The sequence below is a fragment of the Musa acuminata genome, chromosome BXJ3-11 (assembly GCF_036884655.1).
Source record: "Musa acuminata AAA Group cultivar baxijiao chromosome BXJ3-11, Cavendish_Baxijiao_AAA, whole genome shotgun sequence".
In the NCBI taxonomy this organism is placed as follows: domain Eukaryota; kingdom Viridiplantae; phylum Streptophyta; class Magnoliopsida; order Zingiberales; family Musaceae; genus Musa; species Musa acuminata.
In genome coordinates this window covers 31,071,436-31,193,331 of record NC_088359.1, presented here as the reverse complement: position 1 = coordinate 31,193,331, position 121,896 = coordinate 31,071,436, and the positions used below count along the sequence as shown (strand labels likewise).

Genomic DNA, 121,896 nt, shown 5'->3' with positions numbered 1-121,896 from the left:
GCATGGTTCGTCTTCGGTAATGGCGTCAGGGAGTCTTGAATGGCTGGAGCGGGCAAAGATGAAGCGCGGCAAACCCACGTGCATGCACTGCGTGAAGGCGAGAAATTACCGAGGCCGTGAAACGCCCATGGCGGACAAGCAGAGAGGAATCGACAGCACGCCATCTCCACGCCTGCTACCGTCGAGAGACGGTCAGAGGGAGGGACCAGAGAGGGCGGTGCTGCTGTCGCCGTGTCCTTTTTTCTGCTCTTACTACGGTAAATCCTGGGTGGTCAAATGTTGGTCCCAAAACATTAAGGTACGAATCTAAATCTTTTAATTTTCATATTTTATAATAATTATAAGATACAAAATATTCTTTTTATAAAATAATATCTTAAAATCTCTCTTAATTTATTTTAATTTTAATTAAAAGTATATGATACCGATTTAAGTGTCTAAAAGAATGAACTGCTCAAGGAAAGAAATGCTCGTGTGACTAAGGGACTAACTATAAAATGGATAAATCGAGATGAGGTGTGACCTTTCTCACACTCACCTAATATATTTCAGGAGATCGAACTGAGCAACAGAGAGATCAAATTAGCATTAGCGTCAGAGTAACATTGTCAAATATGCTACTAGCAATAATGTTGAGCGAGTCATCATGAAGATTTTTGATGTTCCGATTCTCAAAACGTGATGGCATTTTCAAAGTGGATGGAATCAGCTCAATTCCGATGTGGATTGACTTAGTTCTAACGGATCCTTTAGAGCAAGCCTCGCACGAATTTGAAGTTGGGCCAAATGGGCCGATAAGCCCGCCAATTGTTCTAATCAAACCTGGTGAAATATACTAATAAGTGTTAGATTAGAGAGTGGCATAAAAAGGTTTAATTAGAAAATATAATTAATATTCTTAATTTAACTATAGAAATTATTTTTTTAATATTAATAATTAATAAGAGTATTAATAATTAATAGTTCTATAAATTAATGGGGATATATTAATCTCGCGTCCGCGTTTGGTCGCGAAGCATTGATCCGTTATGAGAGGCCATCAAAGTCGGGATCGGTCCAATCGGAAGTCGTCCGTAATGATACCACAGCAACGGACGGTTGCGATGTGGATTTTGGGACATGCTGCTTAAAAGTGCAGTTGGAGAGGATCCGCGTCCCAAATGCGCCGACAGTGGTCGTAAGCGTGTGCTCTTCAAGTGAAAGTTCGTTCGTCCGTGGAGCGCCTCGTCTCAGATCTGGCGGGCAACGGGCGCTGCAAATCTCCGATGCCGCTCGTCGATTCCGCAAGCGCAGGTGATTTCCATTTGATTCAACAACGCCAAACCCTCGATCTCTTTCTTTTTCCCGTTTCTTGCGAGATTTGAACTCCGTTGGTCGCGCCGCTTTGGATTCGGTGTCCCTTTTGCCTAGATTTCCCTTGATCCATCTACCTAGCGCTGTAGATTTGGACCTGTTCTTCTCTTTACCGTATATTAGGTTTAAAGAGTTCTTTTTGGTTTTCTTTTTACTTGTAAGAATGCTATCTTGATCTCCCCCTTCGTTTACGTTGTTCATCAGCATAAGATATTGCTACAACTGGAAGCCATGGCAGCAAGAAGAGCAGTGAATCAATCTCGACGCTTGCCTGACAGCGCAAGCATTCCGCTTGTCAGCTCACTGCACCCAAAGTCACGGAGCACGCCATTGTTATCTGTCGGGCTGGTCCTCCTGGTATGGTCCTTCCTTGCTTTCTTCATATAGGTGCAGAATCGTGCAAATTGACAGAATGCTCTTTCTGGAATTGCAGGGTGCTTTTCTTCTCATTGGTTACTCCTACAGCAGCTCTGGTACGTGAAATTTCCCATAAAGATTTTTAGTGTCTGTGGTTTTTGCAATTGCTTCCTGTCGTTCTGGTTAATTAGCTGATGTCTTATTCCGTTTGACATGTGATGTGACCATTTAACCTTCTAATGGCCAGGTGGATTGGCCAGTGACAAGGAAGCAATACACAAAGGTGAAGGTGTGTGTCGTTTTCTTCGTTTCATCCTATCAGTATTGTGTCAAAAAATCTTCCGGGCTGTTCAAGAGTTATTTCGGAATGGTTCTTTTTTTTATACTGCCTCACCCACCCTTCAATCTTTTCATATGTATGGCTGTTCTGGTGAAAGCCACATCCTATTTCCTTATAGTTAAACTTTGATTGGGATGTCTAGAATGGTTTGATATCGGTATTCGGTACTTTCTTTGAATCTCATTTATATATAATGTAACCATATGCCTATTTCGCTAAGCCATTTGCCTCATACTACAATAAGGTTGATTTCAGGTGGAGATCGACTTGGAATTGCACTTTATATTATATAGCTTAATGTGGGGCAAGAATCTTGATGCTACAGCTCCTTTAGCCTTGCCAAATGTCATATGCTGTAGTTCTAACTGTGTGGTTTGCCCTCTCCTTTCCGACCTTGGATTATTTTTCTCCGTTATTCGCAGGTGCTTCCTGCACATCAGAAGTTCATCGGGCGATACCTTTTCTGAAGAAGGCTTATGGTCAAACCATGCGCAAGGTTTTGCATGTAGGGCCTGACACTTGTGCGGTTGTTTCTACATTGTTAAAAGAAGATGATACTGAAGCTTGGGGTGTGGAACCATATGACTTGGAGGATGCTGATAGTAGTTGCAAGAGGCTTATTCGTAAAGGATTTGTGCGTTCAGCTGATATCAAATTTTCTCTGCCATATAGGCCAAAGTCGTTTTCTGTTGTCATTGTCTCAGATGCATTGGATTACTTATCTCCGAAATACCTTAACAAGACGCTTCCAGACCTGGCAAGAGTATCATCTGATGGACTTGTTATATTTGCTGGTAATTATTTATCTTGTGCTAATCTATTATGAAGCAATATTTTCCAAATTCTGTTTGAAACCTTGAGAGTATGTCAAAAGCCTTATTTTTTGCTGTCGTGGTTGGTTACACACAATAATGTTTAATATGTAAGGAAACTAAAACATCCAATTTTTTTTAGGATTTTACTTTGGTAAGATCAATATTGAACTTGGTTCTGTTACATAGAATACATATAGATTTGAAAGGACTGGTTTGGTACTATTGAAATCCATAAGTTTTTAGGTGTCATTGTTCAGGATGAGTACACTTTTCAGTCATGATGATTACCTTTTGTTTGTCATGATGAATACTTTTGTTTAGAATTTGGAAGGATATCTAATTTCTATACGGCATGAACAATAAGTTCTACTAGAATTCGAAAAAATCACTGTCAAACCAGTCATGATTAATAGCGAGAGAATATGTTTGTCTTCTAGTTCAGCATGATTGGATTACTGTCTCCATTGTCATATTGTACTAATCAGAGTTGATGTCTATCGCTATTTTGTTTGGTTTTTAAATTGCTGTTGAATTGGACTTCTGGTGTAATTTATCATATCTGGTGAAGGATCTCTGAGTTTGGGTCTTACTGCTAAGCTTACTTTTAAAGCCACATAGGTTCCACTTGTCATCCACATTTTGGCCTTCGGTTTGTCTATGTGGTGCTTTTAACTGTCTTGAGACAATTTTATCTTACAGTTATAATACATGGTTTGTATTCTCATATGGGTTTTGTATGCATTACCTTCTGGATAAGAACCAGTACTTGGAGTAATAACCAACATAAAATCATAGAAGTGTGGAAATTAATTAATTGGTAAGCTCATTTAAACCTATAAATTGGAGAAGTAAAGTTTGGATACTGTCTTGAATGTTGGGATGGTAATCCTCTTGAATGGAGAATGAAATATGGCATTGTCCTCTCTCCTTGTTCTTGTAGCAATTTGCAATTGCATTTCATTCCAATAAGATCTGGATAGTTTCTATTGTTGATCATCATTTGTCAAGTTTTGCATCTTAGCCTTGCTTATAGTGGCATTTTTGTGCAACATAAAAGCCTATGCTTTATGTAAAAGTTATATCTACTCTCAAGTTAGACACTCAAATTTAAAGTAAATGTTCATTGTTCTAGAATCGTTCCTAATGTTGTAGGTTATCCAGGTCAGCAGAGAGCCAAGGTTTTGGAGCTTGCAAAATTTGGAAAACCGGTATGTCCTTCAATTAATATACATCTATTATACTGGGACTTCAATTTACGGGGAAGCTATTGTCAACCCTTCCTATTGAGCATTTAGACCTTGTCATGGTTGCTTTACAGCTGTCTACTACCATTTTGATTCTATTTCAACACGATGTGGCTTTCCAACTTTTAGTCAGCCATAATGTTATTGACAGTGTGATCTTATTAGAATTAGAACCTTCAGTCTCTCTTTTATTGGGCAGTCTTATTAGATTCATCTTGTTCTGGGTGGACCAACAAAGCCGAAAGATACAGCAAGCCTGTCTAGCTTTTTAGGAACAGTAAGTTGGGAGGTCATCTTATGAGCATTAACAACTGATGAAATTATACTAAATGCAATGCAGAGCTCTGAGTTTGAAAAATGATCTAGAAAGAATGCGGGAGAGCTTGATCAAATTAGAATGAGTACATTATAAAGTCCAAATATATTGTGGAGCTTTAATGATGAATAATTCTTAATTCAAATCTTACCAAACTGTATGTTGGGGTCACAAATAGCAGGGACAAAGCTTGGGATGGGAACTTTACCCAAAAAAAGGTGATTTTCTATTTGTCAGTGCTTCTGTTATCCATCTTGGTCAAGGTAATATGCAGTCTTGCGGCCTACTTCTTTCGAGAATGCTGAAAATGTTAGTCAGCATCGAGATACTTGTGAATTTACAGTGTTCTTTATATTAATCTCTCATCGCTTTAAGCTCCTTAATCTGACAATAAAAATAGTGTTTGTTCGTGTTGCTACCATGGCTTTAGTTGCAGCAGTCTTACCATTGTTTTGTTAAGCATTCCGAATCGGTGATAATTCCATGCTTTGGTTTGTAGGTTAAATTGCGGAGTTCATCCTGGTGGATACGATATTTTGTTCAGACTGGCTTACAAGAGAATGAAGCTGCCACGAAGAAGTTCGAGCAGGCTGCAAGCAAGAGCTCTTACAAACCGAGCTGCCAGATTTTTCACCTCGTCTCATAGATGATGGGTCGTTTCTGCTATGCTGTGGACACTGCCAAAGTACTTTGTGCACCGTCAATTGTTGTATTCAACCACTCGAAGTATCACTGTACTATTGGAGTTTTAGGAGCACCGTCTCCTCTGTGAGGTTTTAGATTTCCGTTGGATGTAATTGTATGACTTGGACTAGTTAATTTAAGCCTATGAGTTAAATAAAACATATATTTTGGTACGTTTACATGACCACATGACATTCTTTTATTATTTACATCCTAAAAGAACTATCAAACCTTAACATGCATAATACCCTTATCTCAAGTTACTAATAATATCAATATTATTATAATAATAGCAATAATAATTTTACAATACAATAATTTATTATGATTATTATTGTTATTGAATATATATATATATATATATATATATATATACATATATATATATATATATACATATATATGTATATATATATACATATATATGTATATATATATATACATATATATATATATATATACATATATATATATATATATACATATATATATATATATATACATATATATATGTATATATATATATATATATACATATATATATATATACATATATATATATATATATACATATATACATATATATATATATATATATATACATATATGTATATATATATATATATATGTATATATATATATATATATGTATATATATATATATATATGTATATATATATATATATATATATATATATATGCACACACACACACGCACAGACATCTCCCAGGATAACCAACTCATCGGTATGCATCGGGTATAAGTGCAGAGGACGGAAAGGGTAAAGGAGAACCTTCTCCCATGGCGACCGACTTCTCTTCTTCTACTCGGAGACTATTCAGGAGCGTACGGCGCGGCAACTTTCGTCTACGAATTGGATTTCGCGTTTCATTTTCCGTGTTTTTGGTTCTTCATCGTAATATTATCTGCGGTATCTTTTGCCCCATTCTTGGTTTCTTTACCCTCCGCAGTTGATCTATCTGGCGGTTCAAAGATGCCGGATCGCGGAGACTCTCTGCAGACTGTCGATCTCGATCAGATGCTTCCGCGTGTCGAATCCTCCATTCATGCGCATCTCTAGTGAGAGCCCGAACGCCAGTATACTTTTGGTTCAATCGGTAGTTCGAATTTTCTGTGAAGCATCTCAGATTTTATATGAATGACCAGTTTCAGACACTGGGGTCGGAAGCAGCTTGGTGGAGTTCCAGGACCTGAACCGGGGAATGTGTTCCGTTTCATCCGACAAATGGGGTAATGCTCGATAGTTGATCTAGAATAATGATTGTGATTTCTAACTTCCATCTAACTTAAATATCCTCTCATCTTGTTGGGAGTCATCGCTATATGATTGTTCTACCTGTCATTTGATGATTGCATACGTTTAGTTCTTTAGGTTGGTAATAAGAGGTTTCGTAAACCTTTAGTTCTTTAGGTTGGGAGTCATCGCTATACACCTTTAGTTCTTTAGGTTGGTAATAAGAGGTTTCGTAAACCATAACTAAATGCCCATAATTTGTTGCATAACTGATGAAACATAATAATAGGTTAAAAAACCATAGTTGGTGAAACCCATCCAGTAAAATGGGAGTAAGTGTACGTTCTGGAGTAATGGTTTGCTGGCAGGTTCAACACTTAGGGAACTTGAACTTAAGGTACAGGTTGCACGTCATGTACTGGCAGATTGTCATGTACGTGTACATTGTGGAATAAGCTTAGCGATATTAGACTGAAGATACAGGTTGCACATGCCATCTAGTGGGAGGTTGTCATGCCAGATCCCTTGTGGCATAATGTGATGTCTAATGGTATGCATCTGTATCATATGTTGCTTCTGCCTCTTGCAGCAAGTTGAATTGCAGCCTGGCATGATACAAGAGAATCAATACTCAAATCTTTGGTATTAACAAATGTAACATGAGTTCTTATTTCATGGTTCCTAGCTTGATTAGGAAAAACACATGCAACAAACAAATTCCACCGATAAAACAAGAAAAGGAGAACTGAGGGAGAGTCATGAGGAGGATAGGGATGGCAGAAGATAGCTGAGGGTCAATCCAATTGACATTTAGCTGAATTTAAAGGTGGTGCAGAAGTAAAAACATAGATACTACTTGAACAAAAAAAATGGTAATCTGTGATTATCATTTTTCAACTTTTTCAGCTAAATCAACTCTCATTGTATTCATTGAATCAGGAGCATCAGCCCTAACAAATTTCTGAAGATATTCCTTTGAGTAACTCTATTCCTGCCATAAGAGATGACATAAATTGATAATTTAACTACACAGTGAAGAACAAGAATAGGTGTAAGAGAAAAACTTTTTTATTTATAATATATTTCTAGGAGTTGTTTTTCTGAAGTTGGTTTCTGCATTGAGAATTTCAGGCCATAATCATAGAGTGGCTTTATTGTTGGGTACTTGAGTGTATGGGTTAATCGTGTCATTGTACATGTTAATAAATCCCAATATTCTCATCAGTTGCTGTAAAAGGTAAAGCCACCCAACATTCTCATTAGTGCCTCTAAAAGGTAAAGCCATTCATGTAGTAAACACCTGTAATCATATATGTTAGCACATTCTGCAATTCATTCAAACCAAATGAAAGGCATCTGATTTGAAAGAATACAAGGTAAAGCAATTCATTCACAACAAATGAATCATCAGTCAAATGTCCCAGAATTTAAAATTTTCGTTATCCAAATTTTGAACTATGTTTCAGCACTAACTTCTTGGCTCACAATGGCTACCAGCTACTTCGTTTTTATTACATCCAAGTTCTTGAATGAAATTCTGCATAATGTAAGATGTTATTTTCCCCTTGTCCTTTTGCCTGTTAATCTCCCAATTTCAAAATTTGGAGTAAAAGTTGAGTAAGATTTCAATTACATTGATTACTGCTGAACTACTGGTTCTTGTAACTGCTTCAAATTAAGATGCGGATTATCTATAACATACAGTTCATTCCTTCACATGGGCTTCCTTATATTTGTACGTTGAATTTAAGTGTTTCCCTTCTCTGTTGTTGTGGAGCATGTCTCCATATAAAAAAAGAGAGTGATTTCGTAAGTTTGAAAGGCCTTCTTGATGAAAGGGATTTGCATATTTTGTAAGAAATCGTACAATTGTTTTCTTTCATTTTTTATGTATTTTGCCTTTCTGATAAAGATTCAATCAGTTTATTTACCATGTACTATTTTTTTCTTTTTCATTTGCAGATGGAATGCTGTCAATAACAACTACTGGTAAGTTGTTATTTTGCTTAAATAACAACTTAATTTGTTAGAAATTTCATCATACCAGAATTAAATTTGCTTAGATCCTTACTTTTCTGATAATAATTAAAATATGGTCTATGAAATTCCTATGCTCATTTATAGTAAGGTTGGCCTTTATAAATTTTGTTAACTTGAGTCTGTAATTCTAAGGACTTTCTGTAAATGATTTTATTCCTTATGATGCATTTCTGATTCTACTGAGTACTCCATAGATAAGCTAGCATGGAAGTGCAACAAATGGCACACTAGTATATCCCATGTCACCGAATAAAGCAACCATCATTGACCCTGACATTTTCAGTTCTCTTGCATCTTCACCATTCTTATCAGTATAATCAGGAAACCTTGCAGCCCATGTAAGTTTCAGTTATTTTTATTGATGTTCAGGTCTTGGACTTGGTTGCTATATGGAGTTATGCATTATTAATGATTTTAAAAGAATTGACATGCTGTGGAAACATCTTACACACAATTAGGTGAAGATCAGAAGGACCATCAGAGAATGAACATATGTAAACATGTGCTTCTTTATTAAATATTTGAACATCAAACATCTTTTCCTCTTTGACTTTATGACATTTTGCAGCTCTTCCAGTGGTTAAGAAAAAGCTGTTCCCCAACAACATAAAGAAAATATGCAACCTGATAGTACTTAGATAATTGACCATATCAGTCAAATATTATTAATAAAATTAAGAACTCTTGAAAGTTGGAGATGTTCTAAAGTTTATCGTCTTCTATACTGACAAATTGCAGTTTACATGCAGTCAAAACTTTTAGAACTTTGTGAATCAAGTGGTAACACTACACTGAAGTGTTATGCTCAAATTCTTGGCATTTAATGGATCCTGTGTCAAACTTCTCTTACATGTCATTAGTGCTATTTCCTATGATGCCTCATTTGTCTTGAGATGGTTTTTCTTAGACATTTAAGTGTTTTTCGTTGACATGTTGAACTTGTACCAACAGTTCTTCAATAATTTATATTTTTATATATGGCTGCAAACATCAATTGCATGTTCAGCTATGTGCTTACCTTAATATGTAAAGTAAGGTACTTTGATGAATAGTCAATTACTCCAGCTATTATTCTTATGCAGTAATGTTGTAGATATAGACTGGTCATATTGTGTATTGAACTTTTGGTCCAGGAATAAGAGACAAAGATATACATAACTACCATCTGAATCTTAGAGAAGCATTAACTTCTAAATTAAGGTTGAATACATTACCACCCACATGCAAGAATCATGGGACATTCAGGCAAGTTTTGCTAGATTATTCTGTATTTCCGTTGCACCTTCCAATACGATCATCTCTTTGATGTTGGCAAATCATTGGGATAGTTAAACTTATGCATCTAAAACTACATTTTAGTGGGACCGAAGTTTGCTTTTCTACTGCAGAGGAAGACAACATTGATGACTTCATGGCATGGGTGTTTCCCTTTGTTCAGAAGGTTCATCTCTGTGCCTGCTACTTAAATCTAGTCTGAATGTAACAAAGTGAATATAATGGAAATGCTATATGATGAGACAGTTCTATTTACCTTAAACATGAACAAAAATAAAGAGAATGAATAGTTCTGGATCCAGCATATAAGTTGAAAAGCAAGATTACATACCTTTCATTGATTTCAAACCATATAATGATATCTAGTATCACCCTAGAACAGCCCTTTTTCAGTTTTTCCTAAAAAATCTAGATCCTAGAAAGTTGGCAGCATTTGCATTTTGTGAAAACCATTCCACATCATCAGCATTGAATGTAGTCGACATGGAAAACCAAGCTAGCCTAGCCTATGTGACGTTGGATGGTTCATTTTAGAACTTCAATTTAAATCACAACTACCTATTTTAATGGTTTGGGATTGGTGGTATAGCATAATGGCAGCATCCCTTGTCATATTCCTTAATGAAATTATAAATTTGATGGAATTGTAACTTCTTAGTTTCTTAGCATATGTTATTTTAATTTGATCAGGGAAAGCTACAGGCTTCTGGATTCAGTTATACATTTCAAGCATTTGATCCTGTATTAAATCATCCTCTTTTCTCAGACTAGTGTTTCTTTGTCCTTTGCTTTTGCAGATATTTCTACTGAAGACACCTGTAAGTTCATCCATGTAGTTGATTCCTGTTCTAATTGGGAACTGACATCTGTTTGTTTCAGTTGCATCTTAGTGTGCTTCAGTATCGGTAATATGCTTCCAAGTGTTACAAGCTTAGTTACCTCAAGCTATTATCATGCTACTCCAGCCTTGCTGGATACTTCGTTGGATTTCATAACATTGTCATTAAGATGGTCATGTTTCATGATTTATGGTGCAAGGGTCAGACAGATTGAAAGCTTATATAAACATATCTTGGTGTTACTTTTCAGTGATTTCAGGATTCCTCTTCTCAATGAAGTGTTTACCAATTTAGGTTTATGGAATACCTTCTAACTTAAAATAAGGATTCAAATATCTGTAGTACTTGATGAAAATTTTCATCAGCGAATTTAAGGTAGGATGATGTGAAGTATTGTGGTTATAAATGACTTTGACTGTTGCCTGTTCTCATTGCCGCTATATTATACTAAGCCACATGATTGTGAGTTCAGACAACTACAAATGCTATATGTCATCATCATCTTACTGCACTTTCAAGCTTTGATAACCATCCTGGACAATAACTTCATGATCCCAATACGTTGCTGTGAACTTGTCAATTTTCTGATATGGTCCATTCATACTGGTTGCATTTTATTTATGATATCAGGTGAGGTCTTTGCCCTAATGCATCATTTGAAAATTGCATATAGACTCTTTTAACTTAAGGCCCTAAATCTTGAACCATTTATTTCATTTTTGTAAGCTGATGGTCATCACATCAACCATGCTGATTTATTTACTTATTTGAATCGTGAATGTTTTAGTTCTGCATGATTCACTAGATTCAACTTGCTCCTTATGTAGGCACCAAATGGTAGCTTGTGGAATTGCACAAAACTCCTTTGCATTCATATCTAATCATGTCAATGTTTTCTTCCTTGGGCTTTAAAAGTCCTGTTCTTGCTTTCAATAGATTGTTGATTTTAGGGTCCTATTGAAATATCTTTTTCTTTGGCATGCACATCAATTTCTGGAAATAGGATAAGTCTGATGACTATAACTACTCAAACTTGTACAGAATCTTGCTGTGGATCTCACAGTTGAGCATACAGAAAACCTTGGGTTGCGATACAATCACCTTCATCAAGAAACTGATGACATTTACCTGCCCCTTTCATTGTCAAATAACGAGCGGCTACTTTTAAGCCTTCAGAGCTATGTTCTCAGGCACAGAAATGCTTTAGATAAAGAGTGTCAGCTTTGTTTCACAAGCAGGTAGTCTAGAACATGCCAGTTACATTTTGTTCCAAATGCTGATTAATCTTTATACATTGTAATTGGTAAACATACTTGTTAGAGATCGTGTTCATCTGTTTCTGGAGTTTTTTTTGTATATTTACATATATTTTGGCAGAAAGGATAGATGCCCTTTTTTTATTTGCACTATTTCTTTTATCCTATGCTTCCCTTAGGTGTCATTGATTTAAGAGGACCAAATTGTCATTTTGTATTTATTGTATTAACTTCTGAGACTTTACATTAGAAGTGTCAACGGGTTTTGGTTGAGATGAGGTATTAAGGACAGATAGTGCTGACCCAAAACTGATCTGATCCACCAACAGGTCAAAATTTCTTGACCTGAGCTTGTACATGTGGTTAATAAGTTAGGTTGGCTGGCTTTGATAAAATTTGCTTCAGAAAATAATCAGCATTAGATCAGGGTGAACCTTAAGGAAGCACATGTTTGATCCAAACCTGATTTTTGAAAGGATCAATTTTTTTTTAATTGGACCTTAACCCATAAACCCCAATGGCTTAGGTCTGGTTTGACAAATTATTTCACCCAATACAATGTAATTATTGTTCATTATAAACTGTTTATAAACTATTGTACAATTATTATGTTATGTGCAATGTCGAATGTGAAAAAAATTGTTCATCAATTGCCAAAATCTCTATCCTAGAATTCTAGCTACTGTAATTTATAGATTGTTTTCTTTGTTCCAAATAGAGATCATTTAAAGTTTGGAACTGGGGTTGCAAGCAACATCCAAAATGTCAGAGATTCTGGACGGATAGTGGAAGTGGCAATAGTGATAACATCTGTGCAATCACAATGTTGTCTGTGGCGATTGAGCTATGCTACTTCACAGGTTTATATTTTTATCCCTTCATTCCATTTAGCATTACAAAAATATTTCCTTGTGGAACTTAGTTTAACTTTTTAAGTAAAACCATTATCTGAATATTTAAAGTTGAAATGTATCTGTGTGGCTGATTTATTCAATGGAATTTGATTGGGACAGATTGCAAAGTCATTCATGCACCTGTATGTTAAACTATTTCATACATTTGAAATTCGAATTCTTGTTCTTAATTTTTAATTTTGAATTATTTCAGCATCTTAAAGCTGATAATTTCTAATAAACCAGTGGCAGTTGCTGTGATACATGAATTTGACATTTTTGTAAATATGATATTTAACTTTTATACTATGCTATGATTCTGAGAACTATAAGTGGTGAAATTTAGTTCTAACAGTAAAAGGAGTGGTGGTGTAGCTTTAAAGTTATTAGGTTGATGATTGCTTATTTGGTTCGAGATTTTAACCTTTCAAGATAATTGATGTCTGCTTGGACACACATAGAAAGGAAATTTAACTTTCTGGGCAAGTCTTCTATCATGAGTTAGGTCACTATACAATGTTCTATTGTAAATCAAGGGCATGACCAGAGTAGAGATGAATGAGTTGAAACAGGTCTTTGAAAATTATAGACCCACCTAAAGAGATCTTATAAAATTCACTATGATTTTTATTGTTCATTGGCTTGAAATATTTCACCATATCTTTTATCACACTTTTTTTCTTGGAACTCTTTCAGGAGCTTAAATATTTATAGATATTTGTTCTTATGTTCAACTATTTCATGGAAACTAGGATTGGCCAATTGCCACAGCATGCTGAGAAATCTATGCTTATACTTGATTTGATTGAACTTTTATCCCATACAATTATAATATTCAAATTTTGTTCAGGTTATGTACTTCCAAGAATTCACACCCTTTTCAGTCACTCAATCATCGATTGATGCATTGACAAGCATAAATTGGCAAAATTATGGTTTAAGATTAAGGGAAATTATCATGGATGGAGATGGGAATGCAGTGCTTGAATGGGTGGACATGCCATCATTTGGCTACATGGATATTGCCATCCATTGTTACCATCAAAGATATCCAATTTAGGATGTATTGTTCTTGTCAGTTCATACTTCTTAGGATCTTCATTATTTTACAAGCTCATCCTGCTATTTGAGCAAAATTTTCCTTAACCTATTAAATAAAATTGTGACTCGAGAACGCACTTCAGCTGATCGAAATCTCATCAAGAAAGCAGTTAAGATTGCCCTGGATGACTTGAAGGCAAAATATGCAGGCCTTCTTCTCAGCTTTCGTTCCGTCAAGGTATATCTCACCGTCCTTCATCTAATCATGATGCTTTATTGGTCTATATGAGTTTCTAGCATGCATTTCTGCTTCTAGCAAATATCAGATTTCCATATAATTCCTGTTAACTAATTACCAAGATTGTCGCTGCCAAGGCTGGACTTTGGGAGACCAGACATTCCTACTTAGAAATTTTGTAGCCAATTGTACTGATGATATGCCAAGTAGAACAAGATCCTTCTCATGAAAAGTACCATTCAACACATATATTGCATAGTTTTGTAGTTGCATCTAACGACTTGGAAAATACTAATGCAGCATTTTTTACATGTGAGCAAGCTCCCTGTGAGTAAGTCCACTATTGCCAAGTTAAGATGGAAGTCCATCATATCACTAGTTAGGTTTTGTGCAAACTTTCAAACAGGAAACATACTATCATAATGAGAATATCCATCTCATACATGTGAACACAACACCTGATTGTTATCATCGCAATTGATGTCAAAATTAAGCAAATTTGGGGTTAGTCTGTTATTTTATACCTCCAAATAGGGGTGTCCACAGGCCAATTTGTTTGGTGTGGAGGAAAATTTTGGATCAAACTAAACTAGTTCATTTTTTCAGAATCTGAACTGAAACGAAATGAGTTGACAATGAACACCTAACAGAAATTGTTTTGTTCCAATGTGTTAAGGCCCCAAATAGTTGGGGCTTATGGCTTTGTTGTTGTTGTACTATATTTGTGTTAAGGATAATATTTTACCTGTCATGAAATTACATAGTACATGAATGCAACTAATTTTATACTTACGAATGTAACCTATTCTATGTAATTTCATGTAATTTTACGAATGTAACCTATTCCTTACAGTTATGTTCTGCACGTAACTGTAAGGAATAAGTTGTGATGTCCCAACTACTTGGTGCTGAGTATATGGACTCTTATCTGCCTTTAAGCAGTATTTGGAGTAATTTTACTAGTTAATCATTGTTTCTTGTAAAGTTTCCTTGGGTCTCTGTTCATCTCCTCACAGTTTTTGATCTTGGTACCAAACCTTATACCTGTTGCGTTGACACAAGGAAACATTATACCATGGAAGAGGGTTATCTTTTTAATTAGCGATATTAGAACAGGGATCAGCATGAGAATCAGTCTAAAGCTCAGGATACATTTATCCATAATTCGCTGTACAAGGCTTAAATACCTTAAAGAATCTATCATGTTCTCTGGTGCTTTGAATTGTGATTAACCAGTGGATGAGACCTTTAATCTTGTGACGTGAAGTTTTTACTGATCCATGCCAAGAGGGAACCTAATTAAATGGCACAGAAGCAATAAAAACAATGAGATAGGGGCTTGATTTATGAGCAGTTGGGTTAGATTTTGTTTTTGTTGTTGTTACAGCGGAGTTGGACTCAGGTTGCAATGGTAATGGGACCGATGTTGGAGGTCATTGGGAATGCAAACAACCAAAAACAAGGAGCTTATTTACGCGCTTGACTTTTATTTTTTCATGTTACCTGAATCATTTATTCTCTTTCATTTGACCCCTTCTAATTGTTTACTGTATGTTACGTGGTTCTTACCGTTTCTTCAGATCCGCAATCACATTCCCGACCTTTCAAGAACAATTGCCGGTTTGATCTTGTCATCCAATGATCCGGAGTTCCATAGTGAATGTGCTTCCCTTCTCGGACTGCAATCCAATGATGCTTGCACTGAGGAGACAGTTGATTCTTGCATCAGGGAAAAGATTATTAGGATTATAGAAATGAATGATGGAAAGAAGAAGAAGAAGATAGAAAGGGGAAGTGCTCCCTGCCTTTTTGAATGTGAGGGCCACCTAAAAGAACATTGTCCAGAAGGAAAAGATGATGATTCTGAGGAAGGTACGAGTTGAGTTATCGTGAGTTTTAGGTGATTTGCTATATCCAATTAAGATAAGCTTGTAAATGTTATGATTTATCATCTACTAATAACTTGATATAAATAGCTTCTACTTCCAGAATGAGGGATGTGGCTTCGAGCCAATAGATCGGATTACTACCAGAGCTCAAGTATTATACTCAATGAAAGGACCTCATCTACACAGCATTGTCTTATCATGATGCTGGGATTTATTTCCTCGGAAGGAATTTAAATGCACGTGCTCTCCCTTGTTTGGCTAGCTGAAGAGCATTCATGTAGCTTTTAGACTCGGTTGATATATAACTTGGCAGGAAAATTGGGCTTTGGAACTCCTGCGCAATGGATAATTTGGCCACAATTATGGATACATGTTTAGGAATGAACTAATTTCCAGTTTCCATATTGCAGTAAATTTCGACATGGAGCTCAGAGCCAAATATTACATAGCAAATAAGATCTGGATCTCTGCCTGCTTAGTAACCTCCGTTGCTATCGAACGTATAACACAGAGGCATGGCATATAGACTTCACGTTCTTGCATGTAAGCGTAGAGTCTGCTTGTTTGTACCCAGTTGTTAATTTGCTCGTCACTCTGTTCTTCTCATACGCATGGTTTCACGTTCCCTGAAACAACAGGAATGGATGGCGATCCTGCATTCCACCATATCAACGATTAATCATTCGTATGTAAAGAAGCGTAGTCTGCCTGTTAGTACCAGTTGGTAATTGCTCATCACTTGTTGTTACATGCAAGAACGTGAAGTCTATTTATTTTTCTTCTCGTACGCATGATTAATCATTGATATGGTGGAATGCAGGCTCGCCATCCATTCCTGTTGTTTCAGGGCAACGTTGACACTCCAGCAGTGGATTCATGAGCGACAAAAACATCCTTGTTCCTCCAAAGAGCTCAAAACTATTAACCCAGATCTTCCAGGATTGATTGCACTGATGATCCCAGGAGAGACATGAGACACCATCGCGACACCCAGTCGGTGTCTTAATTAACAACGATACAGCAATGGGAAAACACCCAGTCGATGAAGGAATAACATTTTCTTTTTTCCCCAGTAAAATGATTTTGCAGTCATCAGACAGGAGGTCGGTCCAGACCGAGCACTGGAAACCGCAGCCTGGCCTGATATAAATGGACCGGTTTCGTTGTGCACACTGTTAAAAAGGATTTGCCTTTCTTTGATTGTAGTGTTTTGTCGATAGAAATATACGAATCTAAAACAAGAAAGAAAAAATAAAAATCTCCCCGAGCCGCCGCAATCTGACATAAATGGACAGGTTGGCAGTGTATTAAAATATTTTATAATTAAAACAGCATCGTTAGTCATTGATTAACAGTTATATAGACTATATATAAAAACAATTAAAATGTCTGAGACCGGGTTCGAACCGGGGACCTCTAGTGTGTGAGACTAGCGTGATAACCAACTACACCACCCAGACATCAGTGTTTCATTCTTAATTAAAATAATATCATTAGTCATTGATTAACAGTTATATAGAATATAAAAACAATTAAAATGTCTGAGCCCGGGTTCGAACCGGGGACCTCTAGTGTGTGAGACTAGCGTGATAACCAACTACACCACCCAGACACAAACTCGGTGCTTAATTCTTCTCATAAATCTTTTGATATAATAAAACTACTGTCTCGGTTAATTACTGAAAGATGCACTCACGGTGGGTTTGGTCCATAGATCGAAAACATATATTTCATGATCTTTAGACTTAATAATTATCATGAAATTAATTAAATTCAAAAAATATACATTGATCCATCAATATATGTTTTAAAAGAGGAAATCAAATTTATTGATAGATATTCAGATAGAATTTTAGGTTTTTTTATCCCTTGATTTGACATATTATATTGCATATCCTCTATTAGTTAAATGGGGAGGAGTTAATTTTGAATTTATAGAGATAGAAAGAATATATTTATCAAGACATTAAATCAGAGTTAGAATTTATCTATTATAAAGACACGAGTCACATATTTTATTATTAATAGATATGATAATTCAAATTAAATTTATCTTTTCTCATACATCAATAAGATTTAAATAATTTATTAATCATCATTAAATGTCATATGAAACCTAATGGTCATCTGAGTTGTATTAATTTTGACATTCTCCACTTTACCCTTCTAACATAAATAAACTTCATGATTTAATAAATCATTAAACAAAGACTATTATGTCAAATCCTTTCACGTAATTATCAAAGTCATATATCTTTAATAAGTATATTATTAATATGACTAACAGTAGTTATATAATCATTAATTTAATAAAATTTTTCAAATAGTGTTCAACTTTTTTTTTTTTTTAATGAAAGGGAGGCGGTTAAAGATAGTTAAAGGTTGCCCCCGTTAAGAATATTTCATAAAATATTTTACTCTTTTACGATCAGTATAAAAGTTCATCTCCAGAAAAGGGGGTTGACTTTTTTTTACTACTCATGTCTTCACTTATATATATCGGGTTACTAATTTGATCGTTAGATGGGTCGAGTTGAAAAATCTCTCTCGACTAGGATTTTCATGTAAGTGATACCTCGAGAGCTCAATGTTTTCACATCGAATGCATCTTAAACAACCCTATACATATGAGTCTAGGCCATGTCGGATTGGCCAAGATATTAACGACTTCTTCTCTCATCGTTTTGGTAGTAGAAGAAGGACACGATGTCATAGGAACGACCATCAATTAACTCTCCTAATGAGTGAAAAGGCTTTGCTCTCAACTCATAGTACTTTCATCTAAGGGGACATCAACCATCCTTTTCACACATACGTGCATCCACCTCGATACAAACGTTGATATGATACTGACATTTATTCAATGACAACTCTCTCACCTTTAGGAACAACCCCAAGCCACTTGCTTAGTTCCCGCTAAGGTATTCTTAAATCTCACTCAAAAAGTATAGACACTACCAAACATGTTACAAGTTATTGCTCCACTTTTGCCCTAGTTAACCCAACAAGCAATGCCACTAGCACAATCACCATCACTGACTCCACCATGATCGGCACCCGTCAAGGTTCCCCGACCCGACATAATGCTGACATCCCAGGAGAGCCCAAGACCCATCGAACTATCAATCCAGGTGGCACTTTGGTCCATAATCATGAAATTTAATGAATTGCACCACCACTCTACCTTCCCCGAAACCGAGACCCAAATCGATGGAGGATTCCTTATAAATCCAACTACAATAGATGGATTGATATTTGGAGGAGATGCAATAAGAGTTCTAATAATCAAAAGGGAAAGTGATGATTGACCCCATCTTGAGTCAATCGTTGTTCACCCAAAAAATCCAAGAGGAATCAATTCCAATGAACCTTCGCCTCCTATCCTTGAAAACATTCGATAGATAGCAGCGCTGACCCGATAGAGCATATTATATCTTTTCGTGCCCAAATATCATTGTATGACACTTCGGATGCACTGATGTGTCACACCTTTTCGACCATGTTAAGAGGCCCAACACAAGAATGTTATGCCCATCTAAAGTCACTTTCCATCAGTTCTTTTACCCTACTCATTAAAGAGTTTGAACTTAACTTCCTCGGGAATATAAGTTTGTGGCCATCAATGGCAACACTTCTCAGACTCCGATAGGAGGAGGAAGAGACACTCACAAACTTCGTCACCTGATTCGTGAGTGAGATTTGAGGCATGCTAGATGCCCATCCGTCACTCATAATATAAACCTTTCTGATTGGGCTAAAGCCCACTCGTCTCTTCCAATCGTTCATAGAGAGACCATCAACAATTTACCAGAGGCACTTCAAAGGGCCAATTAATACATCACCATCAAGGTAATGGTCTCAAGTAAGTGAGGAGTTACATAAGAGGCTGAAGCAAGAGTAGCCACAATCAATCCCAACTCTGAGGTCACTATGGCGAAGGAGAAACAAATGACCCGAGTTACCTCACCCAAGGTCCAAGTTGACCCTTCTAAATTTCACTAGAACTGAAGTTTTATTGTATATAAAAGAGAATGGGCTCTTAAAAGACCCTTACCCAATGAAAACCCATTGGCAAAAAGAGATAAGTCCAAATATTAATGGTTTCACCGGGATTATGATCATGACATGGAGGATTGTCATGACTTTAAAGCACAAAATGAAGAACTCATATATTAAGGACACCTCTAGTAGTTCATCTAAAAACATCGAGAACCCCCACCTCGACCTCAAGGGTTGGTGGAGAGGTATATTGATGTTATCATTGGAGAACCTACTTCTAAGGGAGATAACTCATTGGGTCGTAAGGCTTATACTTAAATTATCATTAAAAAACACATGAGGATGAAAGATGACTTAGAGATAACCTTCAAGGAGAAAGAAACTAAATATCTTGACTTAAATCATGACGATGCCTAGATAATTTTTGTATTAATGATTAATGCTCGGGTGAAGAGGATCATAATTGACATAGATAGTTATGTTGATACCCTCTACTTTAATGCTTTCTAAAAACTCAAACTATCAACTAACAACCTTACCTCTATAATTTCTTTATTGATGAGGTTCACTAGCGATTCTATCTTGCCTCTCGAGATCATGAATCTGCATGTCATATTCGAAAACGAGGTTTGCTCCAAAACAATACTAGGTAACTTCATTATGGTGGATATCCCCTCAGCATACAACGCGATTATAGGCCCGACCCACATTGAACAAACTGAGGGCGTTAATGTTAAACTACTACATCATGAAGTTTCCAATGAGGATCGACATTAAAGTTGAGAAGTAACCCAAGGGAGTCACTCCATTACTACCTAACGACTCTCCATACCGAAAATTAGGCCTCCACGTAATAAGAAAAGAGATAGAGACTCCACCTTCGCCCGAAATAAAAAGGTCGAGAAACCCAACCCCCGGCTTATGCCTAGGCATGGAAGCCGAGAAGTCTGGTCATCACCTTCATTCAGGGAGAGAGATCGGAAAAACCTAACCCTCTTCCCCCAAGCATGGAGGCCAGAAAAACAAACACATGCCTTTATCATGGCAGAGGATCATGAAGCCAACCCCCGCTTCACCGAGGCATAGAGAGAGATAGTGCTTCCTTGCTTCGCTACCCATCGACCCGAAAATTTCCCGCATCCAAAGAGAGACCACACGATCCAACTCTTCCGCCCACCATCGCTCCTCGGTGGATACTTGACCCTCCATAACCACCCTCCTCGCCACGGGTTGCCGCGCACCCTTGTCGTCTGCTGTTCGTATCCCTCGATTCACACATCCACGCAGCACCCATGGAAGCCTAAGAGAGGTCGAGAAACTCGACCTCTGTCTTACGCCGAGGCATAGAGGTCAAGAAGTCCAACCCCCACCTTCACCAAGGCAGAGAGATCGGGAAACTCGACCCTGCCTCCGCCCGAGGCATGGGGGTCGGAAGCCCGGTAGACGACAGTTCTTTTCCAGACTCACGGCCACGTTACAAGGATCTATGACTAGTCCGCTAAATTGATGAGATGAATCCGGCCTCCATATTTATAAACACAAACCGAAATGTGCCAGATTTCATCAAACACCCTAAAAATCAAAGCGTGTATTGCTGACAAAAGAGTAGATTAAGAGCATAAAACCAGGCATTTGTCAATGCAGCAAGAATCTGACAAATCCAGGAAACCAGATTTGATATCAAACAAACAGGAAGCTAATTATGATTCCATTTCCCTCATCCGAATTCGAATCAAATGAGGTAGAAAGATATTGCACCTTCTCTTTCTCGAGATCGGTTGGAAGGGGCGCGGGCGCTCGGATTAACCGTGCGAGGAAGCTTTGCCTGAGGGATCAAAAAGCAAAAAGAAGCCGATATAGATTGGAAAACCTCCGACGCAAGAGTCAAGAAAGAGAGATCGGCAGGGGATTGGAAGACCTCAGTAGCAAGGAATTCGTCGTCGCCGGGGGTGCCAAAGAAACGCGATCAGCGGAGACCCTTCGGGGTTTACGATTTATAGGGTCGTCAAGCCGGTGGAAACAATTCGGACTATCAAAACCGTCCATCACACCTCGAGATTTGTGGACTAACCTGATAAGTGGAGATGTATAAGGACCGACCGGACCCGCCAGTCCGACCGGAAATCCCGTGAACCGGTCTGGTGACCACAGATCAGCTTGATTATTAATCATTTAGATGTTGATTGATGACTATGAGATATGGTCTATTATTATATCAAAATCCAAACTCGGATCAGATTCCACGTATAGTAGTATTTATATGTGTTATATTGTTACATAATAAAAGGTTCCCATCATTGTTATCCTCTGGCTATCTTCAAGTAACTAAAACGAACGTAAGAAGGGCACCAACAAATTAAACAAATAAGTTTGTGATCGTGTCTTCGTTATCTTAATAGCCTTAGGAAAAGATCAAATATTAATGACCTTGTAAATGGAAATTATAGTTTTATGGTTATTGAGAAGTTAGCTAAGTACAAGAGCTCAACAGACTAACACTCATAAAAGCTAGCAAAAGTCTTTTCCACGATGTTTGAACCTCAAAGGATCACTTCCAAAATAAAATCAACCAGAAAAGATCCATTTGAGCCAAAGAACACATGCAAAAAAAGGAGACAGAAAGAATTCATCCATTGAAAAGAAATAACCCATAAACTCTGAATGATTCTTAGCGTACAGAGACACAAATGAGTAAGAAAGAATAAATTGAACATGGAATATGGGAGATAAAGAAAATTACTTCAGTTAGCACTTGCAGACTAGTTATTCATTTGCTGGTGAATTTTTTTGATCATATGAAGCATATCTTCCACTTCTAATTGTAAATTGATCCACAATGAGACCTTACTAGGTGACGCTCAATCAATCTTGTGATAGATGAAGAGAAGCAGAGGACTTTGGAATTTTGGCAAAAGTAGTTACAGTTTTCACAGAGGTTACACAATCTGGATCTGGTTTCATGGAATGCAATGTATGGCAGGTGAGAATTAAGTATGTGAGCATTTCAAATGAAGAATGAGTTTAATAACCTTGAATGTTCGCATCATTGTCAGAGACCACATCGATTGGTGTCACAGAAGAGCAATCAAATTGATCTGACTTCGAACATCCATTTCCAGCATCATCCTCCTGGCTGGCATTAGTTTGCAAAGTTAAACATGAATCAAGAAGAAGATAGACACTGAAAAGACTTTCCAAAAGTAACGCAAGAATGGAGTCTTTACCTTAGAACTGAATGAGCAAATGAATGCTGTCCATCACAGTCGAGATTGATATCAGCTAAAAGTTCCGAAAAGGAGAAATCACCATTCAAGATGTCTAAATCTGGAAGATCAAGTTCAAAGTTCCCAGACATTTCCCCTTCAGTTGAAGGTGTCAAACTGTCAACAGCAACTGGTTCTTCTGAACTTGTCTCGATGTCAGGGTTATCAAAGTCTAATTTCCCTTTTATATGCCCCCTTTTGCTCTTTGAATTTAGATTGTAGGGTGAAGAAATATGGTAGCTTCTCTCAACAGCACAACACCCTGCATGTTTTATAGGGCTGACTATGAGAGTTTCAGAAGCAAATGTGGAGCAATTGAATGGAACAATTTGCTGCTTGGAGTTGCCACCATCAGTGATCGCTAAAGGTGTATTGTCCGATGGGGAATCTGATTCATGAGCTTGAGATTGGAGTGCTTGTGGAGGTGTTCTGGGGGAGGAATCGACCTGGCAATCAGATGGTTGACTGAACAAGCCTTTTCCCACAGGCAAACCTCGAACGGGAGGCTTATTTGTCGGAAAATTAGTTGGTGTTGACTTGGAAGCTGAAATATCAACCTTTTTAAAAGTTCTCATGGCCACTGTTTCTTGATAGGACAATGCAACATCTGAAGGTGCAAGGAAAATATAAATTCTTGTGAACAAGAACATTGTAAAGTGTACATAAGTGCTCTTAAAAATGATGTTACCACCTCCAGTTGCAGATGATGCAGCAGGTGATTGAGTACGCGGTTTCTTCGGGTCTAAAGGAAAGTTTGTAGACAACTTCAAGGCCTTTCTCTTGCTGCCATTCGAAGAAGACATCTTCAAGGCCTTTCTCTTGCTGCCATTCGAAGAACTAGGCATCGGTGATGAGTTGTTAGCTTCTAATTTGTGAGCAAGCTTGATGGATGGTTGTGCATACTTCACGACTGGTGTTCTATTTACTGTATGACATGCACATGAAACAACCATCAAGAGCATTTCAGTGAAATCATACATTTCGAAGTGATAACAATTCCAAACAGGCTCTCATGAAGCAGACAATGGCATAAATGGATCCATTTCAAAATTTGAAATGCCAAATTCATCCATTACATCCATGATTTTTGCCCAATTTGAGGAGGCAGCAATAGAATAAATGGCCCTATAGGAGATCCAAACAAACTAAAAAAAGATTGACTTCATTACTCTATAAATATTGAAAGATGGACCTATGTAGTGCACAAAAAAACATTTGAAAAGGGACAAATGTACGGATCAAATTTGAGGAGTCATAATCATCACTTTTTAATTTCTCAACAAGACACCAAAAGATTATTGTCATTGATATTATCAATTCATAAAAAAAAGGCTCCCATCAATAAGAGGGGTTTGGGGAGATGCAGAGGCCTCCATCAATACGAGATCTAAGGATACTCAATATATATGTGCAGTTTTACCTCTAAATATAGAGAGTCTATTTCTGTAACTCGAATTGGTCTCTCATGCCAAAAAAGAGCAGCCTTACCATTGTACCAAGGTTTGCTTTCAACAGTAGATCATGAATTGGCGATTGCCAATTCGTCAACATGTCGATTAACCTTTATATTTCAACTGATAGACATAAATTGACCCAACTACTAGCATTTATACACTCATACATCTCTCGTGAACATCGATTGGTGCCATGTATATTTCAAATAATGCAGACCTATATCTTCCTTGCTGTTTTTACCGTTTCTTAGGAGCAAAACAGCAAACAGTTGAATAGCATCGGTGACAAACAACAGGAGATGAATATGGAGAGATTTGGAGCCCGAGGTTATGTACCTGCAGGGGATCCGCTGGTGCCGGAGTACAATGCGGGAAGGATCGGGGTCAAGGGGACGGCCACGAACTGGGAAGGGAGGAGAGGTTGCGGGGGGAGATGTGCGGTCCCAGTGGAGTGGTACAACCGCAGCACCTCCTGCATCCCCTGCAAAGCCATCTCCACCCTCCGCCTATCCTCATCCAACACCACCCGCTGCTCCTTGAGGCTGATGTACTCGTCCAGCATCTCGTCCAGTCCCATCAACCCCTTCGGCACCTGCACCGCCCACCCGAGCTTAGTGCTACCACGGCAAGACGACAAATAAGGGAAGGAGAGATGGACGAGAAACGGTACCTCTTTGACCTTGGTTTTGGAGAAGAGATCGGAGGTTTCGGAACGGAATGCGGCGAGGGTGGCAGTGAAGTGGTGGTCGGCGAGGTATCGGTCGACTATAAAGGCGATCTGGACGGGGGTGATCCTCCCGTTGCCGAGATTCTCCGGCTTCCTGTGTTTGCCGCCGCCGTGCTTGGCCATCGCTGGCTATCGACCGATACAACGGGAGACGAGCCCATCACGAGGGATCGAGAGGTATATATGTGGGAGCAGTGGGTTAAAAGAGGAGGGAAAGAGTAGGAGAGAAGGGAGGAAAGGGGGAGAGTGGGAATATGGAAGGCGGAGGTGATGGAAAGAGCGGGAGCGTCCCAAATTTAAAACGTCTTATCCGGGACGACGCAACCCACATTAAGAGACGTTGGTTCATCCACAAATACACAATAATATTATTTTGTATTGTTGAGGCAAAGACATGAAACGAATTTAAATATAAAAATAAAAAAGAAAATCGAACAAAAAGAAGTCTTACTTATATCACTTGTATTATATATGCGAATAGAATTTAGACAAAAAAATTTTATTATTTTCATAAATATAACAAAAGGTTGGATACAATGCTACAAAACAATAATATTGTGTATAATTTAAAACTATGAGGGGTGTATTCTCATCTTTTATGATTGGATGACATTTAATATTTCAGCTGCAATGTATACCGATCGTGTTTTTTGGGTAGTATTCTAAGTAATAGAGAAAGCGATAATACGAGCATTGCATCGCTGACTTGCCCAATCGTGAGCCGCCATTTAGAGTCAACATGTGCGTAAGAGCTTGTGCCGCCCCCTCACATGTCCATTGACCGAAGCATGATCCCTAACGAAATCGTACAAGTTGACCATCAATGCATGACAACCAAGCCCATCTTCTCAGCCTCTCCCTTAATCATGTCCTCGGATGCCATTGACCTGTCGCTCTTGGCCATGATTTTGGAAGGATTCGAGCACTTAATCACATAGAGCATTAATCCTAGACGGTGCGACCCAGCCTTTCTCTTCGGGCGCTTGACACCAAGCCCCATATCTTGTCCATTTCAGGCAAGCTCATACCGTGATAAATGATGGGCCCTCAATCATCCTTTCCTAACGCAACCGTTAAGAAGATATATTCACTGATCGTTGATGTAAATGAGCCCCTAAAGATACAAGAGACTCAAGGGAAGAAGAACGGTTGGCCTTAGTCCACTAATGAATCAGGTATAAAAGTTAGCCCCCGAAACCAGATGGAGCAAGCAAGCTCAACCTAAATTCTTATGAGCCATACTAAACCCTCTCCAATTACTCTACTAACTTAAGCATCAAAAAAGTTTGATCGGGATATCTCTCGATTCTGATCGCTTGTGCAGGACCCCGGTGCATCTAAGGAGCACCTCGAAACGATACAGAGTGCTTCCAAACAAGGCCAAGGTGCTCCTTGGGATGATCGCAGGTCAATCACCGTGAGCCAACAACACTTCAAGAGTCCACCTATCACCCTAGCTTTCTGCTCAAATCATACCCACATAATTTGTGTGGACTTGTTTGCGCCTTCAGAATAAAATCGGATTGTGTTGACTCTCCGATCAATGGCACCAAGATAACAACATTAAGGTTAGACAAATCTTATAGATTTTATTTATTTTTAATTTACACCCATGAGATTGTAGCATGTTTTGGGTAGTTATTCTAATTTGTTTGTTTGGTAGGATGGTGGTGGGAAGTCGAGGATATGTTACATCCTTCTACGTGCTAACCCTAACTTGGAGGCAAGAATATAGAGTCAAGTATTTGTACAAAACTATTACCCAAGGACTGCATTGTGTTTGCATACGACTCTCATCGATACGGTGGAAAGAGGAATTATTTTTATTGTTCGAATCTTAGTATCCTAAGTCGTAATTCGTAAAGAAATGACTTGTAATACTAGCACACCCTTTTAAAACATAATTATTTTAACAGAATATTTTTTTATAAAGCTAATAATATTCTTACTAAAGTTAGATATGATTGATAATGTTGGATTTAAATTTTAGTATATTAAAAAAAGTTAAAAGAGAAATAGTATATATATATTACTATAATTAAGGATGTTAAGAACAACACTATAAATGTGACAATATTTTAGAGACACAATTATAATATTAAAATTTATTTTAGGAGAAGATATTTTTAATGTAATAAATGGTTATGTCGCTCGTGTGAAGGAATGATCAAATCAAAAAAGAATTTCGATTTAGATGATGTCATTCAAAAATTCAAAGTAAAAAAGATTATATTATAAAAGGATAGTATAGGTATTACAATATATAAGGATCCTAAAAATAATATTATAAATGTAAACAGATTTAAAATTTGTTTTAGGAGAAGATATTTTTAATATTATAAGTATTTGTATCCTTCAATGTTATTTATCAGCCTTCATGGTGTTTTCAATGATTAAATCAAAAGAAAATTTTGATTTAGATATTATTGTTCGAGAATCCAAAGTAAAAAGATTATATTATAAAAGATTCGAACGATCAAGTAGTAAAAAAAATCATGAAGTTAATAGAAGGCATAAGAATTATATATAAGAATTATAAATTTATGTTCCGTGAATATAGATTGATGATAAAGATATTTGTTATGAAAAATGAAACAAGAGAAACATAGTAGATTAAATTGCTAAGACTAGATAGTGAAATTTTAAGAAACTAATGTAAGGATGTTTTAAGTGTATGAGTTCGGCTAACTAATTACTAGAAATTAGAATATCAAGAAATGATTTGATTGGCTAATCTATTTAACAAACTTTTGACTAAATTTCTAATGAGTGTTGGACGATTTTTTTAATATTAATTTATAAGAATAAGGATAATTTCTAAAAACTATTTAAATTACTGTATAATTAACACTGTGAGTCGTAATATAGAACTTGTAATATAGAACTTTGGGTGTGAAGAAGGTAATCATTCAAACTATTTATTTATAAAATAATCTATAGACTATTTACTTAGATTTAAAAATTAATTTTATTTTATGTCGTGGTGATCAATACTCTTAGAGCATATTGTTGTCGATGTTCGAGTCAACCCGATGTGATCCAAACCTAAAGGTACAAGAGTATTCTTAGTGGCTCCCAAGTAGATCTGGAGTGGCTCTGAGGTGCCGTCAAGGAGGGGGGCTAAGCTTCCGAGGCATCGTCTGCACTAAGATTGATGTTGGAAGAAGTTTCTCGATATAATCCCTCTGATATTCAATTTAGTCTGAAGTCCTTTCTCGGGTATGAGTTTTTCTTAAAAGGAGAGTCACTCGGCATAGCACTGGGGGTTAACTCTTGTACATTATATGTAGAAGAGACAGCTTGCAACTACCTTAGCATCCTTCTTTGGTATTTTGTCTGTTAGGATCGTAAAGGCACTAAGAAGCGGGGAGGGGGTGAATTAGTATTTTCAAAATAAAGTTTCAATTTAAAAAATTTTGATAGAAAAATACGTATTAGAAATATATTTAACTTAAAATATGAGTAAAGATAGTGAACAACTAAATCAGTTAGTAATAGTAAAGAAAAGTATAAAAAAATATAAACCAAATTTATAATGGTTCGGTCGTCCCGACCTACGTCCACGCTCGATTCCTCTTCTCTTAAGGTAATTGACTTTCACTACCAATCTTCTTTTTAATGGGTGAAGATCAACTACTCTTGTTACAACTCTTTTTTCTTTTCAAGAGAGAATATTTACATCTCTCTTTTACAAAAGAAATCATGCACCTCCTAATATAACCTCTAAACTTAATGAGGAAGAGACACAATAGAGTTTATACACTTCAATTCATAAGTTTTTATGCTTATACCAAGCAAGCATGAGTGAGATATTTATAGATCCCAAATAGCTTCAAAAATAGAGCCAAAAATTTAAATCCATGAGTTTTCGAGATACTAGCAGTATTACTGTCGGCGTCGAGTGATACTACCATCGAATAGAGCTTGGGAATCTAGGCTCTAGTGGTACCATTACCAGCTTGGGTGGTACTACCATGCTACTGGGTAGTACTACCGTCGAGGTTCTTGAAAAAGCATAAACAGTACTTTCCAGTTGTCAAGCGGTACCACCACTTGAGCCTAGCGGTGCCATCACCCAGCCTAACCCTAGGTCACCGAATTGGCCTTCCAAGGCCCAATTCGACCTTGGTTCAAGTCTAATGGGCTCTTAATTAAGTTGGCATAGTTCAGACGTTGGTTTTGAATAACTTCGATCAAGATATAATAACTTTAATTATAATCATGAAGCCTTGAGCACGTTGTCTGACATGTTATCTATTCATTCGGCACTTCATCTGAACATTCAGTGCATCATCATTTCCTTCGGCGTATTGCCCGATCTATTGGTATATTGATCTTCTACAACATTCAATCTTCTTGGTGCAATACCTAATCCTTCTGGCCTAATGCTCAAACTTATGACACGAAATCCATCCTCCAACACATCGACTCATCCTTCGACCCAACATCCAATCTTTGATATGATGCTCTCCGACTCACCATTTGATTTTCCTACTTCAACGATTTGCCTTTCGATAATTCAAGTCCATAATCAAAGTTTCTCCTACGTCACTTATATTAAATGTTTATTAGTCTATAAACTCATCAATTGATTTCATCATGAAAATCCAGGATTCAACATTGTCCACGTGGGCGACAAGGGGGAGATAGACCCGAACCACCTCCCTTTAACTATTGTCCATGGGCGTGGACATGTGGTAAGTGACTGAGATATTTTTTTTACATTCCAGCCTCCATTTAGAAACAAGTGTTGTATGGTGCTTAATCTTCAATATGTTCCCTACTATTTGTCCCCTCCTCCCCAAGATATGCTCCGGGGCACATGTTAGAGGGTTCAGAACACGATGTTCAATTCATTTAATAGGTTTATCATCAAGATATATCTACTAAGATGAAGTATGATCAAATGTGCTCGAGGTGTATAAGTTAGAAAACTTGACACACACTAATATAAATCTACTATGGTGAAAGTGTAGTGTTATGGACAAAGCTATAAATAGAGTATTCAATATAATGTGTATGTATGTCTGTCTTTTAATTTTATTTGTGCAACCAGCATATAGAGGGCTAACAGTAGGCTTAACAATCATATTTTAGTTGGCTTTTGTGGTCATTTTAGGCTTGTAAATGAATGTTATGTCACGTGGGCACTTGTAAGGATATCGATCTATAGTGGACTATCTTGGACCCTTTGTTGTACAACCGTTTAGAGCTTGTGAAGTCTATATTTATAATTTACATTGCCTATAAAATGCTTGTTAAAATGGTTGCTTATAAATCATGAGTAAAATATTTTTTCCAACCCGTTTTCTCTTTTGCATGTACTTAAAGGACCATAGAAGGTTTCGAGGAGATTAGCCCTTTGCGAACAGACACATAAGGGGGTCGTGTGATTTAGGCAAAACCAGCTAAGTCCGTGATAGTGATATTAGAGCCAGACAAGCACATATAGAAATAATTGGCATACAAACTTAAAGGACCTAATGGAGCTGTGTTGAGGGTAGCCAATACACACGACCATTTGGGGGAAATAGGCATTCAGATATAAGGAAATGAGTCGCTCAGGGGAGCGAACATCCAATCTTGGCATTTAGAGGAATGGTCAACCTTTCACGCCAAAGAAACCATGAGGACAAGGAAGCTAGGAAGAATGCATTGCGCACAAAAGTTGGGATGGCTGAGTTCGAGTTATGGCTCAACGTTGACAACCAAACTTGATGGTGCTCAAGGTAAGCGGGGGTGCTTGGTAAAGGGTTAGATAGTATAAAGTGGGATGGATTACTCAACGACCAAAGCTCACAGAAGTAAGGAAAATTATTAACTCAAAGAATTCGGTACTCATATAAGGGCTTATATGCGGATGATGAAATATCTATGGTCATCCTAAGGCATCATGAAAAATTAAAACTTTCTCTTCGATATGGGAAGGATATGTTTATAGGATGTTGAATGGTGCAATAAGTTCAGTATATTGCTAAGCCTTAAGGGATATAGTGAGGGTTGTATTGGCCCCATAGTTACAATCTAGTAAATACATTTATGAGAGTGAAAAAATACACATTTTGGTCAGTAAGATGTAGTAGCCCACGGATGATGATTTTCAGAACTTCTAAAGAGAAGGATGCGAGTAGCTTATAAATCCGGAGTAAAATGCTTCCTCGAGATATTAATTATCTTAATCGATAAAGATCTTATTATATTATGAAAGGATGCCGTGATCAGATATTACTTTTCGCCCCTTCGCCCGAGATGTAATTTTTGTATGAAATATGCTTCAAGATCGTATATTCTTTCATTCATTCTTTCCGGAAGATAACGAGCAAATGTACAAACTAATATAAATAGGCGGACGGGGTGAGTATTAAATATTCCTAAATTAAGATTCGAGTTGGCTATTAATACACACGACTAAAGGTTACATCTCCTAGTCCGAGACGGCGTAGTCAATACCCGCGCCGAAGAAGCAGAAACGTGAGCCCGAGTGAGCGCTTCTCTTGACCTCTCCACGTCCCAACTCCTCTATTTCCGGAACACCTCTCCCACCCTCGCGGCAAAACCAGAACCAGTGAGAGAGAGAGAGAGAGAGGCGACGGTTCCCGGACGCCAACGATCACCGTGAAGTTTCCCGGGGTTTTCTCCACCCCTCGCTCGCCACCTGCAATCCCTACTCCCGGCCACCCCCCTTGGTGCAACCGGCCATGGTGATGATCGCCGCCGGCGCCATTCCCTCGAGCGCAACCACCAACAACCCCATCGTCTCCGGCCCGACGAGGCGGCGGCTGCCGGAATTCACTGATCCGGAGAGGACCGTCGCGGACGACGAGGAAGACGAGGACGCCGACGCCCACGATCACGATCACGCGCCGGCTGCAGGACCCATAGGCGCACTGAAGCGTACCGTCTCGCGGAGGCTGCTGCTTAGGCATGGCAAGGGCGGCGGGGGGAGATGGGGGAGTATTAACGTCTGGATGAGGCTGCTGCCGCTGGTTCTCCTCCTGGTCCTGGCTGCCACCGTGCTCTTAGGCACTGCACGCGTCGGTGTTTCCCATGAGAGGAAGGACGTGGTGGTGCAGATCGGCAACGTTCGTGACGAGTGGTCGAGTTGGACGCTGGAGAACACGACCAGGATAAAGAGAAGGCCAAATCCTCCGGTATTCGGATTCTGCTTTCGTATCAGCCTACGCATATACATATGCTTGCATTTATGTTCTCTGCAATCAACGGAGTTGATGGCATTGGGTTAGTAATGATCATGGAATGCCAAGGGCCTCGGTCGTGCCATCACCATCACCATCACCATCACCATCGTTGCATCATTGATTTTAAGATACTCTCTCTTCTATAAATATTTATTTTATTAACATCTTAATCCACTTATAATTCAATTCTTGTGTATGATTTGTTCCTCAGCCCTTTCGAAATTACTCATAAATAAACTTTCTAGCATTGACTCTGAAGCTGTTCTTCTTTGTTCTCTGTACAGATTCCTGAGATATGGATGAATCCAAACAACAATGGTTACGAACAATGCATATCTCGTCCAAAGGGTGACTGCAGTAAGTTTTGCAATGCCGAGTATTTTTCTATTGTAATTTTGGAATTACGATTCTTCCTCGGTCAACTTTATCCATAACATTCGATGAAATGCTCGTTATAGAGACGTGTAATGCGACAGCTGGTTATCTAATAGTCCATGCTAATGGAGGACTCAATCAGATGAGAATGGGAGTACGTCTTCTTCTTCTTCTTCTAAATTCGAGCTAAATTCTATGAGATTAATACTAAAAAAAGAAGAAAAAATCCGAGTTGCAGATAAGTGACATGGTTGCCATAGCAAAACTAATGAACGCAACGCTCGTGGTGCCCCTCTTAGACCACAAATCATTCTGGACAGATCCAAGGTACTCGAATGGTTTTAGGAGTATCTTTGTTGGCATCACAGTCTCAGGCGATTCTTTCCTGCTGAGCTCTGCAGTGAATTCAAAGACATATTTGATGTGAAGCATTTCAAGGAAGCTCTCAAAGGTGACATCGTGGTGGTCGACTCCCTCCCACGACAGTACGCCAAGATCAAGCCGCTTCAGAGAGCTCCCATCTCGTGGTCTAAGGTCAAGTTTGCTTTACCCGGGAGGGGAATTCTTCTTCTTCTTCTTCTTCCTTGCTTCCACTGAAGGACACTTGCTCGTGTTGCAGGTTTCCTACTTCAGAAGCTTTGGTAATATTTTGAGCAGGCGCAAGGTGATAGAGTTCACGCACACCGACTCGCGCCTCGCGAACAATGGCCTCCCGCCTTCCATTCAGAGACTCCGCTGCCGTGCCACCTACCAAGCACTTCGATACACACGAGACATCGAACGGATAGGACGGAGACTTGTTGACAGGTTGAGGAATGGCAGCAATCACTACATCGCACTCCATCTAAGGCAAGCTCTAAACAGCGTTTACGTCGACGTCGACGAAGTCTTCGTCTTCGTTCGGACACACAACTTAGAATGACGATGTTGCAGATACGAGAAGGACATGCTGTCGTTTACCGGCTGCAGCCACAACCTGTCTGCGGCGGAGGCGGAAGAGCTGAGAGTGATGAGGTACAGCGTGAGGCACTGGAAGGAGAAGGACATCAACAGCAGGGAGAAGCGCGTCCAAGGAGGGTGTCCGATGACACCGCGCGAAGCCGCCATGTTCCTCAAGGCAATGGGCTACCCTTTCGCCACCAGCATCTACATCGTGGCCGGAGAAATCTACGGCGCCAACAGCATGGGCGCGTTGAAAGCAGAGTACCCCAACATCCACACCCACCGTAGCTTGGCATCCGCCGAGGAATTGGCGCCGCTGCAGATGTACCAGAACAGACTTGCCGCCCTCGACCACATCGTCGCCCTCAGGAGCGACGTGTTCGTGTACACCTACGACGGCAACATGGCCAAAGCAGTGCAGGGGCATCGAAGGTTGGGGGGGTTTCGGAAGACCATCAACCCGGACAGGTACGCGATGCCGTTCTGCTCCATCATGATTTCGCCACCGAGCAGCTGTCTTCAGCCTGCAAATGTCTTCTCAGGCAGAGGCTAGTGAAGCTGATGGATCAGCTGGATTCGGGTGGAATAAGCTGGGGGGAGTTCCAGCAGCAGGTGAAGAGGGATCACGCCGACAGGCTCGGGGGCCCGTACGAGAGGAAGGTCCATCGAACACGACGACACGAGGAGTGCTTTTATGCCAACCCTCTTCCCGGTTGTTTGTGCACGAAGGAATACAAAAGCAGGTAGGACGGAGGAGGAGGAGGAAGCGAAGGCAGTTCTGAGAAGCTCACGGGCTGTAAAGATGATGAAGCTCTCGAGTTGCCAGCAGATGAGTCCTGCAATCCAACAACGATCAGGTGTATAAAATACCCTACCAAATTTTGCTCACAGACTGTAGTTGTAATCTGCTGCAAGTAGGCTGAATTAAATCCTGATGATCCTAGGGAATTAGAGAAGGAGCAAACAAATCACAATGTTTTTGTTTTTTCTTTTGTGAGGAATGATTTCTTTCTGCGTAATCTAATTAATTCGATTGCAACCAATTGGCTCTGTAATTGCAGTCTGATGGATTGAAAAGGACTGCCTTTATCACTGTAGACATTATAAACACAGTTTCTGCATGTTATCAATATTTAGCAACATGATTCTAATTGACTGAATAATAGAGAAAATATGGCAATCAAATAAAACCCAGCAGAATCACAAGTGGATAGATACTAAGCAAAATATTTAGCTACAAGCTCTCATGCTGTTCCATGATGAAACTAAGCAAAGCCTCAATTGAGATGAAAAGGTGCCAGTAATAAAACATGAATACTAATTAATGGCATGCAGGTCTGATTAAAACATGAGGCACTTCAAAATCCCAGATAGACTGTAATTGATATAACATATTATCCAAAGGGTAGCAAAGCAACAATTGAACAGACTGTAATTGATATAACATATTATCCAAAGGGTAGCAAAGCAACAATTGAACTGCAGAATGTATAATCTTGAGCCTCCCCCAGACTCTGCATTGGCGAGAGCCTCGTGCACTGAGTGTACCCTTTTTTAATATATAATCTCGAGCAAACGGTCTATAACGTTAAACATACTAACTATACAAGATGCACGACTAACCATACAGCATTCTGCAACTATTAAGTACAGACCACAGGAAGGAAAGGAACCAGAGAACCAATAGCGGATCGACTCGAAACATCAACCCTCAACATTCATGATCAGCAGCATTACTGTTTAGGCCATAGCAATTCAGATGGCGCTCATATTATGCCTGCAATCGATACTTCTAAAACGTTGTTAGCATATGAAATAAAAAATGAAGAATACGTCATCGTATAACCATAAAAGGATCGTCTCAACTAGATTAGTACAGAGAGTCACTCCTGTAAAACACATTAATCAAGACAAAATCTGAATCAGAGTTGGAAAAAGATTGTATTTCGAGATTACATTGAAAGACATACAAATACCTGACTGTATTGAATGACAACATTGTTAGGCCATTAACATATGGATTCTTTTGATTAAACTCACAAGACATGTCAGACATGTATCCGCTAATCTATGAGTCAGTTGTTTCTCAAACTCTCTAGTTATCCTATTTCAATACTCAATGCGACATGCTAAGATAAAAACTGGATCTTTTATCATTCTAAGGCTTCTTATGAACATAAATGTCAACATTTCACATTCTCACAACATTACAATTCAAGTGTTATATATTTTTTTTCTCAATAAATTAATCTTCTCACACATACCCTGTATTTCCGTTTAATCTCCCTTCCAAATTAGTCATTTGGATGCCCATAACGTTCTTGTATCTGTGCCCATGTAGATTAGTGTGGTCATAAACTTTTAAAATTATTGTCCACGGATGAAGTACCAGGAGAAAACAAGCAGAAAGCATCTCTACTGATGATTCGGGAACAATTAATATAAGACGAGTAACCTGATGAATGTAAGAGTCAGAGATAACAAGATGTAAAAGTCTCAAAGAATGATCTAGTAAAGCATACAATCTGAACCAAATCACTCTGTCCCATGTTTATCCACTTCTTGAAAAAATCACTTTAGTTGTTCATTATAGAAATCTATTGACAAGTCGTCATATATTTGTTGATTAGGTCTACTGTTACCTTCTCACAAGAACTTCAATGAACTAAGAGAAAACTCCGAAGCATCTCCTCTGATAAAAGATATATAAATTATCATAGGTAATTAATGGAACATAAGTGAAAAGTCGATTTTTCTTCATGCCTAAACCAGAAAGGATGCTTCTAATCCATCCCATACCAAAAAATCAAAGAGGTCTTTATCAAAGAGTACTGTGAACATTGCTTACCATCAGAGGCAAAGCACCATTGATTGGTAATACAATCATCAATTTCTCATGCTTAGATTCAACTAATTTTATACTAAGATTAATGAACACATCTGATACAAAGAACAACTTCTCCTCTCTAAAACACAAAGTTCTTACTTCAAAATAATAAAAGAATAAGCAATATTGTGCCCTAGATGCAGACGCCTCCTCAGGTCTCCTCGTCCGTCAATCCTGCTACCCTACTCTTACCAACATTAACATACCAATTCCAACAAGCAACTCTCCTAAGCGGTGTGATCCAATATACTTAAAAGAACATAAAGGCGAACGGTACTGTGCTAATCACAAGCTTCAAACAGGATACTATCCAGTTGGACTCATCCCGATCATCTAAATAACAATAAAAAAACATTGTGAGCAGAAAGCAGGAGAATCAAGAAGAAAGTAATGGCAAAATCGAATCAGAGATAGACCATTATTCATCATCATCATCATCATCATCATGATCAGGTGCGCGGCGATCATAGAAGGAATTAATTAGACAGGCCACAAATCGAGAAAGGGAGGGAATGATTGATGGGATGGTCGATCGTTTACCAACAACGAGAAGAGAAGCGGAGGATCGTGATGTGATCCGATGGGGGATCAGAAGACCTAGAGGAGGGGTCTCTTGCCGAGGCGCTTGATCTCGCGGTCCATCCGCCCGGCGAGCATGAGGGCGAACATCTTGAGGTCGCAGAGGAAGGACCAGAGCGGGCGGTCGAAGGCGGCGGGCGGGTTGCCCTCGACGAAGAAGTGGCTGTACCAGGCGGGGCCGTAGCCGAGAAGCGGGGCGAGGAGAAGGAAGCCCCAGCTGCCGCGGAGGGCGGCGAGGAGGAGACAGAGGAGGGCGGCAAGGGTGCCGCCGAAGTGCCACCGCCGCGTGGACGGCTTCGAGTGCTGGCTCACGTAGAAGGCCCAGTATTCCTCCAGGCTCCGGCAATTCATGCTCGCTCGCTCGTACTCGGGTGTCGGGAGCGACCAACAAATCAAAAACAAAGAACCACCCTCATCTCTCTACGAGACGTCATCGGGCCTTGGAGCTGAGCATTGTCTTTAATTCGGTGACGTGGTAATTATTATTAATTTCGTTTTAATTCTCACCGATAAATGTAGAATTATTTTGTAAAATAATCATAAATTGTGAATTTAATATTCATCTATCTAAAGTCATTTCAAGTCACATCTACATTTCTATCGTTGTACATCCTACATGTGATTAATAAAAGTAGACACAACACAAAAAAAATGGATCGGCTATCTGACGAACACACATGAATGAAGACCTAAATGAGCAATGATAGAATTAGGATGATTTCGAATTTAAACTCTTGTTTATGATGTTCTTCAGATAACGATAATTTAAATCTTTAATAAGTTGAACATTTTTTTTGGACTTCATAATTTGGCTTCTTATTGAAAAGTGTAAAAATATAAAAAATGACGTCGTCAATAGGGTCCATTAACTACTTGTGTCATGTATCTTAGTATAATTTTCACCTTGTTAATATGTAATCTAATCGAATTTGGAGATTGTTGATTCATCTACAGTTAGTATTATATGGTCGATTTTAAATGCATTTAATGACATTTAAATGAGAAAACTAAATGACTAGATATGCTCTTAATTCATACACATCTTCTAGCATTTTCACCTGTCTTGGATTTTACATGTAATAACTATGACAAGGTTAAAGTGACAAAAAAAAAAAAGAGGAAATAAGTTAACAAAATATTCATGTTTTTAACTGCTCTAATTCTCGGTACATGTGTCATTGAGTATCAAAAATCATGTTTGGCTTCCTATTCACATTATTCAAATCATAATCAGTTGCACATCTTCACAAAACCCACTGATTCTGGACCATCATAACTTGATCTTTTCTTTCTTTCTACACAAAATTTATCTGCGGAATTTGCTGTTTGGACTGGTAGTGTATAAAGAATTTTGCTCACCTCGCGAGGAATGTCCCAAGTGGACAACTTCATTTTACAACCATATTTGTTGGTTCTACTTACATTTAGCTACTGTTATTGTGCTTATGAAGATGACTACAACAGTTCCAACACTAGAGGAAGAATTAAAGAATTAGAAGAAAACTTGCTCTGCGGTTGCATGTAGGTTGTAGAAAATTGCAATGACAAAGTAGATGGCTGCAGTGAGTGTGAGGAAGGCCTGGAATGATCCCATCCACTGCACGAACAAGCCTGCCCCTACAGTGCTGATTATAGCTGCCAGTGTGCCAACAGAATTTGTGATCCCTGATCAACAACAACCACACAGAGGTAATTAGATTGTGTAGATAGAAAAAAAAAATCCCTGTTATTTGTTCACTTCATCGATTTAAGAACTGCCATGTTGTTCAACAGCATAGGCAATTTTACTTTAAACCAATATGTTTATGTCACTCAAAAAATCAATAGATGGTGCTGGACTTAATGACATTACCGAGAAGAAATCCTGCGTGTTTTGGAGCAATGTCCTGTGTAAACACACAACAGAAAAGCTCAAATGAGCTACCAGTACATGATAGACCACATAAATTCACAGATTTAAGCTTCTACAGAAGTAGATGGAGATCAGTCACCATACTGAGTTGAGAATTTGTAATTGAAACAGAGTTTCAAGAATACCTGTATGTTTAGAAAATAACCAGCTTGGCTGAAAGCACTAAAGCTCAGAGCCATGGTCATGAGAACTGCAGCTGATGTTGGTGTTTGGGCATATCTCAACAACAACAATGACACCGCTGGCCCAATAAAACCGATTGTCTGCAACATGGCAACAGAAAAAGCAATACTTGAATCAGTTCGTCACAATATTTATTGCCATTATGATCATATTTATCTTTGTTCCTCATAGATGTTGAAATTACAATAAAAAAAATTTACTGTTTCATTAAGTAGAGTGTCTGTTTCAGAGTACGATTTCAGCTAGAATGGAAGTAAAACCTGCATGAGCTTTCGAACATGTATTATACTGGAACCAGATTTGATCATGAGGTCTGAAGAAGCTCCTGCAAGGTAACCAGATAAGGCCATCACTCCAAAGGGAACAGCGCTGAACCATGCCGCTTGTTTCAGATTCACATTGTAAACCTAAGAATTGGAAAAAGGCAAGAGCGGAAATAATCAGTAAGGAAGCAGAGAAAGACTATAACAGAATAAAGAAGGGATTCTGGTACATACAGTCTTAAAATACACCGGCATCCATGATAGAAGCACAAAGTAGCCCTGCAAGGCGCACAGAGATCATGTTAGAAGCAGCTTGCTTCTACCTACGTTTTGAAGCTAGCTCTATGCATGAGGACTTGATTGAAGTCAGATTTAGACTATTGTATAGAGGGTCAAAATGACAAGACTCAGCAGTAGGGGATCCTTAACATCAAAAGTGAGTCAGACTGTGTGGAAAAGTGGAGGATTAAGCTTAACCAATTATACAAGCTAAATTCGGATGGCTCTTTTTTCTAAGCTACCGAGGGGGGTATTGGTTTCTTAATCTGAACTGATACAAGTCAATGTGTTCTTATAGGTGGGATCCCTTGCAGGGGGAAAGGAAGCCTTTATACCGAATTGCTTAGTGTGAAAGAAGGCTTAGGTGTACTGCTAGGGATGGGGCGCAGAAAATCTAGATCCACTTGGACGCTGAGGTTACAGTCTACATTTTGAAGGAGTCTGTCCCTCCGTGAATTACTACCAATCTAGTGCGAGACATTGTTTCTGGTGAACTCGTTTACTAATATAATAATCTCTCATGAGTTTAGAGAGGCTAATCAAAGTGTTAATTAGCTTACAAATCATGCGAGGACAAACGGATATCTTTTTGTTTGGAGAGGAGACGAGCCATTGGCCTTCTCCCATTGCGCCGATCTCCAGGGCACAAGTGTCTGTATACTCGTTATCTCAGTTAATATAACTTAATATAGTCTTTTTATTTTTGGGAAGAAAAAGAAAAGCTTACCCAATTGTTGGCGACGTTGGCAAGGACGACAGCCAAAGCGGGTAGCTTTGAGAACAAGTGGCGTAGGGGCGGAAGTTGGCTACTCTCCGTCTTCGAATCGATCTTCCCAGCTCGAATCAACTGCAGCTCAGAGTGGCTGATGTCAGGGCTATCGCGAGGATCGTTTGGAATTCTCCCAGTCCACGCTGATAGCCAGACAAAACCAAGGGATGCGAAGAAGGCGAAAGTGCCATTGATCCCAACGCTTGACAATATAATCGGCGACACAAGAAGGCTCATCACGTTTCCAAGATGAAAACCAGCCATGGCAATGCCGACGGCGCTGGCTCGCTCGTTGCACGGGAACCATCTGTAGCAAAAACAAAAGCATGTCAATCAGTACAATGCCAAGGAGTTGGCTTCCGTCAGCGTAAACAGAGAGGTGGTTCACCGGAACAAGTGTGTGCTCATGGAAGGAATGGCGACGCCTTCTGCGAGGCCGAAAAGAGCGCGAATCGCCAAGAGCATGGCGGTGGAGTGTCTGGCGGCCCACGGAGTGAGGAAGGTGGCGATGGACCAAAACACAACGCCCCACGCCATCACTCGCTTGCTCCCGTATCTGTCCGCAAGTGCTCCTCCGGCGATGTTAGAGATCGGATAACCCCACAAGAACGACGACTGCCAAAGACATCAGAGAAGTCAGAAGAGCTCCTTGAAATATCGGGAGCAATTGAGGGTCAAACTCAAAGACGATGCAAGCGTAAGTGGCCTTTAATAAACGTATGATTTCCTCGTGTTTCGCCCCCGGCAAAGCCCACACCGAATCTCCCCAGAAAACTGTTCAGGCGGCGTCATCTCTCACATGAATGCAGCCACAGAGGGCTTCGTGGGGTCAATAGCTATGCTTCAAGGTCTTTGACTTACTGTGTTTGATCTCACCATAACATTACATTATGGATGAGCCACATCAGCCGATAGCGACTCGGTCGTGACTTAAGTTGTAACCCAAAGGCATGGCAGGTGAGAACGCTTTTGATACGAAACATTGTGATCATCGAAACAGAAAAGGATTGGCGTAGCCATTTCTATTTCGCTTTTAATTCAGAAACAGACGAACGAATTATGTAAGTGAATGGCGGATGAAATGAAAGAAAGAAAGAGAGGAGAGGGAGGAGGAGGAGGACCGAGGAAACGAACCTGCACGATTCCCATGAAGGAGCTGCTCCATCCGTACTGGGAGGCGAGCGGGACCACCGCGACCGACATCACCACCCGATCCGCGTTGCAGAGGCACATGACCAGCGCCACCAGCGCCAACACCTTCGCCCTCTCCGGGATCACCACCGCCGCCAGGCCCTGCTGCTGCTCAATCTCCAACCCACTCCCGATCCCGTCGGCGCTGCACATGATCGCCCCAACACCACCTCTCCTCCTCCTCCTGCTCCTCCATCCATCTATCCCCGACGATGCCTCCTTGGAAGTGCTACCGACAAGCATCTCCGCCGGCGCATGACTCCTTCCTGCCAAATCCAAGCCCCCGGAGACGATCCGCGCCCAGGAGCCACGACGGCCATCCGAGAACCCGATGGAAGACGATATCGACGGCGGTGAGGACCTCGAAGAAGACGGGGAATGCGAACGACATAAGGATTTCGATGGAGTAAGGGAAGCCACCGCCATGGCGCAGAGGGCAGGAGGAGAGGGCGGGGAGCGACCGCGGAACCGATGGGTTGAACTCGGAACAGAAAAGAAGCCGCCGCTTAATAGTGGGGGGGTGGCAGGAGAACGGGACGGTCCGATGATGAAGAGGCGGGTCAAATTGACGGTGAGGATTAGCCCCCCATACCGGTCGCCTCGGCCGCACCTACCCACCCCACCTACCTAACAAATCGCATTCAAGAACAACGGACGCGTACCGCAGCGCCAACAAACAGCGCAGTCGTAGAGCCAGCGTGTCGAGTGACAGTTGGCAGGATAGAACGCGTCCACCTCGTTTCATCATCAGCAACAATTAATGCTGAGCCGTACCAACCAACGGCGGAAGAACAAAGCTGGTTTTCGTATGGAATGATATGATCATCATCCCAAGTTAAAGGAGTCGATGAACGAGTGCGTTAGAAGGATAGTATCGTCGGAGTAGGTGAGAAGATTGATTGGGGGATCGCATAATGGGGGTTTCCCGAACGTGAGATGTGTGCTCAGCGTGCGCACTGGACTACTTGGAGGCCGCAGTACCATCAGTTTTGTAGGGACGAGAAGTCTATCCCTTTTCTATTCGATGAGTATTCCAGAGGTCATAAATATAAAAGATTTAATCTAGAATTAACTAAAATGAAATCCAATTTTAGCATAAGGGAATAGAGAAAGGGAAAAGAAAATTTTTAGATAACCACTCTGACCACATGATCATCAGAAATGATTTTAATATATTGGGCAGTGCCATCCATGACTCAAGTGATAGAACTCTTAAGATTATTATTATTTTTATTCTAAACAAGTTAGAAAAACTCAAAAGGCATCGTCGTAGAAACAAATAAGTTTTCATATGTCTTTTATTTGAGTTGTTATTGGGTTAGCTATCAATTTAAATATAGAAATTGAACAACTTAGTATGAAATATATATATATATATATATATATATGTGCTATACGAAGGATTCAAAGTTAAATATATGCTATTAACCTTAAGAGTTCAAAATTTGATGTACAAGTCGAAAAAGAGTTTGTATAGTATTAAGCATGCATCAAGATAGTGATATAAAAGATTTGATTTTTCTATAATAAATCATGGGTGTGATAACTACTTCTATTCACAGTCCATATGAGATTTTTTTAATGATAATTTTATTATTATCTTATTACATATGGATGATATTTTAATTATTGATCATAATACTAAAAACAATTATAGATCTAAAAGAAGAATTGAGCAACACTTTTGCTATGAAAGATTTGGATCTGGCTAAACATACTCTTAGTATAAGAATTATTTATCACAAGAAGAATATTAAACTTTAGTTATCTCAAGAAAGATATGTCGAAAAGGTTCTTAACATAGAGTTAACATGAGTAAGTCAAAACTTGTTTGTTGTTCACTTGTAAATCATTTCAAATTAAGTTATGAGAAGTATCCTATAAGTGATAAATATAAAGATGATATAAACAGAGTACCATATTCCTGAGTAATTAACAATTTGATCTATGTCATGGTATGCATAAGGTTAGGATATTACTCATACAGTTGGCATGTTAGTTGATTTCTCTTCGATCCTATAAAAAATACTAGGCAATAGTTAAATAGATTTTTAAGTATCTTAGAAGAATTTCTAGATTATGTTTGTGCTTTGACATTAAAAAACTTATGGTAGAGGTGTAATATCTTGACCGTCAAAATTACAAAAATATGTTAGTTTATATTTTACTAAAGCTGAGTATATAGTTACAATAGAAACTCATAAAGAACTCTTATGGATGAAAAAATATCTAAAAGAGTTAAGGGTCAAGCAAGAGAAATTTATTTTATATTTTGATAGTCAAAGTACTATTTATCTTAGTAAAAATCTAATTTTTCATTTCAGATTTAAGCATATCGATGTTAGATGTTAGGTATCATTAGATTTGAGATATACTAGTGATATAGTTATTGCATTTTGAGAAAATCTATATTGATAAGAATAAATTAGATATAGTGACTAAATCATTGTATTTAAAAATACTAATTACTTGCAGAGAGATAGCAGAGATGGAGGATCTTCCAACATGGGTGTGAGGTGGAGATTTGTTGGGTAGTCTTTTCTATGACTTAATGGTGAGACCCATGAGTTAATTAAAAAATATTAATCCTAATCTTATATGAGTCAGATGGCAAAGACCTAAAAAGTGACTATCATAGGAAGGAAAAGCAGCTTGATTTGTTGAGTAGTCTTATCTATAACTTAATAATGAGACTCATGAGTTAATTAAAAAATCCTAACCCTAATCTTATATGATTTTCTGATATGCAAATAGACATCATATTCTCTGAATCGATTAGTGTATATCTTTAAATTTCTTCTTCTGCTTAATTTTTCTTCCTTGGCTTCTTGAAAGTCATTTGAGTATCTAGTTATTATATGACATTAATATCCTCTGGTTAATCTAAAGAGAGTAATATTGTAATCCTATTATTTTATAGTAAAAGATTGATCTTATTTACTCGTGATCTTTTTCGACGGTTTTTTCACGTAAATCTTATCTCATAATTTGCTTAGTATTCTGTCACTCCTGCATTGATAAATTATTTATAACATATTTGATATTCAATTATTTCTTATTAGATTCGTATAAATTTTTTTGATATTTATAATTTTCATAATTTTAGAACTCCACGTATCTAATCTTTCCCTAATAGTACAATAATCATGATTCATGTTACTAAGGTAGGAACTTGTGCTTCGGTATGGTTAACCAACTCAAAATATTTACGAAGTCCAGCTTGTCTGCTGTTGCGGAAACAACTGTATGCCGTAGCCTCGGGGCCGACACGGCTTGGTTCGGGTCCGAATGCGCGGGGATCTTACACAGCGTTCCTCGGGTCAACTGTGGTGGCCGGTTGCGATGGTCCGGGTGGGATGTAGCGTAGGGGAGTGAAGCCTCGCCGTAGCGTTGAGAATGTGCAACCTCGCCCTTGTTCCTACACACAGGTCAGGTCGGAAGATCGGCCCGACCCCTCCGACGATCAAGTTAGATGATGTGGAAGGAGTTTTTCTTAGTCAAGAAGTGTCCCCCCCTTTTGTTTAGAACTCAGGGGTATTTATAGGGCGGTTTAGTGTTACCTAATGTGCCTGCCTGCGGGAGGCAGGATCGTACCTTTGATGGCGTCTGACATTGCCATTGACGTTGCGTGGGGAACTGAACTACCACAGGGTATGGGCGAGCTTCGGTCGTCATCCTCCTTTGCCTCGGTCAAGCGCGCGGGGTCAGACAACGATGAAGTCGTTGTCTGAGAGCGGATGACGTTAGCGCATGTCGAGTCAGCATTATTGCCCTCCTCGGACAAAGTGGCGCCCAGGTGAGGCCGACGTCGTGACACGTCATGTCGCCATTATTACCCCTATCATATTCCCCCCCCGGAAGAAGCTATGCATCGGTTATTGCAATTGGGGGGAGTCCGAGGCATGGCTTTGTCCTTTGGTGTCGCAGTAGTCTCGGGCGACATGAGGTCGAGCTCGTCTCGGGCGGGCAAGCGGGAGCATAGAGCCGAGGAGCACGACGCAGGCGAACTGGCCGCGCAGGCGTGGCTTTGGCAAGCATGGAGCCGAGGAGCACGACGCAGGCGGGCTGGCCGCGCAGGTATGTCTCGGGAACAGGGAGCCAAGGAGCATGATGCAAGCGAGCTATCCGCGCAGGTGTGGTCTCGGGCATCATGCGGCCGAGTATCACGACGCAGGCGGGCAGACCACGTAGGCATGGTCGCGAGGATCATGCAACCAAGTAGCGTGATGCAGGCGGGCTGGCCGCGCGGGTGTGTCTCGGGAACAAAGTGGCCGAGGAGCACGACGCAGGCGGGCCGACCGCGCAGGTGTGTCTCGGGAACATGGGGCCAAGGAGCACAACGTAGGCGGGCTGGCCGCGCAGGTGTGGTCTCGGGCATTATGCGGCCGAGGATCACGACGCAGGCGGGCAGACCGCGCAGGCGTGGTCGGGAGGGTCATGTGGCCGAGTAGCACGACGCAGGCGGGCAAACCGCGCAGGTGTGGTCGCAAGGGTCATGCGGCCGAGTAGCACGACGCAGGCGGGCCGACCGCGCAGGTGTGTCTCGGGAACAAAGTGGCTGAGGAGCACGACGCAGGCAGGCTGGCCGCGCTGGGTCGGGGTCGTACCTTCCGGTTGTAGACCCTTGCGGCCGCTCTTTTATAAGAGAGGGCTTTCAAGTGTGCGTCGGTTACTGCGATAGGGGGGCTCGGCGTAAACAGGCTGTGGTTGAGGGACACCACTCAAGCAGGCAAGCCGCTCTGAGGTGAACTCGGCGGTGTATGGCCGAGAAGCTCGGGGCAGGCAGGCTGCACTGAGGGACACCGCTCAGGCGTGCAGGCCGCTCTGACGTGACCTCGGCGGTGTATGGTCGAGAAGCTCGGCGCAGGCAGGCTGCACCGAGGGACACCGCTCAGGCGTGCAGGCCGCTCTGAGATGAACTCGACGGTGTATGGCCGAGAAGCTCGGCGCAGGCAGGCTGCGGCCGAGGGGCACTGCTTAGGCGGGTAGGCCGCTCTGAGGCGTGTCTCGAGAAGATGGCGTCGAGGAGTACGACGCAGGCGGGCTGGCCACGCAGGTGTGTCTCGGGCATCAGACCGAGAGGTGTCCCTCGGGCGGCAGGTTGCCCTGAGGGGGGACTCGGCAATCTTCGACCGAGTCGTGTGGGTTTAGAAGGGTTTAAGCCGGGGCTAACCGTGAGCCGGGAGGTAGCCAGGTAGAGGCTGAACCTTCGCTCGGAAGAGGCTGAGGCAAGGCTTAGACTTCTTTTCCAGGGACTATGTCGGGTGGCCACCGCGAGTGCTTAGCCTCTCTTATGGAGCCTGTGGTCGGAAGTCGTCCCTTCTCGTCTCGGTCGCGATGTACCGGTTAGCCCGCTGGAGCATCTCTAGCACCGTAGTGGGAGGTCGCTCCGCGAGGGACCGGAGGAATCTAGAAGGTCGTAGGCCTATCATGAATGCCTACACCAACAGAGAGGGGTGAGCGTTCGAGAGCCCTCAGATCTGCGTCGTAAAACGGTTCACAAAAAAGGGAGAGGGGCTCGTCCTCCTTTTGGTTGAGTCCGAGGAGTAACGCCATGGACGGCTTCGGTCGGGCGTAGGCCAGGAAGCTGAGCTCAAAGTCCTTGGCGAGCTGGTCGAAGGAAGTGATGGTCCCGGTCTTCAGGCTGTTGTACCATGCGCGGGCCGGCCCCCTCAAGGTCGTTGGGAACACCCTGCACGTCAAGGCGTCAGAAGCCCCATATAGCGTCATTTGGGCGCGAAACACGACTACGTGGTCCGCGAGGTCAGTGGCGCCGTCATAGGTGTCCAGCGAAGGGAGCCGAAAGTGTGGTGGAATCACTTGATCTTGTATTTCGGGTGCGAACGGGGACCCTTGGTGTCCGTCCGCTCCGTGCTCTCCTTTTGACCTGCGAACCTCCTGCTGCACTTCGTTGAGGCGTTGACTAACGAGGCGCAACTGGGCTCGCAGGGCGTTCGTCGAGTCCGTGGATAGCGCCTCAGGCTTTGGGCGACTCGACGTGTCTTTCGCCTCTCGGTTCCCGGGCCGGGCGGTTCGGTTTCGAGGCGAAGTAGGGAGCTCGGGAGGTGGTGCATGAGTCCGGGTAAGGGGCTCTCGCTGTTGCAGAGGCTGGGTTACATGTGGGGGCGTCGGCTGGGAGACGAGCGGGATGATAGTCTGCACCACGCCCGCCAGTGCTCAGACTTGACGAGCGAGGTCGTGGAAGGCTTCGGGCGAAACAGGCGACGGGCCAATGGGGGCGTCGGGTGGCGACAAACCCGGGTCGTTGAACAGCCGCTAGTGCCGCTTCGATGTCGTGGTAGGGCGTTCGTCTCGGGGTTCATCACGTAGGGGATGTTCCTCTGGGGTGTCGCTCGGACACAACCCCATGGCTGCGGGTTCGCCAGAGTGGATCTGCTGATCACTCGACATTCAGGGCCCTCCTTCTAGCGCCAAAATGTTGCGGGAAACAACTGTATGCCGTGGCCTCGGGGCCGACACGGCTTGGTTCGGGTCCGAATGCGCGGGGATCTTGCGCGGCGTTCCTCGGGTCAGCTGTGGTGGCCGGTTGCGATGGTCCGGGTGGGATGTAGCGTGGGGGAGTGAAGCCTCGCCGCGGCGTTGGGAAGGTGCAACCTCGCCCTTGTTCCTGCACACAGGTCGGGTCGGAAGCTTGGCCCGACCCCTCCGACGATCAAGTTAGATGATGTGAAAGGAGTTTTTCTTAGTCAAGAAGTGTCCCCCCCTTTAGTTTAGAACTCAGGGGTATTTATAGGGCGGTTTAGTGTTACCTGATGTGCCTGCCTGCGGGAGGCAAGATCGTACCTCTGATGGCATCTGACATTGCCATTGACGTTGCGTGGGGAACCGAACTGCCGTGGAGTATGGGTGAGCTTCGATCGTCGTCCTCCTCTGCCTCGGTCAAGCGCGCGGGGTCAGACAACGATGAAGTCGTTGTCTGAGAGCGGATAACATCAGTACATGTTGAGTCAGTATTATTGCCCTCCTCCTCGGACAGAGTGGCGCCCAGGTGAGGTCGACGTCGTGACACGTCATGTCGCCATTATTATCCCTATCATCTGCCATGCAATGGTTCCACTATTTTTGCAATCTAATGAAAGTCATTTAGATTTTGCTTGGAATCTTAGCAAACAACAATCTCTCCTGCTGCTTTGTTTTTGCAGTAATGTATATGTTCCTAAGCACCACCTTTGTGGCCCAAAACTCTCAACATGATCTCTAACTCAATCCTACTTACAGGAACAACAAGAAAAGAACAGAATTTGAAGCTACAGGAAGAAGAAATGAAACATTATTGCATTAACCCACTGATTGAATAGACTTTGAATAAAAGATCCCATGCATCTTATCCATTATCATTTCAAGTTCATGACATTAAGTTCTATTTCCCCTTCTTTCTTTTTTTACTATATACATTATTTTCCTTTTTGAAGCAACTATAATTAATTTTGCAGTTCTCATACTGTACATTTCAATTTTTTCCATTCTCCCTTTTTCCCGTAATACCAATTTGTTTCATATTAATCATGTTAAAATTAATATGGTCTCGCTTAACCAATGCCATGGATCATAAATATAGTACCAGATGATGAAGTAACAATGAACATCCCGAGGTGGAGTTAGTGCACGATCCACAACCTATATTGGCACATTTAGCCCTCCGCCTTCCTCATTTTGTTCACTAAAAGCATATCACCCTAACATTGAAAACATTAAAGAGAGATTAATATATCTTCAAAATTAAAGAAAAAAAATAAATTTTGATATTGATATGGGAGTATATTTTAGATAAAAACAAGATTGAAACCTTACTACATCAACTCTTTCAAACAAAACGATTCAACGTCTTTGTATACCAAAGTGTCTAATAGGTTGATTCACATGATCTTAATCTGTCTCGAGATGATATAATCTAAGAAACCTTGACACATCTCATATCAATTGTATGCTCTCCAATAAAGACATGACACAAGTTTAAAAAGGCTATAATCTCTTAACAAAACGATGTGTCTCGTCCTCTTGTAAATCTCAACCTATAAATTAACTATACCTACCAAATATGTCAAAAAAAAAGCATTAATCATCTCCATTTGTGTTTGTTAATGCATTGCACCAATCGATATGATAGATCTTATGTACATCATTTAATATGATAAAAATATATACTTAATCGGACCTATATTGGATTAAGATAATGTTCATCCAAACCGAGATATGATGTGTGCGGATGAGAGGTTGAATTGAGAGCGTTTATGTAATGTGTTTGCATCCCTGCAAGAAGTGGCTTTAGGACTCCAACATGAGACAAGAGAGAGCCTCTTCTCGTTCCCAAAGAGTATGCTGAAGTTAATACCGTTTAGAAGGGAATTGTTATCATTTTTATGTAGCCGACAAAAGTATTGCCCCATCCATGTCTTGAAAGGTTAGATGTCACTTGCGGATGAGCACTGCCTCGAACGCATGGCAAATCAGCTGACGAGATGACTGTGATTTCACCCCCATTCTCGTGCGTCAAATAGCACGCCACAGCTTCACCTTTTCTTCTTCGCTCAACACGTTTCGAGGTGTACACCATGCGAGTTGACGCTTCCCCTGGTTGCGAAGAAGCTATTATTAATGGCGACGAAGCTTAATCTCCATCTATCATCTCTCTTTAACAGATAGATTGCCCTCCTTACGGGACTTCATATTCCTACGTTCATTTGTGGCATCCTCTCATGGTCATTATACAGGATTACACACGTACTTGGCTGTAGTACTCGACTACTTCCATTGGCAAGAAACCATATATGACAAGAAGCGTCCTTGGAAAATATTCTGTGTCTAATTGGCAAAAGACCCACTTTTTTGTTCATCTATGAGAGTGTCCGATGGAAAAAGACCTGCCGCTGCGATGAAGTCGATTCCAGAAGTAATATATCTCTGGAGAGAGATGTATATGTGAACTTTATGTGGGATTCAAGAAATCTAGATGTAGTCTGTGGTTATCCCACCAAAACCTTGTCGATCAAGGCTCCTCCACCTAAAATTAAAAACGACATGGCATCTACAATCCCGAATCCCTTTATAGGCTTGCGTTTGCCTGGTCGTTCCATGCACACAAACCCAACCTTCTCGGTATAGAGAGAGAGAGAGAGAGAGAGAGAAAGAAGCAGCAGAATGGAGGCTTGTTCATGGCGGGCTCTCATCTTGGTGTTCTTCCTGCTCCCGTTGCTGACCCAGGGAAGGACTCGACACTACAAGTTCAATGTGAGTATGATCTCCTTCTGAACGCGCCGGCATTGATTTCATTCAGGAACAGGACTCGGTTCCGTTTGAGTTGGATTCCGTTCATGGAGACCAAAACAAGCAGTACTTAACCGTATGGACATACAAAAAACGCGTGTTGGTCCATAATCTATCAAACGTATAATCTACATTTATATATGGATGTCCGGCTTCTACGCAGGTGGTGGCTAAGAACTTCACCCGGCTCTGCTCCCCCAAGTCCATCATCACCGTGAACGGCCGATTCCCTGGGCCAACTCTGTACGCGAGAGAAGGCGACACGGTGATCGTCAAGGTCGCCAACCACGTCCAGGAAAACGTTACCATCCACTGGTGAGCCGTCTCCATCCCTTCCAACGAGCTCTCACCAACTCACTTCACCAAACGCCTGACATGAACTTCCCTTTTTAGCTGCGTTGCGCACCGTTTAAGCAAACCGTACCGACTTTCCTGTCTTCTCCTTCCTCTCTCTCCTTACTAATGCCGTTGTGTGTTCGACGAAATGCTTCCCGCTTCCTCTCCGTCGAACGCTCTCACTGTTTTTGTTCGCAGGCACGGGGTTAGGCAGCTCACGACGGGCTGGGCTGACGGCCCAGCCTATGTAACGCAGTGTCCGATCCAGCCGGGCCAGAACTACGCGTACAACTTCACCCTCACTGGCCAGCGCGGCACGCTGCTATGGCACGCCCACATCATGTGGCAGAGAGCTACGGTCCATGGCGCCATCGTCATCCTCCCCAAACGCGGCGTTCCCTATCCCTTCCCCGCGCCTCACAAAGAAGTCGTCCTCATCATGGGTATCGGTTGAACTCCGACTCGGTGCTTCATATTTACGTGATGCAGACGTTAACTTGCTGCTTGAACTTGATCTCAGCGGAGTGGTGGAAATCGGACGTTGAAGCCGTCATAAACGAAGCTCTGCAGTCAGGTTTCGCTCCCAATGTGTCCGATGCCCACACCATCAATGGCCACGCGGGGCCTGTCTCCGGTTGTGCTTCTTCCGCACGAGGTGATATGCGAACCATCGTAGTTTGAACAGATGAATGCATGCCTCGAGGCGTCAAGGTCTGATCATGCTAAACTTTCCGTGTCCGCAGATGGGTTCACGTTGCGAGTGGACCAAGGCAAGACGTATCTGCTCCGGATCATCAACGCGGCACTCAATGACGACCTCTTCTTCAAGGTCGCCGGCCATCTGATGACCGTGGTCGAAGTGGACGCCACCTACACCAAGCCCTTCACGATCGACACCCTGCTCATCGCCCCTGGCCAGACCACCAACGTCCTCCTCACCGCCGACCAAGGCGCCGGCAGATACCTGGTCACCGCCTCCCCCTTCATGGACTCGCCGCTCGTCGCGGTGGATAACAGCACGGGGACGGCCACGGTGCAGTACACCGACGCTGTCTCTACGTCTGCCATCGCCACCACCAAGCTTCCTCCTCGGAACTCCACCTCCTTGGCGTCCCAATTCATCGACTCCCTCCGCAGCCTGAACTCGAAGCAGTATCCTGCGAATGTGCCGTCCACCGTGGATCACTCTCTTCTCTTCACCGTGGGTCTCGGAGTGAACCCGTGCCCCGCCTGTACCAATGGGAGCCGGGTGGTGGCGGCCATGAACAACGTGACCTTCATGATGCCCACGACGGCGCTCCTCCAGGCGCATTACTTCAACATGAGTGGGGTGTTCACCAATGACTTCCCCGGGCAGCCGCTCATAGCCTTCAACTACACGGGTAGTGGCCCCAACAACACGCAGACCATGAACGGCACGAGGCTCTATCGCCTTCCTTATAACGCATCGGTGCAACTCGTTCTCCAGGACACCGGAATCATAGGACCGGAGAGCCACCCCATCCATCTACATGGCTACAACTTCTTCGTGCTCGGAAGGGGCGTCGGCAATTATGACCCCGCAACATCTCCCTCCAAGTTCAATCTCGTCGACCCCATCGAGAGGAACACCATGGCCGTTCCCGCCGCCGGATGGACCGCCATAAGATTCAGGGCGGATAACCCAGGTATTTCACACCATTGCTCCTCCTCTCTTCCTCTCTACTCCGTGAACATTGGACACGCTCCATGACCACCGGGTGCGTCGATGCAGGTGTTTGGTTTCTGCACTGTCATTTCGAGGTGCACACAACATGGGGGCTTAAAATGGCGTTCGTCGTGGAAGATGGCAAAGGACCAAACGAGTCCCTTCAGCCACCCCCCAAGGATCTTCCAGCTTGTTAGGCAAGTAGCTTCCGTACGCTCTCTCTCCCCCTCTCTCGTGACCAAGGAAAGCTGCATGTCCCGATGACCACAGCGGCGATTGTCAGGTTCCGAGCGAGAAGGGTTTCTTCTTTTTGTCGTAGTTGTTGTGTTTGCAAGTGTGACTACATGTATGTATGCATCTCTTGCACCTTTTTTATTTTTCTGTGGTAATGTGTGTTAAGTAGTCAATTTGTCTGTGGATCCTCCCACCCTTTTGATTGTACTCCAGACAACTTGTGGAATAATAATTCAAGTGCAACAAAATGGCTTGTGCAGTTTTGCTTCCTCATCTTCTTTGACGCTTTATTTCTGAGCCAAGAACGGCTTTGTAATTCTAAACCAAATAATTTATTCGATAAAAATGAATTAAAAAAAGGGTTGTAATCTAATGGATTGGAACAATAAAACTATATATATATATATATATATATATATATATATATATATAATACCAACAATATAATTATTTTCATATATAAGAACGATGGTAAAGTTGAAATTCCGGTCATCAATAAGATATATGCGAATCAATCATACTGTTAGTAGTCACAATACATATATTTAGAAATTTCAGCCTCGTTTGAACCCGGTCCAAAAGATCAAGTGGTAGTTAGCCCAGACGGTTTGGTTCAAGATGGAATCGTTCTAAGGATCGTGTGGACCGGGCCATCGTCAGCGAAGTCCATATTTCTCGCTCTCCGTCCCGCCTTTCCTCCCCTTTCGCCTCCATCGTCGCGATCATCGAGTCCTCCGATCCAAGTTGCCGGCGCCTCTGAGACTTGAGTCTGCCTCAGCCCCCCTGCTCCGTTGTCGACCTCCTCGTGGATCCTCTTCCCTTTCTTTCTTTCTTTCTTTCTTTCTTGTTCTATTTATGCTCGAGTTCCGGATGCATCGCTGGTTTCTCGTTGACAAGGGTTTGATTCATCTAGTCCCCGCTTCCGTTTACTTCTATTTTGGTCTCGCCTCTTTAGCCTTTGTCAGATCTGTCGGTACTAATTGATCCTATGAAACTTGTGATGGATGGATACATGTTTTCTGGTTCGATCTTATGGCTCCAAAGAAATCTAGGGCATTATTAAACTTGACCATGATTAGAAGATGTTGTATTGAATGCCACAGAGAAATGGGAAACATGAAGAAGGTACCGCAATCACACACGCTTTATGCTAATCTCTTTAGTCTGTGTACTTGTTGTCGTGAAGATTTGCCGGTTGTTTCACGTAAGGCCTAAAAATTTCTTGGTAACAAGGAGGGGGAATGGGGGTTCATGCTTTGTAAATACGTAGGCAAGAAATGATTTGTTATGTGTTGAGGAGTAATTGAGATGATTAAGGGCTAGTATCTCGCATTAGGAAAAACGACCATGGAAACAATTTGGAAACAAACCAATCTGGAGACGAACAAAACTTGTGTTGTTGTTCATTGGCTACGAGTGAAGTTTAAGAAGATCTTGATTAAATAGAAAACCCTAGAACTAAAAGGAATTAGCTAAGGAAAATTTTGAAGGACTAAGGATTGGAGAATTAAGAGGAACTGGGATCCACAGAAAGAAAAAGTATCTGCATTATCTGCTCGCACTGGTCTTGTAAATGCATGAATATACTTGTTTCAGTGATATAGTCATCCTTTATCAAGATGGTACAAGTCAATCATGTTCATGAAATTGGAGATACAATCGAGTGGGGGGAATAAACACCTCTTGAAGCGGTTGAGAGATAGACAATAAAGATATTGTGGTCCGCCACTAATGAACATTATGTAAATCATACAATATACACCACAAAAAGGTCACCAAATCGAGTTCAATAGGAACAGTGAGAAAATACATGATAAGTTGTTACATTGGGTGATATGACATTGTGAAATTTTCATGTAGCTGACAATTTAGCCAAAGCTTTCATGTCATGGTTTGAGGTATTTTGGCGGCATGTAGTTGGTTTAGCGAAATTTGTTGCGATTATTATTAACTGGTTGAGAACCTCTATATTTAGACTCTTCAATTTATTTCTTCAGCTTGTTCGCATATATGTGTGTCTTTGTTCTTTCCAATTGAAACATAACATCATGGAATAAAAAGAAAAAACATACCAGGGAATCATTATATTTTTTAGCTCCTTAATATGAAATCCAGGTTACACCTCTGTCCATGCATTTCTTTACTTCTTTTGTTGAAGGTCTGATTAATGGAGCCTATGAAGCTAATACTTAAAACCATCTTTTCTTACTAGTTTCTCTTGGAAACTACTTGCTTGCTGAGTTGAAAAAGAATATTTTACCTGTGGAGGTTGATGGTCCACGTGGGTGGATATCTGCATCATGCTGCTTTCAATACTATGAAAATATATCGATTTATACACCTGACAAATGGGTGCATCTACCAAAGATTATGCAACCAAAAACAGGTATACCATATTCTTGTATTCCTTTTGTTTACCAATTTGCCTTTTGGTTTATGCTACGTCAAATTTGAAGATAATGCAGTTTCTTCACTTGTTGCAAACCTGACAGTAATGTGTGTGTGATATCCTTAAGGGTATGGAATAAATTTCATGTTGTACTTCATATTTTTGCTTGGTTTTTTGGTCATAAAATAGCATCTTGATCTAGTAGTAAATTCTATGCAAATTGATACCATATTCACTGTTTGCTAATTCTTAATATGTTTTAAGAAGTACACTTCTGCAGTAACATGAATTTGAAGCAACTTGCTTGCCATGTCATACACGGTCTTGAGTGTTGATTCTCAGTGCATACATGTGTATCTTTGTAATTTGTTAACAGGGGCAAAAAAGACAGACTGGAAGACATGCATATTAATACATGCATTTTATACGATAAACCAAATATGCATGTGTATAATTTCTAAATATATGTATGTGCATGTGTTTAAGAGTGTTTACATACTGGAACTACAAAAAATTGTTGCTAGTGGAAAGAAATTAGTTGATTGAAGGAACATGGATCGATAATTTCTTCTAGCAGAATGAATATTATTTAAAATCATGAAGTCTTCTACTTGTTGAAGGTATTGAAGAAACCAATATAACTATATGATGTTTGAAATGAGCTGATATCAATTGATACTGCTACTCAACCTAAGAAAAAGTAGTCAGCTGTGTGGTATCAATTGATATCACTACTCAATGGAAACAGGTTTTGATTTTGTTTCCCAGCTGTTAGTTCTGTTCATAATCTTGCATTATGTTACTCGATTAAGCTATTTGTCTTTCCCTTGATTTATTTCGTTTTATTTCTTTTCTATGATGAATCTATAGTTATAGACCAACTTTCAGAGCCCAGAGTAGAAAGGAAAAACACTTTGTGGAACTTATAAATTAATTAACAATTGAAGACTTTCTAAATCTGTTCTGTCATGCATTTAATCAGTGGACATGGTTGGTAATTGACTTTGAAAATTAGAGGACTTGTGGTGTAATAGATCCTCTAATTACATTGTTAAGGTAATAAAATTTATTACATCGACAGTGCAGTTGATGTATGCCAAAGCAAATTATTATGCTCGGGTCATGTGTAAATTAGCCAAAAGATTGTCCCCTGACATGTTTTTTTTCTTGGTAGTGTATGTTTCTTTATGTAGAAAATTCATTAGTTAATAGGAAAATTGAATTTTTGTTCCAGAATAGTATCTTTTGATATATCCAAATAGTTTGCTTGGATTCCGCTAAATCGACTTGTTTGTCAGTGCCTGCAGTCGATATAGGGTCGATTCCCACACCTTTTTTTATTCATTCTCTTGTACCACAACCTGTGTCTAGGACTAGTGACGAATGTTTATATGCATGTTTCCTGGGTATACATATCACCAGTTGAAGAAACAATTGCTTGTTTGAGCTGGTTCTGTAAGGTTCATGAATTTGTGAAAGGGACGTCCTGGCAGTTTCTTCTGGTGTGGATTGAGACTAGTACTCCTAGTCTTTGGCATTTCATCTAGCCTATTAGATGGAACATTTTAATAGGTGTCACATAGAAGTCAAATTAATTTAGTGTAGATGCTGCAGTTAATAATGTTCAAGTCTTTGGTAGCAGACAAACTGACGGCACTGTTGATGATGGCCATTTTAATTTTGATGTTTTTATTGGTAACGCCACTTGGAATAACAAATTCCAGGTAAACCACCAATTTGAATAAGCTGCTGTGCTGACTTTGTAATACTCCATGACATTGTCCACTTAATAAAGATGAAAATTATTTTTTATGTCACATATAAGGTTGACTACTGGACTTCTGATGTCAGAGAAGCTTATACTTAATTAGATGGTTTGACTGGTTGCTTGATATAAGGTTACATTTTTACAAAGAAACCGATTACTGGAGAAAGAGGGGGGAAATGTTTGCACATAAGTGCTTCAAATCCCAATTTATTAAGCATTTAGTTATTTGAATTTCATTAATACTAACCATAAGGAATAATGCAAAATAATTCATTTTGTCATGGTTAACACTTTAATCTTTTTGATGATGTTATTAGGCTCTTTTTTCCTTGCAGCCATAGTTGCTAACATTTCTGATGATTGTGACAAGAATTTTCTTCTTTATTCCGAACAATAAAGGTAAGTCGACTTTGCACTTGATGATCAAATAGCATTCTCATACCTGTGACATTTGATTTATTATGATGACTGAAATTTGGTGGGAATAAGTTGGCTTATTAACTGAAAGCGGATATGATTGCATCTGCACAAATTTGTTGGAGATGGATATCGGTATTTATATCCTTGTTTAGGTACTCAAAATCTGTTGGACACGAATACCAGTCTGACTTTAGCTCCGGTTAACATTTCATTATTCAAAATATGCTAGGTTAATTCTTTTATTAGTGTAGGAAGCATTATTATTTGATTGATATTTTTATGTTGATTTACTTTATCTTTTTTTACATGTGCTTTAACGTTTTCTCATCAAAGATGCTCACTTATTCATCTAATTATATGTTCCTACGATATGGAGAATTATATGCATCAAAGTATTAATTTGAATATGTATATGTCACATGTCTTGTCAGAATTCATAAACATCCATGTCTTTTCCAGTGACGTTATTACATTCGAATTTATTGTTTTATCCGTCCTTTAAGGCAATGCCAACTTGTACTGCATCCTTATCTGGACAGTATCGAGATGGATACTCCAGTGTCAGGTAGTGGGCTGCTGAGTACAAGTGAACCTTGATCTCCATCCCCTCTCTCTCTCTCTCTCTCTCTCCCCCCAGTGGGTCATCAGATATTTTTTTATCTCATTGGCTGTTGCGCATGAAAACAATATATTGATTGATTCAGCCAAATGTAAAATTTAATAAATGATAAGCAATCCATAGCAGGAAATCATGACAAAAATGGACGGTCGGATTGTGCGCGTTTCTGCGAAAAGTAATCCTTCAATTTGTTGAATATGTTTACTGTATAATCCTTTAAATAACATGACCGTGTTAACAGGTCGACATGCTCCGACGAGTGGAAGTAGCACGGATGTCGCTCGCAGCCAAATAGCACTTCCTTTTACGAAGCTGCACGGTTGGGAGGGGGAACGAAGCAATCGCGTCAACCGCGCATTGAAGTCGGTTCGAAGGCTCGGCCGTGCTGGGAGCGACGCGTGGATCAGGTTCACGTTTTAACCGCGCCCCCGGGCACGGCTACGCCACTGTCAACTACCGAACCCCCGTGAAAGGAAATAGACGCGTGTAGCGAGCGGTCGACAGTAGACCAGGGACCGGGGGGGCATGCAGATCACGTGAGGGGCAAAAAACCGAGCGCAGCCCAGGCCGCGTGCTGTGTGTTCTAGTGGATATTTTTCTTGTGTTTGTGAATTTGGTGTCTTGAGAAAACAACTTGGTGGTATGTCTATATAGGAGAGAGCCAACAGCTGGCCCTTGACTTGAGGCGGCGCAGGATCTTTCGATATCTCATGCGGTCAAAATGAGCCTCGACTGAAATCGGACGGCAACTGCACTCTTCTTGTGTGGGAGAGAGGAATTTGGTTGCCAGCCTGCGTCTGTTGTTTCCTATGTAGTTGCCAAATAGGTTCCGTCTGAATTACCATTGGGTGACTCGGGGACATTAGGGGTGGAAGGCGAGGGCTGGCGGAGATGGCAGTTCAAAATGCCGAGACGTGCTTCCAGTGGTCGCGGATGTCGCGCGCCAACTCCCTGACGCCCTCCCCCGCCGTCTTACCTGCCGCGGTCCCGTCCCTCGGCTGCAGAAAGCGGCAGGGTTCGGCTGTCCATGTCCGCGATCGCGTCCTCGCCTCGCCCTTCCTTGGGGCCGTCTCTGCCAAGCTGTTTAGGGTCCGTTTGCTGGACATTCGGAGGAGGCGAGGTGAGAAGCGAGCGCTGCGCCGAGCCTTCAGCGGCAGCCTCCAGCGCTTCGAGGCAGAAGGTGACGACTACCAGGAGGAGAACGATGAGCTGTTCATTCAGAAGCCCCAAGAGTTCGCTATTGAACTCCAACAGCAACGAGGTGGTGGCTATGAAGAGGGTATCGAGGAAGCTGCTTTCGTCTCGCCTGCGTCGTCCTCCGATTCGAGCCCTAGTTCTTTTTCTCTGAGCGTGTCGACGAAGCACGAGCCGTTGCGGCTCCCCGTCTGGCCGGAACCGCCGGACTGGCTCGACCAGATCGTACCGGCGATCGTGGAGAAGAACGCGAACAGCGTGGAGCTGCCGCTGTCTCTGCGGATCATAAAGCGGAAGAAGCGGTGGGAGGATGGTTGGTTCCGGGAGGCGAGTGAGTCGGCCTTCTGCTCCGTGAACCGGGCTTTCTCCTCCATGGTGTTCATGATCCGCGAGCTCCAGAGCTACACGCTCCAGATGCGGGAGTTTATCTCCAGCGAGGACCTCCAGGGGATCCTCGCGCGGGTCCAGCGAGAGATGAACTCTTCCTTCGTCTGGCTCTTCCAGCAGATCTTCTCCTGCACTCCGACCCTGATGGTCTCGGTCATGCTCCTCCTTGCCAACTTCACCGTCTACTCCATGGGCCACCTCGACGCCGCCGCCATGGCTGCGCCCAATCCACCGGCACAGTCACTAGTCGAGACGACAGTCGTGGTGGAAGATCGTCGTCACCTGAACCATCACGATCGCTCCTCCATCAAGACGTTCTCTTCGATCGGGAGGACCGCTTCAATCGGAGGGAGCGGCCCGGGCGGCGGTGGGAAGGCGAAGCCGGTCTCGGGGGCCACGGGCGATGGGCGGTCGGATGACGAGCGCTTCTCGTATCGGACGAGTTTCGCCGACGGCACTTCAACGGCTCCAAGGGTGGTGGACATCGAGGAGAGTGGAGAAGGAAGAAGGGGTGATGGCGCGTTGGTGGCGGCGCCGAGGGCGGAAGAGGAGGTGAGGGTTTGGAGAGGAATACTGGAGGAGGTGTCGAGGTTACAAGCGAGCACGAGGGACGAGGCGCTCATGGACCAGGAGACGCTGTGGCGGCTCGTGTCGCCCGTCACGGCCGAGCCGGAGCCCGACGACTACTCGGAATACTTGCGGACCGAGATTATGTACCAGCAGACCCTGTCGCAGGACCCGGAGAACGCTCTCCTGGTTGCCAACTTTGCTCAGTTCCTCTACCTGGTGCTCCACGATCACGACAGGTAACCTGATTAGTTCCTCAACGTACATACACTACCTCTGTTTTTCCCGCTCGGAAGCTATTCGTCGAATTGCATCAGAGAGTAGCCAAAGCAGTAGTAGTAGTAGTCTTAAATGTTTGATTAGTCCGAAATCATTTTACTCAGAATAGGCAGCATCGGTGCAGAATCTTCTATTGATTCTGCTTCTTTTCCCGTGACACCCAGCCCTGTTGATGTGTAGAATCATCAGTGCAGAATCTTCTGTTGTGGGACGGTGGAGTAATCGATAGCTAGAGTGCCGGAATGAAGAGGACTAAAACTGGTTTCTGGACATGTGACAGGGCGGAATACTACTTCAAGAGAGCGGCGGGGTTGGAGCCGGCCGACGCGGAGGCATTGAGTCAGTACGCGAGCTTCCTGTGGCTGGCGAGGAAGGACATGGCGGCCGCGGAGGAAACCTACTTGCAAGCCATCGCTGCGGATCCCAGCAACCCCTTCCACACCGCCAACTACGCCCATTTCCTGTGGAGCACGGGCGCTGAGGACACCTGCTATCCTTTGGACACCGACGACGCATGGCAACAGTGACATCAACCCATACCAAGAAACAAACGACGCACTGCTGTCTCGACGTGTAGTGTCTGTGTATATATATACATACAGTTTGGCGCATTGCATTAAATAAGCTGATGATATATATGTTCAATAGATCGATCAAATTTTCATCTCGATGTATAGCGAGTGTGTATATGTACATATATTTTGGCGCATTGCATTAAATAAGATGACGATTTAATCGAATGACAAATTGGGTAGAATTCTTTTTCCTCGTCTGTTCAGCATCGTTTTCTTGCGATCAGGAGCAGGAAATTGGTGGCCTGGCCTTTGTGATCTATTCGACGGTGATGTGTTCCTCCTCCTTGACCTGTGGACAATTTCCATCATGATTAAGCCACTGCAAATTGTTATCGGCAGAAAGATAAGCTTGGATCTGGCATTACTGTCATCTCTCTCAATGCTGACAGTGCCCAGTGTGTGTGTGGACTCGGGCACTGCTTGGTGAAACTATCCATAGGAACGCAGCTGATTCCATCCTCCCACGGTGAACCACCTTAGCGGAATTCCTTATGGATATGGAACTCCATCGCCGACAAGTGGCCCATTCCACCAATGATCGAATGATCCGACTCCAACTTCATGAAATTTAAGAGGCTTCGATGTGGGCCTTGTTGGGGCACATAGATATTATGATGTCCATGGGCCTCTTATGAGGCCCGACTCATCTCAGTTTTATCACTGCCCAATGCTTGGCTCCTACATCCGTGTTTCATATTCATTATAGTTTTGGATTTCCAGAACTAGATTGCTCCAAGGATAGTGGATTAAGAACATTAAGGTTTGATGTTCTATATACTATCTCATGATTTCGGTGATAGGAGGTGGTGCTAAGAGAAAAATACTTTTTAAGATTCTTCGGGTGGTTGATCTAGAGAGGATGGACAAGCGGTTCGATTTTTAATTTGAGTTCATCTTTATACTTTTTTTTTATTATTATCATAGTAAAAATAATTATTCTTTCATTTTCATTATCGGTGAGGAGTGTTGAATCTTGTAAATTATGCGTTCATTATTTTCTTTGGATTTTAAGGACTATTGTATCGTCTAAAATAATATGAAATGGATGGTGCGTACCGATTTAGGCTAGGCATGGATGAGTACGTGAATCATCCCGTTTCAAAAGATTTAATTCAACTCAAAAAGTGTTGAGCTCGATACAACTTAGTATTTTATTTCTTTAATAATAAAAAAAATCTAAAATATTGAATTAAGAATTAGAGTAGTCGCTGCCCTCTTCTTGCAATGCTACCACCACCGCTGTCGTTGTTTGACTACTATCGTGGTCGTTACTATTAGACACACTATCGTCCTCTTTCTTTTCTTCATGTTCTTCTATTGTCCCTTTTAGAAGGGTTATTATTGAGCTGAGCAATCTACGTGTGCTTCCACAGTAATGTCATACATAATAATGATAGGCTTTAGCAAAAGAACTTCCTACACCGAATTCGGATTCCTTGAGCCAATCATAGAACGACTCACTGGCCGCAGAACCACTACAGATTGGGACAAGAAGAATTACACGGGAGATTAGGCAAATAGGCCATAAACTAATCATCCTCTTTCGGATTCCTTGCCTTTCTTTTCTTTTCAGTGGTCCGGGAATCCAGATGAGTGCCGGAGTGGAGTGACATGGAAATGGGAGTGATGGGTACGAGACATGAATGTCTTGACCGATGACCGACGAAGCTCGACTGGGCTCATTCAGATGGATGACGACGACGACTTGGAATTAAAGAATAATGGTAGGAGGCAGAGAGCAGTCGGTCTAATGGTTATGAACATTAAGAATAGAATGCAGATAGGATGAACATTGAACGCGAGTGCTTTCTTTGACCGATGTCCCGTTTCCGTGTTCTTCGTGCTTGTTTTCCCCACCCAGCGTATAGTCGTCGATATGACTGATCAAATCCGCCCAATGTTCGAGTAAGTCGCACTTGTTAGGATGGAGAAGCACTCCATGTTTTCCTCGTATATTGGGTATTTGGCTGGACCACTCCATCTGGTTCTTGCATGTTGCATGCATCATTTTGGTTTTGGCTGGAGCAGATGTAGATGATGATCAATGGCATGACCCCAGCAGCTTCGGCTACAACAGTGAAACGGACCATCTGCGGCCACTAAAAGCTTTATGGTGGGCACGTATCCTTGTCGCCCATGAACAGATGGCGAGGACGAGGACGACCTCTCTCTGTCGCCTCCTCTCGTCACTACCTTCTCCAGATTGATCCACATAGAGGCTAAATGAGGTTGCTTGCGAGGAGGACGATGACCTCGCCAGCATCCGTCCACTGGTGCTGTGCGCATGAGTCGCCTTGTGGCACCAGACTCGAGATGTAGAGTGGGTTTCTTTCCCTGCTGGCTCCATCGATCGATCGATCGATCGATGATCTACACAGCCTAAGCATTTATTGTCGCTTGTACTGCTCTTCTCCCTCGTTCTCAAGGGGGGGCCATAAACACGCATTCTTCTTGTTCAGCTCCGAGTCTATAGCTAGCTAGCATGGGACATCTTCACAACGTAGCTTTGAAATTAGATTCATCGGAAGACAAGAAGGAAATGTGGAGATCAACGAAGAAGAAAGATCCCCACCATCCGTGCACTATAAACAATGCATAGGTGGTGGCCATCGACCGCGTTCCACGTCCACGACCACGGCCAGTACAGTACTGGTGAAGAGCTCAAGTAGTAGGCACAGCTGTAAGAGCTCAATACAGCCGAAGGCCATTAATATTAACTTGTTATTATGCGTATGAGCTTGCTGTTTAGTGCCTTCCTCGCATCCCCATACGACACTGTCGAGAACAGTGTTTCCCTTTGGTGTTTTCTCAGGGTGGTGTTCATGTTCAGAGTCTGCAGATTTCAACTACAGTACTGCCCACCTCTCCACCATACTCTTCTGTTGTTGTTGTTGTTGTTGTATAACATGATAACATCAATCAACAAAAAAACATTATGATAATTACACTAAATCGATTCGATTTTAGTTTCCTTCACGTCAATCCTAATTTCATGATTGACACAATGCCCCTCTTAAACATATAATAATAATAATTTAAGTTAAAGTTAATTAAGTATTTTTTTGGTTATATTATAAAATTAGATCGGTTTGTATAATCCGATTGAAAATTGGTTCATTTCAATTTTTCAACCCTTCCGATCTAATAATTGAATTAGATCAATTAAATTACTATTTATCGTAGGTGAGAGTACGATGACTCACGAGTAATTATTCATTTTAGATAGTCCCTTTTTCACGATAGAAAAGAATAGTTATACTTATAAGTCAACGTCTCGTTGACCCTCCTGTTAGTACTAGTTGATAAGTTATTAGTTTTGGATGAATTCATAAAAAATTATTGGTTTTAGACGTATGATTTTGTTATTTGAACAAGTCGACACCTCGATATCACAACCAAATCAAACCAATTGTTATCACGTCTTAGATTCGAGCAACACATAATTACTCTCCATAATCATTATCGATATCGAAAGTAATGATCTTCAGAATCAATTATAAAAAGATTTCTGACGAACATTCGCACCGATATCAAATAAAAAAAATCAGATGGGACACAATTTTTTAGGTTTGATGCTTTCATGATCAAATAAAAATAAATTTCAGCTAAAATTAAACAAAGGCTTCACCACAAAATGAACGAACATAGCGAGCGACAGATATGATACATACCCTTCACAGCTTCGTCTCCTCAAATCATGTGATCGATCTTGCAAATGCTAATAGTCAATCCTCCTCAGAGACTTTTGATACTGCGACAGAAAAGACACGCTTTAGCATCAACATCAAGTTGCCATGCACATGCCTTTGTCGACGACCGGGACTTGCTACATAATTGTCATCACTCTTCGAACGATGCCATCGATGTGTCTTTAACTCCTAATTAAAGACTCTCCCACCTCCCTAAATAGCTATTGCAGGCAGTAATGGCCTCACGTCTCCAATCACCGAGCAAGTATGTGTAAGAAAAGACAAGTTAATGGGGGCCATGACACCGTCGGGTGAGTCAAAAAGGAAGGAAGAAAGGAGATCTGCGAGTGCCGCTTTGCTCGGAGCCGAAGGATAACGTGGTGTGGTACTCTTGTTGTGGTGTGTTGTGGCTGTATTATTAACAATAGAAAATGATCTATAAGCTGCTTTCATCCAAGAAAACAAAGGTTACAACAGTCTCCAATTAGGGAGAAGGACAGTCGGTCAATTGTTCCCGTTCGATCTGTCGAATCAATTCATTTGATCCTACTCTCTTTTATGTCCTCGGTAGTAACTTTTGATTACAATACAAAAAAATCACAACACCCGCTGATGAAATATTGATGCTTTAATTTGGTTCCAAAAATATCTCATTTAATGATGAATAATAATAATAATAATAATAATAATAATAATAAATAAATAAATAAATAAATAAATAAATAAATTTAGAATATCTTACAACAACATCACTCTCTCTCCGTCGTAGTTAGGATGCATGTTAGTACGATAAGCTCATAATTAAAACGATAATAAAATGATGATACCTTAATCATTGACGTTAGAAGTACGATAACTTCAGAATAATATTGGCTAAGAGAAGGTATCTCTTAACATCACACGAGATATTGAGGGGCTTAAAATAGATTAAAAAAACCCTCGTATTTGCTTAAATATAAATCCTTCTCTCTCTCCTTTTGTTTACAACCTTACCATGCTCATGCTGATGTTATAGAGTATTCTTTGATTCGAGTATAGAGGGTTTTCGACCAACCATATGCGTCTCCTCTGTCTGTCTTGTAGGCCATCTCATACTCCATGTCATCATAATAGTTATTTCATATCAAGTTGTTTCATTTATTTCTTTCGCAATATTGTTGATCGATCTAAGCCTGAGAAAACCTATGCCAACAAGTGTTATGATAAGATGCTTGGCCTAAAAAACACTAGCAAAAATGATAAAGGAGAGAAAAATAAACCTTTAAGATAATTATTAATGATAATAAAATTTATTATTACAATAAGAGCTTATCTAAAGAGTTATCTCTATGATCATAGGAGCTCATACAATACAATAAAGAATAGATCAAGAAAAAAATAATCTAAAGGTGATCACGATGAGGACACAACGATAGCAATGAACAAAAGCATGATAGATGAACGAAGACCATAGCGACATAACAAAGGTGATATCATCATTTAGAAAATAAATGATGTTACGTGAGAATAAAAAAAAAATTTAATTTTTTTTAAATCATATATATATATATATATATATTTATGTGTGTGTATAAAAGACCAAAATGGTCATGCAAGAAGAAGCGCAAACACCTAATATTCTTCGTTTCCTACCCTTTGAGATCTTAAATAGTGGAGTCGTCAATCAAGCGAACAGTTGAGAGAGAGAGAGAGAGAGAGATGATTGCAGCCTAAGAAACGTTGGGACAGAGGAAGCCGAGTCCCACCGCTGCTGACCATAAAGGGTGGAGGGAGAGTGCTCGATCCTGCCATCAAATACCATTTGTTTCTCCTCCTCCCCTTTCCCTATTCCCTTTGCTTCCCGCAGCGGAATCAAACCCAAAAACCATCAGCTCCATCTGATACCAATGATGACGAGAACCAGAGGACACGAGTAATTTCCAGTACATTTCAGCTAAAGAGCTGACAACACCACCCGGACTCACCTCCTCTCCTCCTCCCCGTACTCGACCCATCATTTGGTCTCTCTGCTTCAGTTGAATTAAGGTACTTCAGTTTGATTCCTTGTTTTTTCGATTGCTGTCCTGCAAAACTGTCACTCGAAGCAGATTCGAAGGTTTTCTGCAGCGATCACTGTCAAGGATGCTCCCGCCGAAGCAAGCTGAGGAAGCAGCCATCCCGGCGACTGACATTGCTACCTTCAGCAATGAGACGGCGCAAGGTGGCGACAAGGAGCGGGGAGGCGAGACAGACTCCGTGTTCAGCATGAAGAGCCTCCTCTGGCACGGCGGCTCCGCCTGGGACGCCTGGTTCAGCTGCGCCTCCAATCAAGTACTTCATACCCACACTGATCACAAACTGACGAAGATTCCATTTGTTTCTTCCGTTCTCTCTCTGCTGACGAGTGGAGCTGGTGTCAATTGCAGGTGGCGCAGGTGCTGTTGACGCTGCCCTACTCGTTCTCGCAGCTGGGGATGCTGTCCGGGGTGATCCTGCAGATGTTCTATGGCTTCCTCGGAAGCTGGACGGCGTACCTCATCAGCGTCCTCTACATCGAGTACCGCGCCCGAAAGGAGAAGGAAAACGTCAGCTTCAAGAATCACGTCATCCAGGTCCGGTCCCCCCTTGCCTCTCCGGTTCCTTCTCTCTCACTCCTCTCCGACCACTTCCCTCGTCAAGATTCCAAGTCGACAAACCCCTCAGTTCCTCTTCCTGCTACTGACTAAGAGGAGTGCTTGTTTGTGACAGTGGTTCGAGGTGCTGGATGGGCTGCTGGGGCCATACTGGAAGGCCGCCGGCCTCGCCTTCAACTGCACCTTCCTCCTCTTCGGCTCCGTCATTCAGCTCATAGCCTGTGCCAGGTATCTTTTTCCCCCTCTTTCGGGTCGAGATGCGTCGCTAGGTCATACACCCATGAAAGCTTTGCTTGATCGGTGTCGGTGATGGAGCAGCAACATATACTACATCAACGACCGGTTGGACAAGAGGACGTGGACGTACATATTCGGCGCCTGCTGCGCCACGACGGTGTTCATACCTTCCTTCCACAACTACAGGATATGGTCCTTCCTCGGCCTCGGCATGACCACCTACACCGCCTGGTACCTCACCATTGCCGCCGCCGTCCACGGCCAGGTAACGTCATCCACAACGAGAACAGTAGCGTAGGATCTGATTGGTGGCTGATTTGATTGCCCACTTAATTAAGCTCACAGAAGGAATGATGACGATGATGCTCTGTTCCGGATGGATGATGCAGGTGGAAGGGGTGACGCACTCGGGTCCAACGCAGCTAGTGCTCTACTTCACCGGCGCAACCAACATTCTCTACACCTTCGGCGGCCACGCCGTGACCGTGTGAGTGCTCGCTTTCCCCCATCGGCCCCATCTTGCTCCGATGATTCATCACTCTTACCTTAGGAGGCTGTAATTAGCAGCAGAACTCGTCAGATGCAAGTTTCGATCATCCTTTACCTCCGGAGTCGGAGTCCACAGGTCTCTATCGCAGAAGGAAGGCGTCGCAGTGGGAATCTGAACTTTCAAGTCTGCCGGGTGGTGATCGACCAGAGAAAGGAACTACCTGGAATTAGATAACGTAATTTAGAAGGAAAACAGAGGAGCACCGAAGAATTTGATCTGATTACAGGAACATGCATTGCTCATGCTATCATCCCTCAATTTATTTACTCTGTAACTCCTCCATCTCTGCAGGGAGATCATGCACGCGATGTGGAAACCGCAGAAGTTCAAGCACATCTACCTGCTGGCCACGGTGTACGTGTTCACCCTGACGCTGCCGTCGGCGGCCGCCACCTACTGGGCCTTCGGCGACCAGCTTCTGACGCACTCCAACGCCTTCTCGCTGCTGCCCAAGTCGAGGTGGAGGGACGCCGCCGTCATCCTGATGCTGATCCACCAGTTCATCACCTTCGGCTTCGCCTGCACCCCGCTGTACTTCGTGTGGGAGAAGGTGATCGGAATGCATGACGCCAAGAGCGTCTGCCTGCGCGCCCTCGCCCGGCTTCCCGTCGTCATCCCCATCTGGTTCCTAGCCATCATCTTCCCCTTCTTTGGCCCCATCAACTCCGCGGTGGGCGCTCTCCTCGTCAGCTTCACCGTGTACATTATTCCCGCTCTGGCACATATGCTCACCTACCGGACACCATCTGCACGACAGGTACCCGTCCTTCTTACCCTGCCTGCCCTCAGTTGTTCTACGTGGTTAAGATGAACCGTCCAAGGATACCAGTCCACTCATCTGGTCCTCCATGGACATGGATGGAGACATGACGACGATCCGCGGTTGCTTTCCGTCATCTTAACCTCGCCTAATAAGACAGATCTAAATCTCCTCCTAAACCCTGCAGAATGCAGCGGAGAAACCGCCATTCTTCTTGCCGAGCTGGACGGGAATGTACGTGGTGAACGCCTTGGTGGTGGGATGGGTGCTCGTCGTCGGCTTCGGACTCGGCGGATGGGCCAGCATGACCAACTTCGTCAGGCAAGTCGACACCTTTGGGCTCTTCGCCAAGTGCTACCAGTGCCCCAACCCCCATCCTCCTCACCCTGCCCTTCCGCCACAGCAGCGTCGCCAGCTTTGAACTGATGCACCTCTACTTAGTTCTCCGTTTCACCGGAAACATAGGAAGGAATGCTTGGACGAGAGGCTGTGCTGAATGCTTTGTCCTGCGTTTCTATTCTTTTGGCACTACACGATGGTTTCCTCGCATGTTGTAACTTCTTCTGTCTGGTTGTTCAACGCGTTAAATTGCAGGAATAATCGTGTTGCAGCTTTACACATGCAAATCATATATATATGTATATGTATATATATATCCATTTCTTTCTGAATACGAGCCACATAAATGTAGAGCTGTCATCCTCCTCCCATGATGATTCCTTCTCTGCTCCAATCGGTGGTGGGCTAAAACCATTAACAGTTAAAATCTTTGTGATACATCAGACAATGGAGGGTAGAAATAGTTTAGGATTACTATTAAAGCCACGGCTCAAACGAAAACAAGATGGCGTCAGGATCATACCTGGTTAGGAGCATCAAAGGAAAGGAAATGGAGGAAAAGGCTGCTCGGATATATATGATGGTGTGCTTCATCCTCAGAAAGCATTTTACCTGCATCATGTCCTACTTGCACCACAAAAGGCGGGGAGGGATACGGTGCTTTCAGCAAATCAAGCAGCATGCTGGATTCCAAATGTGCTGGAATGCTGCAGTACCCACCACCATCATTAGCAAGCTCAGCAATCAAGACAAGATTTCAGCAGGAAGCATTTATGTGGGCCTTAGTACTAATTTCTAGAGATAACTATGTTAAGCTCAACAAATAGGAGAGAACAATTACATGAATCCCCAGAAAACTTGTCATATCTTTGTGAATGGACTACAAACAAGACTATGTTTAGATACACAGCTAACAGAGAGCAAGCAACACAGGAATTCCAAGCATAAATTCCAAAGAACCAATAACCAGACTATCTGATATACTTAGTTGATGGAAAATCCTTCTGATTACCTCAGAGCATCACCGGTCCATAGAATCTTGTCAAAATCTCCAATACACGACTGAGGTTTCTCCTGCACCAAGAATAGAAAAACCTTCCAGTCAAGTGAAAATTCTGATCTAATTCAAGTGTTTTTTTCTTGCCTGCCATGTTCAAATACATAGCCTCTCTATACAGACCATCGTATATGGTTGATACAGGAAGTTCAGAGAATCTTGTGAGGGAGTTCTACCAAAATTTGACTCTGCTCACAGCTCTAAGAACTCTAGACCGATCAGCAATCAAGTAAGATAAAAGAACTTCCTGTTGAATATGAATAGATGTCAATGTGACAAGCATAATGCATGAGGAAGTCAACAGAAATTCCATGAGGGCTCGAGGGATAAGAACCGTCGACTATAAGAACTTGCACCTCTGAATGTCTATGCACAATGGTATTCTAGAGGATACTTTGTAAACTCGCATCAGTTCCATCAATGGAGCATTTTAGTCATTAGGCCCATTGAACAAAAAATGTTAAGCTACTGCATCTAAACACAAAATCAAAATCACTCTTAACTGAGCAACCAAAAGTCCAAGACATAAATTAGATTCAATTCCGTAAGTAACAACTGGACCTCAAAAGACCAAAAGAAAGTTTTCATTATATAGGATATTCCAAAATCAATTGTGACAGCTATTCTTTTTTCATCATTTGCTCAATTTTTTGGCATATAATCACCCTATGATAGTGTCTCTTAGCATTATGTTTTTTTCCTGTTTAATTCACCAACTCATTAGCAAACATTTAAATGACCTTATACCATAAGCGACATAGATGCCCCTCCTAGAACACAACAGTCAAAGTATCCGGACTTACACAAAATTTAACACTTAGAACATTGAAAAGGATTTCATTCACTTTTAACTTTTTAAACAGTTAATTCACAACTATTGAGCACAAGGGCATAGATTCAGGAACTAGTTTTGTAGGGTCATGTATAGGCTATAGTAACTTTAAAAAGGTTACACCAAAATGAATTACCTCAAGTTAGAGAGACTATCTGCTAGAAGAGTGACAATCGATGCTATGCTAAAAGGTAAGTTTGTGTATGTATATAACATGACCTTAAATGGCATTCTGGAAGATATCTCAAAAAAAAACAAAAATCCAATCACAAATCTTAATCATCTCCTATAAGAAAGTTCAGGAAGCTTCTCACTCGTAAAAGCTAGCAGCTTCTGAATCCCAAAATTTTAAAAGATCAGAAGAATATATTAGATACGAAGTGCAGTCATTAGAATGGTATATGCATCCACAATGTGAAGGAAATGACAATGTTAAATCTATAATAAAATTTTAACCTCCAATCATAATACTCCATTCTTCATAAACAAAGAGGTTATCAACCATTTAAACAAAATTAAATACATCTAAAAGGCCTAGATATCCTACAGTATATGAAGCCTTTAAACAACACCATTTAAAGGTAAGCTATATGGTAACTTCAATATAATAGTTGATCATAAAATATATAGATGGTTAAAGATCTATACAACAAGTCATGACCAAGAATATATCAAATTTACAACAAAAGTCACTTAAATTAGCTAGTTGACCCAGCTAACCAATAATATACCAAATTTACAACAGAAGTCACTTGAAATAGTTAGTTGACTCAGCTAACCAAGAAAACACTAAATTTACAACAAAAGTCACTTCAAATAGTTAGTTGACAAATAAATCAGTGTAAATATGCAATGCAACATAACCTTGATGATCTTTAACATCTCTTTGCTTGTCGTTTCAAGTCTGTTCTTAAGAGTCAGGAGTGCCTCCTCTGCAGCCTATATATTATTAAAGTGGATATTAGGCAGAAACTAGAATGTCCAGATAAATATTTTGCAAACTGTGAGCATTGTGGATCTGAGGCAAATAAGATCAGACTGCAAACATTAAAGATTGTATGATGCAGATTGACAAACATATCCAATAAGTTCTAAAATATCACACATCAAATAATGCTATTTTAAATGGGTGTTGATATAGCTAAATCTTTTATCACAAGTTGAAGATGATTTATACAGATATTGTTGTGGAAAGACATTCCACTGGGTGAAAAACAAAGGATGACATGTAACAAACTAGAAGTTGAAACAAGATATGCAGGCCTTGGATCAAAACTGATTAGGATAAAACATGTTGGCCTACCCTTTCAGCAATCAGTCTGTACAAGTAACCCATCCATGACCGATTTCACTGTAGAGTGTAGACAATAAGAATTTGTGTATGACAGCAGAAATCGATATTGTGTGTCCAACGATATGTGACTCAAATTCAGATGCAAGATTACCTAAAAGACAGAATGCTACAATTCGAAGACAAAATGACAAGCACAAAACAGTCGAGTGGCTTGATCAGCACTGCCCTCCTAACTTTAATATGAGAGGTAAATTAACAAAGTCATAGAGAAATATTTCTAAAATGATGGAAAAAGGGAAATTATCTTTTCAGGGCTCACAGTCCTACAATATAGAGGGAAAGGAAACTAGACATGCATCCATGAAGATCAAGTACAAAAAGAAATGTGGACAAAAAGATGATAGGACCACCTGAAGCTTAGCCTCCTCTTTGCTTAAACCAACTCCCTTTCCCAAAATATTTCCAGCTAATTCAACCTATAAGATAGTAAGGTGCAAAATCATAATTATTTTCACAAAGAGTATGAAATGATCAGATATGCTTCATTGTTAACCCATAAAATGAAAAGAATAAGCATGTTATGAGAGCAAGAAACATAGAAGGTAAATGTAATAGTTATAAACAATTGAACTGAGACAGAGCTATATAACCTGAAAACAATACTCTCCCTTATTTGGCATCACAGAAAATGTTGTTTTTTCCTGGAATACTATAGTTTGTCCGTCCAAACACTAGAAATTAAATATGGAGCTTGCTCAGTTAAATGACTGTTCCAACATTAGTAACAAATTTCAAAGCATTACAGAAAAGCATATGTTCATTACTTGCTAGTTTTTTAATACCAGACAGGACAGAGAAGAATCTAAGTCAATACCCAATTTTTGTGATGTACTGGCAGGTGAGTGTTCTTTCTTGGCTGGCTCATTTTGAGGGCTGTCCGTATCATTTAAGAAGCCATTTTCATTCCCAAGAAAATGCTTATTAACACTTGTAACCATACCACCAGTAGCAGGCACAATAAAGGATGAATAGTCTCCTACAATTCCACAAGAAAAAAAAAGGTAAATTAGATAGCCGATCTGTTATGGAACTCACATAAAAAGTTGTCCAGTTACAAAAAGCACTAAAAAACTTCAAGCGGCAACAAACTTTCCAAGAAGAAGCAGCAAAAGTAGTACTAAGCAAATAGTGAGATGATATATAAAAGGCTGGTTCAACAGTAAAATATTACTAAAAATAGGTCATCACTAATAACTTTGCTCAACTGATTCAGCATAAAATAAATAAGTTTAATGCATATTCAGTTTCCCATGAGCGAAAGCTTTGTCACGACTCGAGCCTGATGGGCTAACTAGCCTATCAACTTCGTTTGGTTTAAACGACTGACCAAAATGCTTAAGTTGAAGTTGCTAGTAGTACACTCATCATACCCTTATAAGTCAAATCTTAATCTTGCCCACTTTCGATGTGGGACTAATCAGGGGTGTTACAATCACGACTCGGGTCTGATGAACCAACTGGCCAATAACTCCATTTTGGTCCTTTCAATCACGGACCAAAATGCTTAAGTTGAAATTGCTAGTAGTACACTCATCATACCCTTATAAGTCAAATCTTAATCTTGCCCACTTTCGATGTGGGACTAATCAGGGGTGTTACAATCACGACTCGGGTCTGATGAGCCAACTGGCCAATAACTCCATTTTGATCCTTTCAATCACGGACCAAAATGCTTAAGTGAAAGTTAACGTAGTACACTCATCAGGCCCATATAAGCCAATCATACTCATTGCCCACTTCCGATGTGGGACTAATGGGATGTTACAACTTACAAGCTTGGTACCAGAAATCCACCTTCAAATATTTTCGGAACAATCATATTTGATCTCATCAAAATTGTTTGACTCAAGGGGTAAGACATGACAGGCATTGATCAAGTGCACATTCAGCCAACCACACTTCAAAAAGGAGTTTTACAAACAAAAAAAAAAAAAACTCGATAAACCTTCACTGTCTAGCTAATGTGTGTGGATATCCAATAATAGCTTGTCAGACAATTCACAGTCTAATGAGAAATTTAGGTTCCCCCACTAAGAAAGGCCTTGATAAATACAAAAAGGAGGAAAAGTTTGATATAGGTAAAGCAGTAACATGAACTAAAATATCCTAACTGTTCAAACTTTTAGGAAGTGAAATTCTTTTTTTTTTTATTGAAGTGAAATTCTAGTGTCATAAATACCACACCAATCCATATATGAAATGACTTCTTAAATGAGTATGTTGCACACACTTTGTTAAGGTATGTTCACAGAACTCCATAAGTGATACTCGGTCACAATGCAGGGGAATTGTATACCGACCATGTGACGCTAGCCACATACATAATTGCAACTACATCTATGGCCCAAGCACGGGACTATACGAGTCGACGTCGTGCCCCAAAAACCCGGATGGGCCAACCCATGCCGCAGGGGGCGTACGGGCGTGCCTTGGGAGGTACCGATGGTCACTATCAACCATTGTACTTCCGGGCCATCTTCGCATGTATAAATACCAATTCCCTATCCTGGGAGAAGGGGAGACAAAAAAAAGACATACCTGCACTCACAAACTTAACCATCAGAGGGGTCGGGTCGGGAACCTCCCCCCGACATTGATCTATTGTGTAGGATCCTGGCAAGATTGAGCGCAACGCTACTCCACCTCAGGACGCCATCGAAGATTCGATCGTAGCCCCCGAGCCGAGCTCCTCGGCCCGACCTCGCTCCCCCATCTTTCTTCCCCTTGAGAAGCCACATGGACGACCTTGCGCTTTCAAGATTGGATCAAGCAGTGCCAACTCTAGGCCACAGCATGGATAAAATCAAGGGTTAAACAATCCAAGTCGACCAGCTCCCAAAATGGATAAAATCACTCACCTCAACATAATGTTGCAAATCCTTATTGCCTCCATTTATGGACCTTAACTCAATCTGTCCAATACAAAAAGAAAAAGAAAAGTTAGATACAAGACGAAAATCCTTTGGGATTCAGCACAAGCAAATACCTTAAGAGTTACATCTCCTGCCGATTTCTTGCATTGTAGAAATGAACATGGATGCGGCAAGCCGGCAAGTAAACTTGGTTGTCCCGATTCACTATATAGATTTATGTTGCTTGCAGATGGTTGATTTACTGATATCTTGCCATCTTCATCAGAAGCAAATCAATTAAGGAAAAACACAAGAACGCACCAGAGTAGGCACTATAAATTAATTAAGATATCTTTTTACTTTTTTTTTCAAAGCAAAGGTGATAGTAGAAATCTTTTCCCCCAATGGTGGCTTGACACATGGCAACACAATCAGCAGTGAGGGGGCAAGACCCAATCAACAGCTAGGCCACATGGACATCAGTCCAAAACAATAGTAAGATTCGGATATCTCACCTCTCTTGTGCACATGGGCCCGAATCGTATTAAGCTGATTCGGACATCGTCAATTGATAGGGAATATTCTCGCACTAACTACAGTTCGCTAGTTGGCGGCCACCGTGGAGCTGACTGTGAACTCAACCTGGTAGGCGGCACCCTTCCACTCGGTCCCGTGCCACACAGGACTATACGAGTCGACGTTGTGCCCTAGAAACACGGATGGGCCAACCCATGCCATAGGGGTGTACGGGTCGGTTGCCCGCGCGACCGTGCCTTGGGAGGTACCGGTGGTCACTATCAACCATCGTACTTCCGAGCTATTTTCGCATGTATAAATACCAATTCCCTATCCTGGGATAAGGGGAGACAAAAAAAAGACACACCTACACTCACAAACTTAACCATCGGAGGGGTCGGGTTAGGAACCTCCCCCTGACATTGACCTATCGTGTAGGATCCTGGCAGATTGAGCGCAACGTGACTCCACCTCAGGACGCCCTCGAAGATTCGATCGTAGCTCCCGAGCCGAGCTCCTCGGCCCGACCTCGCTCCCCCATCTTTCTTCCCCATTAAAAGCCACATGGACGACCTTGCGCTTTCAAGATTGGACCAAGCAGTGCCGACTCCAGGCCACAACATAAAGGTGCACAACCCCGATGATAGAGAATATTTTGACAACCAATCACCACCTGCCAACTAATCACCTCGAGGATGCTGATACGGAAGAAAGGGCCCTAATCATCCTCCCCTTATCGCCGACGTGGGAGGCAATTATAGCTTCTCAGGCCCCATGGACAATAGTCCACGAGAGATCGTTCGGGCTTGTCCTCCCTTTTTGCCCCCGTGGGCAAGACGCCAAAGGGGGACGATGGGGTCGTTACAAGGTGCCCCCTCAATTGACCACCCTAGTGTCAGCCTAAGGGACACTTTTTTTGGAGAACACCTCATACCCCAAAAGGAACCTCGGACTGACTTGAGCATCGGAGGGATCGGGTCGGGAAACTTCTCCCGACACTAGTCTTTGTGTAGGAAGTGCCCGGGAAGTCGAACCCCTACCTCGGAGCCACTCCAAGTCCACCTCGGAGCCACCTCAAATACGTCCGGGCCACTTAGAGGGGACCTTGAACATTTCTACACCTTCGAGTCTAGATCAAACGGGCTGACTCAAACGTCGACGGTACTTTCCCTCGACATTTTGGCGCTAGAGGATGGGCCTGAATGTCGCAAGAACGTCCACCCGCTAACCCTCTCAACGAACGATCCAGTGAGGAGGCTTTGCCTCTAACCCATAGCACCTTTACTCGAGGGGACAACTGCCCTCCTTCCCCCATGTAGATGCATCCACTTTTGCTTAAACACCAGGGCATTACTGGCGTCTGTTCAATTACCCAGGTCTTTCACCTCGGGGACAAATATGGGCCACCTGATTGTTCCCGCCGAAGCATTCTTGAATCTTACTCACCAGGTATAGACGCTCACGGGCATGATACAGGCTATCACCCCACTCCTGCCCAACTAACTCAACAAGTCACACCATTGTCTCAACCATGGTCGATGTCCCAACCACTGTTGTCGTCCACACCTGTCGGGATTCCACTAACTGACCCAGTACCGACAGCTCAGGATTGTCCTAGGCCCGTTAAGCTACCGGCAGAAGGAGCACCCCGCTCCCAAACCGTGGATTTTAGCACGTCGCTGCATCAACGCACTACCCTTCTCGAATCAGAGACCCAGTCAACGGATTCAACGGACGACTCCTTGAGGGCCCAACTATGACAAATGGACCAACGCTTAAACGAGATGCGTCGAGAGTTCCAGCAATCCAAGGGGGAAGGTTCGATTGATCTCACCTCGGATCGCTCCCCGTTCACCCAAAGCATCCAGGAGAAATTGAACTTGACAAATTTTTGCCTTCCATCACTAGAAGCCTTTTACGGCAACTCTGACCTAAAGGAACACACTGTCGCCTTTCACGCTCAAATGCCTTTGTATGACACCTCCGATGTTTTGATATGCCGCATTGTCACGAACTTAGCTGATTTTACCTAAGTCGTGTGACACCCTTGCGTGTCCGTCCGCAAAGGTCAGCCTCACCAAATCCTCCCATGGTCCCTTAGGATCTACAAAAGAAAAACCGGGTTAGAGGAATCACCTCACTCGGGATCCACAAGCAACCATCACAGAAAACACTTCATAGCCAATGCAAATTACAAACAGACTTTACAAGACTAATTGAGACCTTTTCCGCCTTGCTCGGCGTTGTCACAAGATGCAGCTCTTCGCTCCCGGCGACCACCACCGCATCCTGCACAAGAAAGAATGAGCACCATAGGGATTCTTGCACAGAAAGAGGAGAAAGGAGAAAAAGGGACGAGGAGGGACCTTGCGTTCTCGGAAGCATGAGAGGTAGAGTCGGTTGAGGAGGGGATGATCGGCGTCGGACCTGGCTTGAAGTTTGCAGCGGAGGGCGAAAGGGGAGATGGTTTGGAGGACGGATAGGGGAAGGCACCGCTCGCTGGGAAGGGAGAGGCAATCGACGCGTATCTCGTTGGTGTTAGGGAACGGCGAGCTATGGCCCTTACCGTCGCTGTTCTTGGCGGCCGGGAACACTTCGGCTTCTCCAAGGAACACGTCTCAATGGTAGACCTTGCAGCTGATCCCCGGTCGACGGCCCATCACGCCGCGCGACGTGAGCAAGTAGGGTTCCGCGCAAGGCTTATGAAGAAATGACCGCGAGAAGGACACCGGGATTCTCTCCTTCCACACGCCTTCCCAACCTCAATCGGTTCCGCTTGCTGCTGTCCGGGGTGGAGCACAACAACGTCCGGCGAAGATTGGAGAACTCCGTCGTCCGTCTGTCTTTATGGCCCAAAGACTCGCGTCGTGGGGGAAGTTTTCCCCTCACGGAGAAAATATCAAATAGAAAATATTACTCACCAACTTTTTGTCTCGGAGGTTCCATTGATATAACTATATTTTAATTTACTTGAATGAATGGGGAGGTTTTCGTCAATCTATACTGCCAACGTAGCTGTTCAAATATCACTTTTTTTTTTTCATGCACCCTTGATTAAAAATTTAGAACTTCCAATATAGTAATATTATATTATTTTATATAAATATAATAAAAACATATTATATTGATAATATTATATTATATATTAATATTTGATAGAAAATGGATCGTTAATTGACATGTGGTCGTTTGATCCAAATTATTATTCGTCCGTATATAAAAATTTAAAATAAAAAATATAAGTTTTCTTCCGATTAATTATGACAAAGAAGATAAGTTTTCTTCAAATTGATCTCAGAGTCACTTTAAAGTCATCTCAAATCCACTTCGAAACCATCTCGGAATCATTTCAAACACTCATACACATATAGGTTCAGATCAATTGACCAAAATGTCAATAATATTTTTTTTAACAATATTTAAGCAATAATGGAGATTTTTAAGATTAAATATTATTTGTATTATAGTAAATTTATGTAAAAGACTTTCATAATATTTTTTATTTTTATTTATTTATTTTTCTTTCTCATCATTTTTCCTGGTCGATACTTGTTCCTCCCATAGATTTTATCTTAGTATGTGATAATTACCTCTACTTATTCTTTTGAATAAGCAATAAGGATGAGACATGTTGTCAAAAGATCCCCAAAGAAGAATGCTTGTTTTTTTTTTTTTTGAAATAAAGATTTATATTATGTTGAAAAATTGTCATACAAATGATCTAACTGCGAGGGCCACCATCCAATAACAAAATTGGTTTATAAGCTGGGCAAATAGTGTAAGAGAATAAGTATCCTTAGTTGTTGTTTATATATATATATATATATATATATATATATATATATATATATATATATATATATATATATATATATATATATAAATCACTTAATGACATTAACATTATTAGTGGCTAACAAAAAAATAGTTATTCAGAATATTATAAATATTCTATGGAGGTATCACTGGGTTATCCAAACAGTTAATGACTTAAGAAATAAGATCGAATTCAAGTTTTTTTTTTTAGTTCTAGAAAAAAATTGATGATGTTGGATGTGTCGAAAATTGATGGTGTGATCGTTGGTGATATCTTTATCAACCCGATACGATTTTGGATTACGTGCATAAGAATCTGAAAATGATTGAGATGATGATTTGGATCTTCACAGAGAAACTGATTTACATGAATATAATAAGAGTACTTCGACTCAATCGTAGATTGGGTTTTGTTTTATATACAATATTCTAAATTGATCATATTTTATAGGACCAGTACTTAATATCTCGAGCTATCAGTTTTGATCATCTACACAACTACCAATAACGCCTCCTGCCATTGAGCATAATGATCCGTGTTATAAACCAAAGTAAATTAGATGCGTCTGTGACAGTTCTCGACAAACAAATATCAATCCAGTGAATTTGAACTTGTTATTCAAAACAATGTCAATATCAGATTCCTTACAGCTGATCAAAAGAGCATTTAATGAGATGCCTGAGAGACTGAAGCCACCCGAGAAGAACATTCAACCACCCAGCCAGATCTTCTTTCACCCACTTTAATTCAAAGCATCTCTTTTCAGTGGAGTATTTACAATTAAATGTATATATATATATATATATATATATATATTGAAAGACCAAGTAACGAAGATTGGCAAACAAAAAGAGCAGCCAGACAAAAGGCCGAAGCATGATTTTATACCAAGGAGAAAAGATCAGAAATCGTAAATGCACCGAAGCTGGTCTGGTCAGGAAGGCTTCCATTCGCGGAATTCAGGTTACTTACAAGAGGATGAAGATTACATATGCTTGGTGAGTGAGAGAGAAAACATTTGCAGGTTAAAGGTGGAAGATTTGTCAGCATGCATGGTCACCGTCTCTGATAGTTGAGAACTTTGATGGAGGTGGCGTACGCAGTGAAGAACACAAAGGAGAAGGCAATCAAAACCACAGCGGTAATGCTCAACATGCCAGGGCCATAGCCGAGGGACTCCTCCAGGTATTGCTTCACGGTCCCATCAAAACCTGGACCAGCTATTCTGGTCTCAACATCACCCAATTGTGATGTGATGACGCCGCGAAGAGTCCACGCCACCGGGCATATGTAGTAAAACCAAAGCCACCACACGGGGAGGTTCTGAGACAGCCAAACAAAAACGACCAAAGTAAACAAATGCTGAAGGTGGTTATCAGTTATCAATCTAACCTTTGCCATTTAATTACATCCTTGAGAGAACTATCAGAGGTTAATGACCAAATACTCTAAAGCATAACCACTGGTTGGTTAGCCAAGCTATAAAGCTATTCAGTGTCATAATCAAAGAAGTGCAGTTTGGTTGATACCAATTCCGATTGATCTTGTTTTGGAAAGAGAATTTAGAATTGACTAAACCAACATGTATGATCAATTAAGAGCTGCCAAGGTATGAGTGGAATAGGCCAATAAAAATCAAACCAAATGCAGGTAATCGTTTTTTTTTCTTCTGTGTTTACATCAAGCCAAATGCCTGATATTTATATATTTTAATACATATTGGTAGGAACCTGATGCTTGATTCTAATCGCAATTTTTCTGAGTGGACGATGCAAGCTGACATTCCGATCTTCTCATCAATCATTAGATTTTGCTTTCAATAATTTAATGATATGAAAAGAAAATGAAGGTATTTGTTTACTGGCTACTTACAGCTTTGGGGATCAAAAAACCGGATAGTAGATTCCATAAGGAGTAACATGATGATGAAATAACTGCTGCTAGCTGTTGCGTAGGAGTCAAACCTACTGCCATCATTCCGTAGAAAGTGAAGTACATGAAAGTGAGGAACATGAACAAACAGTATAGGATAAACTTTACTGCAAGAAACAAATCAACCAGTGAGGGCCAAGCATCCAATATATGATTAAGTACTATTCAAATTGACAAACAGATGGGAAGTAAATGACAATTGGCAATTTTCTCCATTATAGTTGTCAACCATGAAAGTTTGCCTATGGCACTCAAATTATAAGGATAGGGATGTCATTTGAATCTTCTCAGTGTGCCAGTTCGTATAATAACCACAAACATTAACCATCACGGTTCATGAGAAGATTTATATAATTTTATCCACATCAAATTTATCTTTTATGATATAATCTCCCTAAGTGCAATCGTTCAATTCCATTATGACTCCTGTATTCAAATCCTCTAAAACTTGCCATGTGCAACCATAAAAAAAATATTCTAACGTATGACACTTAAAATATACAATATCCTTAAAATTTGAGTTTTGAGTAAAAGAGAATTGGATGATGTGACCTTGGATCAATCAAAATTTCTTTTGTCATTGGATAAAAAATAAAAATCATTTAATTATATAGACAGATATTTAAATCACATTCTTTGACAACCTAAGCCAAGAGAAAATCCTAAATAAATGAGCATAAAACAGACATTTAATTTATTCTTTTTTTAATTTATTTTGGAGAGAAATAGTTTTCTTTGCCACCACAAGTCAACTCATTAGTGCTAAATGAACCAAAGCATGTCTTCTACCATTAGTAGCTCTTGACGAAAAAAAACTTAGGATGTACATTTAGACATCAAATACTTTACTCTTGAAAAATTGAGTTCTTGTGCTGGTGCAGATCCCAGTAATTCTGAAACTTCCATCTGGTGTCAATCCTAAAAAGCATCAAGCAGTGCTGCCAAACAGCCAATTTTGAAGACTAAAGGTCCTGTAACTTGCAAGGTGGTCTCCACCATTTTGGACAATCAAACAAAGATATCAAAACTAATACTCCACTTGATTTCTATCCTATATCTAGATGCCTGCCAGCTGAGCTCCTACAATTCAGTATATGAAGCACAATTGTGTTCTTTGGACAATCAAATGAAGAAATCAAAACCCCACTAGATTCTATCCTATATCTCGATGCTTGCCAGCTCAGCTCCTACAATTCAGTGTATGAAGCAATTGTGTTCTAAGATCCCATTGATGTCATACATAATGTATTTTAAACAAAAAAGAAAAAAAAATGCCCAGAGTGTTCACTAAAGGTCTCATACTATCTCTGAGAACTCAGGATTATCCCAGAACCCTTTCAAAACCCGAGCAGAAAAATCAAAAGGTTTGTTGGTGGGGATGTCAGAAGGCTTTGAAAGGGAAACTTCACAAAGCAGAACTTAGAAAAACAAGTTTGTGCCACAGGATTATCCCATTGATACCAGGTGGCTTTGACAGGGAAATGTCACAAAGCAAAACTTTGAGAAACAAGTCAATGTTCATGCCTGCATTATACTTGGAATCCCAGAAATCCAAATTATGATGTGTTCTAAAAGTAGTTAATTTAAAGTTATAACCTAATAAAGTTGGTTCCAACATCCTTCCAACAGAAAATGCTAAATTTTTGCTATCTGTAAGTCTAGTTTAAGAAGTGGAAAATTGTGAAGGCTAATCAAAAAAATATTCTTAAGAAAGTTCTAATTAAGAAAAGTGAAGACACCTACGTCAATCAGGAAAAAAATAAAAAAATTATATATGTACCAATAAGCTATATGAACGAGAGAGAGAGAGAGAGAGAGAGAGAGGCCCCATTGTACCTAAAGTCCTTTCGTAATTGATCATGAAAAAGGTGATAAGGCCAAAAATAATGGTTTGCAACAGGATGTATGGAATCTCTACAATACCCTGTAAATACAAGACATATGATATCATTATATTCTCAAGTAAAGATAACAATCTGCTTATGTATAAGAAACACAAACCTGTGCTGCTGCATATGGAAATGAGGCATACATTCTAGTTGCTCTTTCCCTATAGTAAACTGTCCTCTCAATAGAAATCACAGGTTGTATAGAGGATGCATTGTTGACTCCGAGGAATATGCAAGCTGAATAGAGGGATCCCATAACCAGAAACAAGTCTTGTACGGTATCTCTGAATAACATTAGAGCTAGTTGGTCATATGGTTTACTCGAATATTGCTATTATGGAAGCATACGCTCAAAAATCTATATCCTCAATGCAGATTTGGTGAATGCTTGTTACCTTTTTGAGCCAGCATTCCAAAAGACTGTCCCAAATATCAATGCGGTAATTGCAGTGAAGAACATGCGCACAACACTATATCGGGGACTTCTCCAGTACACAAGAAATTGTTTCTTACAGCATACTTTAAATTGAGTCAGTTTATCTTGCGGAAACACTGAAAAGAATCTCAGAGGCTCTGTACCAGCAGCAGGGGTACTTAATTCCTGAATGAGAGCTTCAACTTCCCTGTAGCAAAAATCAATTGTGATATTATAAATATTCAAGACAAAGGGACCTTTTTTTTTTTTTTTTGCAAATGACAAGTTGTGAAGATGGGATATGATCCCAATAAACTGACAAAACATTTAAAAACTAAGCTAACCAATAATTTCAATAAATTTTTAGGATGAGGACTTGAAGTCTCAATTTGTATCAAGTTAATTGGGAAAAACACCACCAAGCTAGTCGGTCAGGGATAAAATTTATAGGACTTGGATTTAAACCCTCAAGCTAAGGTACGTCAACTGGACTAGGAAAGATGTGGCAAAAATCACCTGAATTTATCTGAGTTTTTATATACAGTAGTAAAGTCTAAACCAAGGCTTTCTTCACAAGCTGGTGTACTAATTTCCAGCATCCAAGTTGCAGGATTATAACCATCAAGGATAGGAGGAACTCCTTGTATTCCCTGCATGGAGGATATAAATATGTAAATGACTCATTCAGCGGCAAAACTTGAAAATTTGATCTGGTTCAACAGATTCAGCAAAGCATGATTGATCCATCAATCACATCCAACAACACACATAATCTTATGCATACTTGGTTATTGGATTAACAGAAAAGACATCTGCAATGCAATATGCTGAAGTCAAACTGATATTAGAAGCATACAAACTGTAATACAGGGTAGGGAATGAGACAATTTAGAAGAGAGCCTATGATGTAGTATCCAAAGTACAAACACTTGACTTCGATAACCTATAATTATGGAAAGAGGACAACATAAAACACTAACGTGATTGACACCAAAGGTAAACCTCTTGAAAGGAGTTGGAATTTTCTAAATTTATTCAATATCTTTGAATACAGGACTTTTAAACTTCTGTAAAAAAAAATGACACAGGCAACTACACATGACCACATCTAGTTGTGTTGTGATAGACAATTTCACAACTCTGATATATATCTTAGGTGAAGAGCAACAACTTTGTTCTCTCATTCTGTACTATTCAGAAATCATTTTTCCTGAACACTTTGCATGTGCAAATGAATCTTAAACTATGCACGTCTCTTATAGAACTATTAGTTTATGGCCATTAGAAAAATAATATTCATAATCAACAAAGTCTGAGTAATCAACATTAAGTTCCAAGATAATCAAAGAGTGGTATACTTCAACTATAGATACCCATTTTATGATGGTAAAGGATGCCATGCACATCTAACTCCAAACTTTACAGCACTAAATTTTGCAGCAAATTATTTGTACCATAGAAAGAGGCTCATATGAATCTCCTGCCCCAATCCCCCTTCACAATCGGAATTGAAGAATAATAGAAATCCAATATGCAACTAAAATCTGTGCAGGCATGCTAATGAAGAAGTATACATGATTACATTTAATACCTACCTGAAAGTAGTTTATCATATCTTGAGAATTTCTACCAAGTGAGCCACCATATATGACAAGGCCTCCTCGCTTCATAAGAAGTAGCTGCATGGAGAAAAGAATGCGAAAAAAACTGAAGTTTAGCTTCATCAATTACAAAACAAGGTATTCACAGCAAAAGCATTATTACCTCATCAAATGCTTCAAATATATCAATACTTGGCTGGTGTATGGTGCAAACCACAGTTCTCCCGGTGTCAACTGTGTTTCGAACAGTACGCATGACGATTGCAGCAGCCCGTGCATCTAAGCCCGAAGTTGGCTCATCCATGAAGATAATAGAAGGATTTGCAACAAGCTCTACTGCAATTGTAAGGCGCTTTCTTTGTTCAGTTGATAAGCCACTACTCCCTGGTATGCCTACTAATGCATGCCGTAAAGTATCAAGTTCCACTAGCTTCATAACTTCCTCAACAAATGCCTGCATTTCAGGATAGTGATATATCAAAAGGATATTGAAATCAGTAAGAATAAAATTAAGGTGTAGGGACTAACACATCTGTTTTCTCGGCTGACTTCATTTGAAAGACGAAGACTTGATGAGAACCAGAGAGACTCCTCTACTGTTACTTGAGGAGAATGTATATCATTTTGTTCAACATATCCCGAGATTCTGGCAAAGGTTCTTTGGTCCTTTACATATCCAGAAATTCTTATATCACCTTCTATATATCCACCAGTCTTCCTACCAGCAAGCACGTCCATAAGTGTGGTCTTCCCAGCCCCACTAGAGCCGACCAAGGCTGTCAAGACACGTGGTCTAAATACCCCAGAAACATTGGATAACAACTGCAACCGTGTCTCAGGAACTCCTTGAGCTCTCATTGCCTGGAGTACAAAACCGATTAACTGTCAGAACACTGATTAGTCACATATAAAAGGATCTACTACGCATGATGTATCAACCTTTGGCATATCAACGAAATAATTGACATTGTGGAACGTCATAGATAATGGCTGAAATGGAAGAATCATTCCTTTATTGGAGGTATTTCCGTCAGCAGTTCTTTCTGATGCCTCTGGTTCATTACTTTCTGCACTTGACATAATAAACAAGGTATTTATGAAATTAATCTTCAAACAAAATTTAAATGGAGACTAGGTCTGCAAAGATGAATATTACAGCAACAGAGACTACCACTTGTTGCAGTTTGTGGGTGAGTGCCTTGACAACCTTCATCCTCCCCCTCTTGAGAATCAGATGAGACAACTGCTTGTGCCTTTCCCAGAGCTTCAATGACACCAACAAGTTAGAAATTGTACCACATACACAGCGACATTAGAAGAAAATACTATAAAGCATGACAAGGTAAAGATAGATCTATTAGCAGCAAATACTAATATGGGTGCTTAGACAAAAATTGGAGGCTTACGTTTAAGATATGCCATGGCAAGAATGAACAAAATGTTGAAAAGGATAGAATAAGCTAGCAAAATGCCTACTCCCACCCAATACCAGTATCTCTGGGTTGGTAGACCCTGTGACCGAAGTACATTGTTCCCAACTGTGTCTGTTCCATAAGAAGATTTCTGTCGTAAAAGAGAAACCAGTTTACAGGACCCAAAAATATGAGATTTACAGAGTATATCATCAGAAAAAAAATTAAAAATAAAATATACCTCTCTCCATCTGGAGTCTGTAAACTCGTTGACTGCAATTGCTCGTTGCCCATACGATAATGGTGAAATCCAGTAAACCCAAATCCACCATGGTTTGATTGAATCTGATATTGTAAATGAAGCTTCAGTAAGCATTAAAACCAAGAAAAAAGACGATGAATTTTGTCCTATGCTTCCTTCAGTCCACTGTACAGGTACGAGGGTCACATGAATGGTTAGAAGAAGAGGCCATAAGTATTCCATTCAGAATGTGGAAGAGTAGAAAGTAGGAAAACACTGTACAGGATCATCAAATTCTAACCTTTTGGGACAATAAATCCACCCAAAAGAAAGATGGCTAACAGTGCAAAAGATCCAAATGTGTTGGCCACAATGAAATCTCTTGCAATAGCAGCCATCAGTCGGAAGAGACCCAATGCCATTTGGTGTATGGAAAACAATAACAGCATGAAGCAGAAAAACCTACAACAATTAGTTATATTCACAGTACTAGTTCAGTTGAAAAAGATAACATGTAAGATGTTTGTAGATAATGAATGACAAAATATGAATCTGACCTATCAGCGCTTGGTGCAAACCCTACTGAGTAGTATACCACACAAGACCATACTACAGCTTCAATAATTGAGTATGGAATACGTAACAACCAGCTAGGAAGAGAAAAAGCCCAGGCTGGATAAAAAAGACTATCTCTCTGCTTATAGAAAACTGGAAGTCGGGTAATTGTTATTGGAAGCTCAGAAAATCCATTAAACATCATATGCACCAGTCCGAAAAACAAACAAGAAAGGTACAATCTGCCATTCATCTCATCAATGGGATGCAGTCTTGTACGGAGAAATACTGTACAAGTGATGAATCCAACAAATGCAACCTGCATCATATGCCTATCATTAATTTTGTTTAATAAAAATAAGTAGTTACAAAACATCTTTAAGAAAAACTTACATAAAAGAAAGCAACAATTTATTTCCATAAAAGGATGGGAGGCCTTATGGATGCATCAATACATGTTTGAGAAATCTGACTGAAAGACACCAAGTACTAAAACCACAGGAGAATTTCTGTTTCATTTCAAGGCATCAAGATATGATGACTTTGAACTAATACCATACGATGTTTAATTGGTGCACCTAGAACACCTAGTTGAAAGAGAAGGCTATCTTGTTTATCTTAACAGCATCTTGTGTAACAGCAAGTTTGCTCCATTTAAACCTAGATGTCACATGAAAACTACTGCTTTCTTCTTTTTTCTATTTTTCATGTAGGGGGTAAGATAATCTGTATACTGGATCTTCCTAGAGCTTGCACTGGTGGGAACCATTATTCTAGAAATCGATAGCTGATAACAATCACAAAAAAAAAAAAAAAGGGGCCTCGGTTTAAGGAGTTTATAGACACATTTACTTGATTTCATTTTATTCAGCTTAAACCAAATTGACAATTCACTCTAGTTAAGCTTGCCACAGTAGTTCTACTTCTTCAGTAAACAATGTCTTTTTTCTACAAAAGAAGTGTGACAACTTTTGCATTTGCAGTGAACTCAGTACTGAAACAGACAAATATGCAGAACAATATGATTGTCAAAATCCTCCTTATAAATGCTCTTTACACCTCAAAAAAAAAAATTAAACTCATTACATTATATTAGGAACCACAAGCAAACTTGCATCTAAAAATCAGACATAAGGCAAAGAACTTGAGGTTGTACCTGTCTGTATATTTCTAGATTTCTTAGATTATAGCTGTTAGATACAATGGGACCAAATAAAGGCAGCTTGTTATAGCTACCTTATCATTGAAATGATGTTCAAATAAATCTTGTTGGATTCACATGGATCCAGACTATGTTGAGTTTGGAAGCTCACACTTACATGGTTATAGCTTACATTCAGATAGATCTATGTGAAGCACACGCAGCTTACGTCTAACAGAAAATTAATGCATGCTTGAAAAAATAACGTTAGCTGTACTCTAAGCAAAAACCCACTCTTAAACGAGAATTTTTTAAAAATATAATTCGGAGTGTTGATGAATTTACCCAGTGTCCTTATGTTCTTTTTTTTTTTTCCTTCTCTCTTAATAGTCATATATGTCAAACAAGTACCATTTTTTAGTGTACAATTTTCAAAGTATAACATCACAAAGAGAAGAAAATCTATGCAAAAACTATGTGGTTAAAAAAGCTGAAAAGCATACTTGACATGTTCTAAAAATGTAGAGGAACCGATGCCGACTGATAAGCAATACTTCACGAGAAAAGCATGCTTTGAGGAGGTCCTGCTTTGATATAGCAAAATTTGTTCTTGCAAGAGCTGAAGGAAGAAACCCTTTATCGTCATTAGGGACCAAAAGATTGGATCGGACAGAACTTCCATATTCAGATTCTCTGAATATCTGAGCAATTCTTGAAGCGGGAACAAAAACATATGGTTTGGAATGATCAGACCAATACTGTTTTTGATCCTTTCTAGAGGTAACCTGTGAAAAAGTTCAATTAACTATAGGATTTTCAGTAGATATTCAGGGAATAAATAAAGATACATACCTCCTGGAGAAAATCCGCCACCCCTTTACGAGATGGCATAAAAAATCCTAGTGTTTCAAAGAACTCCAAAACTTTTTCTCTGGGCCCATGATATATGATATGTCCTTCAGCCAATAATATTAGATCATCAAAAAGATCAAATGTCTCAGGTGCAGGCTGAAGGAGAGACATAAGCACAGTGGCCTCCATTTGATGAACAAAGTTCAGCATGCATTTGACGATTTGATATGTTGTGGAGCTGTCAAGTCCTGTTGATATTTCATCCATGAAAAGGGTTTTTCTTGGTCCAACTATCATCTCTCCTGCATTGTAAATAGAACCAAGTATAAGGAATAATCAGCAACCAATCTGTCCAGTCCAGTGGCAAGTGATGTCTCGCTTGACAATAGAAAGACTCAGGCGAGTTCTAATGTCAGCGGAAGTCACACTTCTTTGAACAGAGGCTGTCTGAATGACTCCATGACATTGTAAATATATTTTTGTAAATTGTGAAAAGATTGTAGTTGTTATCTTTCTTGCCAACAACTGCTACGTTGGAAAAAGGACCTTACATCTTCATCCAAGTTGGTAAAATTAAGACCTAATTTAAGTAAAAGGAACTCATATTTGTCTATATAGATTTATGTAAAGAAGAATTGTCATTGTGTACCACCTGATTAGCATGGAATCTCTGAGTGCTTTTTTTGTTAACTAGAATCTGTTGGATATTTCATTCCTTAAACCTGATTAGCATGGAATCTCAGAGTGATTTCTAGTTAACTAGAATCTGTCGGACATTTCATTCATTAAATCTTCACATCAAAATATATCCACAAGCAAATGAGTGATTAACAAATTATACAAATTTGGTAGTTCAGTTGATTCACAATCAAGCAGAGAAAAGGTTAAGGAACTATGTAATTCTGAAAATCATGACTTAATTAAACATCTAGATATTTAACATGAGCAAGATATATATTTCATAAAAATAGGATAAAAAAGGTAAAAATTCCTTTGACAATCATATTTGTTTCGGCTTAGATAACCATACAAGCACAAAGAGTTATTGGAGTAAGAAATACTAACGTAAACTTGAACATATAGCAATAATTAACTGTAAGAAAAAAATCATGATATAAACTTCATGAAAAATCTGTTGTACAAAGTTGAGACAAGATGATAGATTTTGTAATGGTTTATTTATTTAGAGAAGGCACATCACAAAATCTCCATATTCGGATGTGCAAATGGATATAATAAAGGACACATTTTAGAAAGGATTCACTGGTGTGAGAACAATAGGGGTCATGACAAGCAATATCTTCACCACAGTATGGTTACATACAATGTTGGTGACCTTACATAGTTACACAAGTTGTACACGAGTACAAGGGATGTCAAAGTTTTTTCCTTAGCATGTGTCATTTAGTGATTCAAATATTTTAATTGATATGAAAAGATGGTCCAACAGAGTAGAGAGCTAGAAAAGTTGCAGGCAGTTAAAATTAACCAATACTATTGTGACATACACTCATGACTGACACTATAATGAATAATTGAAGTCCATCGCAAAACCTGGAAAAGAAATCATTTTGAATTCTGTGGCAAGTATCCAAAATGTGGAAGAGACAAATTACCCTAACAGCTACTGCAATAAAAAAAAAAGTTCAATTTTAACCTGTTGTTACACGTTTTTTCTGACCACCTGAAACACCCCTGAACATATCACTACCGACCAGAGTATCTGCACAGACATCAATGCCGAGAACCTTCAAGGTATACTCAGTTGCAAGGTTGTTGTTTTCACCTTTTACTGAAGCAACCTGTTGATCCAATTTTACCAACAAAGTAAATTTGATAAAAGAATATATCGTAAATTGATTCTGATTTAAGCTGTTTAGCAAAAACAATAAATTGACCTTCATAAATGCATCAATTTCCGGAGTTGGACGGATGTTTTTCTCCTTTTCAAGCTTTTCTAAATCTTTCAAATGCTCTAAAGAATGAGCAAGAAAAAACAAGAAGAGATGAGTATTGCTTGCAGATAAGTCAGTATGTAAATGCATATGGACATATATCTGACTGGTCAGAGAACCAAATACATTTTAAAACCAGTAACAGCATGTTCAATTGGATTTTGTCAATCTATGTTGAGCCTCCCAACATTAAAGAACCTAAACATATATTGAGGGATTACAGGTGACAAAACAAAATATAGAAAAGCCCAACCACTGGGCATGAGCCTTAGTTGTCTTTGGACAAATTTATATAATTGAAAGAAATAAGTGCCATGGCTAGGGTGGACTGGTGGTAATATGGCACAGACAAGCATGTCCATTCAGCATACGTCTTGAAAGATCACCAGGAACCACCAATATGAAATATAGAAGAAACATAAGCAGATTGCATGATATGGCATGGGAAGAACTTTAAGGTTTGTCTAGTCTCCTGAACCAAGCAACTAGAAACTCAACAAACAAGACAAAACATACATATGATTTACTAAATATTTGTTTTAGTGAACAACTGAGTTGCCAAACAACAGAAAGCCTAGTGTATCAAATGACTCTTGTCAAGATAGGAGATGCATTAGTACCTACACTTCTAGTTTAAGCCTACTTTTGCAGTGGGATGATCCATGAAATGGCATGTTATGGAAACAAAAGCTAGTCTCTGCCTCCAGTAAACCATGCAGAGGTGAGATGTTCTCTATGTTTTTCTCCCAAAGCAAAAGCTCAGGACATGGTTTGCCTTACCGATCTGGTGTATCAACTAGCTATTGATATGGTACGTACCGAGCTGTACCGAACATACATATGATACACTACAGTATGGTGAGCAGTACCTAGCTATTGACATCGATAGCAATCTCCTACCGGATCGGTGCGTACTGCCCATACTGAGCAGTACACTACAGTATGAACTTGGCTCAAGGTTCAAAGTCAGCTTCAATCCTCCACATTCATTAAAATTATTTGTTCAATATAAAAGGAACCACATCATAAATGCTGGTCTTACTGATAAAAGCAAAGCCACTAGTTACAACTTACAATAGCTAATAAAATCTAGTCTCTACCTTGAGTAAACCATGCAGAGGTGAGATATTCTCTACGTTTTTCTCCCAAAGCAAAAGCTCAGGGTTCAAAAAAGGAACCACATCATAAATGCTAGTGTTACTGATAAAAGCAAAGCTACTAGTTGCAACTTACAATAGCTAGTAGCACAATCCACACATCACCAAAAAGAAATGAAAAATCCCTACAAGTAGCAGAATCAATCAATCAAATTTAGCTACGGGAATATGAGCTTGCCCACTTCAGTCCATCATATGAGAACGCCCACTTACCCTACGTCAGTCACTGGATCAGCTTTAAGTTAGGATGATTTGATTTCATTGGTGGGTAGAGTTGGTTTCATGCTCAAGTGAAGAAAAGTTTTCTTAAACGATGCTCATTTTAGATAGTTCTACTCTAAAACTTCTTTGCTAGCTTTTCTTCACACGGGCAAGGATTATCTTTCTTTACTAAACCTTGACTATGGTATATGATCAGGGAGACTCGAAGGTTTGGTTTATGTGCCCCCATCCACAGTCAAGGACGGAGATTAGTTTTAACTATATCAAAAGCATATAGTCGATCATCTATTAATAGATTTCTATAAAAGATTGTATCAGATGGGACATGAGGAATAATGAAGCAAAGTTTACATCAATTTTGCAGCAGACAGTGTAATACTTTAATTAGTTAAAAATATCAATCTCCTATATTATGTAATTATGTGTCTCATGAAGAATGATATGTATACATATATATTTCATACAACGAAATCACCATTAGAATGTAGAATTTATCGTGGAAGATAAGCAATTGAATCTGTCTGCAAGCATACAACTTAGTGACCAATTGGGAAAGTAGTTTCCAAAGTTTGAAAGATTCTAATGAATATTAGTTGTCAAAGGCTTTGACGTATGGAGAAAAATGGATGGAAGCATCACCACAAGCTACTGTTAAATAGAAAAAGTATATAGTATTAACTATTAAGAAATTCTTTTAACAAAACAGGATCATAATATATTTACTCTTATCAAGTAGGCAAACTACCTGCCCAGTTGTTGCTCGCACCCTGACATCTTGCTGCAAAATCCAGGGTTTCTCGAACAGTCAACTCCCCTATATGATTATCTGTCTGGCTGATGTAGGCAGATGTTCGTTGCACAACGAATTTATCAAGCTGGCAACCGTTGTACTTCACATCTCCACTTCTCTGACAAGAAATAAAACAGGCTTATATTGTTTTTGCCTAAATTAGGACTTGATTTGCAATTTGCATCTTACAGAACATATCTAAAAGGGGGAAAAACCCATTTAAATTAGGCAAGTTCACATAGACAGTCCATAAAATTCTTGGTTAATGCAAGAAAACACAAACAGCATGTCATGCACCATATTGAAAGGAAGCTAGCCCCATTTAGTTAGCCAAACATCCTATAAATTACAATGGACACAGATGTGACCAAAATTGTGTGTGCACCTAGTGTGGATTTTATCTTCAAGTTCCAGAGGTTATGATCTTAAACCAGAAGAAGAATTGGAGTTAGCAATGAAGTTGCAAGAATTTGATCTTTAATGAAAAAGGATATATAATGAAGAGAGTTAAAATGAGAAGCAGCCATAACACTTACTTAAGTACAACAAGATGATTGAAATGACTTGCATTTCAGTACCATTGCCATGGAAATGGTGTTCGATCTCACTTCCTTATCTTAGATTATTTGCAGAAACATACTTTTAATCTAGAATGTTTTGTTCTATTTACTATCATCTAGTCTGACTGGAGACAAACTTTCAGTCATCATTTCTAATATACAACCTCTTAAATCGGTATCTTGCTACAAAACATACACTAGGAAATTAATATGAAAAACATATCAATTATCAATTTGTTCAAAAGAACCCCACAAGCATACCTCCAAGACATTTATTGTAAGAAATGTTCATTCCATATAAATTTGTTTGTAACATGGCCTTGTTTTCCACAAATTTGCATATAGTTGAACCAAATGGTTATCAAAATATTTTATAGCAACTTGACAACTTCACTATAGAACAAGACTATAGAGGAAACATTGAAATAAAATTTAAAGATGGATTGTGTTACAGTACATGGAAGTGTACCTTTAATAATGAGTTCAAAATGGCAAATGGGCAAGTGAAGACTGAATAGAGAGAGTGACTTGTACATCACATACCCAATGGGAAGGGAAATAAGATAAATTTCGTATTAGAATAATTTACCAATTAAAATGTTATGCGCAAGAATAAAACTGAATGAGAGCAATGCTGCAAAGTAATGGTGGAGATTCTTAAGTACTGTAAGTCACAAAATATTCTTAATGTGACTTATTTTTGGCCTCCAATTTATTTCCACAAAATCCAAATATAGCAAGTGCTTGTTACTTTGTTGCAATTATTTTCAAGGCTCTTCACTGTTTGGCTGCATTCAATTTTAGTGTGCAACTTGGAAGTGAAAGAGCAAATCTGGTACAATATAACTCATTGCACAGTTTTTTTATCTTCTTTACTTGGAGAAGTACTACTTAATTTTTTTTTAGTATGATAGATTACTCAATATTGAATGACTTGACTCAAACAATTGTATGAGATAATTAAGCTAGCCATTTTCTCGAACAACATTCTGAATCCTTATCCACCATGGCAGAATCCTACAATATAGTTTCCCAAAAATGAATGTATATATAAATCCTACAATATAGTTTCCCAAACTTCAGAAGATCGTCTATGTCTAATGTCACCTACTCTTGAGCATCAGTTGGTCAGCCTGCAGCTCTATCATTCAAGGGAATAGATAATTCTATTCTGATCATCATAATGTCTAATATACCACTATCAGAAACAGTTTATTTAAAAAATTTGGGAAACCAGTTTTGTTAAATATAGTACAGAACCTCATCATTGGCTCGAAATATAAGATCCAAAAAAACTCTTAACTTAAAGTTCAAACCTATAGAAATGCTACAGCAAGCTCGTAAATGAGAGAGTAACTGAAAGAGAACCAGAGAAGCAAGGATAGCTGACGGAAGAAGTTGTCAATGATAGATAACCCAATGAAACAGGTAAAAAATATTTCCATCGAAGATTTAATAGCTGGCCTATTTCAGTTAAAATGCACATGCAAAATTTGATCTTTATGACAGTTGAGTTGAACGCTGAAAACAATTTCCTTTATCCCAAAAAAATAGGGAAATGGAAAGCGACTTATTGTGCAGCATACAACAAGTGTTTTTCAGTAAACTAAATTATCTGATAAGAAAAAATAGAAAATTTCAAAATAATCCACTTAGGTGCTTGCTGTCACCCTAACCTATTACTTTTGAAGAATTTATGATGCAAGGAACCGGATGAATCAGTATACAGTTCCTCATGATGTTTCACTTAATGTCATTTTGAAACTGTACAGTAGATGAATTATGTCTCTATACAACATGGGTCACCATGCTGTGTAAGACATGGAGATAGAAAAATTTAATCAGATTAGAAGGAAAGATTATCACCTTTAAGTTAGAATCAAGTTTACCAGCTAGAGCCAAGTGTAGCGTGGTTTTGCCAGAACCAGGAGGTCCTAATAGCAGTGTCATTCTGCCAAAACAGCCAACAGACTAGTTAAACATGGACATAGAAATATCAGTTCACCACAAATTAACCAAAAACAATCCGAGTGTCACGTAGTTCATAGTCAGGCATGGTTTGATGATTATCATGGTAAAAAAGGCAGAGTAATATATTCTTACCTTCCTGGTTTTATGACACCGCTAACGTTGTCCAAAATGGTGAGAGTATGTTTTTTTGGTCGGAGTAATCCTAAGGAAGTAAAAACCCCCTGCATGGAAAGCAAAACAAATTGTTTGGTCGCTTGTAATAGATTGCAAGAAGCCAAATAGAACGTAAAATACGAAGGCAAATTAAGGAGAGATTACAAAAGTCCGTTAAGATGGCATGCCACTGTTGTTAAAAGAAGACCCAAGTGTTCTTTCACCAGATTTTGTGGATCCAAAAGAGTAAAGAATCGATAGTAGTTCATGCTCGAACAATAATATATCATGAATTTACTTATCTTTTCATCTATTTTTATGTTGAAAAAAAAATAAAAATAGAGCGACGTGTTCCAACAACAGTTCGGATGTTCAAGAATTTAACTTCAATTTCTGATGATTTCGAAGCTATAACCAGTTTCTTTTGTTTTTAATTTACAAAACAAGAAGTATTAAGCTAAAAAAGAAACGCTACATTCGATTCACATTGTAAGCCCAAAACAACTATTCTATTGAGTTGTTGATGTTAAGTGAGATAGCAATGTACCTCAATAGCGTCGCGGACAAAGTTAGTCAGAGTAGGCAAAGCCCTGTGACCGGTGTATACTTCTGCAGAGACGGTGAGATTCTGGAACGTCACCTCCACTTTGGGAACGTCCAACCCTACACTGTTTCGTTTGAAGGGACGAAATCAATCAATCAAACCCGTCGTGATACATTTGGTGAACCAACTAAAATCTGCCTTGCAGTAAACTAGGCATTGATACACACGCCATCAGCAATGCACACAAACACACTTAATAATACTGCACTAAACGTGATATGACCGAGGCGTCAATGCCATCACATGTCAGAATCTACCCAAAAGAAGATGCGGGGGGGAGAAGAGTTGCGATCTTGATCTTGCTCGAAGAAAGAAACCCGTGAAAGCAATTATAAGCCATTGATGGCAGGTGAAGGCAGGGCAAGGCCAGATGGGGTGGGCGGTATACCTATCGAACCGGCCTTTGATGCCGGCAAGGAGATTGTAATTGTCCTGGTCGTTGGTGGCGAAAGCCTTATGCAGCACCCGCTCACGGGCGGCGCGGTCGAGCCGCCTGACGTCGACCAGCTCGAACGGAGGAGCCCCCGGCCCGTGGCGGGAGGAGGATCGGGAGTCCCGGCGCACGACGGCGAAATTGTGGCGCTTGACTGACGGCAGCCGCTCCACGGCCGCCCACATGAGCTCTTCCTCGTCCTCCGCCACAACCCGTTCCTCAAGCGCGGCGTCCAGTCCGGATCTCGGCTGCTCGAAGAGTTCGCCCGCCTCCTCCATGTCAATCTCGAAGAACTCGCTACCGGTACTGGCGGCCATATCGCTTCGCTCCTCTCTCTTTCCCTCCTTTCGGATCGAGGTCGAAAGACGAGGAGGGGGAGGGGAGGCCATTATATAAGGCGATGGGAATCTCAAACGGTGAGGCCGTTGGAATTCTGGGCGTTTCGGAAATCAGGGCGTGGAATGACCTAACTACCCCGCCGTGCATCCGCTTGCGGCAAGAAGGGGGGCTGGAGGAGACGGTCTTGTTGTTTCGGACTTCGCACGCGGGCGCAACGCACGCGTGCGCGCGCGCAGATCGGGCGAGCGAGCTCAACACAGCACGCACGATTGAATCAGGGGAACAACGCATCCCCGCCCGACGCGGTCAAATCACACGCGAGGTTCGCTGCTTGTCCTCCCAACGCGCAAATAATGTGAAGCGCGTCCTCATCGCCCATTGTAGATTATATACATAGACAGCAAATTCTACGCCAGACTGCTCTGCATGGGAATGTTACCTTTGGGTACGTCTGACCCCATTTCGGTTCTCAAAGTCTGGGACTTCAAATCGTACAAGGATGAATCATCTATTTTTTTTATTTTTAATTAAAAATAATTTATAATAATGAAAAAAATTATATACCTGATTTGATTTTCAAAATTAATTTTTTTTAAAAAAAATCAAGAACCGCAATTAAATCATTCAAATCTGATTTTAATTCAATTTGAAACCATAAATCACCAAATGGATTCAGTTTGGATTCCAATTGTTGGGGAACAAATGGGCCATGGTCGGTGAGTTAGCACAGCTAGGTCCATGGATCGATGTCGAGAGTTCTCTGTCGGCTGAGCTAGACATTGAGGTAAGTTGGGCCTTCGCGACGGGGTGTTGGTCAACGTTTCTTGGTCCAAGCACCGTCTACATCGAGCTGCGTCTCTCCGTTCCCGGGATAGGTGACTGCTTGCTCTCATTCACTGGATGGCAATTTTCGGGCGAGGTGCTCGTGACTCGTGGGTGACCGCTTCCCTGCAAAAAAGGCGTTCGTCGGGTGATTCCCGACTTTGACCCCTCCGACGAGCAAGTCAATTGTGGGTTATATTTTTTTTCTCCCCTCCCTCTGGAGGCTAAGATAGAGGTCTTTATACTGGCGTAAGAAGGTCGGTCGTATATGGATTGGCGTGATGGACACAGCACGACATTAGTACGGATTCCGGCTTGGTGTGCGAGATGTTACCATCCTGGGATTGTCGAGACCAAACATGTCAAACAGTGTCTTGGGGGACGAGTTTTGACGTGTTCACACGAGTTTTGACGTGACGTGCAACATCAGCTGTAACATGTCCGTAGGGCAAAACAAACGTGGCGTGCGACATTAGCTGTGACGTGTCCACGGAGCAAAACATGGCTTATCACCAATCATGATCAGAACTGTTTGCAATGATAACTTCTAAAATCTTATGTTACCTTTTATTTTAAATCAGATATTAAAAATATGGACTTCCCTCATCATGGACGTAAAAATATGAACAAGCATGACAAAATGAACTCCCACGAGATTTTTCTATACTATTACAGGACGAGAGAAAAGGTGTTTGATTTTACAGGACTGGAATAACTTGTGGACTCCAAAATGGTCATGACCATATCAAGCAAACTTCAAAACTGATGTCCTACGTAGAGATAAATATTTACAGTCTGCAAAAAAGTTGCCTATTGTGCCATAAATCAAAAACATGGGTGAACAAAATGCGGTCAAGCAAAAGACCAGATGGGGAACACAGAATCCTAAATTTAGGCAGTCTTTAGCGAGTAGAAGCCTCTTTCACCAGACCAGCTTTTTGTATTTACCTTGGCATTTCTTGCCTTTGCGTTTTTTCCCATTGGAGTCATAGTCAGAATCACCACCACTGTCGCTGTCGAATTTCCCATTAGACTTCTTCTCATTCTTCCTAAATATGAACTGCTTTGGCCTCTTCTCTGGTTGCTTCTTCGCTTCCCAATCTTCCTGCCTTGCTTTCCAAATTAACAGAGTCCTGCAAGGTGAATTAATTTGAGCTGACAACTGTTAACATATTTCAAGTCAAGCAAAGATGGTGGCACAAGGATATGCATGAATGCATCTTCCCTTGAGAAGGTAGGAGAGGGAAGAAGGAAGATGTATCAAAATGTTGCTCAGTTATGCACCACCCAAATGGAAGATCAGTGTTGAAGAAGGAAAGAAAAGTAACAAACCTTGAACTCCCCGATGCCAAAATATGATCATGAGGATGAAGTTTGTTCACAGGGCTGATTGTTGTTACATCTGTGTCTATTACTTCAGCCACGAGCTTACCAGTACTCGTGTCTATAAAGTCAATAGGATGTAATGCAACCCCATCATAGTTCTCACTTATGTAACGACCAATAACCACAAGCGATTCAGAGGGATCCTAAACAACATTGCCATACTAAAAGAGTTAGAAGCATATGCAGCTCATATATGAAAAAAATAAATGCAATAATTGGCTTATTCCTATAAAACAAGATACAAAACAGGCAAATTGATCCCCTCCCTGAGCATAAGAAATCAAGGCATATTGAACCAGCTAAGCATTTGTAAAGTATGTACACCAGAAACAGAAAACAACCTTTGGATCCCACTCAGCTCGGAAAGGAGTCAAGTGACGATTAAAATCATGGCTGTGGACAATCTCTCTACTTGGGTATTCCAAATTGCCAAAAATTGAATCCCACACTCTAATGCGGTTGTCTTGAGATGTTGTCAAGATTTTGTTCCCGGTCAGCAGTGAGAAATATGCAGAGTTCACAACACGTCCATGAGCAAGACTGGCGAGGCAAGATTCAGTACCTAACCTTCTAGCATCCCAAATTCGGGCCTAGAGATCATACATGTAGGGAAGATTTATTGCTCTTTCGTTGTTATAAGAAATATAATAGAAGTCCTGATCAGAAATTCATACTAAAACCAATCATAAAGAAATTTAGGGATGCAATAACATGAACTACAATACTCACAAAATGGTCATTGCCACAGCTTAGAAGAACATCTGGTTGTACAGGATTGCAGTGAAGCCCAACAACCTTGCTTCCTTTCTTATGTACTAAAATTGGTTCACCAATTTTCACATTTGACCGCACATCCAACCTTTTTGTATCAGAGGGAAACAAATAGACTTGTGTAAAGAAAAAGTTATCTGCTACAAGAACACCTTTCTATTGGTATCAGAGGGAAAAAAATTATGTAATAAAGTTTCCCATCATGTAGCCTAGTAGAGATAAACCATTATAAAAAAAGAAGAGCAGAATATAAAAGGATTTGGCTATAGGTACTCACAAGTAGAGGTATCCAAAATTATCTGCTACAAGTAAAACACCTTTCTCAGTATTGACATCCATACCATACAGCATCCTCCAACTAGCAGGGCCCTGAAAGTCAAAAAAAATTCAGGCATGCATCTCAATCCTTCCAAGAATTAAGTTATGCAAAGACGGGTAGGAACATAGGAACCGCTAGGAAAAACTAGCAATAGCCAACAGTTGAATTTTCTAAGATGAATTCTCAAGTTTTGAAAAGTTTCTTGAACTATCACCTTCCCAATGCCATAAACTAAAGGATATAAGTGTACCTGTCGACTCTGATAATTCACAAGATGCTACTAGTTTATGACTTTCTTATATGTGAGATACTTGTTACCCATAATTTAGCTGAAACAGAAGTTCCAGATAGAAGGAATATCTTGGCTCTTTTATGTTGGAGGGAGTGCAAATACTAAGTCGAAAGCAGACAATTTTTCTAGTGTTCCAAGGTGATAAAATAATCTGACCACTCAAGTTGACACACATCACCAAAGTAATTTAACAGAAACACTGATTCATCTTCCTCGGAAGGATACATATCTCTGTAATGAATCAAGCCCACCACATTCAATCTTTCTCCTCTGTGCACTTAGCCTTCAACCATCACGGTTTGAGATGCATATGCATATGCATCACCCTAACCTATATTCTAAGTAAGATGCATATGCATCATCCAATATGGAGACATTAGAATGTGGTTTAGGGGAGATTAATTTGAAAGATAATTGCACCTTCAAAAGATATATTATATTTTGGCTGGTGCTTCACAACAGACCATGCACAAGAGGGGCTCTCAGCAAAGGATGGATTAATATGCCATGATGTCTGTGTTCAACCTGGAAAGCAAATAGGTTGATCACCTATTACTTCGTTGTCAAGTAGACAGAATTTGGAGCTTTCTGGCAGAAGCTTGGGATAAGGCTTCTAGAGTTCCTGCACGAGATTTGGTGGTCTTGGAGAAAGCTGAAGATGGAGCCTAAGCTGAGGAAAGGAAACAATATTCTGATAATTGCCATTACCTAGATGATATGGAGGGAACACAACAGATGTTGTTTTGATACTTGCATGTTTAATGAGACAACAAACGAGGATATAAAAAATTTTCAAGGATTGGAAGTTTGCAGCTTCATGAGCTACATTGGTAGTCCTGTTGGAGGTGTTAAACATATTTGTAACTTGTCTATTTCTCTCTCTAAAAAAAAATTAGTTTCGAGTATCGCTGCCCTTTCTTGTCTTTTTTTGGTTTTTTTTCTTCTTTTATTTTCTCTTTTCCTCCTTGTCTTTGTATCTGCTTCCTATCTTTCTTACATTTTCTTCTTGTCTATGCATATTTCTTATATTAATCAATGGGTTAATCTAACTCATTCTACGCCTCAAAAATTGAAAAAAAAAAAAAAATCAGTTAAATCATCTCCTCTAAGCTAGCACCTCATATACACAACCAAGAGTTTCTGCAGAAATATTTCCTACTCTTCAGATAAATCTTAGCCTAGATAAGAAATTGATTGAGGTACCATGTTTGATGATATCTAACTTGTCAAGTTAATCATATCCAGAACCTACTTCACTTTCTAGACCAAATCTTGCTCCTCCTGTTATCAACAATAACAACAACAAAGCCATAAGTCCCAGCTATCTGGGGCTGGCTACATGGATCTGCTCCTCCAGTTATCTGCAGTAAAAATGCTTATAGACAAGTTCTAAAAACCATTTTGTAGATGGACGGGGTCGTCTTCTGTTCACCTTTTCTTTTCTGTTGTCACTAGCAAAAGTGCTCAATTCACGAAGCAGCATTTGCAAACAAGGGAAAACCCATAAACTTGATTTCACATGTCAAAAAAATTTAATAAATAATTTTCAAAATGCGAAAGGATCGGTCAATATAAGCTTTCCATACTCAGATGCTAGGTGTTAGACAATGTCTTCTAGCAACTGGAGCAGACTCGATCACTCACATGTAAGAAATCTAGACTTCTGCTGAGTTATATCTTGACCTTATTTTTCATACAGTGACAAGATAATACAAGACCATATGAAATAATTTAAAACAATAATTACCTAAAAAACTTAAATTAGATAGATTTTTTGCTTGTAGTATGAGTAAAATGAAAGCAGAATTGGCATCTGCAAAGAACAAAACACTAACAGTTTATAAGATAGCTTAAAGGTGTGTACTTAGCAAGCATGAAGCTGCTTCCACACAATTTCTTGATGAATCCTGAGATTATTTACAAGTCACAATAGCAGCCCAAAACAACTAACAGGTGGTGCTATGTGTTCAAGGGGTGAAAACATGCAATAGGCACATACATAGATACTAACTGTCAGAGGAATTAACACATACATTCCATCCATCTGGGTTAAGATCCAATAAGAGAGTACTGATTCCAGTCTCCATGTCAGTGCAACTGACGGTCCCATCTGAGGATGATGTATACGCCATTGCATCATTGCCTAGGCTAAACCTGGAGGAAGAAATCATCACTTTCTTGGATCCTGGTTTGAGAAACTATATAGATGCAAAAAATGAAGTGTGGTGAGATGTCTTACTTTATGTTGTTAACTATGCACGAGTGTATGGATCCATAAATTGTCCTTTCATGTTGCTTATCATAGTTCCAAATGCCAAGTTGCCCTTTCTTTCTCAAAGGAGAAAAGCAAAGAACAACGAGAAAATAGCTTATCAAATAATAAATAAAATGAAATACAAAAGCATTACATTCCAACTCAGGCAGCGAATTGAATAGCCATCGGATAGATTGCATACCTTATCTCCAGATAGAAGAATATTACTCTTTGTTGGATGAAATTCCAAGCATGTTACACGTCTACTGTGGAACCTAATTAATCCACAGTCTACTTGATCAGGGATCACATAGACTGGCTTGATCTGTAACAAACATTGAAGAAACAAAATGTCATATCAATTTAATACACACTAAGTGACCAAGATGCAAAATGGTAAAAGACATAAGATAGATAATGAGATGTCCCAAAAGCAAGAAAAAGAGTATACTGCACCATGCATAGCTAAACATAAAAAGAAGCATACATTCAAATCTCAATGCTACATGTTCTGGCTTTTGCTTAGAAGCATACTCTCAAAATTTCGATTTGTGGACATGATTTCGTTTACCGATATGGTCTTAGTAACCAATTTTACGTTTTGCATCTCAGCAATGGAACATATCTTTTGAAATCAACAACTGATTCACACAGTTGTTGTGGAGTAGCCACTCAGTTATTCTACAGTGAACAACTACCTAAACAAATATATTGTAATTCTTTTTTGCCAAAACGAAAATCTTCATCATCTAATTTTCTCACCTTTGGTATTTTACCCTTAAGTTGCCGCATGAAGATATAATCCAACGGGGTCTTTGTGTTCCTTGCAGGGGCAGGAATCACACCGTGCTCCATAGCTACACGATGTGGACAAGACATGGTTGTGTGACCTACGATTTGCAATCGCATGCTATGTTAGTTTAATTCTGAAGAAGTAAATGAAAAGAGTGAGACTTCAAAGGAGAACAGAGCAGCAGCAGCAGCAGCAGTTTACCAGGCGTTTTGCAGAGAAAACAGGGTTTTCTGGGGCAATCGATGTAGGTGGCTCCCCTGAAACCAGCTTCGTGGCCCGATTGCTTACAAACCTGCAACAGTGCGAAAGTAAAGCATATCACTCAAACTCGAATTCCAGCGCTACTAAGGCAAGAACAAGCCTGAACAGAAAGAAACCACAGCAAATAACGGAAACCTAGGCGAAAGGAAACAAAATAGGGCACCTTGCAAACCCTCTTGAGACTGATGGTGATGGGAGGCGGCTTCTTCCTCTTTCCCGGCGCGACCTCATCAGCCGTATCCTCCTCCACCTGAGCCTCCTCGGGGAAGTCCTCCTCCAGGTCATCTTCTCCGCCGGAGGACGAGGTTTCGCTCTCCTCGTCGGAGTCGGCTTCCCTCCGAAGGAAGCGAGGCCTCAAGGAAGAAGAAGCGAAGGGCATGAGGGTCGGTGCGGCTCCTAGCTGAAGGAGAGGCGGGCTTGTGGACACGACTTTTCCTTGAGCGTCGAAGCAACTGAGGTGGCGTGGTGCGGCCGGGCGGGAGAGAAGTTAACGCAAGCCATCAATCAACCGACGACGTCCACGATTGGATGCACCGAAGTAATATACTTGGTTAGACCAGACCAGTAACCCCTTACGAATCGTGGCTCGATTCGAACAATGATGGATCATAGGACAAGAAACATTAAACGATGAGAAGGTAAAAGTACAAAGGTGAGAAGAGATTTCCCAAGTTAAGTAAGTATTATAACCCAGGGTGGATAAGTATCGTCGATGGTAAAAAAGTTATCCATTCATTATGTTAAAAATAAACTTTTATATCTGATAGCAAATGGAATGATATATTTTATTAAATATTCTTCGAGGGAATAATCTTTAACTATATATAATAATCTCAATCCGATCTTTTATCCAAGTAACAAGAGCGAAGATAGTTTATAATTGTTACCTTGCATTAATGACACTGAGGTGCAATAATGTTACATGCATATAGTCTCTCCAACGTTAATGACAAACACAGCTTCCAGTCTTACCTTAAGTGGATATAAATCAATTAATCTGACGCTAGACATGTAATAGTATCATGATCTTTTATTATATTAATGATTTATTATAAATTAATATGTTATATAAATAAACTTTAATGTTTGTAACTCAGATTTGACATAAAAGACGTATATATTATATTTTAAAAAAAATAAAAAATATTTTAAATATGAATAAACCATTCATAACCAAAACCGGATAGATTAAAATATATCTTAATCATAAATTATATGTCTTATTATATTAATAACTTATCATGTGTAGGCAAACTTTAACATATGTTAATTCAAATTTGAAAAAGATTTATATCTTATATTTTTAAAAATATAAAAATTATGTTAGATACTAATAAATTATAAAAATATAAAAAAATGATGCATGCGTCATGTTAAAATGTACCTTAACCTAAAAGAAAATGATATTGTTTGGGAAACTGTTGACACAGTGGGACAGAAAAAAGTGCCATCGCCGACGAATTCGCTTCGGCTTCCCGAAGGCAACTTTATGGCATCATTAACAACAAATAATACCATAAACAGAATAATCTCACGTCACCTGTGTCAGCTCAGACATGGAACAGAGTGGACCACGGCAATCATTGGTTGGGACAGCGGGACGCGCGTCACTCCTGCTTCAATGGATAAATGTGCAGTGCCTCCACGCTGAAACCTGGCGGAGAAGACACAGGTGAATTGCACCCATCAAGCAGAAACTAAATTATATTGCCATGATAATTTACTACGGATAAAGACACAAATCAGCAGACAACAGAAGGGGATTGAAACCAGCTGAGATGAATACATATGCTGCAAGACTTGGATGTGTTGACAACAAACAATTAGGGATCAACTCAAACTAATCCACAGTTTTTATTGAACAGGAAAACCACAAAGCAATGAAGGGAAGAGATGTGCTCACAGAACCCACTCAAATAAGTACATCCTTTTCGATATGAAATGAATTTTGATGGGTATCATCTTACACCACTTTGATTCTTGCACACCAAGTTCCTACATTCCAAGTCAATCTACCGTAAGCTAAACGCTAAACAGGTTAGTGAAGTCGGATGGATAAAGGACAACCTGCTGTTTGTCAGAGTCTTCAATAAATTAGGCACAAAACCTCAATATAATCCAAAGAAAGCATCGCTCTCCATGATACCTGAATTTTTATGGGCAACATAATTAACATTAAGCAAATTTGTCAAAAATATGACCATTGCAACAAAGATGAGCCATCCAAAAGATGAACACTTTGAGCAGCTTTATGCATGACAGCATGAACTAGATGATTGTCTTACCAATTTTATAATCCAGGCATCGAAATAACATGAGAATAATGAAATACAGCTTTAAACTGGTAAGAGAATTTATCTTATGGCAGTTCATGTTGAGTGGCATACAACTTGAAGAGACATTTAGCAGTTTCTTTCTCATGTCACCTGGATAACACCCAAGTTACCCATGCTTGTGCAAGCCCTTCTAATCTTCTAGATTTCAGAAAATTAATTGACAAAACTGATAGCATGAGTTAATTTTTAGCTCTTTTTTTTTCCCTTGTCAGTGTGCTTCTGTGTCTAGAAAAGTGACTACACATCACTCTTAATCATTTACCTAGCCATTAACTCCTATAGGGCCAAGACCTTCAAAAGCAAGTACTGCATACAATAAAAAGCAAGAAACGGAGACTTCCCAAGACATCAAGTGCACATGGAGCAAGAAACAGAAATAACTGGTAATCATCGCATCACCAATAAAAAGCAAGTACTGCATACAAATAAATATATTACCTGGGAAAACATAGAAAATATTACTGTAAGGTGAACCTTTCATTTGCATCTGTCTTCTCACAGTGTCCAGAGGATAACACATGAGTGTAGCAAGCGATGCTGAGATCAGAGCAGTTGTAAGAGATGTTTGTGGCCTCTTTTGGTATTTTTCTAGTAGTGACTTCTTCACTCTAGCAATTGCATAAAAATAACATGTCATAAGGGTTATGTCTCAAGGTGTTTTTCAGAATGCTACAAGGAAAATGAAATGTGTAACCTCACAAGTAAAAATGCAAAAGTTAACTGCAATGTAAGGCACTATCCCAGTAAGAGAAGGACCAAGACCACTGTAGAACAATGCTATCCCTTTTTCTCTAAGCATATTAAGAGCAACATGAATACATATATATATATATATAACAACAAACATCAAAAATAATAAATATAACCAGGGACATGGTTCTACAGCCAGGTTCAACTGCAAGCCTCTTAGCCTTAGGACATCTAGTGGATAAGTTACCTATTTAAAAAGTACCAGAAGTTCACAACAAATCAATATTACTTAAACCCTTATGTGCCTAATGGCAAGAGGATAGTTGATCCAATCATATCAATCGTGGAACTTGATCACACACAGCCACTAGGAAAGAAACATACAAGCAAACAAGCACATGAATTGATTGTTTGTAAAAACTCACTAGTGTGGACGTCATCCCAGCACAAACCCCTGCAACAAGCCTCCCCACAACGGAAAGTTCCCCGTCATTCCTCCTAAGGAGTTTCTAGAACCAAATTGAAAAGTACATGGCTTGTCAAATATTGAGAACTCCAGCTAAATATATAACACAGTAAGACAAAACACAGTCATGCAAAACTGTGTTAACATTGGAAACAAATTTCCCTACCTTGTAAACTTCATAAGAAAAGAGTTGAACAGCACTATATGGAATTATTCGGATCACCTGGAAGAGTTCAAGAATTATTTTGAATCTAGAGAACTATAAGGATAAACTTTTGATCTGGTAGCAAAGCAAGGAACCTGGGGTAGATTTCTTTTCCAATAGCCTTTAATTCCATCCTCCTTCCCTATTAATGTTATAGCCTGAAAGAAATAAACATTAAGATCAAACACAACTAGAAGCAACTGTCCTATGTTCCTGAGAAACTCATCTTTTATGAATCTACAACAAATCATAGAAAAAAAGAATTAGAAAACGATATTATTTTATGTCAAACATAGTGGAAGCATCTTCCTAAACCAATAAAACCAGTGAAAGACAAATCAAAAAAAGGAAAATCAACTGCTGCAAACACTAACAGTAACAAGAAGCTCACACCCCAACTATTCAGGATAGCTACATGAATCCTTTTCTAATATTTAGCTTTATCAAGGCTGACATCACCAGACAATTTAATGCCATCATATACATTTTCTATTGCTTCTGACCAAGACTGCTTATGTCTTTCACTCCTCTCTGAGCATTTATAATCTGAATTGTCTACTTCAATTTGCCTGTCAATTGGACGTCAACCCTAAGCTCTGATAATCTACAATTCGCAATTTCACCTGCTTAATCATAAAATCATCTAAAACAAAAACAATATCCTAGCAGACCATGGTTTGCATTTTCTTTTAAAATTCTTATGAGACATGATAATTATAGATAAGTTCCACAAGGGTAATATACACCTACATCAAAACCACCATGATAGCCCTTTATTCATTTTTTTAGGTTTGTAAATTATAAATTTTACAAGTCGGCTAGATCTAATTCTCCATTCTGGAGAAACTTACCTTGCCTTAACCAACTTCTATGTCTAATTGCTGGAATCATAATATCAAATTTGCCAGTCAGGTTACCAGATGTATGTCAAATTTAGCACCTAATCAAGGTTGACAGAATCAAGCTTGATTTGGTTTACATGGAGGTTAGTCGTGTCCTGTTTACTGTTTAGCTCCGCACTGTTCCACTGCCACTCTGCCCTAGGCTGTCGCCAGCGGCAGATGGCCCCCTCTTCCTCCTCCTCTAACTTCCAGTTTCTCTTTCCCACTGTTGGCTGTCACTACTAAAAGATGATCCTCTACCCTCCCCCTTTTTCTTTTTTTGTTGTTCCTTGAAGTCTATCTAAACTAATCGTCTTGAAGTTCTTAAATATCTGACAGTCCTGTCAACCATTTTGGAAACCAAACTAGTAGTTCAGCCACTTCTCTCGACCCAATAGCTATGTACAACTATTCGACTAAAGCCAGCAATTGTGTTTCAATTTCCCCTCATTTCACTTGTTCCCACAATCATGGCTTGCTGCCATCAAGATTTTTATAATCATCTTTTTAGTTATCACAAATGATCCAATGATAAATTCTAAGGATCTTAGGCAATTCAAATTTCTGAAAATTATTCTTTTAGTACTTTAAGTAGCTGCTGGAGATGTCTCTCTCCATTTGCTTCACCAAGACAGTTAAACATGAAAGATAATAGGAAGAGAATTAGAGTAGGACTCAAATGCAATCCTATTTAGGAGCAATAACAGAGGTGCTTACATCAACGACACCAATAGCTTTCTTTCCAGTCACTTCTACGACCCGCAACCCATGAGTCTGCAATCAAATAATTGTGGGACATCAGGCATATTGTCATAGCTCCAACCAAATAATAATTTTGCGAGTTCAATAGAAATAGAACAGAATTAAAAGAAAGGTGTAATTGAGTCGTCCTGTTCGATTTGAGGTTCCCCAACAACAATGGGGAGAGGATGCCTCAATCAGCTGCTCCGGCAACGGTAACGCCTCCCTCCCACTCCCGTCCTCCTTCTCCCTCTCCCTGACGGACGAAGAAATGCCGCCGTTGGACACGGACGCGAGTGCGGCCCGACGAGAAGGGAACCTCCTCGAGGCATCATGGAGGCCGGGAATGGACGCCACACCACCGCCGCCTGCTTCCTACCGCTCATTGCTGTCGGTCTCTGCGGCGGAGCGAAGAGGACCCGACGAGATACCTGAACAGGAAACGGTGCACGATGCGATTTGGCTTGTATTTTTTGAATGTCCTTTTCCCACGTGTATAGGTCTCTCAAGTTGCTCCTCTTTATTCCTTTCCTTTATTTAGTTGAATGACGTATGCATCCCTCATTACTCCTTCATTTCACTATTATTATTATTATTATTATTATTATTATTATTAATTGTATTATATCGAAAGAAGTCTATCAAAGTATTTAGATTCAGAAGCGAGGCTTGCTCATGGTTAATCTCTGGGTCATAAAGACAAACACCTTCAGTAATAACATCATCACGAGTACTGCTGGCTGACAGTAGCATACGCTCCCAAGCTCGAGTAACATGGTAAATAGCCAACTAGGAAAAGATGCCGCAGAACCACGAGCGGAGGAACCGCCCTGGAACACAGGAGTCCTAAGCAACTCCCCGCTGCTGCTGTTGATGGGTCAGTGGAGATGCTGCGGCGGCCCGGGAGCAGGGGAAGGGTGCGGGTTGGGGCACTGATAGCACTTGGCGAACAGGCCGAATGTGTCGACTTGCTTGATAAAGGTGGTCATACTGGCCCATCCGCCGATCCCGAAGCCCACCACCAGTACCCACACCACTACGAAGGCGTTCACCATGTACATCGCCGTCCAGCTCGGCAAGAAGAAGGGCAGCTTCTCCGCAGCATTCTGCAAGGGACAGTGAAGCGATGAGCACAGCTGTTCTTTGATCAGACCGGAAGGAAAGAGAGAGGAGAGGAAACCAAGTAGTACCTGCCGTGCAGATGGTTTCTGGTAGGTGACCATGTGTGCCAAGGCGGGGATGATGTAGACGGTGAAGCTGACGAGGAGAGCGCCCACCGCGGAGTTGATGGGGCCAAAGAAGGGGAAGATGATGGCCAGGAACCAGATGGGGATGACGACGGGAAGCCGGGCAAGGGAGCGCAGGCAGATGCTCTTGGTGTCATGCATTCCGATCACCTTCTCCCACACGAAGTACAGCGGGGTGCAGGCGAAGCCGAAGGTGATGAACTGGTGGATCAGCATCAGGATGACGGCGGCGTCCCTCCACCTCGACTTGGGCAACAGCGAGAAGGCGTTGGAGTGCGTCAGAAGCTGGTCGCCGAAGGCCCAGTAGGTGGCGGCCGCCGACGGCATCGTCAGGGTGAACACGTACAGCGTGGCCAGCAGATAGATGTACTTGAACTTCTGCGGTTTCCACATCGCGTGCATGATCTCCCTGCACACAAATATCGTAATGAAACCATGAGCAACTTACTGCAATATAAGAACATGGCTGGTACAGTGAACATCCTTGAAACAATTTCCAGCGGCAGTTTACTGCAGTCCAGAAGGCCAACCTGTGGACTCTTCAGCCATGTTCAGAAGAATCTTTTGAAGCTTGGTTTGACTGAAGACATAAATCTCATCGAAATGGCTTTAATTCTTGGTCGAGCAATGATGGGAGAAACACAGCATACTCGACCACCAAGTTCCCATGTTCCTCTAATCACAATCCCTTCTCTCACTCGATGCTTTCGTATAAGAAAGCAACAGCACCTCGTTTAATGCCTCCCATCATAGCCGCCGCTTTACCACTAAAAGATTCTTATAGTTAACTAATCTGCTTCTTAAACAAGAAGGCTAAGCCATCAGTGGTCGCATTCATCATCTTAACTAGTGATCTCTCCAGCTGGTGACCACTTCGACGCTGGGAGATCGCATTGCCGTACCAAAAACCTAGTCACGCTTGGTAAAGCAACGGAAGTTGGTCCAGGACTACTCCATTCGGGAGAAACGAAGAGAGGAAGTGGGGACAGGAAAGAAGGGGGAATGATTCCCGTGTCCTCCCCGTTCACCCCCACCACCCTGCAAAAGCTGTCGCTCGGAGGGGCGATGCTTAGAAAAGGCGAGATGGGAAACCTCTGCTTCAGACTCAAAAGGAAAGAAAAGAAGGCGGTCGGGTGAAAAGTTGGGAAGTGGGATTTAACTAACGCGTCGGGAGAGCACTTCCATGTTTACGCAGGCTTAACTACGCTTCCGGCTACCCACTTAGTGTTGGTGAATGTCAGTGAGCTTTGAGTGTCCGAGATGATGGCACTTACACGGTGACGGCGTGGCCCCCGAAGGTGTAGAGTATGTTGGTGGCGCCGGTGAAGTAAAGCACTAGCTTTGTCGGACCCGAGTGCGTCACCCCTTCCACCTGCATGATCCATCCGGAAAAGAGCGTCATTGTCATCATTCCTTGTGCGATCTTAATTAAGTGGGCAATCAAATCACCCACCAATCAGATCCATAGCTAGAGTTCATCTGATCCTACGCTACTGTTCTCGTTGTGGATGACGTTACCTGCCCGTGGACGGCAGCGGCAATGGTGAGGTACCAAGCGGTGTAGGTGGTCATGCCGAGGCCGAGGAAGGACCATATCCTGTAGTTGTGGAAGGAGGGTATGAACACCGTCGTGGCGCAGCAGGCGCCGAATATGTACGTCCACGTCCTCTTGTCCAGCCGATCGTTGATGTAGTATATGTTGCTGCTCCATCACCAACATCAAGCAAGTAAAGCTTGCATGCGTGGATGATCGAGCGATGCGTCTCGAACCGAAACAGGGGGAAAAAGATACCTGGCACAGGCTATGAGCTGAATGACGGAGCCGAAGAGCAGGAAGGTGCAGTTGAAGGCGAGGCCGGCAGCCTTCCAGTACGGCCCCAACAGCCCATCCAGCACCTCGAACCACTGCACATGGGTGGAGGAGGAAGAAGTAGGGCACTTCCGTCATCTCAACGCTAATAACCATTAGTCAAAGGCGCAGAAGTAACAAGGGTCGAGGAGTGCGTTCGTGTGGGGAGAAGTAGTAGCTTTTAATGGGGAAAAGTAGCCAAGCCTAAAGATCATGGGAAGGAGCAGAAAAGATAGAGGAAGAGGAAGGAACCTGGATAACGTGATTCCTGAAGCTCACGTTCTCCTTCTCCTTGCGAGTGCGGTACTCGACGTAGAGGACGCTGATGAGATACGCCGTCCAGCTACCCATTATCCCGTAGAACAACTGGAGGATCACCCCCGACAGCATTCCCATCTGCGAGAACGAGTAGGGCAGCGTCAGCAGAACCTGGGCCACCTGCGACGTCGACGAGAACGCGATTAGAAGAGAACGGACCAGTAATCACCAAGATCTTCGGTTCCGATCGAAAAGAAGAGACGGCAGTACCTGGTTGGAGGCGCAGCTGAACCAGGCGTCCCAGACGGAGCCGCCGTGCCAGAGGAAGCTCTTCATGCTGAACCCGCGGGCCACCTCCTCGTCCTCCTTGCCGACCACGTCCTGCTCCAGCTCGTCCTTTTCGGTAGTACTGCTGCACATCACGATGGCTTCCTCTGCTTGCTTCTGCGGCAACATCTTCGCTGGCGGCGATCGGATACGAACGATCGGGTATCAGATCTGGAGAAATAGGAACATCGCGACACATCACCGTGGGAAATCGATACATAATGGCGAGTGCGACATGCATGCACGAGTGGAATCCGGCAACCAAAATAACAATGGAAAATCCAATAAGCAAAGAAGGAACCCCTTGACCCAAATCTGGCACTAAGTGTTGCCAATCTGGTCTCCTTCGTCAGAAAGATCTGCCGCCAAGGAACACATCTTTTCTGGCTAATCCATACAGACTGTGGCGATCAATCAGCCCGTGCAAAAGACATGCATCTATCTGAACGTTGTCTATAGAAGTTGGAAGAGATGCGAACGAAGCGTGAATTCACTTCCCTTGACAGCAAAATGGAGTTGGGCGAATCATAAAGGCGAGCAGACTGTAAACAGAAAGAAAAAGGAAGAAGAGCGGAAGGTGGAGATAAATTGAATTCTACCTTTCTTTTCCTCTGCTGCTGGGGTCCTTTGTTCCTGCTCCGAGCAAGCTAGTCACTGGGAATACTCAATGAAAGCGCCTGCACACTGACCTTTCCCGAGCTCTGCCCTTCACACTGCAACGAGAAGAGCCGACTCCTGCGCGTGAAAAGATCGAAAGGCGCCTTCAGCTGGACTCACTAACTGGGAGGAAGAAGGGAGCGTCTTAACAGCGCTCAGAGCTCAATCGAGTGGGTGGTAATGATTAGTGGGCGTATTTGGACGCAGCGGCATGTGGAATACTTGGGCCCATGTGAGCACGTGCCCCACCACCTCCCTCCCCGACCTTTTCCGGGCCGGAGAAACCCTAATTAACACTGGTGTAAAGACTCTAATCGCATCATAGTTCACATGATTATGATGGATAACTGTGACTTCATCATCGTCCGCTGCGGTGTTAATCATAACAAGCCGAATCTTCTCGATGGCAGGTGAAGGTGGTGGAGCCGCGGCCGCCACGCCACCGCAGATAGGACGGAGAACGCCTTTTGGAGTGGAGACGAGAGAGGGAGACGTTACCGTGGGGCGTGTGGATTCGTGCGCGCTGCCCGTTTTCCGGCGTGCGATTGGAACAATTGCACCGGTGGTGGCACTTTGCCGCCACTCGCGTCTTCTCTCTCGGATAGGTTGAGGAACGAGTGACGGCACTGCGCGATCAGACGGTGGTCGTGAGCTGTTCCCTACAATCAATCAACCAATCTTGTGATTGATCAAACACCTTTTTGTTTTCTTTTCTAAATATGATCACGCACGCAATCGAAGGTAATTAAAGAACACGTAAGCTTTTATATATAATATATATTGGATTCGATCTTGATATATAGCCACCAATCCAAAAGGGATCTGATCGACTCGATCAACCAATATTTTGATATATTAATTGATCATTCGATACGAAAAATTGATAGTTTGACTTTGTTGGTCAAGTTTTCAACACACCAATTAATTCTTAGCATGTTAATCAATTTTTAATTTTTTAGCTCAACATTCAAATTTTTATTCTTTAAAAAATTATATCTTTAATCGAAGTATGTTATGAATAAATTTATCTAAGGACAGACATCATAAACCTAGTAATTTTTTAGAAGTTATAATGAGACCCCTATGCTTATGAAAATAAAATATTTAACTCTATTTCTTCTTACGTTGTTAATTTCGTTGGCAGTCGTAAGGTTTACAATAAGCACATACTAACTTTATCTCACTTTGATTTATTATTATCGGATATGTACGATATTTTGATTAATTGATGTAAGAAGAAACGGAGTTAAATATTTTTTTTAGTAAATATAATAAACTTAATATAATTTTTGAAAGATATTTGACTTCTGATTAGACCTAATCAAATTATGAAATCAGTATTAATTCTTGTTGTATATGAATTGAATTGTATGAAAATTAAATATTAAATCGAATCGAATCTGAGTTCTGATCTACTAATTATTCTTCGTAATACAAACGACAAAAGATGGAGAGAAATAGCACATCATCAAGTGCTCATCACCGAACAAGGCAGGCATGGTCTTCCGAGCCCTCCCATCACGCACACCCTCACTCCTCCCTTTCTCTTCCTTTCTTCCCATCCCACTTCGATCAGGATTCCGGGAAACGAGGGAGGTGACGGGGACGACGGACCGACGTGATATTTCCCGCGAAATCTGAGGACAAAAGGGGTGTTATATTCCCGAGGAGCAGATGGCGGCAACCAGAGCAAGCAAAAGCTGAAGCCTCCGTCGGTGGGCATCCGATCCTCTTTGTCTTCTCCCTGCTTGCTTATCCTCTCCTCTTGCTCGTCTGCAATTGCTGCTGATACTGCTACTGCTTTTTCTTTGGATTTCCACGTGCACTTCACTCTCACTTTCCTGGCTTTGTGCATCAATTAATGTATTTCTAAATTGTTTTGATTCATAATTCATTATTATAAATTTCTTTATTTATTATAATTTAAATATTTTAATTTTTTTATTTATTATAAATAAAAACTATTATTATTAAATTTTTTATTTAATATCATTAAAATTCTTCATTAATTCAAACGTTATAAATTTGAATTAATTTTTTAACGTTATGATTTGATAATAATAAATATTTTTGATTGAAATATATATATATAAACGAGGATTTTGGTTCTTGAGCTCAACATCTCTTTCAAATCTAAAGAATTTCTTATATCATTTAAAGTGAGAGTTCTAAATTGAGAAATACTAAAATTCAAGAAGAAATCGGTACTTGACAACAATGACCGGAGATACGTAATTTTATTTTTACATTAGTTTTCATGTATTTCTATTATAATGATTCAGAAATATATTTTGGTATTAAAAAATAAAAACATAACGTGTAAATTAGGTTTTTTTTTCTTTTTTAAATATATGAGTTGATCTAAGAATTTTAAAAATAAATATATTTGATGAGATTGTAAATCTTTAATACATCATTTAACTTTAGATCAAGTAATTCTAATATATTATTGATGTTAGACAAGAATCTTATGTATAATATAAATTCGGTGTTGATGTTTTTAAGTGTAAATTGGTAAGCACAATGATATAAATTTCACGGATAGAAAGAAAAACATAATGTGCAAATGGGTGTTTTTTTTCTACAGCAATAAGTGATGAATATAATTGTGCACATGCATTCTTATATTACACATAATAACGTTTGCATGCATATCATTCGTTTTCATCAAAATTCATTTTTTTTCATGCTTTTACAATAAACACATTAACATCAAGCTTATATTCAACTCCTGAAAATATTATCCTTCAAAACATGTTTTTAAACATTCATTAAGTTCATATCCATCTTATCATTCAAGATACACTTTTAAAATATATTTTAGTTTACATAATATATATATATATATATATATATATATATATATATATATATATATATTATCACTATTTTATAGTAAATTAAGCTTATGCATACTTGATTCAACTTAAAAATAGATTTTAATTAAAGAACCACGATCGTCAGGAGTTAGGTGTGTTATAGAGCTGTAAACATATCAAATTGAAGCATAGTATCATGATATGGCCAAATTAAAACATTCATCTTAGTTATCATGTAACACCTAATGTAAATAATAATTTATAGCAAAACTTTGGTAGAATCCTCTTTGAATTAGGCTATACATGACCTGTAAATTTATCTAAATTCTATCATCAATTTACTAACAATTCAACTTATAATCCATGACATAATTGTTACCAATCAACCAATTATATAGGTTTGTGAAGTAATTTTATTTGATTATTATAGTTGACCAAACCATCTTAGATTATAATAAAATTTTATAAAAAATTATAAGACATATAAAACTAAGCATGTATCAAATTTTAGCTCAAAACAGAATTATTTCAAGGCTAAAGTACCTTCCTAAATTTAACTACCAACATATATTTTATTATACTAAAACTGGGTTAGGATTATTTTAGCTTATAAATCTCATATTTTTGTGCACTTAATTCTAAATCCAACAAAACTCTAAGAGAACATTTTAAAACAACTCAAAAAATATTACTTAATCATATTCTTATGGGTGTCAATTCAAGCTAAATAGAATCTTCCTTTGGAAAATAGAAGATTTTAAGTACCTCCGATTGGGACATCCATAACTATATGCATATATCTTAGATTAAAGTCATACTATAGGTTTTAGAATTATAAGTAATTTATACAAAATATATTCAAAAATTAAAAATTAATTCGAAACCAAGGTTACTCAAAAATAAGTAAAAATATTAGTCTATAATGTGCTAAATTAAAGCTTAGGTATAAATAGAGGAATAGTTAGATTTTTTTACTTTCATCTTCCTTAAAGTTAGGGTTTCTCGAAAAATCTAAGAGAATGACTAAAGAAAGAGAGAAAATGTGATGGATTAGTGGATAAGAAAGATGAGACCAAAATAAGATAGAGATACTTAAGAGGTTCCTTTGTGGTCTAGAATTCAATCTCTTTTTTTTACTAATATAATTTTAATATTATAATAATTTCAATTGAGTCTAATTTGTTTTGACAAGGATGACATTTTTTTTTCTAAACTCATCCTCCAATCTCACTTATGTATCTCAATATTTTTAGTATGATATTTTTTTTTATTTTTACTTATTTATCCATTAATTCACTTATGCATAAGTAACTTATTATCTTTCACACACATGATGTTTAAATCTGATCAAACTCATTCGAGCCTAAAGAATCACTTAAACTTATTACAATATAAGAATCTTTTATAATCATCGTGTATATGTTTATTGTTATAATTTAACCTTATACTAAAGTCCACTAGTATATTTATGCTTATTAAGTTGAAGGACCATGTCTTTTCATCACAAAAATGTACTTCACATATACATCAATACTTGCATAAACTTCTACTAGTATTTTGAAGAACTTTGTGCATAACATATTGAAAGCACTTATTTCAACTTTAAAATCGATAACATGAGTATGCCCGGGGGGCATCTGTTTAAGTCGTGGCCTTGGGGCCATCGCGGCTCGGTTCGGGGGTCCGGATGTCGGGGATCTCGGGCGGCGTCCCTCGGGGTCTCCCGGCGACCGAGCACGGTCGTTCGGGTCGGGAGGAAGCTCCGCCGCAGCGCCGGGAAGAGGCGACATCGTCTCGCACCTGCACACAGGTCGGGCCGGGAGCTCGGCCCGACCCCTTCGACGATCAAGTTAGCGATGTGGAGAGGGTTTTGGAAGAAGAGATGCCTCCATACAAGTGTTGTGTGTGAGTTCGTCCTCTTCTGTTCGTATAGAACTCTGGGGTATTTATAGATGAGTTTGATGTTACCTGATGTGGCTGCCTGCAGGAGGCAGGCTGATAGCGTCTGACATGGTGTTGGCGTGGCGTGAAGAACCAAGCCTGAGTTAGGTGTTAATGCACCTCGACCAGTGTTCCGGCTCGGTTAACCGAGTGCAGTTGCGCCGATCGAGGCATGGGCGTCGGCTGACGTCATGGTGTGTCACATCGCCATTTTTACCCTTATCATATTCCCCCCCCCCCCTCCGAAAGGAGCTATGCGTCGACTGTTGTACGAGGGGAGACCGATGCATGGCTTCTGTCTTCAGGCGGGCGGGCCGCGCGGACGTGGTCTCGGGGAACATGGAGCCGAGGAGCTGAGGAGCCGAGGAGCACGACGCAGGCGGGCTGGTCGCGCAGGTGTGTCTCGAGAGGGCACAGAGTCGAAGGGCCGAGGAGCACGACGCAGGCGGGCTGACCGCGCAGGTGTCTCGGGAGGCATGGACCGAGGAGTACGACGCGGGCGGGCAGGTCGCGCAGGTGTGTCCAGGGAACATGGAGCCGAGGAGCACGACGCAGGCGGGCTGGCCGCGCAGGTGTGTCTCGGGAGGCATGGACCGAGGAGCACGACGCAGGCGGGCAAGCCGCGCAGGTGTGTCCCAGGAACATGGAGCCGAGGAGCACGACGCAGGCGGGTAGGCCGCGCAGGTGTGTCCCGGGAACATGGAGCCGAGGAGCACGACGCAGGTGGGCTAGCCGCGCAAGTGTGTCTCGGGAGGGCACAGAGCCGAAGGGCCGAGGAGCACGACGCAGGCGGGCTGGCCGCGTAGGTGTGTCTTGGGAGGCATGGACCGAGGAGCACGACGCAGGCAGGCAGGCTGCGCAAGTGTGTCCCGGGAACATGGAGCCGAGGAGCACGACGTAGGCGGGCTGGCCGCGCAGGTGTGTCTCGGGAGGCATGGACCGAGGAGCACGACGCAGGCGGGCAGGCCGCGCAGGTGTGTCCCGGGAACATGGAGCCGAGGGGCACGACGCAGGCGGGCTGGCCGCGCAGGTGTGTCTCGGGAGGCATGGACCGAGGAGCATGACGCAGGCGGGCTGGCCACGCAGGTGTGTCTCGGGAGGCATGGACCGAGGAGCACGACGCAGGCGGGCAGGCCGCGCAGGCGTGGACTCGGGCACCATGCGGCCGAGGTGTTCGGCGCAGGCATACTGTGGCCGCGCGGACGCCGCTCAGGCGGGCAGGCCGCGCTGAGGTGGGCTCAGCGCAGGCAGGCTGGTCGCGCAGGCGTGTCTCGGAGAGCATGGAGCCGAGGGGCACGACGCAGGCGGGCTGGCTGCGCTGGTGTGTCTCGGGAACATGGAGCCAAGGAGCACGACGCAGGTGGACTGGCCGCGCAGGTGTGTCTCGGGGATGATGGGAGCGAGGAGCACGACGCAGGCGGGCATGCCGCGTAGGTGTGGTCTCGGGCATTATGCTGCCGAGGAGCATGACGCAGGCGTGGTCGCGAGGGCCATGCAGTCGAGTGGCACGACGCAGGCGAGCAAGACGCGCGGACGTGGTCTCGGGCACCATGCGGCCGAGTAGCACGACATAGGCGGACAGGCCGCGCCGAGGTGGATCTCGGCAGTGTGTGGTCGAGGAGCTCGGCGCAGGCAGGCTGGCCGCACAGGCGTATCTCGGAGAGTATGGAGCCGAGGGGCACGACGCAGGCGGGCTGGCCGCGCTGGTGTGTCTCGGGAACATGGAGCCAAGGAGCACGACGCAGGCGGACTGGCTACGCAGGTGTGTCTCGGGGATGATGGGAGCAAGGAGCATGACGCTGTTGGGAAATCATTGGGGGCGACATCATATGCGCAGCGGAAGAACAAGAAAACAAAATCCCCGATTCCCAAAAAGATGTTCGCCGTCGTGCGAAGATTGGTGCGCAAAAATCCGCAAAACACAAAACTGCGTATAGAGATTATGTTACCTAGGGAGATCGTATATCCCTGTTTCCTTGCAGATCCTTAGGAGAGGGTGAAGGAGGTCAAGCGTCCTCCTCTCTAGCGGTGATCCACACAGCAGGGTTGCGACGACGCTCCTCAAAACTCCAGGCCTGCTCTGAGGTGGAGAGGGAGAGGAGAATAGGAAAGGCAAGCAAAGACTCTAGCCTATAAGGCTGTGAAT

At 40.9% G+C, this 121,896-nt stretch overlaps 13 protein-coding genes, 2 non-coding genes and 1 pseudogene across 39 annotated transcripts; 6 read left to right on the top strand and 10 right to left on the bottom strand.

Annotated features, from left to right (window-relative positions):
* The first annotated feature begins 1,136 nt into the window (after positions 1–1,136).
* LOC135652181 (probable pectin methylesterase CGR2) lies at positions 1,137–5,282 on the top strand. 3 transcript variants are annotated; one of them, XM_065172956.1, is made up of 7 exons: positions 1,137–1,293; positions 1,558–1,710; positions 1,787–1,826; positions 1,958–1,993; positions 2,473–2,844; positions 4,018–4,073; positions 4,925–5,282. In XM_065172956.1, the coding sequence occupies exons 2-7, from the start codon at positions 1,585–1,587 to the stop codon at positions 5,069–5,071; spliced, it is 777 nt and encodes a 258-aa protein (XP_065029028.1). In that variant the 5' UTR covers positions 1,137–1,293; positions 1,558–1,584; the 3' UTR covers positions 5,072–5,282. The 3 variants fall into 3 exon arrangements, with proteins under 3 accessions (XP_065029028.1, XP_065029029.1, XP_065029027.1); XM_065172957.1 differs by having other exon boundaries at positions 1,958–1,999; positions 4,027–4,073; XM_065172955.1 differs by having other exon boundaries at positions 1,958–1,999.
* Positions 5,283–5,828: 546 nt separating this feature from the next.
* On the top strand, positions 5,829–17,036 carry LOC103972655 (type 2 DNA topoisomerase 6 subunit B-like). Of its 2 annotated transcripts, XR_010502098.1 has the most exons (15): positions 5,829–5,956; positions 6,082–6,190; positions 6,278–6,361; positions 8,328–8,354; positions 9,539–9,650; positions 9,765–9,846; positions 10,478–10,498; positions 11,561–11,757; positions 12,494–12,635; positions 13,519–13,715; positions 13,848–13,947; positions 15,528–15,819; positions 16,247–16,379; positions 16,475–16,560; positions 16,657–17,036. XR_010502098.1 is itself a non-coding variant. In XM_065173065.1 (13 exons), the coding sequence occupies exons 1-13, from the start codon at positions 5,912–5,914 to the stop codon at positions 15,962–15,964; spliced, it is 1,470 nt and encodes a 489-aa protein (XP_065029137.1). In that variant the 5' UTR covers positions 5,829–5,911; the 3' UTR covers positions 15,965–16,238. The 2 variants fall into 2 exon arrangements, 1 of the variants encoding a protein (XP_065029137.1); XM_065173065.1 differs by lacking the exons at positions 16,247–16,379; positions 16,475–16,560; positions 16,657–17,036 and adding an exon at positions 15,924–16,238 and having other exon boundaries at positions 13,519–13,716; positions 13,828–13,947.
* Positions 17,037–17,222: 186 nt separating this feature from the next.
* Positions 17,223–17,296, bottom strand: TRNAV-CAC (transfer RNA valine (anticodon CAC)). The gene has a single exon. It is a non-coding gene; the product is annotated as a tRNA-Val (tRNA).
* A 78-nt stretch (positions 17,297–17,374) lies between these two features.
* TRNAV-CAC (transfer RNA valine (anticodon CAC)) lies at positions 17,375–17,448 on the bottom strand. The gene has a single exon. It is a non-coding gene; the product is annotated as a tRNA-Val (tRNA).
* Positions 17,449–22,533: 5,085 nt separating this feature from the next.
* Positions 22,534–25,527, bottom strand: LOC103972296 (uncharacterized). 2 transcript variants are annotated; one of them, XM_009386585.3, is made up of 5 exons: positions 25,223–25,527; positions 24,889–25,144; positions 23,790–24,023; positions 23,060–23,705; positions 22,534–22,968 (listed from the first exon to the last, which is right to left on the bottom strand). In XM_009386585.3, the coding sequence occupies exons 1-5, from the start codon at positions 25,400–25,402 to the stop codon at positions 22,857–22,859; spliced, it is 1,428 nt and encodes a 475-aa protein (XP_009384860.2). In that variant the 5' UTR covers positions 25,403–25,527; the 3' UTR covers positions 22,534–22,856. The 2 variants fall into 2 exon arrangements, with proteins under 2 accessions (XP_009384860.2, XP_065029616.1); XM_065173544.1 differs by having other exon boundaries at positions 23,060–24,023.
* Positions 25,528–31,871: 6,344 nt separating this feature from the next.
* Positions 31,872–34,788, top strand: LOC103972295 (O-fucosyltransferase 28-like). The gene is made up of 8 exons (XM_009386584.3): positions 31,872–32,430; positions 32,763–32,835; positions 32,937–33,007; positions 33,092–33,180; positions 33,255–33,387; positions 33,473–33,702; positions 33,787–34,263; positions 34,338–34,788. Exons 1-8 carry the CDS (start codon positions 31,978–31,980, stop codon positions 34,540–34,542), a joined length of 1,731 nt encoding a protein of 576 aa, XP_009384859.2. The 5' UTR covers positions 31,872–31,977; the 3' UTR covers positions 34,543–34,788.
* Positions 33,062–37,679, bottom strand: LOC103972293 (uncharacterized). 5 transcript variants are annotated; one of them, XR_010502347.1, is made up of 2 exons: positions 35,419–37,279; positions 33,062–34,631 (listed from the first exon to the last, which is right to left on the bottom strand). XR_010502347.1 is itself a non-coding variant. In XM_009386583.3 (2 exons), the coding sequence occupies exon 1, from the start codon at positions 37,610–37,612 to the stop codon at positions 37,280–37,282; it is 333 nt and encodes a 110-aa protein (XP_009384858.2). In that variant the 5' UTR covers positions 37,613–37,679; the 3' UTR covers positions 33,062–34,631; positions 37,223–37,279. The 5 variants fall into 5 exon arrangements, 3 of the variants coding, with proteins under 3 accessions (XP_009384858.2, XP_018675850.2, XP_018675849.2); XM_009386583.3 differs by having other exon boundaries at positions 37,223–37,679; XR_010502348.1 differs by lacking the exon at positions 33,062–34,631 and having other exon boundaries at positions 35,153–37,015; positions 37,099–37,279.
* Positions 37,680–38,621: 942 nt separating this feature from the next.
* Positions 38,622–42,355, bottom strand: LOC103972292 (probable anion transporter 2, chloroplastic). Its single transcript, XM_009386582.3, has 8 exons — positions 41,802–42,355; positions 41,056–41,282; positions 40,626–40,974; positions 39,854–39,898; positions 39,617–39,763; positions 39,299–39,436; positions 39,114–39,147; positions 38,622–38,926 (listed from the first exon to the last, which is right to left on the bottom strand). The coding sequence occupies exons 1-8, from the start codon at positions 42,282–42,284 to the stop codon at positions 38,754–38,756; spliced, it is 1,596 nt and encodes a 531-aa protein (XP_009384857.2). The 5' UTR covers positions 42,285–42,355; the 3' UTR covers positions 38,622–38,753.
* Positions 42,356–50,947: 8,592 nt separating this feature from the next.
* On the top strand, positions 50,948–53,659 carry LOC135652536 (laccase-22-like). The gene is made up of 6 exons (XM_065173532.1): positions 50,948–51,107; positions 51,307–51,458; positions 51,678–51,922; positions 52,000–52,134; positions 52,223–53,146; positions 53,233–53,659. Exons 1-6 carry the CDS (start codon positions 51,018–51,020, stop codon positions 53,361–53,363), a joined length of 1,677 nt encoding a protein of 558 aa, XP_065029604.1. The 5' UTR covers positions 50,948–51,017; the 3' UTR covers positions 53,364–53,659.
* A 401-nt stretch (positions 53,660–54,060) lies between these two features.
* On the top strand, positions 54,061–61,770 carry LOC103972290 (uncharacterized). 3 transcript variants are annotated; one of them, XM_065174770.1, is made up of 4 exons: positions 54,061–54,205; positions 55,613–55,786; positions 58,838–60,983; positions 61,304–61,770. In XM_065174770.1, exons 3-4 carry the CDS (start codon positions 59,488–59,490, stop codon positions 61,548–61,550), a joined length of 1,743 nt encoding a protein of 580 aa, XP_065030842.1. In that variant the 5' UTR covers positions 54,061–54,205; positions 55,613–55,786; positions 58,838–59,487; the 3' UTR covers positions 61,551–61,770. The 3 variants fall into 3 exon arrangements, with proteins under 3 accessions (XP_065030842.1, XP_018676461.2, XP_009384855.2); XM_018820916.2 differs by having other exon boundaries at positions 54,093–54,298; XM_009386580.3 differs by having other exon boundaries at positions 54,093–54,525.
* A 5,192-nt stretch (positions 61,771–66,962) lies between these two features.
* Positions 66,963–70,072, top strand: LOC135653048 (auxin transporter-like protein 1). 3 transcript variants are annotated; one of them, XM_065174474.1, is made up of 8 exons: positions 66,963–67,312; positions 67,394–67,597; positions 67,693–67,878; positions 68,015–68,127; positions 68,218–68,401; positions 68,526–68,623; positions 68,978–69,443; positions 69,634–70,072. In XM_065174474.1, exons 2-8 carry the CDS (start codon positions 67,409–67,411, stop codon positions 69,865–69,867), a joined length of 1,470 nt encoding a protein of 489 aa, XP_065030546.1. In that variant the 5' UTR covers positions 66,963–67,312; positions 67,394–67,408; the 3' UTR covers positions 69,868–70,072. The 3 variants fall into 3 exon arrangements, with proteins under 3 accessions (XP_065030546.1, XP_065030545.1, XP_065030544.1); XM_065174473.1 differs by having other exon boundaries at positions 67,383–67,597; XM_065174472.1 differs by having other exon boundaries at positions 67,375–67,597.
* On the bottom strand, positions 69,998–79,300 carry LOC103972287 (uncharacterized). 10 transcript variants are annotated; one of them, XM_065174476.1, is made up of 13 exons: positions 78,763–79,300; positions 78,620–78,685; positions 78,231–78,500; positions 76,015–76,157; positions 75,887–75,940; positions 75,567–75,809; positions 73,843–74,004; positions 73,619–73,699; positions 73,379–73,444; positions 72,539–72,613; positions 70,798–70,859; positions 70,309–70,492; positions 69,998–70,190 (listed from the first exon to the last, which is right to left on the bottom strand). In XM_065174476.1, exons 7-13 carry the CDS (start codon positions 73,912–73,914, stop codon positions 70,143–70,145), a joined length of 588 nt encoding a protein of 195 aa, XP_065030548.1. In that variant the 5' UTR covers positions 73,915–74,004; positions 75,567–75,809; positions 75,887–75,940; positions 76,015–76,157; positions 78,231–78,500; positions 78,620–78,685; positions 78,763–79,300; the 3' UTR covers positions 69,998–70,142. The 10 variants fall into 10 exon arrangements, 9 of the variants coding, with proteins under 9 accessions (XP_065030548.1, XP_065030549.1, XP_065030550.1 ...); XM_065174477.1 differs by having other exon boundaries at positions 78,426–78,500; XM_065174478.1 differs by lacking the exon at positions 78,231–78,500.
* Positions 79,301–81,133: 1,833 nt separating this feature from the next.
* Positions 81,134–98,434, bottom strand: LOC103972286 (ABC transporter G family member 51). Of its 2 annotated transcripts, none has more exons than XM_065173475.1 (24): positions 98,052–98,434; positions 97,607–97,727; positions 97,039–97,127; positions 96,802–96,886; positions 94,331–94,493; positions 92,150–92,226; positions 91,909–92,053; positions 90,252–90,553; positions 89,903–90,184; positions 88,261–88,577; positions 88,005–88,165; positions 87,704–87,807; positions 87,457–87,613; positions 87,222–87,314; positions 86,990–87,117; positions 86,579–86,911; positions 86,214–86,504; positions 86,045–86,128; positions 84,966–85,099; positions 84,430–84,657; positions 84,147–84,318; positions 83,982–84,069; positions 82,086–82,252; positions 81,134–81,536 (listed from the first exon to the last, which is right to left on the bottom strand). In XM_065173475.1, exons 1-24 carry the CDS (start codon positions 98,411–98,413, stop codon positions 81,270–81,272), a joined length of 4,350 nt encoding a protein of 1,449 aa, XP_065029547.1. In that variant the 5' UTR covers positions 98,414–98,434; the 3' UTR covers positions 81,134–81,269. The 2 variants fall into 2 exon arrangements, with proteins under 2 accessions (XP_065029547.1, XP_065029548.1); XM_065173476.1 differs by having other exon boundaries at positions 86,990–87,093; positions 87,258–87,314.
* Positions 98,435–99,890: 1,456 nt separating this feature from the next.
* On the bottom strand, positions 99,891–105,831 carry LOC135652450 (DNA damage-binding protein 2-like). The gene is made up of 11 exons (XM_065173383.1): positions 105,497–105,831; positions 105,274–105,364; positions 105,042–105,169; positions 104,482–104,604; positions 104,265–104,353; positions 104,059–104,179; positions 101,692–101,783; positions 101,373–101,502; positions 100,985–101,233; positions 100,590–100,786; positions 99,891–100,390 (listed from the first exon to the last, which is right to left on the bottom strand). Exons 1-11 carry the CDS (start codon positions 105,710–105,712, stop codon positions 100,180–100,182), a joined length of 1,647 nt encoding a protein of 548 aa, XP_065029455.1. The 5' UTR covers positions 105,713–105,831; the 3' UTR covers positions 99,891–100,179.
* A 1,047-nt stretch (positions 105,832–106,878) lies between these two features.
* Positions 106,879–111,428, bottom strand: LOC135653024 (thylakoid ADP,ATP carrier protein, chloroplastic-like; annotated as a pseudogene).
* On the bottom strand, positions 111,308–115,117 carry LOC103972283 (auxin transporter-like protein 2). 3 transcript variants are annotated; one of them, XM_065174080.1, is made up of 9 exons: positions 114,933–115,117; positions 114,635–114,831; positions 114,277–114,504; positions 114,001–114,186; positions 113,692–113,804; positions 113,418–113,601; positions 113,174–113,271; positions 111,843–112,308; positions 111,308–111,758 (listed from the first exon to the last, which is right to left on the bottom strand). In XM_065174080.1, the coding sequence occupies exons 3-9, from the start codon at positions 114,460–114,462 to the stop codon at positions 111,531–111,533; spliced, it is 1,461 nt and encodes a 486-aa protein (XP_065030152.1). In that variant the 5' UTR covers positions 114,463–114,504; positions 114,635–114,831; positions 114,933–115,117; the 3' UTR covers positions 111,308–111,530. The 3 variants fall into 3 exon arrangements, with proteins under 3 accessions (XP_065030152.1, XP_065030151.1, XP_009384847.2); XM_065174079.1 differs by having other exon boundaries at positions 114,277–114,831; XM_009386572.3 differs by lacking the exon at positions 114,635–114,831.
* Between the last annotated feature and the right edge of the window lie 6,779 nt (positions 115,118–121,896).

Excerpts from the sequence above, each read along its gene's own strand:
- LOC135652181 (XM_065172955.1), top strand. The coding sequence starts at position 1,585 with ATGGCAGCAAGAAGAGCAGTGAATCAATCTCGACGCTTGCCTGACAGC. Across the intron at positions 1,711-1,786 it reads CTGTCGGGCTGGTCCTCCTG|GGTGCTTTTCTTCTCATTGG; the intron begins GTATGGTCCTTC and ends CTGGAATTGCAG. Across the intron at positions 4,074-4,924 it reads TTGCAAAATTTGGAAAACCG|GTTAAATTGCGGAGTTCATC; the intron begins GTATGTCCTTCA and ends TTTGGTTTGTAG.
- LOC103972655 (XM_065173065.1), top strand. The coding sequence starts at position 5,912 with ATGGCGACCGACTTCTCTTCTTCTACTCGGAGACTATTCAGGAGC. Across the intron at positions 12,636-13,518 it reads TGAGCTATGCTACTTCACAG|GTTATGTACTTCCAAGAATT; the intron begins GTTTATATTTTT and ends AATTTTGTTCAG. Across the intron at positions 13,717-13,827 it reads TCCATTGTTACCATCAAAGA|ATTGTGACTCGAGAACGCAC; the intron begins TATCCAATTTAG and ends CTATTAAATAAA.
- LOC103972296 (XM_065173544.1), bottom strand. The coding sequence starts at position 25,402 with ATGGCCAAGCACGGCGGCGGCAAACACAGGAAGCCGGAGAATCTCGGC. Across the intron at positions 24,024-24,888 it reads CACCAGCGGATCCCCTGCAG|TAAATAGAACACCAGTCGTG; the intron begins GTACATAACCTC and ends CATGTCATACAG. Across the intron at positions 22,969-23,059 it reads TTTGCTCATTCAGTTCTAAG|CCAGGAGGATGATGCTGGAA; the intron begins GTAAAGACTCCA and ends AACTAATGCCAG.
- LOC103972295 (XM_009386584.3), top strand. The coding sequence starts at position 31,978 with ATGGTGATGATCGCCGCCGGCGCCATTCCCTCGAGCGCAACCACCAAC. Across the intron at positions 32,431-32,762 it reads AGAGAAGGCCAAATCCTCCG|ATTCCTGAGATATGGATGAA; the intron begins GTATTCGGATTC and ends TTCTCTGTACAG. Across the intron at positions 33,181-33,254 it reads TCATTCTGGACAGATCCAAG|TGAATTCAAAGACATATTTG; the intron begins GTACTCGAATGG and ends TGAGCTCTGCAG.
- LOC103972293 (XM_009386583.3), bottom strand. The coding sequence starts at position 37,612 with ATGAATTGCCGGAGCCTGGAGGAATACTGGGCCTTCTACGTGAGCCAG.
- LOC103972292 (XM_009386582.3), bottom strand. The coding sequence starts at position 42,284 with ATGGCGGTGGCTTCCCTTACTCCATCGAAATCCTTATGTCGTTCGCAT. Across the intron at positions 40,975-41,055 it reads ATGAGCACACACTTGTTCCG|ATGGTTCCCGTGCAACGAGC; the intron begins GTGAACCACCTC and ends TTTTTGCTACAG. Across the intron at positions 38,927-39,113 it reads ACACGCAGGATTTCTTCTCG|GGATCACAAATTCTGTTGGC; the intron begins GTAATGTCATTA and ends GTTGTTGATCAG.
- LOC135652536 (XM_065173532.1), top strand. The coding sequence starts at position 51,018 with ATGGAGGCTTGTTCATGGCGGGCTCTCATCTTGGTGTTCTTCCTGCTC. Across the intron at positions 51,923-51,999 it reads AGAAGTCGTCCTCATCATGG|CGGAGTGGTGGAAATCGGAC; the intron begins GTATCGGTTGAA and ends ACTTGATCTCAG. Across the intron at positions 53,147-53,232 it reads ATTCAGGGCGGATAACCCAG|GTGTTTGGTTTCTGCACTGT; the intron begins GTATTTCACACC and ends GCGTCGATGCAG.
- LOC103972290 (XM_065174770.1), top strand. The coding sequence starts at position 59,488 with ATGGCAGTTCAAAATGCCGAGACGTGCTTCCAGTGGTCGCGGATGTCG. Across the intron at positions 60,984-61,303 it reads GTGCTCCACGATCACGACAG|GGCGGAATACTACTTCAAGA; the intron begins GTAACCTGATTA and ends GACATGTGACAG.
- LOC135653048 (XM_065174474.1), top strand. The coding sequence starts at position 67,409 with ATGCTCCCGCCGAAGCAAGCTGAGGAAGCAGCCATCCCGGCGACTGAC. Across the intron at positions 68,624-68,977 it reads GGCGGCCACGCCGTGACCGT|GGAGATCATGCACGCGATGT; the intron begins GTGAGTGCTCGC and ends CCATCTCTGCAG. Across the intron at positions 69,444-69,633 it reads GGACACCATCTGCACGACAG|AATGCAGCGGAGAAACCGCC; the intron begins GTACCCGTCCTT and ends TAAACCCTGCAG.
- LOC103972287 (XM_065174475.1), bottom strand. The coding sequence starts at position 73,914 with ATGATACGGACAGCCCTCAAAATGAGCCAGCCAAGAAAGAACACTCAC. Across the intron at positions 70,493-70,797 it reads TGGACCGGTGATGCTCTGAG|CATTCCAGCACATTTGGAAT; the intron begins GTAATCAGAAGG and ends TGGGTACTGCAG. Across the intron at positions 70,191-70,308 it reads CCTTTGATGCTCCTAACCAG|CCCACCACCGATTGGAGCAG; the intron begins GTATGATCCTGA and ends TAATGGTTTTAG.
- LOC103972286 (XM_065173475.1), bottom strand. The coding sequence starts at position 98,413 with ATGGCCGCCAGTACCGGTAGCGAGTTCTTCGAGATTGACATGGAGGAG. Across the intron at positions 85,100-86,044 it reads ATATGATAAACTACTTTCAG|GGAATACAAGGAGTTCCTCC; the intron begins GTAGGTATTAAA and ends TCCTCCATGCAG. Across the intron at positions 81,537-82,085 it reads GTTTTTTGATCCCCAAAGCT|AACCTCCCCGTGTGGTGGCT; the intron begins GTAAGTAGCCAG and ends TGGCTGTCTCAG.
- LOC135652450 (XM_065173383.1), bottom strand. The coding sequence starts at position 105,712 with ATGCCCTTCGCTTCTTCTTCCTTGAGGCCTCGCTTCCTTCGGAGGGAA. Across the intron at positions 100,787-100,984 it reads GAGCTGAGTGGGATCCAAAG|GATCCCTCTGAATCGCTTGT; the intron begins GTTGTTTTCTGT and ends AATGTTGTTTAG. Across the intron at positions 100,391-100,589 it reads TTGGCATCGGGGAGTTCAAG|GACTCTGTTAATTTGGAAAG; the intron begins GTTTGTTACTTT and ends TTCACCTTGCAG.
- LOC103972283 (XM_065174079.1), bottom strand. The coding sequence starts at position 114,462 with ATGTTGCCGCAGAAGCAAGCAGAGGAAGCCATCGTGATGTGCAGCAGT. Across the intron at positions 114,187-114,276 it reads TCAGCTGCGCCTCCAACCAG|GTGGCCCAGGTTCTGCTGAC; the intron begins GTACTGCCGTCT and ends TCGACGTCGCAG. Across the intron at positions 111,759-111,842 it reads AGAAACCATCTGCACGGCAG|AATGCTGCGGAGAAGCTGCC; the intron begins GTACTACTTGGT and ends TGTCCCTTGCAG.